Source organism: Carya illinoinensis, chromosome 6, assembly GCF_018687715.1.
Source record: "Carya illinoinensis cultivar Pawnee chromosome 6, C.illinoinensisPawnee_v1, whole genome shotgun sequence".
NCBI classification, from domain to species: domain Eukaryota; kingdom Viridiplantae; phylum Streptophyta; class Magnoliopsida; order Fagales; family Juglandaceae; genus Carya; species Carya illinoinensis.
Genome location: NC_056757.1, coordinates 29,263,583 through 29,392,898, shown reverse-complemented (window position 1 = coordinate 29,392,898; position 129,316 = coordinate 29,263,583). Strand labels below are relative to the sequence as shown.

General features: G+C 33.8%; 10 protein-coding genes and 2 long non-coding RNA genes across 20 annotated transcripts; 4 read left to right on the top strand and 8 right to left on the bottom strand.

The window, feature by feature from the left end:
- Positions 1-9,751: 9,751 nt before the first annotated feature.
- On the top strand, positions 9,752-10,841 carry LOC122313528. Its single transcript, XR_006243425.1, has 2 exons — positions 9,752-10,410; positions 10,630-10,841. It is a non-coding gene; the product is annotated as an uncharacterized LOC122313528 (long non-coding RNA).
- LOC122313527 (probable isoprenylcysteine alpha-carbonyl methylesterase ICMEL2) lies at positions 10,648-20,628 on the bottom strand. 3 transcript variants are annotated; one of them, XM_043128614.1, is made up of 11 exons: positions 19,822-20,627; positions 17,769-17,845; positions 17,540-17,609; positions 17,385-17,465; positions 16,819-16,893; positions 15,427-15,528; positions 15,174-15,314; positions 14,422-14,487; positions 14,137-14,280; positions 11,668-11,758; positions 10,648-11,154 (listed from the first exon to the last, which is right to left on the bottom strand). In XM_043128614.1, the coding sequence occupies exons 1-11, from the start codon at positions 20,160-20,162 to the stop codon at positions 10,993-10,995; spliced, it is 1,350 nt and encodes a 449-aa protein (XP_042984548.1). In that variant the 5' UTR covers positions 20,163-20,627; the 3' UTR covers positions 10,648-10,992. The 3 variants fall into 3 exon arrangements, with proteins under 3 accessions (XP_042984548.1, XP_042984549.1, XP_042984550.1); XM_043128615.1 differs by lacking the exon at positions 14,137-14,280 and having other exon boundaries at positions 19,822-20,628; XM_043128616.1 differs by lacking the exons at positions 14,137-14,280; positions 14,422-14,487.
- Positions 20,629-34,343: 13,715 nt separating this feature from the next.
- LOC122312843 (phosphate transporter PHO1 homolog 1) lies at positions 34,344-39,935 on the top strand. Its single transcript, XM_043127489.1, has 14 exons — positions 34,344-34,647; positions 34,776-35,073; positions 35,438-35,846; positions 35,975-36,023; positions 36,117-36,188; positions 36,491-36,620; positions 37,424-37,544; positions 37,653-37,902; positions 38,018-38,122; positions 38,263-38,307; positions 38,426-38,578; positions 38,697-38,975; positions 39,326-39,462; positions 39,597-39,935. Exons 1-14 carry the CDS (start codon positions 34,423-34,425, stop codon positions 39,685-39,687), a joined length of 2,364 nt encoding a protein of 787 aa, XP_042983423.1. The 5' UTR covers positions 34,344-34,422; the 3' UTR covers positions 39,688-39,935.
- LOC122312844 lies at positions 39,594-40,799 on the bottom strand. The gene is made up of 3 exons (XR_006243218.1): positions 40,487-40,799; positions 39,949-40,377; positions 39,594-39,739 (listed from the first exon to the last, which is right to left on the bottom strand). It is a non-coding gene; the product is annotated as an uncharacterized LOC122312844 (long non-coding RNA).
- Positions 40,800-41,011: 212 nt separating this feature from the next.
- LOC122313460 lies at positions 41,012-47,296 on the top strand. The gene is made up of 4 exons (XM_043128494.1): positions 41,012-41,221; positions 41,355-41,478; positions 46,099-46,227; positions 47,029-47,296. Exons 1-4 carry the CDS (start codon positions 41,067-41,069, stop codon positions 47,134-47,136), a joined length of 516 nt encoding a protein of 171 aa, XP_042984428.1. The 5' UTR covers positions 41,012-41,066; the 3' UTR covers positions 47,137-47,296.
- Positions 47,121-48,698, bottom strand: LOC122313459 (lysine-rich arabinogalactan protein 19). Its single transcript, XM_043128493.1, has 2 exons — positions 47,774-48,698; positions 47,121-47,467 (listed from the first exon to the last, which is right to left on the bottom strand). The coding sequence occupies exons 1-2, from the start codon at positions 48,470-48,472 to the stop codon at positions 47,375-47,377; spliced, it is 792 nt and encodes a 263-aa protein (XP_042984427.1). The 5' UTR covers positions 48,473-48,698; the 3' UTR covers positions 47,121-47,374.
- A 1,056-nt stretch (positions 48,699-49,754) lies between these two features.
- On the bottom strand, positions 49,755-53,575 carry LOC122313461 (tRNA(adenine(34)) deaminase, chloroplastic-like). Its single transcript, XM_043128495.1, has 3 exons — positions 52,031-53,575; positions 51,161-51,268; positions 49,755-50,139 (listed from the first exon to the last, which is right to left on the bottom strand). The coding sequence occupies exons 1-3, from the start codon at positions 52,141-52,143 to the stop codon at positions 49,923-49,925; spliced, it is 438 nt and encodes a 145-aa protein (XP_042984429.1). The 5' UTR covers positions 52,144-53,575; the 3' UTR covers positions 49,755-49,922.
- An 8,843-nt stretch (positions 53,576-62,418) lies between these two features.
- LOC122313234 (putative phospholipid-transporting ATPase 9) lies at positions 62,419-71,824 on the top strand. Of its 5 annotated transcripts, XM_043128047.1 has the most exons (14): positions 62,419-62,577; positions 62,834-63,081; positions 63,538-63,880; positions 63,997-64,082; positions 65,070-66,415; positions 67,268-67,378; positions 67,457-67,733; positions 67,819-67,907; positions 68,003-68,111; positions 69,100-69,309; positions 69,440-69,565; positions 69,670-69,768; positions 69,903-70,094; positions 70,786-71,824. In XM_043128047.1, the coding sequence occupies exons 3-14, from the start codon at positions 63,763-63,765 to the stop codon at positions 71,416-71,418; spliced, it is 3,396 nt and encodes a 1,131-aa protein (XP_042983981.1). In that variant the 5' UTR covers positions 62,419-62,577; positions 62,834-63,081; positions 63,538-63,762; the 3' UTR covers positions 71,419-71,824. The 5 variants fall into 5 exon arrangements, with proteins under 5 accessions (XP_042983981.1, XP_042983977.1, XP_042983979.1 ...); XM_043128043.1 differs by having other exon boundaries at positions 63,538-64,082; XM_043128045.1 differs by having other exon boundaries at positions 62,834-63,086; positions 63,538-64,082.
- Positions 71,825-73,743: 1,919 nt separating this feature from the next.
- Positions 73,744-74,625, bottom strand: LOC122314346 (probable calcium-binding protein CML15). The gene has a single exon (XM_043129868.1). It carries the CDS (start codon positions 74,332-74,334, stop codon positions 73,828-73,830), a length of 507 nt encoding a protein of 168 aa, XP_042985802.1. The 5' UTR covers positions 74,335-74,625; the 3' UTR covers positions 73,744-73,827.
- Positions 74,626-75,489: 864 nt separating this feature from the next.
- Positions 75,490-76,946, bottom strand: LOC122314271. Its single transcript, XM_043129755.1, has one exon. It carries the CDS (start codon positions 76,734-76,736, stop codon positions 76,146-76,148), a length of 591 nt encoding a protein of 196 aa, XP_042985689.1. The 5' UTR covers positions 76,737-76,946; the 3' UTR covers positions 75,490-76,145.
- A 941-nt stretch (positions 76,947-77,887) lies between these two features.
- Positions 77,888-84,363, bottom strand: LOC122313446 (proline-rich receptor-like protein kinase PERK9). 2 transcript variants are annotated; one of them, XM_043128460.1, is made up of 8 exons: positions 82,407-84,356; positions 81,050-81,460; positions 80,881-80,967; positions 80,162-80,232; positions 80,003-80,079; positions 79,527-79,674; positions 78,579-78,737; positions 77,888-78,461 (listed from the first exon to the last, which is right to left on the bottom strand). In XM_043128460.1, the coding sequence occupies exons 1-8, from the start codon at positions 83,479-83,481 to the stop codon at positions 78,282-78,284; spliced, it is 2,208 nt and encodes a 735-aa protein (XP_042984394.1). In that variant the 5' UTR covers positions 83,482-84,356; the 3' UTR covers positions 77,888-78,281. The 2 variants fall into 2 exon arrangements, with proteins under 2 accessions (XP_042984394.1, XP_042984395.1); XM_043128461.1 differs by lacking the exon at positions 81,050-81,460 and having other exon boundaries at positions 82,407-84,363.
- A 3,734-nt stretch (positions 84,364-88,097) lies between these two features.
- Positions 88,098-96,852, bottom strand: LOC122313514 (5'-deoxynucleotidase hdd1). 2 transcript variants are annotated; one of them, XM_043128596.1, is made up of 9 exons: positions 96,498-96,852; positions 95,672-95,796; positions 92,469-92,506; positions 89,553-89,663; positions 89,383-89,462; positions 88,759-88,795; positions 88,630-88,671; positions 88,402-88,524; positions 88,098-88,309 (listed from the first exon to the last, which is right to left on the bottom strand). In XM_043128596.1, exons 1-8 carry the CDS (start codon positions 96,849-96,851, stop codon positions 88,439-88,441), a joined length of 873 nt encoding a protein of 290 aa, XP_042984530.1. In that variant the 5' UTR covers position 96,852; the 3' UTR covers positions 88,098-88,309; positions 88,402-88,438. The 2 variants fall into 2 exon arrangements, with proteins under 2 accessions (XP_042984530.1, XP_042984529.1); XM_043128595.1 differs by having other exon boundaries at positions 88,098-88,524; positions 96,498-96,850.
- Positions 96,853-129,316: the final 32,464 nt, after the last annotated feature.

The window sequence follows — 129,316 nt, the reverse complement described above, 5'->3', positions numbered from 1 at the left end:
ATCTTGGAGTATGCATCCAAAAATATCTAAAAGTATATACCTTGGCAAAGGATGTGCTAGATAAATAGCATTTCTTTTAAGATTAGGGATAAGCCTCCATTCTTTTTAAACTATTCACTTCCCTATCTCATTCAATCACTTCTCCCTAGTCCCCACCACTTGTGTAAGAAAGGATTCTGATTCCCTGTCACAGTTATGAAACTCAACTATATATCAATGCCTCTCGGTGGAGCTAATACTTGAGCCCAGCAACTTATAAAACTCTTTGCCTTTGAAGAGTACCCAGATATTAAAAAAAATGGCATCACTCAAGCCTCAGAAACCTGCCCCCACTCAACCACCTGCACCGGCCATCAAAGAGCCTACTTCTACTCCTAAAACCTGCCGGGGATGTACAGCCCCCAGCACACCCACAACCACACAGAAAGCCGCTCCTACCTCCAAGCCAACCCCTGGCAAGAAGGTAATGCATCAAATTTCAGGAAAATATTAATATAATATACCTGTCCCATTACCATAATTTAATATTTTCCATCAACTCTTATATCTATGTTATTTTGAAAATAAATACTGGCGTGATAATTTATAATTGAATGATGCTACTTGGCTATCTAAATTTTACTGCTCAGATGGCTCTTCTGACATAGCACCACCAGATGATGTCACATGGTTTATTAAAAAAATAAAAACACAAACACAAAAAGAATAGAGGGGCGGGGGATGCTTTTTTAGTTTGAATATATATTTTTTGTGTGTGTGTGTGTTTTTTTTTTAAATTTTTAATAAACCACATGACACTACTGCGAGGTGGTGCCATGTCAAGAAGGCAGCCTTCTGAGCGGTAAGTTTTAGATGTCCCACTAACAATACTCGTATGGATAAAGTAATCTTAATAAATTATGATGAAAATAAGATGATAGTATAACGTAAAAACTAATGCATGTCCATAAACTTAGATAGAACATTATTTCATCATGGGATGCATATTAATACCATTTATTTATTCTCGACGGTTTGATAGGGAGCAGGAGCCAAGTAAGCAGCCTATGAAAAAGTAGAATAAATGAGGAAGACAAGGCTTGGGTTTGAAGGGTTCATCATCATTAAGATCATCTCAATTCATGCCAGTCTGCCTCAATGCTTACTAATTGTATTACAGAAGCTGCTTCTCTATATATCCATGTCTTCTAGATTTTGGACTCCTTGAATAAAAATAAAAATTGTGTTTTTTTTTTGTAAAGATTGATGAGTTTGTCTTTGGTCCATCGTGAGGTTTGGCATTTCCTCAAATTAGATGCATGATCCTTTGGAAAATCAAGGTCAATTTCTTTGAGTGGACAACCAACGCCTATATTTCCGAACAATATAGTTTTATTTTTATTTTTTTATATAATAGATATTCTCGTCTTTCGTGACACGGGTTGTGTGATATATTTTAAGTGGTTGTCATTTAAATAGAGATCGATAAAAACAACCACTTTGAAATATGTCATATCATAATGTATGATTAAAAATCAGAAGACGTAAGATGAAAGATAATATTATTCTATCAAATTGATATCTATGCTTCCATTTTTCCTAATAAATGATTAAAATAAAGTAGTCGTGGGAATTCCCTTTAGTCAGACCGGATCAATAAAAAGCAACACATATTTCTTAACTACGGCTTTAAGTCGTAGTTTAATAATCTATTTATCAAATTATTTTAGAACCGCTTTAAGCAGCATCTCCTTAGTGGGATTGGGTGTGAGTCAAGTTTTGGTTCTGAAACCTGCTTTTTTATTTTCTTTGGTGTTGCTTTTATTTGTTTTAAAATGATTGTTGAGGACTCTCACCCCTTTGAAATATTGTATCTTGTAACCGCATAGTTTCATATATATAATATCGCTTACTTAGGGGAAAAAAAAAATTTATATCCCATTACATGCCAAAATATACTTGTTAAGTTGATCTAAAAAATAGTGCTAGATTTCGCTTTTACCTAGGTTAAAAAATATCAAATTGCCAAGATGAATTAATCCAAAGAGTCCTATTGAGGCATAAATTTGCACAACATATTGGAATAGAGGAAAGAACTATCCTGGCTCACGATGGTGATTCAAGCTTTGTTACGGTACTCTTTTTGTTCATCCATAAAATAAATATAAATAACCAAATAAAAATAAATAAAGAGAAATATAAAGATTTACATGATTCGGCATAAAAGCCTACGCCCACAGGTTTTTTGAGGGTAAAATCTACTATGATAGATTATTTTACTATATTTCATGATTTCATATATCACTCAATATGATGGAGAAATCTAGACTTTCAGGAGGATGAAGACAATGCCTCCCTAGAAAGAGATCTGGTGGAGTCATTATATGTGGTGAGTATGTACAATTAGAGCTTGTGGAGAGTCTTCTTTTTATATAAAGATATATTTCTTTAGAGTGATTGAGTCCAACTTATCATGTGAATTCATTTCATTTTAAGAGTCTGAATATCTTTTTTTTTTTACTAGTTTGAGTCAAATATATTATATCCCTCAAGTTTAAGAAATCCACAGCCCTTCCGGCCCACACCTTCACCAAGACCCACAACCCTTCCCACACCCTAAGCTTCAGTCTCTAGGCCGAACAAGGTAACACACAAATTTTAGAAAAATATTATTAAAAATTCTCCTCAACATTCTTATACCACATATCACACACACACACACATATATATAGATAATTTTTTTCCTTATTAAATCTGTAGTGTATTATGTATGGATAATGAGTAGAATAATTCTTTTAGTATAGCAAGAAAAAAAAATCAAGTATGGTATACGGTATAGGGATGATGAATAGAATGGCTCAAGTATTAATACTCAAATACTATATACTACACTCAGTCTTGCTCTAATCTTATTGTATAAATGTGATATTATCCATCAACTTTTGAATTTATTATTTTAAAAATTAAAAGTTGATATCATGTAGATATTAATAAATAATAATTTATACATCAAATCAGTGTGATGAAAATAAGATATATATATATATATTTATTTATTTAGAGCAGTGCTACATCCACCGAGGATGTAGCCCGGTCCTAAGAAGTGCATTTTGTTTTTTTGTTTTTAATTTTTTTCATTCATTTTTTATATTCTTAAAAAATTTTTTTTTCAAAAATAAAAAATTCACAACATTACTAAAAAAACACTTCTTTAATTACTATGTAAAAGAAAAAAAAAAGGAATCAGGACACAAATTTGGGATCCACATTCGGTGGGTTTAGTATTACAAAAACACTACTTTGCCGCCCGAAGTATACTGCTAAAGTGTACCTCTCGTCATTTTAATTTTTAAAATTTTTTTTACTTAATGATTAAGGAAGTGATTTTAAGTGTATTAGTATATTTTTTTATTTTTTAAAAATATTTAAACATATTAAAAAAATATAAAAAAAATAAAATAAAATGTATTAGCGATAACAATGAGCGGTGCTCACGCGGTAGAGTATTACCGCTCTTAGTATTTATATAGCTAGGGAGCAGGAGACAAGTAAGCAATTAGCATGCAGCCGATGACAAGGTAGACTAAATGAGGAAGACGTACTGACCATCAAGGGTCCATATATCATCATAATTATTAAAGATCATATAATACATCAATTCATGCTGGTCGGTCTGCCTCAACAATATTGCTTAATTATCAATATCTATATATATACACTTTTAAATTTCTACATTAAAATCCATGGATGCCCTAAATTCCTGTTTCCTTAACTCTCTCTCTATATATATAACACAATCTCCCTCCTTCTTTAACTCCAGCTCAAACTCTATATATTTATATGATACTCATGAGGTTGTTTAGGCTTTTTGCTAGGCATGTTTAGTTGTTTCGGTTTGGTTGGTTTTCTTTGGTAATGAGGTTGGGTTGGATGGACATATAAGTATGGTTTTCCTCTACTATAAGTGAGAATTTTTTTAATAAATTTGAAGATGAGTCATTCTTGGATAGATGACCCTGACTCTTTAAAAAAAACAAAAAACAAAAAAGTCGGAATTAGCTAAGTAGGCGCATAAGGTTTTTTAAGAAAATTTTTATTTTATATTTTTTAAAAAGATGCAAATTCTTGTAGAGCATTAGTTAACCATAAAAAGCACTAAATTAACCATCTTAGAACTGTGTGATGGCATATATATTTTTTCAAGTAATATTACATATAGTCGTGGAGTGTGCCAACATTATACAGTCGTTTTGAAATTGAGTGTAGTCTATTATTAAAAAATTAATTTTTTTCATGTGGATCACATATTTATTCATTTTTTTCAAATTGATTACACAATACTAACGCATTTGACGATTGAAATTGTCATTTCTCATTTTTTACAGTTAAACAAATGTTAGCTTTTAATTATTTTAACTATTTATTTTTTGACGTGACATAAAATCATTAGACATAAAATATGATAAATGTTATAAACTATCTTGAATTGTATGACCACATTTATCTAGTCGTCAAATGCATAGTGCATAGTACTAGCATAGTGAGTTGGTCGACATATGCATAGTGCATAGTGCTAGCATAGTACTAGCATAGTGAGTTGGCCGACATATGCATAGTGCATAGTGCTAGCATAGTACTAGCATAGTGAGTTAGCCGACATATGTATAGTGCATAGTGCTAGCATAGTAAGCTAGCATAATCCCCTTTGTACGCCTATATATATCGTTGAATTCTTTAAGAAATTCATAAGTTTCATAACCTTTCTGAACTCTATCTCTTTCTCTCTCCTTTTAAAAGTTTTATAATACGTTATGGCTTTCTTTTTTCTACGATTTCATAACACGTTATCAACACGAAAGTTCTGACGATTTTGAAGCTAGTAGTCCTCTACTTCAAGTAAGTTTTTCAATATATTTTTATATTCCTGATTTATATATGTAAAAAATGTCAAATTTTACAAAATTGGAATTCGTTGCTCTTGACATTTCTGGAAAAAATTATTTATCTTGGATCCTTGATGCTGAGATCCATTTGGATGCGATGAACTTGGGAGATACAATTAAAGAAGGAAATCAAGGGTCCCTATAGGACCGTGCTAAGGCAATGATTTTCCTTCGGCAACATCTTCATGAAGAATTAAACACTGAGTATTTAACGGTGAAAGATCCACTTATTTTGTGGAATGATTTAAGGGAGAGATATGAACACCAGAAAACTGTAATCCTCCCAAAAGCTCGTCATGATTGGATGCACCTGAGGTTGCAAGACTTTAAGAGTGTTAGTGAGTATAACTCTGCACTCTTTAAAATTAGCTCGCTATTGAAATTATGTGGTGAAAAAGTCACTGATGATGACTTGTTAGAGAAGACATATACTACTTTTCATGTCTCGAATGTGCTCCTGCAGCAGCAGTATCGAGAGCAAAAGTTCAAAAAATATTCTGAACTTATATCTTGTCTTTTATTAGCTGAGCAAAATAATGAGCTTTTGTTAAGAAATCACTAGTCACGTCCTACTGGTTCTATATCATTCCCTGAAATGAATGGTACTAGATTTACATTATTCACAGAAGCGAATGGTACATTTTTTCAAAGAAAACGAGGGCGTGGACGTGGTAGGAAAAACTATGGAAGTGGAGGTCTTAGAAGTGACCACACTAAAAGGGACAATAATAGATATACACCGTACCACCAGAAGTGGTTCAACTCAGAGAAGGGCAAAAGTCCCAAAAATAAATTTTTAAAGAAAGATGAAGATGGATGCCATAGATGTGGTATGACTGGACATTGGGCTCGTATCTGTCATATAGATAAGCACTTGGTTGACTTATACCAATCTTCTATAAAAGAAAAAATAAAGAAATTTGAAACAAATTTTACTGAACCATCATATGCTTTAGATTCTACAGATAGAGAAGATATTACAAGTCTTGATATTTCTGATTTCTTTGAGGATTCTAGTGGTAGAGTTGATCATGAAAGTGTTCCTTTTTAATTAATGTATTTCCTTTATCTTATTATAAAATATTTTTATATTCTGCAATGTTTTGTAGTAATGAAAGTTTTATTTATTCTTTTATACTTGTTATAAATTATTGATGATATGATTTATCTGAGAATGGAAATGTTGCATCTCTGAAGGATTGTCCTAAATCAATAATTTTATTGAGTATCTCATATGGGTGATACTTGTACCAAAAACTCATTATGATTTATGCACCTGAAGTTGCATAATTGAAATTGTGGAAAGAATATATATTTGAATGAACGTCTCGAATGTGCTCCTGAAGTAGCAATATCGAGTATGCTCCTGAAGTAGCAATATGAAATGTAAACGTGCACAATATATTCTAAATCTGTATCAGTGACTGAGCAAAATAATGAGCTTTTGATAAGAATCATTATTCACGTCTTACTAGATCTATATCATTCCCTGAAGTGAATGATAATGAATTTATATCATTCTATTCCCTGAAGTGAAAAGAATGATGCGTTTCATTCAAAGAAACTAAGAGATTGGACGTGATAATGAATATCTTTTCGGGCCAGAAGCTCGTATTGGAAAAGCTGTAAGCTTTCTCTTTGAGATGATATTATACAAATTATTGAATCAAATATTAAGATGCATCAAAAGGTGATATGATTTAAAATATTTGTATCTTTTCATGGTTATCTTGATCATCCAAAATCAATTACGATAAGTCGAATGATTTTCATATGGACGTCCATAAAAGAACCAGAAGATTCTTTTACTATAAAATTTTACCACCAGAAGTGGAAAGAAAAATTTGCTTGAAGCAAATAAGATGAAATTATTCGATGTTATTTTGATTATCATATGTGAACCAAAAGTTCAGATGATAATTAAATTTTGGATACAATAAGATAAAAATGTCTCATATTCTAGCTGCTAAAATCCCAGCGAGGATTGAAGTCTCTGTAGGACAATTAAAAAATTCAGCAGTCTAAAGACATGTATAAAGGCATGTGAGACTTATCGATACAAAAGATAGAGTATCTCAAAAGAGAAAGACACAAATAATTTGGTACTCCTGAAGAGGCCATTCTCACAAAACAGGCAATAAAGTTCATCCAAATTCTCTGTATAAAATTCTTCTATATAAACTCTTGAAGAGTGCCTCCTGAAGAGGTTTTTCATGAAAATGTCTTCCTTTGAAGAGGGACAGGTACCTGAAAATAACGAGATCTCATTACATTTCATGAATAATGGAGAAATTATGGATAGAAATAAAATTATTGTCGACAATATATTTCCATATGAGATGGCAATTGACATTACCAGAAGTAATGATGAAAGTGAATCAAGAATCGTCGAAGAATATGACGTAAAATATTGGCCAAATTTGAAAGAAACAATTCCTGCAGAATTGATTCACTAGTAAAATATGATGCATCGGGACTTATAGTCCAAACACCTAAAGAGGTGATGCTTGTTGAATGTCAGTGGGTATTTATGGAAAGGAAATAAAAATATAAATCACGAGTCAGTTTCTCAATTCCTGCAAAATTGATATCACTAAGTAAAATGTGATAAATATGGACTTGAAGTCCAAACACCTAAAGAGGTAATTTTTGTTAAATATTAGTGAATACTTATATACATGATATAACAAACCTGAAACTTTTAATATGAAAATGTGATATAGAAATCACAAGTTAGTTTCTCGAAGAAACAATATTGATATGATTTTAAAGTGGTTGAAATCATATTGAGATTTTTATTAGCTTGAAAGTTACCGAGAGTTTGAATATGCATGATTAACTGCATATTTATATGGATCATTGGATCATGATATATATATGAAAATCCTTGAAAGATAGAAAATGTCTGAAACTTCTAATATGAATACATCTGGAAATATGTATTCTATCAAGTTTCAAAGATCCTTATATGATCTAAAGCAATCCAAACACAAATGAAAACAAGCTATTATTGCAGTTTATATATATGATTTAAATGTCATTGAGGCTCCAGAAGAGCTCATAAAAACTGTACATATTTGAAATATAAATCTGAAACCCTTGCGGCTTCAAGGGGAAGATGGATGATGTTATTAGTCATGAAATACCATCTTTTAATACAATTAGTATTTCAGATTCATATTATGGGTTTGATATGAAGTGTGCATTATTAAAGAAGAAATAAAAGGGAGCACACAGAACATCTACCAAAAGATAGAAACACAAATATATTTGTGAAATATTATTTTATTATCTTGAAGCAAGAATTACATAAATTTGAGGCACTTTGCCTCATTCTTCAAACGCTCTTGTTCTTCAAAAATCTGCATGGCATCCCTATCTAAAGGGGTGGGCAATCGAAAAGAAGATTTAAACAAGGATTTTAAATTCCTATTCTCTTGCTTTATTGATTTTATCTTCATGTTGGACTCCAGAAGAAGTCGCTGAAGTATAGCAATATTCTCATGGAGATTGTCAACTCCACAAGTTCTGGATTGCAGTCGCTGAGAAAATGCGACAATGGATGATGAGTATCGGGTACCGAGACTCACAAGCTCATAGATAGCTTCATTATCTGACTTATGAGTCAGATCATTATATTGCATAATAGCACCTGGGATAGAAGCAGGTACAGCTGATGAACGAGGTGCAGAGTACCTCATATATTGGTCATGAGAAGATCGCTGAGCCATTGTAGGATAAGAATGCAGAAAGAGATTGCAGAGTAAAAATGCAGTATGATTACAAAAAATTGAAGAAGATGAGATGCGAATGAAGATGAGCTGAATATCTCTTTTATAGAGAAAATTATGATACAGCATCTCTCGTGAAGCAAGAGAAAAGAGACGAAATATAGCTTCATAGCTCTGCGGCGCCTGACAGCTGGGGTGCCTGACAGCACGCCTGACACCTACAAAGGAGTTGAAAATCCGCGGTGCTTGTCTGATCTTAAAAGGCTAGCCACCGTTTTTATTAAAAAATGAGGTTAGCGGTTTAATGTTGATGAATTCTCCACTAACTGTGTTATTTATAAGAACTCCAGAAGAGTACAACTCCAGAAGAGTAGTGATGAGCAGAAAGATCCAGTTGTGATTATTTTATCAACATGGATCAAGTCCATAGTTAGTTGGATGTACAGATGTGAGTTATCTTTCAGATACACACAAGAAGATTATTGCAATTCATGAGAAGAAAGTTGAAATTGATATCAAGAAGGTACGGTCAAGTAAAAATCTGGCAGATTTATTCACTAAAGCATTACCAACTGCAACATTTAAGAAGATTATGCAGAACATTGGAATGCGGAGGTTTGAAGACCTGTTATCATGCACTTTTCAGGGGAAGTAATGTCTTGAAGACTTGTGCTGATTGTACTCTTTTTCCTTCGCTAAGGTTTTATCCCACTGGGTTTTCCTTTGCAAGGTTTTAATGAGGCAATCCTAAAACACTCGGCGATACACATGAATACTGTACTCTTTTTCCTTCGCCATTGGTTTTTTCCCATAGGGTTTTTCCTTGGCAAGGTTTTAACGAGGCATATTCTTTAAATATGGTCATCCAAAGGGGAAGTGTTATAAACTATCTTGAATTGTATGACCACATTTATCTAGTCGTCAAATGCATAGTACATAGTGCTAGCATAGTGAGTTGGTCGACATATGCATAGTGCATAGTGCTAGCATAGTACTAGTATAGTGAGTTGGCCGACATATGCATAGTGCATAGTGCTAGCATAGTCCCATTTGTACGCCTATATATATCGTTGAATTTTTTAAGAAACTCATAAGTTTCATAACCTTTCTGAGCTCTATCTCTTTCTCTCTCCTTTTAAAAGTTTTATAATACGTTATGGCTTTTTTTTTTCTACGATTTCATAACAATAAAGAATTTTTTAGTTGGCGTCGCATTAACATGCAAACGATATATTATAAAAGAATGATGAATATGATTTTTATTCTGTACTGTATAGTAATAAAGCAGTATACCATGGCGTACGTGTCAGGCAAAACATAACTAAGCGGAGCATCTGATGCTAAAGCCTTTGATCAAGTGCTGATCTCCAAATCGTTTGTTCCATTCTCTTCAAATGCCACCACTACCTAATTGGCGTTGTCATCTTGTTTACTGTCACTGATGATTCGAATTCTTCTGCGCTCAGCAGTTTTGGAACTCTGCTATAAAACAGCATGTTTGGAAGAAGACAATAATCGTGGCTACCGAGTTAGATTTATAAAAACTTTCATTGTTCAGTACTACATCTCGTTTGTTTTAGACAGATCTTGAGTGAAAAATGGCTTCAGTGAAGGCTGAAAAAACAGTGAGCACTCAATCATCTGGGCAGGTGAAGGAGCCTGCAGCCAAGCCCAGTGATAATGCAACCAAAGCTCCAGCATCCAAGTCTGGTGCAAAGAAAGCCGCACCGAAGGCACCTCCGGAACCAAAGAAGAAGGTATATCATGTCATGCATGCATGGCACCCTGCAGAGATGCTAGTTCTCTCTCTCTCTCTCTCTCTCTCTAGCTAGGATTTTACTTCAGGGGGCAAAGTTCAAAATTAAATTAATATTTTATCTCCAATTAAAAAGAAAAAAACAAACTCATGATTACTGATATTATATATGCATGCGTGCTTGATCTTGTAATTGACAAAAAGGTTCTGCTGCTTGCAGGGAAAAGGAGGCAAATCATCAAAGCACTAACCAAACTTACTTAATGTTTGCTGTGTGATGTCTGAGTACAAAAAGCAGCTACAAGAAGATCACAGTTTACATTTCTATAATACCCTTATGGTTTAGTTAAATTGCATGTGTACTAAGAAATTAATATCCATGTAAGTCTTAGCTAGGCTAGGCCTATTACAATAACAACGATCTTCTGAGTATATCAACGTCTTCTTTATTTCTCAGTCATGCTGTTTCTTTTTAACCATCACTGTGACGTACGTATGTACAGTAGGAGGGTGAATGAACAAAAATATGGGTTTTGAAGTACTTTTTAGGCTAGTTGAGGGATCGACAATATAATATGTGGTTTTAGAATGGGCTGACTCTGCGTGCCCACTGCAACATAAATTCAGGTACAAGGCGTTTGTTTGGAGGAGCCGCTTCATCTCTGTGTAGGGCCTCCGCATCACCAGCATGAATGATGGCTACTAAATCTTCAAACATCTGATCTCTACCCCCTCTCATTGGGTCCTGAATAGCATGTGAATTAAATATATAACTATATCAACTGAGTTCCTTTTTGAATTTTCCTCAATCAGTAACTGACATAATTAGACTGAGATTAACGGTCACTTGCATATATATTTAAGTATGCATGCCAAAGTAGCTGAAGAAAGAGCTCCAAAAATGAGAAAGGTTATGCAAAAGATGACTTGAACCGTATTTCAGGGTAGGAAAGAACCCAAAAACAGTTTCTTGAAGAAACCGGAAGAACAAAAGCATTGATTTGAAGAAGTTTTAGTGTTGCATTGAACAAAAAATGAATGGTTTTGAAAAATAACGCTGAAATAGATTCTAATAAATAAATAAAAAAATTGTGATAGAAACTATAGCCCATCTAGAGAAGAAGAATCTCAGTCAATTAAAGGAGCATCCTAACAGACAAAAAGAATGACTTGAACCACCTTAGCGGTTTCTCCATTCTACAAAGGCAACATCTTGACCAAATAAACTAAAAATGATGCATTTTAAGTCCTCCCTTACCTGAAGAAACAGATCAGTGTGAGTCTTTCCTTCATACAAGATGCATTCAGCTTTTACCCCAACTTTGAGAAGCGTTTCAGCAAAACTCTTACTGCACAAAAGAAGATGATACTTTTTCTTTTATAGGTAGTCAAGAAATTTTATTCACAGGAAAAGGAGCCATAGACAAGTACATAGGATGTATACATGAGAAGTACCTAACTAGGATTTACAACCATAAGCAGAAAATCATGGACAAGTACTAGCAAAACTCTTAATGCACAAAAGAGGATGATACCTTTTCTTTTATAGGTAGTCAAGAAATTTTATTCACAGGAAGGAGCCATAGACAAGTACATAGGATGTATACATGAGAAGTACCTAACTAGGATTTACAACCACAAGCAGAAAATTATGGACTATATTAAGTCCATTAAAATCAATGACCTCCGCCCATAAGGACTAGGTTTTAAAGAAGAAAACTTTAAGCTCATCCAGTGTCCTCTCGCGATCCTCAAAGCTTCTATCATTTCTCTCTTGCCAAATGCACCAACACATACATATAGGGGTCATCTTCCATATTGCTGCCACTTGTGGATTGCCTTTGATACTATTATTGACTTCCATAGGGCCCCCCCTTTCTTGTTGGTACCGCCACAACCATTTACCCAAAAGAGCTTTATTGAACTTCATCAATTACAGATCCCCAATCCACCCCTGGACATGGATGTGCAAACAGTTGACCAGTTCACCAGATGGAATGGAATTTGAACTCATCATCCATCCCCCTCTCAAGAAATCCCATTGTAGCCTCTCAATATGATTGGCTACCTTCATAGGGAGAGGGAACAAGGATAGGAAATAGGTTGGTAGATTAGAACTGGTACTTTTAATTAAAGTAAGTCTACCCTCTTTAGACAAGTATAACCTCTTCTAAGAAGCCAATTTACGTTCCAACTTTTCAATCACGGCATTCCAAATCCCCTCTAATTTGAAGGAAGCACCCAACGGTAGGCCAAGATACTTCGTAGGTAGAGAAGATACCTTACCTCTCAGGAGTCAAGCTAGATTCACTGCATTAGGGACAACCCCCACTGGCAACAATTCAGACTTTGAAAGATTCACTCTCAAACCGGAGACAACTTCAAAACAAAGAAGGTGAGCTCTCAAAGATTGAATGTGCCCATGATTTGCTCCACAAAAATTAGAGTATCATCAACAAAAAGCAAATGAGAAATATCAATAGAGCCATAATTGCCATTCCCCACTGAGAAGCATAGAGATCAAACAAGAGCCTTTATTAGAAGATGATAATTTTTTTTTTGATAGGTAAAAGAAAATTTATTGATCCTTGTAAATAGGCAAAGCTCGAGTACACAGGGAGTATACAAGAAAAGCCTAGTTACAAAAACTACGTGCTACGGATAGTATCATACAAGTCATTAAGTCCCGTGCCATTCCATGCAATAGAGTGGGCGCAAAGTAACAAAGTATGAAAGAAAAAGTCCCTAAAGCTGTCCGGGGAACGCTCCTTATCCTCAAAACAGCGGCCATTTCTTTTGTTCCATGTGTACCACATTAGGCATAAAGTTAGAAGATGATAATTAGAGCCTACGAAACAAGTTTGGGCTCTCAAGCAACACAACTCCAGTAGCATCTAAATGTTGGGATCACTGGTCTAGGAATTAACCCAAATCAAGCCAAAGCGATGGGTAGGGCACACAGGTTATTTGACTCTCTCTCTCTCTCTCTCTCTCTCTCTCTCTCTCTCTCTCTCTCTCTCTCTCTCTCTCTCTCTCTCTCTCTCTCTATATATATATATATATGCCTGGATTCCTATTGTATTTCCGGCACTTCTTGCTGGGAATAATTCCTTAATCTCAAATCAACCATACTTGTTGATTGCAAATCAGCTATACTTGTTATTTAAGAGTCTAAGACATTACCACCCGAAATCAACTATACTTGTTGATTGCAAACTAATAACATTTATTATTATTTCAAAAGTGACGTTTGTTTTAAAAATGCAGATCAGGAATGAACATGTAATCTACAGCAAATATCTGTATCCACAACTACTCAGTAAAAACACTTACAAGGGGAACAATATATATATAGCATGTGGCTCTGTTATCCCCGCATTCAACATTAATACTATAGTCAGTGAATCTAGTAAGGTACTGATGCTAATAGATTGTATCGAGATTTAACTCTTTATAACTACTCACTGGACATGACGCAATGCAATCATATCGCATAAGACCTGAAGGACAACAGTGCCTTTTAGCGTAGTAATGCCTTAAATAATTTGACATCAGTATAGTACTTCTATTAAAAAAAAAAAAAATTGACACTACTGTAGTACTATTACTTTAAAACAAGAATTTCAGCAATAAAAACTTATCTCAACACCCCAGTGAACCTCGTACACCATTTGATTTAAAAGTAATTAGATGCAGTCACACAATTAAGTCCAGAGCAGATTCAGACCTGGCATCTGAAGGTATGGAGTAATCTGCAGTGCCATGAAATAAAAAAATAGGTGGTAAGAGGTTCAAGGCATTTTTAATGTTCGGGTCCTGGACCATTACTTCGGGGGAGAATTGTCGCAGGGATTCTTCCCCTCCCATTATGCTGTATGAAATCAAGTGATCAGTTCAAAGAAGTGACTGGGAGAGATTAGGTTATAAAGAAAAGATTGTGTTTCTAAAAGTATAAACCAAACTATATTTCATGCACGGCAATAATTTATTTGAAAATTAAGAAGGTGCATACCTTAAAAAAAGGGGTCGGTACAGACCCCGACTATGGAAGTAGTCTACTAGATTAAGCAAATTGTACCTGTTTATGGACATTACAATAACTGTAAGTCTGTAATATGAACATAACTTTCAAGTTCAAACACAAGAAACATAAGGTGCAAAAATGCTTGAAAGAAAATGCAATTGGTGAAAAGATCATAACTAGAATAAGACAATACTATTTACCATAGCACTTTTTTCCTTACTCACCAATCGAAAAAAGTATACCCACACTTTCAGTTACGTCAGTTATACTGGAATGAGCATGATTTACAGAAATTTCGGTTAAAACATAGTTGAACTATGAAGCCCTGAAGCTCAACTTAGGAAAAGACAAAGTCAACATAGTTGATTCACCCTAACACCCCAATATCACATTTAGTTCTGCACTTTAATCTGTAACACTCCAGAAGAAACACTTGGAAGGAAAGGATAAAGAAGAAGTAGACTGGAATGATATGATGGGAGAAAAAAGGTTCACACTTGAATAAATGTAGACAATCACTACACGACCCAACACTCCAAAACTCTCTTATTTCAGATATAACAACCTGAATCAACCAATTATGATCTCTTGACAAACTGATGATCCTCTTGACAAACTGGTTGATCATCTTAATCCTTTGGAATCCATTTTAAGGGAAAGCGTCAAATCAATAGAAACGTGTAATAGGATCTGTCTATTGTGCTTGAAAATATAGTTAAAAAAACGCAACATACACTTACCCTCCAGATAAACCAAAATAAGCCTTTATCTGGGAGACACTCCAAGAAGTGCTCTCCCCTTCACCAGCTTCTTTAATTGCCTGATCCAAGATCGTGCAAGCACCAATATGTGCACCAGCTGACTGTCCCATTAGATATATCCTACGCAAATGTAGTGCAAGCAACATCTTCGTTAACAACTCCAAAACCCCATTTTATTCCCAACAATAAATTCATGCTTTAAGTTTATATAAAAATGAGAATAATCTATTACCTGTCAGGATCACCTCCAAATTCAGCAATATTGTTGCACACAAATGAGATACCTTGGGAAGCATCCTTTACCATATCACTCATGGTCCCCTGAGGGAAATTCCTGCATCAATAGTCAATTAAAACCCATGACAGAATGAAATGGTATTATAGGTAGATAGATTTTATGCACTTCTCCCAGAAATCACCCAACAATACATCTACAGCCTAAGAATGTTCAAGCAAGCGTATTCCTTGTCCATGTGCATGAAAAAGAAAATCAATATGTAAGCTCATAGTCAAGGCAGACATTTTTTTTTTTAAAAAGAAAACAGAAGTTGGATTTGATAGACGGAACATTAAAACAGAAGAAACTGCAAGTTATACCTTAGGGTTTTAAGCTATCAATGATTGTTGGATCAGTCAACTCCATCTTATATATAGCATTAGAACACATTAGAGGGGAATTGTAATATGCAGGCAACACCATCATCACAAAGAGACAAGGTTGGTCCACATTTAACAGAATATTCTTTACTTTTTAGGGGCACTTCTTTCCCTCTTCCAGGAAGTTTGAGCTTAGGCACACATCTTAATGATGTTAGGACATGTTCAAGGAATATATAACATTTACTTCTGATGGACATAGGATAGGCAAATGTTGTGTTCTTGAGGTTTTGTATGGTAAGGATCATACTCTAGGTTTGGTACTAGATAGTGAGCTGAATGGCTTGATGTAAATTAGGTACAAATCTCCATAGAGTTGGATTTCCAAGGCTTGTAGAGTGTAGTAATCATATATCTCAAGGAGCTTACTATAAAATATATATATATATATATATATATATATATATATATATATATCTGAAGGAGCTCTTTTTCTCATTAAGAGGAAAAGTAATCATTTTTCTCAAGGAGTATCCCACTCCCAATAGTTATCAGAAAATGTGCATATTGGTGACCTTACTATGAAATAGTTAGGGATAAATAAATGTTTTTTTTTTTATTGGCACCGGGTGCCAGGAACAATGTCACGACTAATCCTGGGCGTGCACAAGCCCTTGGCAAGGAGTTTCCCGCAAGTGCACATCGGGTAATTCAAAGGGAAAATCCCCCAGTCCGATGGCTCCTAGAGATTGTTTGCACTCAAGGAGATTTGAACCTTAGACTTGGGGGGAGCATAACCCCAAGCCCAAGGCCTTTACCACTTGAGCCAACCCCTAGGGTTAACGGGATAAACAAATGTCCCTACAAGAAATAGAATGTTACAGCTTTTGTGATAAATATCATATAGAGGTATTTTCACAAACAAACAAATCGCAAAGGAGAACTTCATCCAGAATAGAGTTTGTGATGGCTAGATGAGATATGTTATGCACAACAATATGCTGTTGCTTGGAGTAAATCATATCACCTGTAATCTATGCATGCCACAATGATGTCTCTTTCTGATAACTGTTGTCCTAAAAGACAACCCCATGCTTTGTAACTGTATAAAAAAAGCTCTCAAAACATGTTGAGGATATAGATAAGCAGGCATATGGTGTAAAGAAAAAACAAGTAATTTTTTGAAATGAACAGAATCCGTCAAGACTGACTACCCAATAAGCAATTTAAATTCAATTTTATAACTACATGAACGACAAATCAAAACAAGATTCTAATATTTACAACAAACATACATGTAATCATTTAACCCAGAATAGTCTCTTTCAGTTTGCAACTTGTTTCCAGATATACCTACTCGTACCCATTTCTGCTATTGTTTCTTCCTCTTCTCATGCAAGTACTAACCAAATGCCATTTTAAATTTCACTGTTAGTAATATTTTGTATATTTATTGCATAACTTAACTGAAGAATCTATTTGTTGCTTAAGAGTCAAGTTTCTAGAACCAAAAACTTTTCAGCTATTATTCCTATTTTACTGGACTTCCTACTGCAAGTTCAAACATTAACCATCAATGAAAGCATCTCTCACCCAATAATCCAGGCTCCACCTGTAACAAATGCAATGACTGGCTTCAGCCCTTCACTATTTTTGGGTAGATACAGATCCAGCCTGAAGAACAAATTAAAACAATTCAAGCCACTCATCCATGAAATTAAACGGTGTATAAAATTCATTAATATTACCTATTTCTGGGCTGATCACCATAAACTATGCTTCTGCGAACCTGAGGGGAGAAGAAATAGTAATATCCGACTGCAAAAGATAAGCAGACTAGTAATGCACCACTGAGTTGGAAAAAGATAGCTGATGCTACATAAAAATGACTGCTAAAATATACATCGCCTAAATTTTGGGCAATTAAAAAGTTGATATGCATGAAAATATTGCAACAGAATATTTGATATTACAAACCTTGAAGAAAACCTGGGAAAAGTAGCAAGGCGTAACAACAAAGGGCAAGAAATCTTGTAATCCATTTGTAACCTACCCTGAATAAAAATAAATGATCAGAACACATCTTGATCTGGTAATACAAACAGGCTTGATAAAACATCTCAAACGAACATTAAAGTATGTAAAACTGAAAATCAAAATCCCTGAAGGACTTAAAAGATCACAAAAATGCAGTTGGAGCTACTGCAAGTGTTCTCTTCCTCATTCCAGTGTCTGCAAAAGTGTTTGAGGGCGGTTAAGTGACCTACATGTTAAAACCCACACAAAATAAACAAGGGTTTTCTATCATCTCCAACCAGTTGACATAGTCCCCACCTTTTTAGATTATTTCTCCTTTGTAACTTTCTCAGTTCTCAACTATTCCTCTCTCTCTCTCCTAGAGAGGCAAGTTCATACATATAGAGTCACTATCGTACTTCATACGTGTTTAGACCTTCATCACCATAATTCTATCACATAGTCACATACAAAGGCCACTTCTTGTTTTCTTCAGTTGCATTTACTTTTAAAAGTACCATTCAGGTCATCTAAACACTCGATGTTCTTCCCATCTTTCCTATTCCCCCTAAGAAAGCCTACTTCATATGTGTAATCTAATTGCATACTTCACATGTTTAGTCCATTATCATATTTCTATCACATGGTCACATATACAGTCCATTTCTTATTTTCTTCAGGTGCAATTACTTTTAAAGTACCATTACAGCATCTAAACACTCTCTCAATGTCCGTCCCACCTTTGCGATCCCTCTTAGAGAGCCTACATCGTATGTGTACTCCAATTGCCTACTTCAGTAGATGTTTAGACCTTCATAATCATAATTATATCACATAGTCATATATAGAGGCCACTTTTTGATTCCTTCAGATGAAATTACTTTTGAAACGAACTACCGAGGTATCTAACTCTATCAAAGTTCTTTCCGCGTTTCCTGTCCCTCTTAGACTACCTTGTTGATATGTGTACTCTCAATTGCCTACTTAACTTTCATGGACATATTTCTATTCCATTTTAAAACGTCATGATCAAAATTTCCTCACATATTTACATATAAAAGCAACTTCTAGTTCTTTTTTTTTTTTTTCCCAATATCATTCCTTAAAAAATACCGTGCCATGTCATATGAGTTATGTTTAGCACATGGAGGAAAAGATTGTGCTTTGACTATCTGTCCTAAAACATCTAAATTAACCCTTTTTTTTATATAGGTAATCAAGAAATTTTAGTCATAGGGAAAGGAGGCACAGCCCAAGTACAAAAAATCTAAGGCCTCGTTTGGTTACACATTTCAGTTGAGATGTTTTGTTGAAAATTAAATAAAATATTGTTATAATATAAATTTTTAATATTAATTTTCTTTTTAAATTTGAAAAAGTTGAATTGTTTATTATTTTTTGTTTGAGAATTTGAGAAAGTTGTAATGATTAGATTAGATGAGATGAGATAGTTTGGTATTTGGTAACCAAACCGGGCCTAAATTAACTACAGGTGACAATAAACAACCTGCCAGTATGCAGGTCCCTGATTGATAAACCCTTACCCTTACTCATATCAGAAGTGGCTAAGCATAACTTTTTAGGGTTGGCAACAAAATTACTGCTCTTCCTATCCATGATCTTAGAAGTCTCAGCTATTTCAAGTTTAGAGGCTGAAATTCAAACCTCAAAATCTCGAACTGAAAGCACTTGTTTTCCGGAAACATGTAACAAATACTTTTTTTGATCGGTAAAACATGGAACAAATATATGAAGGGGAAAAATAAGGAGTCAACTATTTAGTGAGTTTATATACGGTCGGCTCATTTCCCTCCATACCCCCCCGGCGAAACTCAAGAAAAGCTTGTGCAAAAAGTTCTCTGAGAATCAAGATTACCTTCAAATATAATTCTTATCTTAGCTCTATGGAATAAATTGCGAAACGTATTAAATCTAAAAGCAATCTTGCCATCGCAAAACAGAGCAATTATCAAATCTACAAAAACAATCACGTGAAAGAATAAAAAAATGGTACCCAAGAAATCTCAAGAGCTCCAAAGTCAACCGGGTCAGCAAGAACGTCTCGGCCGCAGCGTGCCCCACATCGCGGCCAAATGACTGGCGCCTCCTCTGTTGATAGGAGCTAGAACTGGTCGTCGTGGTGGGGTTTAAGGCCCTCGGTAGAAGGGGTTTTTGGGATGAGGCTTTGTCATCCTCGAAGGACGGAGAAAAAGGAAGCCTGCTAGTTGGGTCATCCTCTCCTCCCATGAGTGGCATCGTGCGTGTGGAAGCAACGGAAGCCATGGTTGAAGGGGATGGCTGTCCCAATAAGGAATGCGAAGGCTTGTTGGATATAGGTAGGATTGGAGATCGCATTTTTTTTTTCTCAATTAAATATGCGAACTTGACGCGCGCGCTCAGAGAGATAGAGATGGAAGCGAATCCTGAGCTGGGATTGTGTCTATTTAACTGGTTTCTTGTAGGGTTGGGAAAGCGAGTAGAACTGGCGCAGCGGAGTATCAAGATACAAGATTCCAACTTGAAGTGGTTTGGTGCGTGTCCAATTTGACGAACTCAAAATAGTTGCAATTTTTTTTTTTTTTGTAATGGTATGCCCACACAGAAAGAGAGAAGGAGGGAGGGGAGGAGCGGGGTTTGGGTTGGTTGGAATTGGGCTTTTGCCTCATCATCATGGTGTATTGACTTCAGCAGCAGTTCAGCTCAGCTGCGTTTTCTAAACTTTGCAGTCTGCAGTTGATGACGTTGAAAGTGATCATTTGAGGTTTGCCTTCATTAGACTTATCCATACATGATATCACATCATATTGGAGAGAGAGAGAGAGATATTTTTCGCACTAAATGCTAAGGGCGGCTGGATGAACTGAAGTTATCAGAAAGCTATGGAACCTCCCGAATTTCTGTCCCGAAAAAGGCCTTTTTTTTTAATTTAATAATTAAGAAAGTATTTTTTTAATTATATTATAAATTTTAAAAAAATATATATCTAAAAATTAAAAAAAATAATGAAAAAATAATAAATAATATATATATATATATATATATTTTTTTTTTTTACTTTATTCGGTGAGTTCTCGACTACGTCTGAAGTTAATGGCGATCTATTGATGGCAAGTCACATAATCATCAATATGCCAAAAAAATAAAAATAAAAATAAAAAGTAAAGATTTACATATTTCATTCTATCCACAAGGTTTGGAGGATATAAATCCATGATATTTTGTGTTCTTTGTTTAATATGAAATGAGGAGGAAGAAAGAAGTAAATGTCCAAGAAGGTGATTAACCATTGTTTGTGTAATATCTTACATTCTCAATTTAAAATTCTCAACTATTTTCGTAACTTTATTTTTAAATATTATTTAAATATAAAATATTTTTATACTTTAAATTTTAAATTTTTTATTTAATTATTACTCAAATACAAATTTGAATATATTTTTTACATATTCCAATACAAATACTTATTTTAAAAATATTTTTATTTAATCTTTTTTTCTTATTTCCCAAAATTCAATCAAACATCTTTACTTAAATTACTTCATTACTATTAAGAAATTATAATTTAAGCGTTCAACACATGTTCTAAACTTTCCCTTGCCTTTTGATAATTGATTGCTCTTTTTTCCCTTGACTTGGGTGTGCGCATTATCTCCTTGATTGGTGTACTCATTAGCAATCTCAATCGTGGGCTTTTTAGTGGCTTTGCATGGTAGTTTTAGGGACTATTTGATGTTGTGGTAGGAGTTTTAAAAAGTATTTAAATAGTTTGAAAATCTTTTTAATAGAAAAATTAGATTTTTGGATGTTACATATTAAAACATTTTTAATTTCAAATAAGCTAAAAAGTACATTTGAAGAAAAGTACCCTCAAACGTATTTTTTTAGATAATGCAAAACGTAATTTAAATTTTAAAAAGACTGTTAATAGACAAAAATACCTATATAATTTTTACATAATTACAACTTTTAAACTTTTAAGGAAATGGTAATAATATTTAAAAATTTAAATAAACATAATTTCTAGATCAAAAGACATTTTTAATTTGTTTTCAAATAAACGTAATATTTTTTAAAGGGCTTTAAACATAATTACTAAACAATAAATAATTTTTTAATAGTAAAACTTATTACTTAAGTTATAAGTTATAAATCCTAAAGTTATAAACTATATTTTTCACCGTAATCCCAAACATGCAGTCAGGTTTTAGTAGATATTGTATTGCATACCAGACTCTTTGTTTATTAATTTTTTATGAATAATGTTATACACCATATTCTAATCTCACTTTTATTATATTATATATAAAATGTGACACATTTGTCATTATTAAATGATCTTTTATTGAATTATTCTTTATCACTTAATAGTGATAAATGTATCATATCTTATATAGTAAGATAAAAAATTTCCATCTATTATAATCTGATCCTTATAAATGATATTAATATAATCTTTCTTTTCAAGATTTTTTAGAACACCCATCTGGATGACATTACAGGGTTTGCCATTTCTCATGTATTTCGGTTTTGGTTTTTGATTTGCCTTTATTGTTTTCTCATGGACCTCAAGGTTTCCTGATAAATCTTCATGTTCTTGGGGAAAATGAGAATTCTGCAACCACATGAGGAAGCCCAGTTTGGTTGGGCTTTCATAATTATTACATTTACTCGCAAAAAGAAAAGAAAAAAAAAAAAAAAAAGAAAGAAAATAAGATCAGGAGAATAGTCATGATTACACGTACGTAGATGGTCGTGGGCTTCTCAAGCAATACTTGGTCATCGAACACAATATTACTCCCACTCATCAAAAAGCCCTATATATGATGATCTCTACATGATTAAAAACGATATAAATCAAGGGAAAATAAATGATTGGGTGAGCAAAGCAAAGCATGCATGCTGGGGTCCGGTCGTCAAAACACAAAGTAGGTCCAATCATTAGTCAAAACATGACCTTAATTATTGGTGAATTAATCTATTGATCGATCCGGATCGGTATTCTATCAAATTAGTGTCGAATATGGCGCAACAAATCGTGGAGAAAATTAGAATATTATATGATGAGTAATGCAGTTGTGGGGTGTAAAAGTACTGCGTAATTATTTTGAAAAATAGTGAGATTTATTATTATTAAAAAATTAATTTTTTTTATATAGACTTCATATTTATTTATTTTTTTAAAAAAAAATTATATAACGTTTGTGTATTCCACGAATACAAATATCATTTCTCTTATATAATTATATTAGCTTGCGATCAACTTTAATTTTGTGGAAAACCAAAAGAGGTTAAAGTGATCATGAAGTTGATCATAAAGACATTAATAATATTGATTAGTACTGATGTGTATATATATAGTCTAATTAATTATAAATATAATTTGTTTGTTAGTATGAATTAAGCACTAGCACTAGTACAATTGGAATTATCCTTTGGAGGAAATTAAAGCTGGCTTTTGATATTTACCCTTTTGGAACAGAACTTAGTTTTTGCCTCGTCTTGATGCGTTAATGATAGCCAGCCATGCATGCATTATTGATCATCTTTTCGCCAGCTTTGACTGCAATCTTTCATTTCTGTTAATTTTGCATCATGTCTTTTATTCATGTGCAAGCATGTCATGTCCTCTAGAAGAAACATCGTACCAAGTTATTCACGTCTTTTTGTTGTAGCAATTATACTATATATATATATGAATAGTATTTGATACAGTCGTAGAATATGTAAGTACCTCGTAATTTTTTTGAAAAAAAGTATTACTAAAAAATTAATTTTTTTATATAAATCTTGTATTTACTCATAATTTTTAAAAGAATTATACCGCAATTACATACTCAATAACTATAAATATCATTTCTTCATGATATACCGATCCACGGCCACCCGTTAGATTGGATATGGGGTGCCCAAAAGTTAGATTAATTGGGTTAATTAATTCAGACATATTGATCTTAGCCACTTGTAGTGAACGAATATGAGGAGGGGATAAGTTATTAAATATACCTTCTCTTACCAGGTAGAATAATGGGCCAATGCCGGCCTCATGCATGGCGTGCGGGAACCAAAAATACCAATATGTCCTTCAAATGCATGTATTATTACAACCTTTTATATAACTTTTTGTAAAAAATAAATATTTTAGTCATAAATAAATTTTACAAAAATAAACTTATAAATTAATATAGTTTGATGTGATATATTAAATTATAAGATTATTTTTATTATAAAGTAAATATAACATATTATATATAAAATTATGTCAATTTATAAGTTTATTTCGATTTCTTTGTGGCTGTAGTGAAATGATATTTACAGTAATATATTAGTGTGCAAGTCTCACGCACTCATTTTTACAAAAATGAATAAATATAGGATCTATATATATGAAAAAATTAAATTAATTTTAATGATAAACTCCATTTTTTTTAAAATGAAAATACGGTTCTTGCACAACTTATAACCATGTATCTAACATTACTCACTTCTCTTTATAAAATATGGTATGCTTATAATTAAGGGTGTCATCGATTTTCATAAAATGAAAAAAATTACCTCTTCATGAAAAAATAATTGCTAGTACTACTCATGAAAAACTAGAATATTACCTTCCACTGAAATATTCTCTCCACACTACAAGAGAAACATATTTTTACAATCAAAATTTTGCAACCGAAAGAATTATTTTAGACGAAAACATATTAATATGTTTTTCTTATAGTGCCACCGTGAAAAGAAATTGAAAAAAAAAAAAAACCTCAATCTTTTTGCCTAAGGCTTTATATATTCCAAAAGAAAAATTCTACACATTATTTTAACATATCACACACTATATTTATTTTAATTTTTTTCTCTTACCTAATGTGTGTTGTATAGATGATGAGTAAAAGAATTTAATTAATTTAAGAAGAATTAAATAAAAAAAAAGTGTGATGTGTAAGAATGATGAGTAGCAAAACTCATTCCAAAAATACTTTCATTTGTTGTCCAAATTACTAACACAAGAGGGAGGGTGAATTAAGTTATATTTAAAAAAATAACAATTATAAATCAAATATACAATATAAAATATAAACAAAATACGAAACAACAATAAATATAAAAAGTAAGGGTAAGAGAGAAGCAGATTCAGTATGTTAATGAGATTCAGCCTCACTGCCTACGTTCTCGCCTCAAGCTACACCTTGAAAATCTCCAAATTTACTATTTAACCTCATTTAGGTGGAAATAGAAACCTATTACATATTTGAACAACACCGCTACAAAGGATCCGTATAGAACACCCTCTACACTTGCAATCACCTTACACGTGGTGATTCAACTATTCCCTGTGTAAAACACTTTCTACACGCACAAGGGTTATACACACCCTTTTACTGATACAAGAGCTGATAGCGGATAAGTTATCAGAAAACACTCTTCAATAAGTGAAATAAGAACAATATAGCGTAAACTATATCTCTCAAAATGAATAAGGGTTAAGACTCAATACTTAGATAAGAGAGAATGAAAGTTTTAAATGAATGTTATATGCTCTTGGTGTTGTGAATATGAAACTATCAAATGATCTATTTATAGGCATATGAAACTTCATATTCAAATTTAAAAAGATTCACATGTCAAAGATAATATCATTCACTTTTCAAAAAATTCAAATCTAATCTTTTTACTTTTTGTATATGACAAAAGTAGCACATTTTAATTTTTAAAATTTTCAAACAAAAGCATCTACCTTTTGCATAAGTCAAAAAAAAACATCAATCACTTTTGAAAATATTCAAATAAAACATGCACATGTGAAAGATAACAATCAATCATCTTTAATATTTTCAAAGTTCAAACCTTTAATCATGTAATGCACATGTGAAAGATGATAATCAATCATCTTTCAAAATTTTCAAATTTAATTTTTAAAATATTCATGCACATGTGGAAAATGTATTTTAATGCTTTATGATAAAATATTAATTTTGAACCTTAATCCTAATTTCAAATTGTTAAGAGATTTACAACATTATTCTATGACTTTAATGTGAACTTGTTCCCTTCTTGCTCATGCTTGTTTCTTGGTGTGCTTAGCTTTATTGTGTAGATAACTTAAGCTTGAGACTCATTTATTTTTTGAATTCATTTGTTATCATCAAAATTCATGTGTAGATATATAATTATACGAAACTTGAAATCTTGGCTTCAACATCCATATTCACCATACTCATAATTAGTTTTTTTAACATGACCATAATTTTTTATCTTAGTAGAAAAAATTCACTTTTACAAAATATCTCATCTCATTTAATCATTACAATTTTTCCAAATTTTCATATAAAGTAAAATATACAATTCAACATTTTCAAATCCTAATACAAAAAAAATATTAAAACAATATATTCTAATAATATTTTATTCAACTTTTAATTTTAATCTCAACTCATCTTATCTAATCTCTGAAAAAAAACGAATTTAAAATATCTTGATTTAAAATCTATTGATTTTAGAATTTATTATTTGAAAGGATTTCAGAAATGATTAGATTTGAACTTCATTGTAATCTATTTGGTAGAATGATTTGAATTCTCTTTTATAAATATAACCTGAATTAATCCAAGATTTTAGTTTTATTTCATGAACTTGATTCAAACCCAAATCCAAACTACTTAATTAAAACTTTAGTTTGTGTCCAGATTTGGATTTTAAAGGCTCAAATCCAAATCTTTCCTTCGAAATCCATATGTATTCTAAACTTGCCTGTAGATTAATATATTTTACTCCATGGATCTTCGTACGTTTATGAATTAACTCATCAGCTGAATCGACAAACTAATTTAGAATTTCATAATTTTGTCAAGCTAGAATTAGGTGAATTATTTGTTGTACTTCATAAAATTGCTAAATTTTTTAGAACTGTTTTAATTGTAAAAAGGTTTCTAAACTCACAATTAATTGACATGATTTGACGTGATCAGTTAGATTCAAAAATTAATTTTATTGTAAAATAAATCTAACGGATAATATAGAACCATATCATTTTGTAAGTTTACTTTTGTAAAATCTTTTTTTGACTATCTATAGCACTTCTCGATCAATTTTTTTTATTTAATTTTTAATTTTATAAACGTAATATCAATTTAAAATAAAATCATTAAAAAGGTTTTATGCATACGATTACCCTTAATTAGATTAGAAGAATATTCGTGGAGGCAACTATATATTATCAAAAGGAAAATTATTTGAATGATAACCGGCCAATTAGCAGATAATGACAAATTAATAGTCCACTTGCATGCACCTCATGATCCTTTGCTTAGACTATTAGACACAATATTATTATAAAATTCCCACAAGCTATTATTTAATTAAGGGAATTAAATTAAAAACAATGAAAATTAAAAGAATATTGCTTAATGAATCATCCAACTAGATTTGCTTAAACATGCATGATGGATTAATTAGATAGTCCACCTAATTAATACATATATCATTCAAGTTGATCATGATTCTTCTGCGCGCAGCTTGCTCAGCTAGCCATGCATGCATATATGCGACATGCATGGATAATGCAGGGGTACCTGGTTTACTATTTTAGTGGATAGCAGATGCTTAATCGATTATATATTCTATACGTACGCCACTAAACTTTCTGGCTGCGATCCATATCGCGATCGAATAGGTTCACGAATCCATTGTTTCAGACAGCCCATCCAATAGGCAGCTGCAAGATATATAAATTAATGGAGTTATGATCACGTTTTAAATTATAACGTGGCGCAATTCATGCCATGATCAGCAAAGGCTAGCCACGTCGATCATGTAGTGGGTGTTTTCCTAATTATACATTCGCAGGAGATTTAAGATTAGAGATTACGCAAGATGATTAATTTAACCTAATTAGATCAACATGCATGCTCAAATATATCAATGTCAATCTGCAAGAAATCAAGCAATCTTATCCAGCTTATTATTTTTTGTCTCATAATAATTCGTACGTACGTACACGAAACCATTACATGATCGATGACGCATGATGCACCACGCATGCATGCATGCAGATAAACATAATCCTTCTGCAGATTGTAATTAATGTTGTCATTTGCCGATTGATGTGTACGAGAAAGAGTCAAAGTTGCCACCCCCATTTTGCAAGAGCCAAGATCGAGTCTATTCGATCATTTTCAATCCGTCTAGATCTATATATATATATAGCCGTATTGGAAAGGGTTTACCAAGATGGAAATTCACCAAACTATGTACACATAACCCCCCCCCCCCCCCCCCCCCCCCCCTCTCTTTTTATATATGTTAGTCATCATGTTTGAGAATTTCTCTTTCTTTGAGATTATTAAAGAAAATTTCTAAGTCATATTTATGCCTATCACATTTGTTTTCACATATGAGAAAAGAAGAATTGAGATAAAAGTTAAAAATTAAATAAAATATTATTAGAATATATTTTTTTAATATTATTTTTGTTTTAAGATTTGAAAAGATTGAATTATTTATTTTATTTTGTATGAAAAAATTTATAATAATTAAATAAAATAAAAATAATTATGAAAACAAACAAGACTTAGACTTTATACTTCAAAGAGCACCAGAAGTAATATTTGAGGATTAGACGCATGCTGGCACGACCATCATACTGCATGCATGCATATACATACTTAAGAGTGCATGCCACCAGATGATCATTATCTTTTTTCCTTAATTACCAACATGCGATATATAAATTGGTTGCTAATAGTCTTTTCGCCGCTATAAATTGGTCGCAAAATGCCATTTTTCTTGTAGCGCGACATTCAAGATGATCCGGCCTCTAAGTTGGGGAGTTTAAAGTTTTTGTAATATTCTTTGCCCTTTAGCAAAAAGTTTAGCATTTAAATGTTGAATAAATATTATATGGATCCACTTTGTATATCTATCTTTCTTCAGAAATCTTTGATCGTGAATCTTTATATGTGTGTGTATATATATATATATGTATTACTTATCTCCAGCCTGCGCGCCCTTGATCTTAATTACCTAATAATCTACAGTAGATTCTCATAATTGTCGTTTGAAATAGAAAACAAGAACAGAAGATGACAAAACAAATCGATCTAAGTGACTGCTCATATCAAAACATTTATTCTGATTCGCTTGACCATAATGTTCCCTAGTATTTAAAACATGAATTAAGTTCTAGGAGACTAGGTAGGAATCAACCTACGTACCATGAAAGCTACAAGCATATTGATTCGTACTTGTCAATATGTTCTATATATAATTAATCGCATAAAGCACTCACATACAGGTTTTCAGATACACTGATGATCTTAAGGGAATTTTCGAATTAAAAAATAAGAAGTGTATATATATAACTTTAAGAACGTACAAGACAATAACCCATATACTATATACCTGTATAATTAATTAGTATCTTTAATTAAATGGTCGACATGTGGTGCAATCAACACAATCCAATTGACCATTTTCATTATCTTCTATTCCACTATATATGCTCCAATTAGAAAATTGAGATTCTTAATCAACACGACGTTGCAAAAGAATAAATGCTTTTGCTATTAATTAATAACTAAAACTATGGACTTGTTTGGAGTACCCTTGGAATATTTCAAAATTCTGTGAATAAATTCTATTAATAATAGTGAAATGACTTGAGTTAAAATATTTTATTGGGTAATTTTGAGAAATGATCAAAGAGAAAAAGTTGAATAAGTACTTAAAAATTTGTTTGAATATTATGTTTAATATTATTTTTGTTTTGAAGTTTGAAAAAATTGTATTAATTTTTGTGTTTTGTGCTTAATTTGTATAAAAGTTCTAATAATTGGATGAAAAATTAAAAATTTGAAAGTAAAAAATGTTTTGTGTTTGAGTCATGTTTGTGAAAGATATTACGAGAAGTTTTGATAATTTTCATCTTATATTATCTAATTATGCAAACATGCCTAATCATGTAATTAGAATATAAATTATATGACTAAATTTATCTCATTTTATCAACTTAACTTTTTAAAATAATTTGTTATGATTTAATATAGTATCAGAGCAAGTATTTATTTACTAGAATTCATATATTCCTCCATTATACTCAAACCCAACATGCGGTACTAATTTATCATTCACTAAAATCTCCATTCAAATATACCTTTCGCATTTTATCTATTTCCCTAAAGAAAAACTCTTTAGAAAGCTGACAGTTGCAAGAACCAAATCTCCCTTACAGGCCTTTTACCAAGCAATTAGGGGGTATATATGATCCTTCAAGTAAGATGCAAAGTAGAGCATATGCCTGCCTCCTGATTGAAAATCCAAGATGATCACTACGGCCTACTGCTGTACAAATATGACCAAGCACCCATCCACATTAGAGATATATATATGAAGAGTACTTACTCAGTATATGCCCTAGCTAGCTAGCTTAATTGTCATGATATATAAGAGAATATATAATAATGAAGGGATTTGCATGTTTTCCGTCCAATTAACATCCAAGGAGGCTGCAGGCTGCATGCATGCATTTTCATAAATTAAAGCCGTGGGATAACCTCCTTTAAATGAGTTTGATATGATATGATCAGCTAGCTAGGAATTTCCTGGATATCCTAGGGAATATAAAATATTTCAGGGCCGATGTCATAATCAATTAATTAGAACCATATGTGAATGATGAGAATTTTAATCTGATGGCCGATGTTTGTTTCATGGAAAACACTAATACCACATAAAGGGATTACCGAAATTTTTTACCGAAAACTGTTTTGAATTTTTTTTTAATTTTTTTTTTTTTGCTTAGTGATTAAGTAAGTGTTTTTAAATGAATATGTGATTTTTTTTATTTTTAAAAAATATTTAAATAGTTTGAAAAAATGTTAAAAGAAAAATTGAAAAAAAAAAAGAAAGAGAAATGCACTGATCGGTAGATCTTCTGTGGACGTAGCAACGTCCTTGTTTCGTTTTGAACCCTATTCACCTTACATGAATAAATGTACGTTAAGGGACCGGTTTGCGTGCATGCATGCAGGGGACCGAATGGTATTATCTTGGAAGAGTGTACGTACACTCAAGAGCAGTGGAATCTCATTCTAAATAATAATTAGTTTGGTCAGTATTTTTTTTTTTTTTTGGAAGTATTGTTATTCTAATGTCTCTACGCCACACATACTACTTTTGTGGTATAATTTAATTTAAAATATAAATTTTGAATTTTGAATCTTATAAATCAAATCTTTCTATTTAAATCATGTAAATTCATATGTGTTCTACGCATAAACTTGATAATAGAATAATTTATTTTTTGGTGGCATCATATCAACTCCTCTAAGTTGAATGCCCTGTTGGTCAAATTTTAGAAACATGATGCAATATGCATGCAGGTTGAACCAAAATGAAACAAAATGTTGATCAGTCCAGAGAGTTCAAAGTAGACAAAAGTGTGTATTGTAACATTTGCAGGTGATTTAACTGTAACACTTCCCTAAACACTAGTACCGTGGATTAAGAATTTATGATAAAAACATAATGAGATTTAAATATTATTTTCTTTAAATAAAATGTGGCACATTTATCATCATTGAATGATAAAAAAGTATCTAATAAATCATCATTTAATAGTAATAAATATGTCATATTTTATTGAATGTGATGAAAATACGATGGTAGCATGGATTATAGAATTTTTTGTATAATTAAGCTTTTGAGAGAGAGAGAGAGAGAGAGAGAGAGAGAGGTGGGTTTGGGTCGCTGTGCAAGGTGGGCGCACCCAAAACGTGCTTTCCGAATCAGACCACCATTTTCGATCTCGGCTTGTCATTGGTTCCAAGGTCAAAAGATTTGAATCTCGTGGGTGAACTTTTCTTCTCCCTTTAACTGTAGTTATACGTGGAAATACATGTTTCTTTAATGATTAGTGCCATTTTGTAATTTCTATTATTATATACATTTTTTTAAATTATCAATTATATTAATTAATGTAACCTCTATTTGGTTGAGGAATGTTAAGTATAGTTATGGAATGCGCAAGTATTGTATAGTCGTTTGAAAAAAAATGTGGTCTACTATATATTAAAAAAATATATTTTTTTCAATGTGAATCTGATATTTATTTATTTTTTTTAAATAATTACGCGGTGCTTATGCAATCATGATTGAAACTATTATTTCTATAAAAGATATGAGATGCATTAATTAAATAAAATGAAACTTCAGGATAAAAATTTGAGAAGATGATTATCCAGTTATTTAAGTTTAGTTATTTTTTATATGGGGTAGATTTTTAACCCCAAAATAGGTTCAATCGGTAAGGGCAGGTTTGATAAATGAGAATTCTCATCTCATCATTACAATTTTTTCAAATTGCCACACAAAATATAATAAACAATTCAACTTTTTCAAATTTCAAAACAATAATAATACTAAAAAATAATATTTTAAACTTTTATCATAAACTCAAAATTTTCATCTCTACCCCCAAACTTACTCTAACTATAGGTGTTCGGCTTTTGTGGAGCTATCAATATGTTCATAAAATATGAAAGAGAAGTATTACAAACACAAAAAAATTACATAAAAATAAAATTACAAACTGATCACGTAGTTTAATGGAATTCGTAAAAATTTTTACAATAAAAGTAATTAACTTTACAATCTGACATATCACATTAAGCTACATCAGTTTATAATTTACTTTTATATAATTTTTTTATAGCTAAAGTATTTTTCAATATGAAATGGGGGACCTGATAGGTAGAGATCGATCGAAAACAAACAAAAACAAATAATGGCGTATCTTTGAGTCAGCCACCTTAGGCACGCTGTCAATTTTCCACAATTATGGACCTGATATGTTGCAATTTATGCCTCACAGAGAGAGAGAGAGAGAGAGAGAGAGAGAGAGAGAGAGATTTGAAGCTATGCTCATGTTGATGGACAAGTTGGCAATAGAGATATAGAACAAAGGAAATTAAGGAACATGGAACCTTTTCTAAGAACCACAACTATATATTGCTACTGGAACTACTAGCTAGCATCTCTTACTATATACGTATTTCTTTTTCTTTTTCTATGATGTTTTCACTTATCCTAAATACTTTGTATTATGGAATTATATCCACTTTGCTTTTTTAACCATATATATAGGAATAATCCATTAAATTAATTGGCAACCGCGTATTTAAAATAGAAATAATAATGTAATTGCATATGGTTTTTTGCACATGATGAAATCTAATACACATGAGTACAAGACTATTAAGTTATGAACAATTCTATTTATAAGTTCGTGTGTATAACGCACTTAATAAAATACTTATTTGGCAGAATTTGGTTTGGAAAGAGAAATTTCAAAATTTGAATCTTACAAATCAAATACTTCCATTTAAATGGCATGGATACCAACTTGAAAATAGAATAACTCTTAAGTTATAAATGAAATGAAGAAAGTTTCCTCTATTGGCTGGTAATACTTGGAAAACTTGACATTTAAAGAGGGAACTCAATGGTGCTGCTCATCAATTGGCACAACAGACTATGATTATGGAGCATGAATTAATTGATATTGATTGTGTAAAAGCTGAAGGTATCAAAACTATTGTAATGGCTGAAGGCCATGTTTTTTTATTAATGCCAATTATGGTTTGATGTTAAAAAAAAAAAAAAAAATGAAGAAAGTTTCCTCTCATATGCATGTAATCCCAAAAGGCAAAGCAAGTGAAAGTAGAGTTTTAATTTCCATTTCCCCATGATGTTTGTCTGTATATGGACCAATGTCAAACATTGATGTGTATAATATATGGCCACATTATATTGGGTATGGTTACTATTGTTAAGGGATGGAACATCCCTCTGTACAAGCAATGTTTGTACATAATAATGCTTTATTTCTCAAATTCCCCCATTTTAACTTGGTTGTAGTGGATGTACTATTCAACTGTATTGTTCAGACACTGATGAACTACCGACGATATGCAGCATGATAACTAGTCATGTTGAACTAACCAAATACATAACATATCATTCCTACTTATACTGTAAAAGAAAGGGCATGATCCATGGCTTATAATGAATGTTTTGATGAAAAATAATTGAGTCATCTATCACTAAAAAAGTCAGGCCGGTCTAATTAGAGCTCACCTTTGTGTGTGTATATCATCTTATTTAGCCAATAAGCCTTCTTCCTCAAATGAGCAGCTCTTGAGACTTCTAGGGCATTGCTTGCTTATCAAGTGTCTAAACTGCCCTTGATCTGATGCTTAATGCATGTGGAACAGAAGGCCTAGGTAGTCAATCAATTAGGCATACACATAGAGTTTGACCAAAATGACCAAATCCGCTTTCAAAATCTTAATAAGAACATGTGGCTGAGAAGTCACATCCGGTGGCGGCTCAGTCATATTCCGGCAAAGCTGATCACCACTATGCCATTCAAGTGGGTGGAGCATAGAACAGTATAAGTGCAAAGGATATTTTGGAATGTGCTGTCGAGCATCGTTACACATCATATATATATTTATATATATAATGTCATCATGGGGTTCCATTGAAACACACTCACAATTAAGGCTATACACATCATAGAGACCCACTTCCTTTTCTCTCAGAGATCAGGGCATTGAGAGAGAAGATGGTGAAGTTCTCTAAGCAGTTTGAAGGTCAGCTCGTTCCTGAATGGAAAGAAGCTTTTGTTGATTATTGGCAACTCAAGAAAGACCTCAAAAAAATCCATCTTCTTAACAGTGACAACATACCCAACAAGCAACAAAGTAACTCTTTACCCAACACACTCTTGTCCTCTCTTAGGAACTTCTCTTTATTTGGCCACCGACATAGAAACCATGAGGCAATTCAAGTATTATTTCTCTCTTATCTCTTCTTACTCTACTTAGCAAACAAACATATTATATATATATATATATTCACAATATTGTGTATGCTCATTTTGATTGATGTGTATGGACTAATGTGATCTACCATCAGGTTCATAAGAAACTCTCTTCATCAGCAAGCAAGGGGGATATGTATGAGACTGTACTCCTTGACCAGTTTGCAGATACTGATGCTACCAAAGAATTTTTTGCATGCTTGGACTTCCAACTTAACAAAGTGAATCAGTTCTACAAAACTAAGGAAAACGAGTTCATGGATAGAGGGGAGTCTTTGAAGAAACAATTGGGGATCCTGATTGAGCTCAAAACAGCATTGCAACAACGAGGCAAAGGAGCTGCTTCCCAGGAATCCTCTGAGGATGCCTCTATTTCATACACAATATCATGTGGTACATAATCAACTCTTTTTCAGTTGCCATCAAAATTATTTTTAGGGTGTTTAAACTTTGACCTTTGGTAATCATTTCAAAGGGATTTTCAGATAATCCATTCCAGTCGTTTACTTGCCATGCATGAAAACGCACTCCATTTGCAAATAAACAAGCACATATGCATCTCTATAATATGTTCCCTCTCATGCAAGCCCACATTTTGTAATTCTTGCTTATAGTAATTTGAAACAAGAGTTCTGTTATGATAAGCCACCTTCTGATTTTTCGCTCCTTTTTGCCTAGAAATATAACAAAACAATCGAGTACGAGTATGATTAATGGTCAATATTCTGTGTCTTAATTTTTTGTCACTTGGCTGCAGATGAGGAATCTGTCAAGGACAGAATAGAAGAAGAAGAGCTGCAAGACAACAGAGCAGATGACACGGAACAAAATGACGTGCCATTTACAGATTCTCTTAGATCAGATGACCTGAGTAAGTCGATGCGGATAAAAAGAGAAGATGGGAAAATGAGGACACTCTCTGGACGTGTTTTCAATTACCAAGGAAAGAACTTGAAGATAAACATTCCTCTGACAACACCCTCTCGCACCTTCTCGGCAATTAGTTACTTAATCTGGGAAGATTTGGTGAATCCATCTGCAAAAGAATGCGGTCCAGAAGGCAGTAAGCTGCATATTAACCGAACAAAGTTGCATCACGCAGAGAAGATGATTAGAGGAGCTTTTGTTGAGCTCCACAAGGGATTGGGCTATCTACAAACCTACAGGTATAATAATCAAACCTCCAAGGCTAAAAAAGTGTTCAAAAGTTGCATAAAAAAAACCAGAGCTGCACTGTTTGATTTTGATTTTAGTGAGGATCTTACGTGTTATCCACAATCAAAATGATTTTCAGGAAGTTGAACATGCTTGCTTTTATGAAGATCTTAAAGAAGTTCGACAAGGTATGTAAATGGTCGACATTAAAGTCTCTTAAAATCTTCCATTTTGGTGGACATATGCGAAGGAAAAGTGATTTTCTTGGTTTTGTTTTCCAGGTCACTGGAAAAGAAGTTCTTCCCATTTATCTCAAAGTAGTTGAGAGCTCCTATTTTGACAGTTCAGACAAGGTAAATCATTAAGCCAAATAAAAGACTACCAACTGAAATATCTAATTCCTCATCATGATTTCTACAGTAAAGAAAAAATATTTGGATGATATTATGAATGGATCATGTTAAGGTGTTGGCCACCATCCATCCTTTCATCTGAAAATTTGCCCGACAATGCCAAGTGGCCATTGATCCTATAATCCACATGTGCACGACGAATGGTCTTAGATTCTTATAAATCAAACTCAGATATGCTTGTCTGACACTTACAGTCTGAGAGTGAAGATGTTCAATTTGCTCATTAGTCTCAGAAATGACAGGTGATGAAGTTGGAGGATGAAGTTGAGGAGCTGTTTATCAAACACTTTGCTGAAGAAGACCGTAGAAAGGCCATGAAATACCTCAAGCCACAACAGCATAAAGACTCGCACTCTGTTACCTTCTTCATTGGTAAGTTACTTGCCAAATTTTAGAATTAGAATAAAAGAAAATAAAAATATTTATTTGAATAATCAGCCAATGGGTGGAGAACTTTAAGCCTTTAAGGTTGTTCACTTTTGTAACCAAGTAGGGCTTAAAGAAACCAAAACGTGGACCCATCAGGCCACTAAACTTTGAAATGAAGGCCAGTGCCTGGTCCACTTTTTTGGGTGGATGACAAAGCACCTGTCCTATGCTAGCCATTGTTATGTTTGAGACAAATTTAACTGTAGAAGACATGAATCTAAAAAGCCCAACAACAACTATAGGGAGGTACTCCTTAGCTTCCAAACTCTGGTACCAAGAATGTCGCATGGACATCTAAAATGACTGCTAGTACCTGTGCATGACGCTTTAGACACTCGGATTCCATGACTTCCTATCAAACACCCTAAACTAGTCAAACTTTCATTATTGTAATCCACCATAGGTTTGCACTATGATCCTGTACACATAAAGTTTGTTGAAGTGTGTTGGGGTGTACCCTTTGCGACTGCTTTAAAAAAAAGACTTGCAGGCTGCGATGTTGAACGCCATAAAATTATAGAGGGTCTCCCTAGCAACTATTAGTTTTAAGTGGATTGATAGCTCACGGTCTGAAAAAGTAAACGGCTTAACATATGTGGCCATGACCTTTGGTGTCTTGGAATTGACCCTTGCATAGCTCCATTGTTGTAAATCATTATCTATTAACGGATTAAAAGGTAAAATTCCATCGTTACCTATGCACGAGAATTGATACAATCTCACTTAATCTCTTCAAATATAATCAGGGCTATTCACTGGATGTTTCCTAGCACTTTTTGTCGGATATGTTATCATGGCTCATATCATGGATGTGTACAGAGGGGAGCCACAATCAGTTTACATGGAAACAGTCTATCCTGTATTCAGGCGAGTGACCAAACATAAGATTTTTCTCAAAACACCTTCTTTTATGCGTAATCAGATTTGCATTATTTTTTAAACACGGCTAATAAAACAAACTAATCATTTTTGCAGCATGTTCAGCCTACTGTTTTTACATTTCTTTCTGTATGGCTGCAATGTTTTTGCGTGGAGAAAGACTCGTATAAACTACAGCTTCATCTTCGAGCTAACCCCAACCAAGGAGCTCAAGTACAGAGATGTGTTCTTAATCTGTACCACCTCATTGACTGTTGTCATGGGGGTCATGTTTGCTCATTTGTCACTACTAACGAAAGGGTATTCTTATGGCCAAGTCCAAGCTATACCTGGCCTGCTCGTATTGGTAATTGTTTTCTTTTTTTTCATCTCAACCCGTAGTTGGATAGGCCTTTATGATCTGGTCAATACACTTCCTTACAGATAACAGACTATTAACTTGACCTTTTTCTACATGTCAGATCTTCTTGCTATTACTCGTGTGCCCCTTCAATATCTTCTATCGATCAAGCCGTTATTGTTTTCTTCGCGTGATTCGGAACATCATTTTATCCCCTCTCTACAAGGTACTGCAGTACTTTTAGACTCCAGCATCATTATATCGCAGTGAGATTATTCCAATAGGCTTATAGTTGAAATAGTGAATAATATAAACATTCTCTTTCAAAAAGCCATTATTCTAATTCATTTATCTTATGGTCTGCAGGTTGTCATGCTGGACTTCTTCATGGCTGATCAACTCTGTAGTCAGGTTGGCTTCAGATCTAAATGAAAGCAACAAAAGTCATGAACCTTAAATAATATAATTACCTATCAGATGCATTATATCCCACAGATCTATATTGAAATGCCTTTATTTTTCTGAACAGGTCCCAATGCTTAGGAATCTAGAATATGTGGCTTGTTACTATATAACTGCTAGCTATAAGACTGGGGACTATGGATATTGCATGAAGGCCAGGCATTACCGGGATCTTGCTTATGCAGTTTCCTTCCTGCCATATTACTGGAGGGCAATGCAGGTACAGTATTGACTCTTCCAGTTTCATTTCCTAAATTAGTTTCTTGATTTTCACAACTTGAATCAGACTATCTGTTAATCTCCTTTTTTTTTAAACAATTATTGAATTAAACTTGCAGTGTGCTCGGCGGTGGTTTGATGAGGGAGAGACAAGCCACCTTGTCAACCTAGGCAAATATGTATCAGCAATGTTAGCAGCAGGGGCCAAGGTAGCCTATGAGAAAGAAAGAAGTGTCGGATGGCTGTGTCTTCTTGTGGTCGTGTCCAGTGCTGCAACAGTGTACCAGTTGTATTGGGACTTTGTAAAGGACTGGGGTTTACTCACAATGAATTCCAAGAACCCGTGGCTCAGAAATGAATTAATCCTTCGGCAAAAGATCATTTACTACTTCTCTATGGTATATGCTGTGGCCCTTTTCTCTCCTTTTAAGTTCAGAAATATTAGTCACTGTCTACGGGCCATTGGCAGGCAATTGGGACCTCCATCTCCTAGATATCAGCACCTACCAAGTGATTCTGATTCGGCGATCCACTCGGATAGTTTAGATGACCAAGATCAGACATCACTAGGTGGACAGTGAACATATTTTAAACATATAACAAATATTTTACAATTGAAAGTAATATTCTCACAATAGTCCACTGAAGACAAGATAAGAACAGACAATAAATTTTTTGATTACTTTCTGGGTTTAGTCCCTTTCATTTTCAAAGACATTTGAATGAAACTTTGGTATATGCGATGCAGGGATTAAACCTGATTCTCAGGCTTGCTTGGTTGCAAACTGTTCTCCACTCAAATTTTGTACATGTTGACTACAGAGTCACTACCCTGTTTTTAGCAGCCCTTGAAGTCACTAGGAGAGGGCTGTGGAATTTTTTCAGGTAATATGACCTTCAGATTTTCATTAATCAGTATTCTGTCACTACGGCCTTTTGTGCACAGTGACACTAAAATTGAAATTATAAAACTCACGTCATTTTCAGTGCTCTAATGAACAATTGGTCAAATGGTCCAGGTTGGAGAATGAGCATCTAAATAATGCAGGCAAGTTTAGAGCAGTTAAGACAATACCCCTGCCTTTTCATGAAGTGGACGAGCAAGATTGATGCCCGTTGGCAACATTCCTAATGGAATTCGATTCGGGTTATAGATGCTTTTCTGCCAAAAAAAAAAAAAAAACACATTAGAAAGGAACCTTGCTGTCCTCACTCAAGTTGATGGAAAATGACATCAGCTTTCTTCATATTCTTCATTGGATTAGGGGAACAAGGTTCATACTTGTATACAAAATTCTTATCCAACAATGAAGATGAAATTAATGCAAAAGCACAGCCGTGTTAATATCTAGTTGACACATAAGTACATACATGTATACGTTTCTCTGCTGCTGACTCTATGCATGATTGAAACGGCATTGTTTTGTGAAGATAAATTTGGCACCCTGCTAATACATTTTCGGAAATAATTTGCAACAAAAAGCCACATTATTAGTTATAATGCAGTATGCTGAACTAAGATAAGTAATGCAATGAAAAAAAAAAAACAAATCAGATATGTCCCTATTGATAGATTAAAAAAAAAAGGTAATTGCTGTCTGCAATGATGCAGAAATCTTCACTGCAAATAACCATAGAAACATGAGAGAAAATAAAAGCAAAACATTCAATTAGGAAGTGTTTGGCTTCAATTCATCAATAATCATCATTCTACGTTTCATGTCTTGTCTGACACAAAATACAGAAAGAAATCGATCTTCAACCAAGCGAAATGGAAGCTTTTGATAAGGTTCCGCCATTCTGAAAATAGGAATATCGTCAAAATTAATAGACAGAAATAATCAGTCATCAGCCAAAAAGAGTGATGGGGAAAAAGAGAAGGAGAAGAGAAAAGAAAGATCAAAACTACTTGATCAAATAGTCAGTCTCGTCGATGTCGGCATGCGATTCGCAACAAAGCGCCCTGCGTTGTTTGCCAACCTTCTTTTTTCTATTTTTCAATGGCTGAACCAAAATACACTTTATTTTACACTATGGAAATCAGTTGTGGAAAATGCAATGATGATTAAGAATTGCAGCACTGATCCACCATATACAGATATGTGAGAGAGCAATCGTTCCATACCCTTTTTCGAATTTACATTATCAATGTTGGGTAATTTACATTTTCAATTAAAATAATACAAATAATAGCAAAATCTTGATTTTCAACTATTAATAAAAGTTTAAATTACCAGGTTATGATAACTGTAGATGTCAATTACCAGTTTTAATAATTTAAGGTATAAATTGGAAAAATGATGATGATTTGAAATGGTAGAAATAATTTTCCTTTGTATAAAAAATAATCACTACTTACATTTCCTAATCATCTCATATTTTACAATTTACATTTAAAAATACTTAAAAAGAGTGTATAAATAATAAGCTTAAAACTGGCAAAGACCAAAATTGTTCCAAGTTCAACAGCTACAAAATCAAGACCATCAATGGCGGTAACAACTGGGTGCCGTTTCACTCCCGCCCTTCCTCGTCTCTCCTCTCCTGTACAGAACCCTCAAAATTCTGTCCATTGCCCTCTGTGTCCCATCTCCTTCAAACCCATTTCACCGTCCAAGCCAAACCCTTCTATTGCACTATCCAGGTCACCTACCCGAAACCCTTTGTGGGGTTTTACCTTTTTCTCGGTTCCTTTTCGATTTCTATTCTTTTTCGTTTTGGATCTTTACCTTCAACTTTAAGTTTCCCTGAATCTTTGTAACATACTATAAACTCAGGTCCAGGAGTTCTCGGACAACAGTGGTGGCACCGAAGCGAGCGTACCGGATATTGGCGGTTTCTGGATTGGTTGAAGATAGTTCTGAAAAACAACCGGAGTCGGAACCGGAAGTCTCGGGCACGGTATGGAAAATTTGCATTCTTTTGTTATCTATTGCTCCTTGTCATAACTTATTAAATGGCTGAATTTCAAATTAGATAAAAGTTGGGTAAAGTCTTCCTTTTGGATTGGGGTATTGGTCGATGGAGAAGTTCATGATTTTGATAATTTACTATCGATGGCAATGGCAGTAATCATGGAATCAAAGAATTGTTGTGGTTAATTTCTTTTTTATAGGTAATCGAGAATTTTATTCATAAGAACAAGTAGCATAGCTCTAGTACACAAGAAGTATACATGAGAAAGTACCTAATTAGGGTTTAGAACTGAAAGTAGAAAATCATGGGCATCTAGACCATTAAAATCAAGGATCCCCACCCATAAGAACAAGGTTTTAAAGAAGAGAACTTTAAGCTCATTCATAGTCCTCTCACGATCCTCGAAACTTCTATCATTTTGCTCCCACCAAATACATCAACACATACATATAGGGGCCATCTTCCATATTGTTGACACTTGATGATTGCCTTGGAGTCCATCTTGTTAGAAAATCTACCAGCCGGCAAGGCATGACCCAGGATAATCTTATTCTTGCAAAAAAACCATCCCACAAGGTCTTGGCGACCTCACAATGTAGATGCAGGTGATCAATTGATTCCCTATTCTTCTTACACATGCAGCACTAATCCAACACTATTGCTGGATATTTCCTCAATAGTAAGAATCTCTTGTCTAGGGAGGTTGTCAAAAAAAAAGAAACTGCCCCCTCATTTTCTTGATTCATGTCACCACCAACATGGACACTAGTGATGCCTCTTTGAATGTCCTGCAGCATGCATTCAATCCCTTCAAATCGCTGCTGGTTTCTTTGATCTTGTGAATTTATGGCTGTCCATATGGCCTTCACTCCACGATCTTCACCTTGGGAGTGGTACCGTCATCTCTTGCCATTGAACCAGGTAGAACCTTGCTCTGATACCAAAATTGGCATAGCGGAAGGAAGTTATAAAAAAAAAAAAAAACACAGCTGTGTCTTCCACAACTAGTAATCAACATGAATTTAATATCACACCATTTTCTTATTAACTCCAATGATAATATCCTTATTACAACGATCATCAATATATAGTAGGATCACGAATTGGAAAAGTAAATAATAATAAAAGGAACAATTGGAAAAGGAAACAATCAAAAGAAGAAGCAAATCAGGAAACAAATTAAAGGCATGTTGACTTCGATAATTCAGCTGTTGAAAAGGGGTGATCATAAGCATTCTGTTGGTGCTTGGCTGGAGATCAAAACTTTCCACCGCCTAACAAGATCTTCTAGAAAACCATTACATGCAGCTGCCACGTTAGTTGGTGATTGCGTCCTGCATCAGCAACATCAATGGAGATATACTTAGTGACCCTACGATTGTTCTCAGTGATCCTCCACCACTAAGCATTCTCAAAATTAAATTCAAAGAACTTCTGATCAATAAGTATCTTCCAAAACGAACCCTTCAAAATGCAAAAGCCAAAAACATACCTAAGGACTGTAACCCACAGGTTTCGTAATATGCTCAGGTTTAACTATGCATTATTGGGAAAATTCCTTTGTCGTTTGGCTATATAAGTATTAGGGAAATCATTACTAAGGTGTGCAAGGCTCACATATTCCCTTTGAATAAAGTGTACAAATATGAGATTCGCATGAAAAAATTTATTTTTAATGGTGGGTCTATTTTTTTCAAAGGGAGTACGAATAACTTGCACACCCTAAGATTGTATCTAGCATTATTTTAAGTATTGATATGACATGATTGGCGCTTGAAGTCATGAACCCAGGAAACGGGATTCAACTCATTTTGCATTTTTGTCTAAGCAACTATTATGAGCAGTTTGAAGAATTTATTATTTATTTATTTTTAATTTAGGGAATGGAGGTGAGGGATTCAAACCCCATATCTCAATCTCAAATGAGGTCCGAGGTTCAATACCATTTGGGCCAAATGCCACTGGCAGTTTATTAGGGGTGTACAGAATTTCAATCCAGACCAGATCGGACCAAATATTGTACCAGTCGATCTTGGTCCCAAAAATTGTGGACCGAAGAAATTCGGTCCGGTCCTAGGGTCTATAAATTTTGGACTGGATCGAATCGAACCCTTATATATATATTTAAAATATTTTTAATAATTTAATATATTATTTTTATATAATACTTATATAAGTTATTTATCAAAAAAAAATATAATAGTTATATAAGTTAATGATGTAATTTTCATTTAATTTATTATCATTGACCATATAAAATATAAAATAATACATGCTATCAATTAATAATAAATCATAAATCATGTGATAATTTATGTCAATATATGTAAATAGTTAATATATCATACATTCATACATACTCTACTATTTACACTTAATTAAAGTAATTAGGTAATTATTATTTTTTAAATACCTACGTTGCAAGCAAGCATGAGTAATCTATATACTATGAAATTATTTGATATTCATTAACCATATATAAAATGTATGACATTATTAATAATTATGCATACCAAAGAGTGAAGTCTAGTTAGTAAGTAGTAACTATCAGCATTATAAATATAATTATAGATAAATATTTTTTTTAATGAGTTAGTTACATAATCCACATTAATAATTCTCTTAATTTTAATTTTAGTAATTTAAATAACTTTTTTTATTAACTTATTTGCCAAAAAAGAAACAAAATAACAAAATAATTGGGCCGGACCAACCGCTACCGGTCTGGTCCCTATGGGTGTTCGGTCCAGTTCGGTCAGGGAAAATGATAGATCCCCCCCCCCCCCCCCCCCCCAAAAAACAACAAAAACCAAAAAAAAGGGCTGGGACCAATTTTTACACCCCTACAGTTTATTATTCCTTTCATGATTGCTTTTGTGAAGAAACAGAAATTTAACTCTTGCTGCTTTGATTTAATTGCCACTTGTTCTGTTTATGCTCAAACAGAACGACTAAAAGTGGCAGAAAACCAAAACTAATGAACAAACTGTTACCAAACTAAACTATCTGCTACAAAGAATGAAATTTATAGTATATGTAAGGTATCTGCCATGCCAGACCATGAGCTGCAGAGCTGGAAGTCATGACCAAGAGCTGAGCTGAATAATGTAAAAGCAATTCCGCTAACCCTGCTGACTAAAGAAGATTGGGGTTGAACAATTGATCCTACAGTAGGCCCTCTCAAGATGGAGTGTACCAATTATGAACTCCAATCTTGCAAAAAGCAAATTTAACTGTTGAGAGCCAAGAGCCTTGGTTAAAATATCAGCTACTTGATGAGAAGTACTAACATGGAAAGTTTGTATCTTCTCCTTCACAATATGTCAATCTATCTCTATGTGCTTGGCGTGCTCATTAAATACAGATTTGTGGCAACGTGAAGTGCTTCAGGCATGTTGTCACAAAATGACTGAGCAGGTTGAGGTACAACATGAAAACATTGAAGCATGACATAAGCCTGCTCAATCCACAAACTGTGGAAGCCATCAATCTATACTCGGCTTTTGCAGAATACCAAGAAAATAAAAACACGATCCTGTGTATTGGACTTTCTAGTATCAGAACAGCTTTCACAATCAAAGTTTGGGAATGCCTTTAGAGACTGAGAAGTTGGAAGAGAAGAAAAACAACCCTTGACCAAGAGCACCTTTGATGTATTGGAGAACTCTGTGTGCAGCATTCAAATATGGTAAACGAGGCTGATCCATAAGCAGACTCAAAGTTCGCATTGAATAAGCTGGGTCTGTTCAAGTGACTCTGCGATAAATGTGTCTACCAATGAGCCTCATATAAACTGGTGGATCTTCAATCAAGGGCCATTGGTTCTACTGAGTTTAAGATGTTGTTCCACAGGAGATTTCACTGTTTTACTACCCAGTAGCACACTCAAAAGTGGAAGTGATTTTACTTTCGAATTTCCTAAATTATGCTAAAGAATTGAGATTATATGTAAAACAGGATGTAGCCCATTAACCTTAATGGGTTGCCATCTTATCATAGTTCAATTATGTATCGTTTAGTTTTTTGGTCAGGTGTGGAACTTAAACACCTAATTCTGATGCACTTTAATGAAATCAGTATGATTCATTTTTCATTATTGAAGCCATTTCAAATATTTCTTTACTTGGGAATATTTGGCTGTGCATATTGAAAATAATTAAAATATGACAGCACTTAGAACTCAATTTTGTTTCAGTCTTTCCCCACTTGTTTTGTTCTTATCTGATAATTTACACCTCAACATGAATGATTGTGTGGTTCTCCGCCACTCATGTTAGCAATCTCTCCAGCTCTCTGTATCTCTTCCATATATCTCTTCCTTATTTTACTCTTAATATTTAATTCAAATATTATTAGTCGATTACACATGAACCATTTGGGTCTTAAACCCACTACTCACCTCCACATCATTCTTGAAGGGTAGGATGTGCCTACAATTCTTTGGCTTGCTTTTGAGAAACTAGCTGCTCTTTTTTGAAAATAATAGTTCCCTTTCTCACTTCATTTTATGTTATTGTCCCTCGAAACCAAGCAGCATGCACTCGTTATGTTTTTTTTGTTAATTTTTATTTTGGCCCATTTTAGTTCCCGAAGTTTTCCATGCAGGGTGCACATATTGACATAAAACTTCCAAGAAGAAGCTTGCTTGTACAATTTACTTGTGATTTGTGTGGTGAAAGAACAAAGAGGCTTGTTAATCGATTGGCCTATGAGCGGGGCCTTATTTATGTACAGGTATTATCTATTTTTCTTTTTAGTTCTATCATGGAAGAATTTATGTGGTATGTTTCTCTTTGTTGGTGAAGTGAATGTTCATTTCCTAGAATTGTTTTCCTTTCATTGAATTATTCTTTTCAGGGCTGTATTATCATTATGATACTTGTGTTTCTAATTAGTTGTGATAAGAAAATGGGTTCGTAAGAACTGATCAAAATCTTATTTGATATTTGGCATTTGCTATGTTTCGTAAGAACATTCATTTATGTTTCTCTTCTGAGGCAGCCAAACTTGATATGACTTTTAGATGACAGTACTGTGAAAAGAGATGCAGTTTTGTCACCTTATTACAAGTAACGTTTTTCAATAGTATTTGGGTACAGTGCATTTTCATGAAACTTATAGATTATGACCAACTTGAATAGGAATACAAATGAAGTCAGATATTATTTGTGCCTGGTTACAGGCCAGCATCAAGACCCCAATGGAATCTAAAAGAGCAACTTTGAAAATAATAATGAAAGCAGATTGCAACAAGCTAGGTTCTTCCTGATCTTTGATTTGGGTCATGCCATTTCTATTATCTGAGATGGCGTTGAGTATTTTTCTAGTTGCATAATTCATCTAAGGACTAAGTATTACATAAAATCAATGTTTAATATTTTATGAAATCTGTGATGAATTTTAATGTCCACTGTGTATATTGTTCACTGGATACTTTCGAGTCTTAAAAAAGGCTGGTTGACTACTGATATCTTCATACTTTAGAACATAGGATCTTTTGTGTTCATTTGACCAACTGGGAATGTTTTTCATCAGTGTGCAGGGTGTCTTCGTTATCACAAATTAGTTGACAACATCGGCCTCATAGTTGAGTATGACTTACGGGAGGAAATCAATATGGACTCAGATACCGATCAACTTTGATGTGTGGCATTCAGTTCATTAAGCTCGATTGAGTTCTCTGTTCAACAGTTTCATGTCTGTGTTACAAATCAAAGCATGTTTTCATTAAAAATTAACCGTTTAAAATTTGGAACTACAAAAACCTTGCAATTTGGTGCAGTCTCCTTATTATTCATTCCTATATCTTTTCTTATAATGAAATAATCATCTCTCCAGTATAACAACAAATCTTCATCATGCAAGATTTCCAGGAATTGTATTATGTAAGAGCTAGCAGAATGGCAACTATGACCCCTGTACTCATCCACCTTCCGGACCTTCCTCCCTGCTGACGTAGTGCAAGCCCTCCATTCTGAAAATCAAGAAAAAAAAATTGAGGATGATTGCTAAAAGAATTTTGATGTGATCAATAACGCTGTAGCTTATTGGTTCTTTTCTCTCGTTCTGAGAGGAGGTTCAGAATTCAACTCACTGGGGTTGTGGATTAAGGTATTTTCTATTGATTATGAATTTAGAAAAAATATATATGTGAGATGTAACATCATCAATATTGAACAATCCTGTTCATTCAGAATTTTATATTTGGTTGTAGAAATTAGTTTGCCAGCAAGCCAAGGAAAATAGTAGTTAGAGCAATTTAATAGACTAAAGGCATTACCAAATTTGGGGATGGTGCTGGTGATGTTTCCTGTGTGTCTACCACTGTAGGAGGTGCCGGGGGGCTCTGAATAGTTGGTGCTGGTGCTGGGGCATGATGATGTCTCTTGTGCCTGTGCCGCCTCCTCTTCTTGTGCTTTGTGGGAGCTGGAGCAGGTGAGGGCACTAAGATGGGTGCTGGAACTGGTGCCTCTTTAACTGGCGCTGGTGCTGGTGCTGGTGGTGATGGCAGTGGTGCTGGTGTCGGTGCCTCCTTTGCGGGGGCAGGCACTGGTGGTGCTTGGCTTGGTACTGGAGATACCTGTGGTGGGGGTAAAGCTGGTGGTAGAGGTGGTGGTGAAGTAGCTGGTGGTGGTGGCAATGCTGGTGGCTGTGATGGGGTCGAGACAGGTGGAGCTTGTGGGGGTTGTGGAGGTGGAATTTGAGGGGGCGGGACTGTTGGGCTTACAGTTGGTGGAACTTTAGGAGGTGGTGATGAGACAGGAGTTGTGGCAGGTGGGGTTGTTGCTGCACTTACCGGTGGTTTTGTTGCTGATGATGGTGTGGTAGAAGCCGGCGGCTTTGCAGTAGGCAAATTCGATGGTGCAGCCGGTGTTGTGGTTGGCAAGTTAGCCGGTGCGGCCACCGGTGCTTGTGCATTGCCAAGAAATGGCGGAAAGCTAAGAAAAACTAGAAAGAAAGCACACAACATTGAAGCCATTTCTGTGAAGATGAGAACTGATGAGACATAGTGGTGGTTTGATATATACGACAGAGAGGGAGTTGGGAGGAGTAAAAAACGGGCTGTGTAATGTTGGAGGGAGAGATGTAGTCTTCATGGCTCATGTGATTGCTACATCCCTTCTAATGATTTGGCAAACGAAGTTGTTAAGGCTTTTAGACCCTTCAAGGCTGAGCTTAGTAATCGTGTTTCAACCTCACAATATGGCAGAAGCTTTTATTTCTTAACTTCCAAGTTTCATAATACCTACTGAAATCTTTTAATCAATCTTTTCCACCATCGTTTCTGATACTGTTTCTTTGTTGGCACTGATGATTAGGACTGAATATGACAACTTAAGACCTCTGGCTCTTATGCATGGATGTCAGTTCCGAACTTTCTAGTCATCTGAATTTTGTACATTCTCTCATAAGAACATGAAATTCTCATTTCTTATGGCTTTTGGCAAAAGGAAAGGACATTAAAATGATACAGCGAAAGCTAATAAACCCCTACCGACCTTTTTTTTTATATGTACGTATTACCATAAAGATCCCAACATCTAACCTAAACGCCGGTGACCAGTCCCTATCCAAGAGTCGGGTGAAGCAAGGCTTTAGAACTCCTTCCTGGCTTCACCAAAAATTTCTGATGACCCAGATTTGATATAAAAGTTGAAAAACCTCATCTTCGCTGTAAACAAACAGCCATTTCTGTTTCAAGCCTGCTGCCAACCAAACCCTTACTCGGTTCCGAATTCTAACCCATGGCGATATCATGAACTCGGCAGGTTCTTTGCTTGATGTTCAGTTTACGATCAAGGAAAACGGAAGGTTTTGTCTCTGGTTTAGCAACTCTAACGCTAGCATTATGCTTGCCATTTATGTGCAAAAGAAACCCAAGAAATAGATAAAAGCCTAGAATCGTATATCATGTAATATGGTAAAACTCATAATTTGGAATCAAATCCAAGATGTTCCCGAGTCTACAACTCATCCCAAACTCGCCTTTCAACCACTAGGCTGCACCATTTTTACAACTTGGGGATTTATAATGTTCAGTCTAGCGGTTTAGTAAAGCCATTCGACATCAGATAATGTTCAGTCTAGCGGTTTAGACAACCCACAACAATACCAACTTTATTTCGTTTGAAGGACACAACAATACCAATATGAGAAATGATAAAACAACAACTACTTTACAATTTTTATACAATATTTGTATAAAATAATATTTTTTGAAATATTTATTTTAATTTTGATTTTGATTTTATGGATTTGAATTTAAAAAAATATTATTTTATTGATAAGTTGTAAACAAAGTGTAATTTGGTTGTCAGTCTATCATTGCTCTTTCAATATAATGTTAACCAGTTGAAGAAATACGGTGTCCAGTCCCATCCTTACAGACAGAAAATATGGAAGATAATCATGCATCTCTCACACCATCCTTAATGGATGGTGTGAGAGAAAGATGTGAAGGCTGGGGAGGGGGCTCTTCTTTCTTCTCTTTCTTCCTTCTCCTCAGCTAGAAGATTTGCAGCATTAAATCTGCACACTCTGATGCCAACACCTCTTCGGATTGTCATTTTGTGGTGGAATGGGTGGACAGGAGCAGCTGGCTTATCTGAAACTTCCGTCCCATTCCCAACTCCATCCGGAAAAAGTCTGTGAAAAACAAATAAATAAATTACAGTTCACCCACATGCAGAGGATAGAAGTGGTTCGAAAATAAAATCATGACTACTAGATTGTACAGGATTTGAATGCAGAATATAACAACTATGCTAATTCATAGGCATAGCGTGTGCTTAAGGAAGACTAATAGTGAAAAACTTATTCTTTCAAATTTGGATCACAATGTATTTTTTCCATGCCTTTGTTATGAAATCGGAAATTCTGAGTTTGTTTCAATAAAGAAAATAGATAGTCCAAATTGTTGGGATTAACTGATTATCAGCAGCTAATTTAAAGTATAAAAGCGTAAGCAAACAAAAAATGAAAAACAACAATCATACATACAGAATACCAAGATTTAAATGGTTCGGCTTAGAGTAAGCCTACGTCCACTGGCGGGGTCGATCTCAATGAATTCACTATCAAATAAAGGTGGAGTACAAGAAATCAATCACAAAAGTCCTCAATCCCAAAGTCTCAATACACTTAATGAACTCTCAAGAATCTCACAAAAGAACTTCTCTCTCTCTTTCTATATTCTAGTCGTTGAAAAGTACAATACAATGAAAATACGCATGTATTTATACTTAACGATGCAAGAACCCTAATTTACGAACATTCGCTGGACACTATCTGGCACTCACTCGAGTTGAGTATCGAAAGAGTATCAAGCGACACTCTACATGGATCTCGCTCGAGCTAACTATTGAGCAAGAGTTAAGCGAACAATCTGTATGAGGTCTTGCTCGAGCTGATTGTCGAGCAATTATCGATCCAACAATCTATCTAAAGTTTCGCTCTGTCGCTCAAGCGAACAGACTGGAATGGTGCTTTTCAACAAGAATCAAGCCACCACTCAACACTGATAAAATATCCCCCCCCCCCCAAAAAAAAAACTGCAAGTTTTTGATTAGGCAGAATTCTTATTACATGATATTATAAAAAACAATGGCTGACTGATTTAAATATCATTTTACACCATGGGATTCAAAAAAACAAAAAACCAGCATACCTAATCCAGCTGCCATCAGCTCCAAGAAGCTTATTGGGTGCTCCCCATACAAGAATGTTGATTCCAGCACATATGGGACATGGTTCGAGTGTTACGTAAAGCGTTCTCCTGAGAATGGACAACATTATCAAGCTGAAGCAAGATGAAATCAAACAGTTTGACAGGGAAAGTACATTCCATATAGAAGAACCTAATCGGTATTATGTGCTCTAAAGAGACTGTAGAGAGGCCTTTGCATGTTCATACTACTACTGCCATCATATTCTTGTTAACTTGGTAACCGGGATGGTAAATAACAGGTACATAACAAAACATTAGACACTGATACGTATAATGGCCAGTACCGCAGTACATACATCTATTTCTTCTTTTATTTTATTTTATTTTGTTCATTTCTATTTTTTTTCTTTCTAAGTATGATGCAAGTACAATGCAAATGTTCCTATCTATTGTACGTCAACCCATCAAGGAACTGACATTTTTCTCATACTGCCCTAGATAGCAGCGGCTCCCTTTTGCAGTCTAACCAGCAGCGTAAAGACAGTCAATATGCCATATATGTTTTTCAATGTAAATGTAGCAATTAATCCAAGTCCTCAGTTATATTCCACATGAGTTGAATAAAGTGTGCGGCTTTCAATCTTTAGGCACGGTTGCATCTTACATAAATTGAGATGAGATTTAAGGTTTTAGAAACAAAAGCTTAAAACAGGTTCTAAAACATAGGAAAGTACCATTGAAGCCTCACGTATGCAAATCATTTCCGCATGAGCGGTGGAGTCCAGTAACTCTTCCACACTGAAATACATATCTCCAAATAAATACCCAAAATCCAACCAAACAAGAGACAAATAAGCTCACACAACTTACAGTTTGCATCCACGAGCAATAATCTTTCCAAGCTTCACAAGTACAGCCCCAACAGGCACCTCCCAAGCATCAGCAGCCTTCTTGGCTTCTAACAGCATCTCCCTTATAAACATTTCATCAATTCTCTGCCGCTTACTTTCAAGTTTATATGCTTCTTCCCATTCATCAAATCTATCTCTTGGAACTTGCTTGTTCCGCTGAAGTCTCCTTCGTTTCAATTCCTCGTCTATTCCTCAGACCCTGAGATTTCAGTCAATCTTGCACTAACAGGTTCTTTCCGAGGCAGGTCCAGGTGCATCAGTTTTACTGGTTTCTGAAAACACTTCTACAATGGGAGACCTGCTTATGCCTCTAGAAGGTGAAGGTAAAGATAAAACGTTTTGTATCTTTTTTAAAACCTAGATTATCCTTTCCAAAAGCAAGGAAGTGCCTTTTGATGCTGACCCACTTTTTGACAAAAAATAAATATGTTTAATCTGCTTCATAGTAACTTATTTTATCTTTCGATCTCATTGTGTCAGTCTCCGTATTAAATTCTTGAATTTCGGATGTCTCAAAGAGTTGGTGGGAGTTTCTTTTTTTGTAAGAGAGTTGTCTCGACATTGCTGGCGCAGAACTCGGGAAATTCTGTAGGTTGCTGGTGTTAATTTCTTCTTGGTTTTGATACTTCAAAGACTTGATTCTCCATTTGATCATATTGCTTTCTTGTTCCCTTGTCCAGATTGGTCACCAATTTTAAATTTTCTTCCTCATCCTTGATTTTCTTGTGGGAGCTGGATGTCTTTCCATTATTACTTCCATAGGTTCTTGATAATCATGAATGCATTTGTGAGGATTTGTTCCGACTCTTTTTCTTCATCTGAGATTTCAGTGAGCTTCTTCTTCTTCATCCACTCCCACTCAACACCATTCCTCACGCCAGTATTTCTCTGTTCTGAGGTTGCTCCTTGTCCACCTGCATCATCTTTATGCCTCTTATGCTGTCTAACCACTTCCATTTCCCCCGCCAGTTTATCTTTCCCACTATTTCTTGAGTCCCTAAACCCACTTGATGATTCTTCCTTGAATCTCACCTGCTTATTCTGAACTTCCATATCACTCTCAAAACCCAGAAGACGAATATGAGTAATAGGATGAACTAGAACCATCTTCTCTTCTTCTATAATTCTCACTCTTCAAAAATTGTTTTCCTTCCATCGTTTTGTCTACAATCCCCCTTCCTCAATTCAAGTGGGTCTGATTGCAGTTCATGCCTTGAACTACATTCTTGGGAAGACGAGGTAAAATTTTTCTTCTTCCCAATATAAAATTCACTACCATAACTACTACTCTTCTCCAGCTCTTCTTGTTATATGAACTCACATTTCTCTCTTTGCCACCAATGCCCCCACCTCTGCTGCGCATCCTCTCTCTTCAACGAACACGCATCTCTCTCTCTACCGCCAACATTTCCTCCCTCTGCCACCTCCACACTCCACACTCCTAGATGAACTCGCATTTCTCTCTCAACCTCCAACCTCCACTCTCTTACAAAAATACCCACTTCTCCCACTTCTCCCAACACCACCTAAATGTCCCTCACCCACTTCCTCCCTTGACAAGCTTTTCTTTCGAGCAGCTTGAATACTCGGAGATGACGATGATATGTTGAGCCCATAGACGTAATGAGCTTGGGCTTGGACTTTAGATAAAGATTGGTATCTCAGGCGGGACGTAACCGCCCACCAATCAAGACAGATGAAAGAGGGCCCAAAGCCAACGTGGCAAAAGGATAAACGTGAAAGATGAGACAGCATCAACTCTTACGTAAACTACAGAGAACCATGTAGCATTGAATGGTCAGGCAAGAGATCCCTGGGGGAGGCTCTATTCCTGACAGAGTGCTCAGACATTGGCACACTCACCAACTTGTTGCACTAGACATAATTCAGAGTAGCCACGTCACAATAAATGTCACGACGACATGGTACCTAATACAGTGGAGGACACCCCTTGTTACTAGAAACGGGAGCCCTCCTCGATAAGGAGTATAAAAGCTTAATTTCAAGTTTTTTTTTTTTTTGAGCAAAATTTCAAGTTAGAATTAAGGTCCATACTCTTACATAAAAATTTTCTATAAGGATAAGAGAGTTGACTTTGATATCGGAAATATTTCACCATCCAACGAGCCCTTACATTTTTTGTGTTGTAGGCCCAGCAAGCCCGTTGTCCGATATGTGAAACATGTCATTAATATTTAGAATATTTTAAAATATTTATGAATAATAATAAAATAGTTTGAATTAAAATATTCTATTAAAATTTAAAAAAAAATGAATAAAAATATTATAAGATTAACAAATTGTTTGAATATAATTTTTCAATATAATTTTTATTTTAAAACTTAAAAAATTATATTATTTTTATATTTTGTTTAGAAGTTTGAAAAAATTATAATGATTAGATAATCATTAAATGAAAAATATAAAAATTTGGAATTAAAAAATATTTTATATTTAAATAATATTTATGAATGAAATATCTTAAAAACTTTTATCCCCAAACTAGGCCAATTGTTTTGTTTGTCTGTCATTGACAATCCTCCAACAAAACAATGCAATGGTGTATCATGGGTTATGCTTTTTTATAATTTTTTTAATCTAAATATTTTCTAGAATATAGATATAACATACAATTTTTATTGCATTAAGTGTTGTCATTAAATTAATCCGAACTATAAAATGTGTTTAAATAATATATATAAATATATAATTTCAAGTTTATTTTGTATGTCTATACAATATATATTTATATTTATACAATATATATGTATATATTTTTAATAAGGTAAGGAAATCCCACAAAGGGGATCTTATACACTGATTAGGTAAATTACCAGTGTGCTACGTCTTCCCATTTTTTTCTTTCTCCCCTTAATCTCTCCGTACCTCTTCCCTTCCTTCTCTCTCTCCCCCTCCCCGTGCTCGTCACGGTTGTCAGGGACCACCTTAGGGTGTTAGAAATCATCATAGGTTCAAGTAGCACTACCAACAGACAGTAGCTTGCTATATACGTTTCATGCATTGTGTCATGGTTGTCACAGTGTGGTCGCGACTTGCGTGGCTAGGGTGGTCTCATCTTATGTGGTCAATAGTTGTCATCTGTTGGTTAGGGTGGTTGGAACCACCAAGGGAGGTAGACATCGTTGATGAGGAAAAAGGAGAGGGAAAGGGGCGAAGGGGAGAGGCAGGGGGAGAGGTTTTGTGCACTGTGTTGCGGTAGTTACGGCGTGGCTGGGATAGTCACAGCTTGCATGGCCAACGACAATTGCCTGATGGCTAGAGTGGTTGGAAACCACCCCAATGGGGCATAAATCGCCAACAAGGGAAATGGAGAGAGAGAGAGAGAGATGTCACACATTGGTAATGCACCACGTTAACTTGTAAAATCCTTTTAGGATATTTCTTTATGTCTCTAATAGCCCCCTTTTAATAAATCTATATTATAAACATATTGTTTCTTCTATATAAATAAATAAAATGTCAAATTTCAATGTCATTAATTGATGAGCAATCAATTTGGTGGCTCCACTCAGCCTCCTTTAAACAAGTTGGAAAATGGAATACCTTTAAAACGCACCAAACGAGGGGATTTAATTAATGGCATTAAATTAAAATAATTTTTATAAAATCTGTAGATGCTTGCAGTTTTCAAAATTAAAATATTTTTTTAGCATTTTTACCATCTTCTTTTCTCCCCTTTTTTTTATTGAAAAGGAAGTCACTCTTTCTAGAAGTTATATTTATTGATTGATTTAATGTGCTCGTTGGCTGAAAATTTGGATAACTTATGCTCCCTTTTTCCTTCTTTACTTTGCCGCAAATAATGACTGTGTGAATCATTTGTTTGAAGATATGACAAAAAAAAAAACCATCTATTTGTATTTTCATTCATAAATAGGTTTGAAAATTCCGACAATGAATTGCAAAATTTAATGGTAGGCAAGCGACCCAACCCGCCACATGTAGTCTGACGGATTTATCATCAAATCATTAAAGTGGATAAAATAGTGTAGAATATTAGTTATACTTACGAGTTCTGTAAATGTCGCGTTATCATTTTAAAAAAAATAGAATCTATTGTTAAAAATTTAATTTTTTATATGAATCTCATATTTATTTATTTTTTTTAAAATATAGCACTTATATATTTTAAAATTATAAATATTATTTCTTATTGTCCCTTCCAAATGTCAATGAAACTAATCATGTTTTCTTATTCAGCTAGCTTCTTGCTGAATGTTCACAGAATCCAATAGAACCAACCCAATGAATGGTCCTTGCCATATACATTTCCAAGAATCTTCCTAGAAAAAATCAAATTACGAGTCCTTAAAAATCGTATGGATATTGAGGAATAATCTATGAAGATATTATTAGTTTTGTGTTCCTATTAAAAGTTGAAATAATCTTCCTCTTCTAGATAAATTGATGCTCCTATTATGATTCTGAATTTTGCTCTTACGTGTTTTCAATTTTGATAATTTCAATCATTTGATAAAAGATACATGATTTAATTATAAGAAAATTTCGTAAAAATAAATCTATTAATTGATATGATTTGATACACTACGTTAGATTGTAAAATTAAATTTTATTATAAAATATATCTAACATATTATATGAAATTACGTTAATTTATAAATTTATTTTTATAATATCTTTTTATGTTTATAAACTTTTTAAAATAAAAAAAATAAATGATTTATCGATTTTGTCATTTTTTAACAAAAATTTACAATTAAAAACTCTGTCGTTCAGAGTAGCCGATTCTCTCCACCGATCTAACTAAACGACACAATCGGAATCGTGCCAAAAATATGTATTTTCACGACAAAAGCAAAGAAATATGCCTTTCAAAAGAGTGGAAGAACCAAAGATGCCTTGGGGATTGCGACTGGAATTGCATAATTGTACTTTTGTTTCCCACCTACGTTTATATACAGCTTATAGAGGGCCTCAATAACGTGTATGTTTGAGATTACTATAAAAAATACAGTTTATAGTTATAGTTTTAGGATTTATAATTTAAGTAATTTATTTTATTATTAAAATGTTATTTATTATTTAGTATTTATATGTTTAAAGAGAAATAATATTTACAGTTATAGAATATGCAAACGTTGTGTATTTTTTTTTAAATAAGTAAATATATGACATGCATAAAAAATTAATTTTTTTAATATTCTATTATTTTTCAAAAGTAGTACGCGATACTTGACAGTTAATAATTATATATAGCATTACTCATGTTTAAAACACTTTTAAACATGTTACATTTATTTAGAAACAAATTAAAAAAAATACTTTTTAAGGTAGAAATCACCATTATTTGATTTTTTAAAAATTATGATCATATTTTTAGAAGTTTGAAAGTTTTATGGATACTAACAATTTTTTTGAAATTCGGATTTCGTTTCACATTATCAGAAAAAGTATGTTAGAGAAAAATATAAAAACGATGATTTTCCTCCAACTAGCTGTTTAATTTATTTGAGATTAAAAAATATTTTAATATGTAACGCTAAAATAACATACTTTTTTCTTTAAAAAGTTTTTAAGATTATGTAAACATTTTTTAAGACTCTTAACCCAACCCCAAATAGACCCTTAAATTAAGATGAGAAAGATACATGTAAAATTGATTTTACACCATATCTAATATTTTGAATGTACTTGTTGGCCAAGAATATTGAATGAGAATAAATATTAGAAAATCTATATCATATATTTATCTCCCTCATTTTAAGCAATATTATAAATGTGTTGTCCACACCAACTTGTAAATAGTATTTTCGTATGTAAAAGTAACGCCAACTTGTAAATAGTATTTTCGCATGTAAAAGTATTACCATTTGATGAACTTTCTTCTTGTTATCTTACACCAGTCGAATTTATTAAATAAAAATATAGTAATGTAATAGTCAAAACATTAGAAGTTGCTCGGGAGATGAGATGATTTCATTTTTTTCTCATTTTCTTCTTAAAATATTACTTAAACATAAATATTTTTTAATTTTAAATATTTATATTTTTCATCTAATCATTATCTAATTATTATAAATTTCTCAAATCTAAAAAAAATAACCTTTGAAGATCACAAAATAAAAATAATATTAAAAAATTTATATTATAATAATATTTTAATTTCATAATATTTTTATTCAATTTTTTTCAAACTCTCATAAAACATTGTAACTCAAACTATTTCATTATTATTAACAGATTTCTCATTTCATCTCATTTTCTAAGCATTTCCACTACAATATAGTAGAGTCTTTGAATTCTCTTAGGCTTGATTTGGTTTCACAAACTTGTGAAACCATCCAATCTCATCTCAATATTCAAATATCATTTAAATACAAATATTTTTCAATTTCAAAATTTCAAATTTTTCATTTAATCATTACCTAATCACTATAAATTTTCTAAACTTCTAAACAAAAATAAAACACAGTTCAACTTTTTCAAATCTCAAAACAAAAATTATATTCTAACCCTATTTTAACTTCAAAATTTTTTATTCAAAATTTTCTCTCATTTTTCAAAATCTCATAAAAATCTTAACTCAAACCATTTCATTACTATTTATAAGTTATCTCACTACTATTTATGGATTTTTCATCTCGTCTGTATAACGAAATAAGATCTTAGGCCCCGTTTGGATGTTGAGTTGAGTTATGATAAGTTGAATTCTTTATGAATGGTAGTGAGTTAAGATGGTTGAGTGGATTTTGTGGAACCTACTTAAAATGAGTTTATATGTATTTTGATGTCAAGACGAGTTTATATGTATTTATAAAAAATTGTGAATCCGGCTTGTAAAGAGGTGTTGATTTGAAAAAAATTGTGAATTCCATGTGTAAAGAAATTGAGTTGAGATGGATTTAATGATTTAAAAATTAGATATTTGATCGGATCATATAGATATCCTTTCAACACAACATAGGTCATCGAAAGGATCTCAGAGACCCACCAAAGCATGAAAAGTCAAGATCTTTCAGAAAATGAATTCCTATTCGAAGACTGCATAACCGCATGGATAAGCTCACACTAACCCGTCAATTTGGGATCCAATTCGGGATTTTCCTTGGGAGGTATTGGGAAGGAATTAGAATGTAATAATATCTATTCATACAGATACAGAAGAAAAGGTTCTCTATTGATTTAAACGTTGTACATGCAGGATAGGGATAGAGAAAGAGGAAAAAATCGAAGATTTCACATAGTACTTGTGATCTAAAAATCAATCTGATTTATTTCGTACCTTTCGCTCAATGAGAAAATGGGCCAGATTCTATATGATCAAACCTATGGGAGTTAAGGAATGATGGAAGGGAATAAAAAAAGAAATAAAAAAAAAGAAAAGAGAGGTAAAAATAATAAAAAAAGTAAGTAAATAAAGAAGTCATTTAAAATTAGATTGAACAAATTCCAAACGGGCCTTAATGTATCTTTTAATTGTCTATTGTACGCCCTTCTAGTAAAAAATCAATATATTCAAAATGGCTGGACTTTTTCAACAGACGAAAAAAAAAATACCCATTTGTTTTATACTTAAAAAAACAAAATTAAAAATTAAAAAGTAATGTTATGTATAGTCGTAAAGTATGCAAGCGTTGTATAGTCGCTTTAAAAAAAATGTCTATTATTAAAAAAAATTAATTTTTTTATGTGGGTATTGTTTATATTATTATTTTTTAAATAATTATACAATATTTATATGCTCACGATTGTAACTATTATAAATCAAATAATTATAAGCAAGTCGGAGAATGATGGGCATATGAAAACAATATGTATTTTACAAAAAATAATTTATATATTGTATTGTCATTTTTTCAGGATGAGTAGAAATTTCTTATCAAATTTTCAATTTATTTATTTTTTTAAAATAAAGGATGATTCATGAAAATGTAATATTTATAAAGGAAAATTTTATATACTATACTACTATCTCATTTTTATTTTACTAAGTAAGATATAATATATTTATCATTATTAAATAATCATTTATTACAAATTTCTTTATTATATAATAATAATGAATATATCATATCTTATTTAATAAGATGAAAATAAGATGAGAATCTATGTATATATAATTACTCATTTATAAAATAAGAAACCAACCGCGTTGATGAATTTAATGACACGGTGAGAGGCTGAGATACCAACCGCGTCGATGAATTTTTAATGTTTGTAACCTAATGCCTAATGGCATTGAAGTCAGGGATATTGACCAACTCCTCCGCTCTGTTTCTATCAATGGACTGCCTCTTTCACCTTGTTTATTGAGAAGTGGGTACTATATTAAACTCCAACTCCAAGTTGGGAGAAAATGACCTTCTGTTCTTGTAAATTGGTTTTTCATTCTTCTTTGTAAACTTGCTTTATTTAATATTTATGCAAGTTTCCATTTTTAAAAGAGTAAGACATCTTGAATAAGAATTTCCCTATATGCTATAATACTCTTGTATCATTTTTCATTGTAATCATATTGACATAATATTATAATTAATAACTCCTTTCTTACTTCTTAAAATCAACACATTTCAAGATTAATAATTAATACAATATTATTATAATACGACATAAATAAATGAGTAATAATAGATACAATTTTAAGGTGTGCAAGTTTCGTATATTTTTTTTTAAAAAGTATTCAGATTTATTATTAAAAATTAATTTTTTTTATGTAATTTTATATATATATATATATATATATATATATTTTTTTTTTAAAAGAGAGTGTGCACGATACTTAAATATTTTAAGTAATTCACACGACAAACCATCCTAACTACATCGAAGATATTGGAAACATGAGTCTATACGCGTCCCTCTCAAGATATGATGTCTGTTAGCGCTAACATTTGTCAATTAGTAACTTGACTATGCCTATATGCTCGTCTTGAGGCGCAAAAAAAGGAAATCCCCTGCTGAGTTCCTACTATGTCAGGATAAGATGCACGCAACAAACCTTATATAGCCGCCACCTGGTGAAAGCAAAGCAATCTTTTAATTTTTCTCCATTCCACAATGTCAAGCATTTGACATGTCCTGTAGTCTTGTTGGAATAGTAAGATGATATGATTTTATTTATTAAGGATAGTAAAATAGTTTGAATTTATATGTTATATTAGAATTTTGAGGAAAAAAATAGAAAAAATAGAATAAAATTATTATAAAATTATTTTTATTTTGGGATCTGATAAAATTGAATTGTTTTTTTATATTTTATTTATAAATTTGAAAAAATTATAATGATTAGATAATAATTAAATAAAAAAAAAGTTAAATATTTGAATTTGAAAAGTATTTGTGATTGTGGTATTTGAATATTGAAATAAGGTTAAATGAGATAGATTGAGAGAACTTTATTATTCAAATCAGGCTTTAATGTAAACATAGAATGGGTCTCACATGGTCACCTTCCTTTAGCAGAAAAGTCTCGTCCCCTTGGCTTTATGAAGTGAAATGTCAAGTTCATTTTATCATTTTCCCTATGGAAGCCAATTCACACATTGTTCATTTGAAACATAGAATAAACAACGATATAGGTAACATTCTCTCATTAAAAGAAGCTCGTGATTATAACAAGACTTTTACATATGTTATATGATATATATATATATATGTATGTTAGGCAATCAATAAAAATATTTGATAAATATTTTAATTATAAAGAAATTATTAAAAATAAATTTATAAATTGACACGATACATTAAATTGTAAAATGAGTGGTGATAGTGTGCCATCTAGTTTTAACTGTTGGGCGTGTACAATAGTACAAATTTCATATTTTATTTTATTTATTATATTTTTTAAACATTTTTTAATGTTTTTATAAAATAAAAAATATATCAATACATTAAAAGTCATTCCCTTAACTATTAAGTAAAAAAAATATATATATAAGTGGTCAAAATGAAAGGACAAACTCATGAGATATACTAGTATTTTTTTTATAAAATTATTTTATTTTAAATAGATATAAATTTATCAAAAATTTTATATGAAATTATTTTTATATATTTTTTATTTATTTTATTATTATAATTAATTATATTATTTTTTAATATAAAATAATTATTTTGACCAATTATATATACATTAAATGTGCAAAAACTAGCTAAAGTTACTTTATATAATAATAGAACTCTAAATATGTTTTTCCTTTTTGACCCCAAAAGATTGTTTAATCGTAAAGGAAGACCCGACGGATAATAAAGAGGTGGGAAGCTGATAACAATAACTAATTCGGGCGGCCGTAATATTCACCACTAAAAAAATAACATGAAAACGAGTAAATAACAATTAAAAAAACCAACAAAAATGAAAAATAAATAAATAAAGTGCATGGAAGAAACTTTTGACTGTGCGCGTGACTGCCGACTCTTCCTAGAAGTTGTGCGCACTTTTTCCCTTTCATGGCGGATTAATTTCTGTTGATCAAGACACAATACCAATCTCTTGGTTTCTGTGTATTTTAACATGTTTTTCGGGTAAGATATTATCGTGATCTTCCTTTTGTTTTTATTTTTTTCTGCTGCTCCACGAAGTTTTTTACGGAGGGGGGGGGAAAGGAAATTATTATCCGACATTTGCGAGCTTCCAAGGTTTCCCGAGAAATCGGATTTCTCTTTTGATCAATTACCCTGCAAAATATCTGCGCTTCTGGATCTCCCCGCTTCTATTTTCTTAATCCTTGAAATGATTTTTCAATTTACGCAACCCACATTTCCGATATTGGATTTGCAGGGATTTGAGTTAAAAAAGTGTCAAAGTCGCGCCAAGTCAAGTGGCCGAATGCGCGTTACCCAGAATCCAAGACAAGTCTGTTTTCAAAGCATCGGGTCTGCGCCTGCCATCGGAGAAATGTTCACCTATACGAATATTCATCTAACTACCTGATCGTCTGGGGTATTTATGTGCTCGTGGCCCTGTCTGCGATAATTGGCTGACTTACGAGGCGAGTCTTTCTTTAACACACTCTGTGCTGAGAATTCGTAAGGTTTCGTACAGTATTATTTGTTTTGCCTCAACTCTGAACCCGTGTTCTTTCTACTATCCCGTATATTCCTTGAAGTTTTGCTCTCTCAAAATACTTATTTATTTATTTATGTTCCGGTTGTTGCTTCTGTGTTTTTCGGTTATAGTTCTTTTCCTAATACTGTCTTTTGGATCTTCTGGACTGGAACTTTTTCTGGGGTTCTCTCTCTCTTTTTTTTTTTTTTTTTTCATAGACTTGTATTGGTTTATTCTTTGTTTTCCTCCCTCCCTCTCTTTTTTGTTTTTTTATTAAAAAAATGGGCATCTTTGGGGAAAGTAGTCACTGGGTACTGCTGTACTACTTTTGGGTAGTTCTTATTTTCCACAGGGCCCAGAGGAAACAGTCTTCTAGTTCTTCTTAGCGAGTAGGTTTTTGATTTTTTTTTGGGTTCTGATTGTTGGTATTCTTTTAGGTATCAATCCTTGAAGAAGCTGAATTACCTTGTGAGGGAAGCTGCTTTGGAGGGAGCAAATCGTTATACTGAATTGCGGGCTTCTGTGTTTTTCTGGTCTTGCTGCAGGAGTTGGTGAGAGCTTGCTCTTCTAGTTGTAGAGGAATAAAATGGGAGGTGGCAGAAGGAGAAAGCTGCATTTCAGCAAGCTTTACTCATTCAGACGTGGAAAGGCATCTTTGAAGGATGATGACCATTCACATCTTGGGCGGCCAGGGTTCTCCAGGGTTGTTTTTTGCAATGAACCGGATAGCTTTGAGGCCGGAATTCGGAAGTATGGGGGCAATTATGTTAGGACGACAAAGTATACCCTCGCAACTTTCTTGCCTAAATCATTGTTTGAGCAGTTTAGGAGGGTAGCTAATTTTTACTTCTTGGTTGCTGGCACCTTGGCTTTCACCCCACTCACTCCTTATACAGCTGTTAGTGCTATCATCCCTCTGATTGTCATTGTTGGAGCAACGATGGTGAAAGAGGGTATTGAAGATTGGCGGCGAAAGAAGCAGGTACCTTTTCTGGCTTTTCCGGTTTGGTTCTGTTAATTGCTCCTCATATCATGTATTTAATTGTTTTTCTATCTTTCTCATTCAACTTAACTAGGTTTTATATAGATTCAAAACAAACGATACCCGTGCAAGAGTCTCCTTATGCCAAAGTGATTGTAGATGGTTTTTACTTTTCTCGGGATTCTTTTTAATAAACAGAAAACTTCTTGGAGATCTCTGAATCAAGAAGTGTCCTGAGGCTTTGAGGGAATCAGTTACTTTGATTAAAGTTTGTGATTTTACTATAGGGCTTTGTGAGCAAAAGTATCTATCTTTGTGGAATGTTCGCCACTTCGATTGTTACGTTGGATGCAAAGACATTTTTCTTAGTCTTTTTGACTCCCCATAGATATGATATAAGTAACTTCACGTTATCTGTCTAGATTCATGGCATATAAGTTGCTCTAGTTTAGTGACTTGTAATTTTAAAAAATGTTGAAATCACATGATCAGTAGGGGATGCTAATATTATTTCCTTCATTGTATGTTTTTATTACTTCAGTTCAAAACTTGAATGACTTAAAACATGGCAAAATAGAAAACTTAATTGAATAAAGAGAGAATATTTTTCTTGGAATAAAGAGAGAAAGTAAACTATGTTTCTATGTTACTTGAAATCATTCTTTTTGGATATGTGCAATACTAATTATACAAGTTCTATATTATCTTGCCAATGATCAGAGATCTATACTTGATTTTTTTACGAGTAAAAATTTCAGAGATCTATACTTTATTGCACAGGCCAAAATGTTAGTAATGTTTGTTCTTTCTGGTTAGCTGATCCTGGGCAAACAATTTTTAACTGGAATAATTCTGCAGGATCTATGCTTTAGCATACATTGTATATTCTTTAATTTTGCAGGATATATGGCTTTTGTATACATTGTTTGTTCTTTCTGGCTAGCTGAATCCCAGATATATAATTTAGTGAGTGGAATAACTTTTCAGGATATTGAGGTTAACAATAGAAAGGTTAAAGTGCATAAACACGATGGGGTTTTTGATTATACCGAATGGAAGAACCTGAGAGTGGGAGATATAGTGAAGGTGGCGAAGAATGAATTCTTCCCGGCAGATCTCCTCTTACTTTCATCCAGTTATGAGGATGCAATCTGCTATGTCGAGACCATGAACCTTGATGGGGAGACAAATTTAAAACTAAAGCAAGCAATGGAGAAAACTTCATTCTTAAATGAGGACTCCAACTTCAGTGATTTCAAAGCTATTGTTAAATGTGAAGATCCCAATGCAAATTTGTACTCTTTTGTTGGAAGTATGGAGTTTGAAGTGCAACAATATCCCCTCTCTCCTCAACAACTTCTTCTCAGAGACTCTAAACTTCGGAATACAGACTACATATATGGGGCTGTTATCTTCACCGGTCATGACACAAAGGTTATTCAAAATTCTACTGACCCCCCTTCAAAGAGAAGCAAAATTGAGAAGAAAATGGACAGAATTATCTACTTCTTGTTTTGTGTTCTGTTTCTGATTGCATTTGTTGGATCTATTTTCTTTGGCATTGCAACAGAAGATGACTTGGAAAATGGAAGGCCAAAAAGGTGGTATCTTAGACCAGATGATTCCACAGTTTTCTTTGATCCCAAAAGAGCACCACTGGCGGCAGTTTTTCACTTTCTGACAGCCCTTATGTTATATACTTTCTTTATTCCAATCTCCTTATATGTGTCAATTGAAGTTGTGAAAGTTCTTCAGACTATCTTCATCAATCAAGATGTTCACATGTACTATGAAGAAGCTGACAAACCGGCACATACCCGTACCTCAAATTTGAATGAGGAACTTGGCCAAGTTGACACAATACTTTCAGATAAGACTGGAACTTTGACCTGCAATTCAATGGAGTTCATCAAGTGTTCTGTGGCTGGGACAGCTTATGGTCGTGGTGTTACAGAGGTTGAGAGTACTTTGAATGGAGGCTCACCTTTGGTTAATGAGGAAGTAAATGGAGTTGACCACAAAAAAGACTCTACTGATTCCAAGTCACATGTACAAGGCTTTAATTTTGAAGATGAAAGAATCATGAATGGAAACTGGATGAACGAGCCTCATGCGGATGTCATTCAGAAATTTTTTCGGCTATTGACGATCTGTCATACTGCGATACCTGAAGTGGATGAAGAAACAGGAAAGGTTTCTTATGAAGCTGAATCTCCAGATGAAGCGGCATTTGTGATTGCAGCGAGAGAACTTGGTTTTGAATTCTATAAAAGGACCCAGACAAGCATTTCACTGCATGAGCTGGATCCGGTGTCGAGGAAGAGAGTTGAAAGGTCAGCATTTCTCTTTGCAACAAAATTGAGAAACTAGAGTTTGTGTTATAACACTTTTTGGATGCCGTTGTACATATGGGTTTATATGAATAGCACAGGGCCCATCTATGATTTTGCATCCCCTTGCCACTGGACATTCCGTATTCTTTTCCCTTAAATTCCCACTAGAGAGCAGATTGAGAGAGCGATGGCTGCTCTGCTGCTCTCTTTAGCACCAGACAGAGCTTCTGCTATGCTCTATACTTGTTTCTTGTGATTGCTTTCACAAAGAGTTGAACTCAAAACTTAATTCTTTTCAAATTTCTGTTCTTATTCCTTGCTTGGTATCTTTAGAAGCTCCATGGGGCCAAGTAGATGGTTTCCTTTAACCAATTTAGTTCATTGCATGCAACCCCAAGGGGTTGTCCCAAGTGATGAAGGCCTTTTTCTTGGGGTATCACTCCCCTCAAGGTCCAAGGTTCAACACCTCATGGGTGCAAATAATCCTTTGGGGTCACACCCCCTGGTGAAAAGCTAGCGATTTAACTAGTTCCATGTAAAGAAACTTCCGAGAGTGCGGTGCACGGGACCAATGTTTACTTTGTAGGGGTGGGTCCGAAGGGCCCTGCCTTGGAGAGGTTCCCCGACATTAAAAAAAAAAAAAAAAATAGTGCATTGCATGCTAACATACATTCCAGTGTTGCAATTGTCATCTGCATCTTATGGTGGATGTGAATGCTAGAACAAGGAGTTAAATACTCCCTCCAGCCAATCTTTCTGAGGCCACATATACATGTGCAAGTAGGGCTACTTTCTTTGTGCTTAGCTAATCTTATATCTTATATTATAAAATGAATAATTTCCTTTTTTCAGGACGTATAAACTTCTGAATGTTCTAGAGTTTAATAGTTCAAGGAAGCGAATGTCTGTGATAGTAAGAGATGAGGAAGGAAAAATACTTGTACTTTGTAAAGGTGCTGACAGGTTTGTGACCAACTATCTTGAAACCTCAGATATGTCATCATCTGCTTCTTTATCACCCTAACTCATTTTCCCATGCAGTGTCATGTTTGGAAGGCTTGCTAAGAATGGTAGGAAGTTTGAAGAGGAGACCAGGGAGCATGTTAACGAGTATGCTAATGATGGCCTGAGGACCTTGATCCTTTCATATCGTGAGCTTGATGAAACTGAATACAAGGAGTTCAGTGATAAATTCAATGAGGTAAAAAACTCAGTAAGTGCAGATCGGGAGTCATTGATTGATGTGGTAGCGGAGAAGATTGAGAGGGATCTAATTCTTCTTGGTGCAACTGCCGTTGAGGACAAACTCCAAAATGGGGTGGGTTGAAAATAATAATTACTAATGAACACACCCTTTTATTGATTATGGATTTGGAGATGATTTCTCCTGTTGTGCTTGTCAGGTTCCTAATTGCATCAACAAGCTTGCCCAAGCAGGAATTAAGATTTGGGTGTTGACTGGAGACAAGATGGAGACTGCCATCAATATTGGGTATGATTTATGTCCGACTCTTATACTGACTTTGTGCTGAGGCCTGCTTCTCATAATATTTTGAAGATATCTGACTTAAATATACAAATTGGCAGTTTCTCTTGTAGCCTGCTTAGACAAGGAATGAAGCAGATAATAATCAATTTGGAGAGTTCCCAAATTCAGGCATTGGAAAAAGCAGGAGACAAGGCTGCAACCGCTAAGGTAAATTTGTATTTCAGTCCTTGATTCTGTTATAATCTCTCGGTAAGGCAATTTACTCTTTTAGGATGGAACTTATTTTTTAGATTGGCAAGTACTCTTGAACAATATAGTAGGGTTATGAGATACTATGAGATTAGTGCGACTTTGAAGCCAACTCGATGACAAATGCATGTTAGCCTAATGTAACACACTGAACATATATATCATACTATGTCATTTCTTCCTTTTCAGCCTTTTAGTATATATGTTCAAAATGTGGGCATTCATGACTACACTCTACATCGATAAGAATATTCTTTGGCCTTACCTTTGTTTTGGTAGTGTAAGTTGGACATATTTGTTGGATCTCCACTAGCATCCTTTGGGCTGGATTTGCTTTGTATTAGTTTTGGTTTTTTTTTTTGTTCCCTCTCAAAAAATCGCGGCCGACTTTTTTTTTTTTCTCTCACATTTCTACATCTCCCCGTGTATAAACAATAAGTGGAGATGGTGCTGGTGTGGCATTCTGTAGTGAAGTAGGAAGATTGGTGTCTGAATCCTGATGATTTCTATATGGACCTGTGTTATATCAAAAATTTTCAAGTTTGCAATAGGAGAAGAGTAATTCTATTTGAAGGTCTTTACACCACACACCATCCACGTGGCATAATTTGGATTTGAAAGATAAATTTTAAAATTTGAATCTTACAAATCGAATTATGCCACGTGGATAGTGTGTAGTGTAAAGGCCTTCAAATGGCACTACTTGAGGAGGAAGGAATAAAGGGTAATCTAGCAGAAAGGTGTTGAAAAGCATGCTTGTATGGTAGGACTTACGAACTGAGATGTAAGTCCTTTGTGCTTAGTATGGGGTCAAAATATTTTGTGAATCTCTAGGCATCAATTATTATGAACCTGTGATGCTTGGTGGATTTGAGTTATGATATCTTATAATCTATAAATCCATATTCATTGTACATTGATGAGATGACTCTGATTCATTCTTTAGGCATCAGAGGAAAGTGTTTTCCGTCAGATAACTGAAGGGAAGGCTCAGCTTTCTTCATCAAGTGGGAGATCTGAGGCATTTGCTTTGATAATTGATGGGAAATCACTTGCTTATGCTTTAAATGATGACATGAAGAAAATGTTTCTAGATCTTGCTGTTCATTGTGCATCTGTTATATGCTGCCGCTCCTCACCAAAACAGAAGGCATTGGTGGGTTTATGGTTTTTTCAGTGACTAAAACCGTTATCACTTTTCTGATCTTCATTTGTTTTTTTTTTCTTTTTGTTCTTTTACTATATAATTAGAATTTAGGAGTAATTTGTATTTCCTGGTGAAAAAGGTTACAAGACTGGTTAAATCTGGAACGGGGAAAACAACGTTAGCAATTGGTGACGGTGCCAATGATGTTGGAATGCTTCAAGAAGCAGATATAGGGGTTGGAATAAGCGGTGCTGAGGGAATGCAGGTGGTCAAGACTGCTATGCATTTTTTATTTGAATCGTGTAGGAAACCTTTTGTTTTTTTATTATGTTTCTCACTCCTCGTACTCTTCTTGTTGTTTCAATTCAGGCGGTCATGTCCAGTGATATTGCAATTGCACAGTTTCGGTATTTGGAGCGGTTGCTACTTGTGCATGGACATTGGTGCTACAGAAGGATCTCATCAATGGTAATCCATTCTTACATTTGGATTTGGGCAAACTTAAGACATCAAAATCTTGAAGATGTGCCATTTCCAAATTCTATCACAAGTTTAAACCTTCATGTGACAATCAATTTACATGGGTCATTGTCTGTTGGCAGATATGTTACTTCTTCTACAAGAATATCACGTTTGGTTTCACTCTCTTCTTATATGAGGCGTTTACATCATTCTCTGGACAACCAGCATACAATGATTGGTTTTTGTCACTTTATAGTGTTTTCTTCTCAACATTTCCGGTGGTTGCCATGGGCATTTTTGACCAAGATGTTTCTGCTCGGTATTGTCTGAAGGTATGTTAACCGTCAAATGCATGGATTCATTTATGTTTTACTCTCTGTGTGGAGAGATTAGCATAATACTTCTTTAGGTGGGGAGGTGCAGAAAGGAACGTGTAACTTTCATTTTTGCGATAATCATAAGAACATATCTTGCTTACTCCTACCCCTTAGGCCCCTAATTGCTCTTAGACCTTAGGATGTTGTGGATTTTTTTTTTCTAGATAAATAAGTATGGTGGCTCAAAGTTCTTTTCCTCACTTTGAGATCACCCACCTGCTACCGATGCTATTGGCCAAACAGGCTGTTGGTGTAAGAGCCGTCTGTATTTTTTTTTTTTTTATTAGCACTGGGCATCAAGAACCGTCTGTACTTTCAAATGGTTTGTTTTGCATATGGCCATTTTATGGGACTGTTGGACTAGTGGAAGAAAAAAAGAAAAGAAAAAAGAATAGTATTCCTAGAAATCACATTGTTGAGTGAACAGAAAAAGACCATTCTGGCCTCCTATAGTTTGAGTTTCGTTATTATGTACCAGAAATAAAAGAATTGCAAACCGTTGTACCAGGAGTTGCCTCTAGTGTTGAACAACAGAGCATGCCTGATTATATAACATATGCTTAGCTTTTGACTACGTAGCCTTGACTTACATTTTTGGTTTCTCGATTTGCGCTTGGGGGTGAATATTTTTTGTTTCCATTGGCAGTTTCCTCTATTATACCAAGAAGGGGTGCAAAATGTCCTTTTCAGCTGGCGTCGAATACTCGGCTGGATGTTAAATGGGTTTTGCAGTGCCATAATCATTTTCTTTTCCTGCATGAAGGCTCTGGGGCTACAGGCTTTCAATAATGATGGACAAACAGCTGGGAGGGATATTGTTGGGGGGACAATGTATACATGCGTTGTTTGGGTCGTAAACCTGCAGATGGCACTCGCTATAAGTTACTTCACCTTGGTGCAACATGTTGCCATCTGGGGTTCTATTGCAATCTGGTACCTTTTCCTCTTGATATATGGAGCCATGTCTCCTATCACTTCTACCACAGCCTACAAACTCTTAATCGAAGACCTTGCCCCAACGTCTTCGTATTGGCTTGTCACTTTTGTTGTGGTGATCTCAGCCCTGATACCATACTTCTCTTACTCGACAATTCAGATGCGCTTCTTCCCAATGTACCATCAAATAATACAGTTGATAAGGCGTAGTAGCCGAACAAACGATCCCGAGTATTTTGATAGGGTGCGGCAGAGCTTGCGGCAGTCGACAACTTTTGGCTTCACATCGCATTTAGCATCAAGTACTAGCCGCTTAAGCAATGAAAATAATGGCCACAGGTGATATATGTGAATTTGTTCTGGGATAGGTAGCAGTCAGAATGGAGGTAGAATAAGTCTGGCTGAACTTCGAAATTTTGCCTGCTGTGTGCAACTCAAGCTTGATATAAGGTATTTATGGGTTCTTCTATTTCTTTGGATTGAAGGTACGACCCAGAGATCTCTATTGCAAGATGAAGGTGTACAGGAGCATGATTCATCTCTATCATGTATTTGATAAACGTTTCCCCAAATTAGTGCTGTCCGGGTTTTCACTTTTGGCCACCCCACCTGAGGTTACATCTATTAGTTATGCCCATGTATTTTTGTATCATTGTTTCAAGTAAAAATGTATTTTTGTATTATAAGGTTACATCTACTTATCATCTATACATCACATATTTGTTATAGAAAAAAAAAAAATTAAAATAGGTGTTGTATGTGAGAATGATAAGTATTATTCTACAGAACGGAGCAAATTTGGAGTTGGATAGTGTTGCTCCGAATTACAAGAAAGAGAATCTGAGCCACCAGATTTTTTCCTGTAACAGTAATACTACTTTCTTAGCTCTCATCAGATGTAGTTCTACTTCTACTTCTGGTCAAAAAGAATAATCAAAGAAAATTTTATTATTTTTTATGAAATTATAATTTTACGTTTATTGGTTATAAAAATGAGTTCTAAAATAATTGTATGTATATAATTAACATTCCAAGAAGAAAAAGGAGAGCATCAACATCCAATTTTCCGTCACTCCCACTTATTTGTCAAGCCAACTCAGACTTCAGTTGGTCAGTAAGACATGCCAAAGAGCCATCGAGTACTGACTAGTAGGTTTTGAATGAGTTGATTTCTATGCACTGATTAAAAAAAAAAGAGTAATACTAGATATAAGTTTCAAGTAAACAAGTTCTATACAAACCATTCGTAAAAATATGAGTTTTACTAATAAAGAATATTATTTTTTCCACTTTTTAGGTAGGGTCTACTTTTTTATAATGGTTTGTATGAAGTTTATCTATTTGAGACTTGTACAAATAATTTCTCATACATATATATCTCTTTTGTTTTAAGTATAAATCATGAGTACTGATCACTGATGTTATATGTTTTTTGTTGTCACATCGATAGTCACTTAAAATATATCGTTTTAGTAATATAATAAGATAAGTAATTTAAGATGAAAAACAATATTATTTATTTTTAACTAATTTCTTTGATTGTAAAAAATTAAAAAGAAAATAAAAAAATTCTTCAAATTGTCAAAAACGTTAAAAAATAAAAATAAAAATCAAGAAACAAAGTATCCTTTTAACATGATTTTTTCTTCTCCCCTCAATTTCTAAAGCAAATGAGAACATGATGAATAATTATTTCTTACCTAAAATGTCCCCATCAGCACATTTATTACGTTAGGTATAACTTCCTAAGTAATTTTATGTCGGGACAAGAATAGATAGTAATATTTTATAAAGAGTAATGCTACTTAATCTCTCCAACCTATTCATACTATATTTTTTAATATTTTTTTGAGTTTATTTTTCTTAAACTACTTGAATTCTTCTATTAATTATTTATATATTAAATATTTGATCAAATAAAAAAATTACAAAAATTATGATGTGTGGAGGTTGTGTAGCTTTTTTCTTATAAAAAAGTGTAGTAACCAACTAGATATAGATGCATTTAAGGGTTGTGTTTAAGAGATCGTTTGTATTTAGTGAGTGTTTAATTTCATCATTACATTTTTTTTTAAATTTATATATAAAATATAATAAATAATCTAATTTTTTTAAATCTTAAAAAAATAATAATATTAAAAAATAATATTCTATCAATATTTTATTTGATTTTTATCTAAAATATTTAATCTCATCTCATTCCTGAATCCAAACGAGCCCCATCGCACATTACTTTTAAAAATAAGTATGATTTATTATTAAAAAATTAATTTTTTATGCGAATATTATATTTATTTATTTTTTTCAAAATGAATACGCGTAACTTACACACTCTAATATTATAAATATTATTTATCTTTTAAATTATTATTAAAATTTATAAAAGATAAAATTTATAAATAGAATAAAATTAAAATAGTAATATAGTGTATAAAATTTTGACAAGGAATAGATGATGATACATGAAGTAGTGGGCCTTAAATTAAATTTAAACAAGAATTTCTACGTACAAGCATAGTTATGCATTAATTTATGTATCAATACTGATTTATTCATATTTAAAATTTAAATTAATATTATTTTTAATCAAATCTATTTTTTAACTAATTATATTATATTAATGTACAGATTAATGAACAATTATACTTATAATTATATTTTTCTTCTTTTATAATTGATGGTCGACTAATTACGAGTACTCCGTGAAAAGCTGAGAAAAAGACATGAAAAGGGTGGACAAAACAAAATCGTGCTATGATCTCTCCGGCCAAGGTGGCTGTGCGACCTTCAGGCCAAGAAAATCAGAGGCGGATTTGGCCATTATGGTCGAGAACTCGTTAAAGCTAATGACGCCGTCACCATTGGTGTCGGCCTCGCGCATCATCTGGGAGAGCTCGTGGTAGGTCAAAGGGTGACCCATTCTGGCCATGGAGCCGGCGAGCTCGGCGGCGGTGATGTAGCCGTTTCCGTCTCGGTCGAATGACTGGAAAACCTCCAGGAGCTGGTCCTGATTGATGAGCACCTGCTTGCTCATGTCGGGCAAGATGGCGCCGAGGAGCTCGTCGAATTCGATGGTGCCGTTGGCGTTGGCGTCCATGTTGGCGAGCAGGACGTGGAGCTGGTAGCCAGACGGCTTGAGGCCAATGGAGCGGAGAAGGGCCGCCAACTCCAGCTGGGTAAGGCTGCCGTCCGAGTCCATGTCAAAGCGCATGAAGATTTCCTTGAGCTGCTTCAGCTGCTCCGATTGGAGCGTGGCCATCGTGAAAGGAGAGAGAAAAAAAAAAAGAAAGAAGAAAGAAATCGGGTGTTTAAGTAATTGGTGTTGTGTGTGAGTATCTGTTTCTGGTGTTTCGGTGGGTTTTAGGTTTGTTTAGGACGTGGGGCTGGGATTCTTCTTCTCCTCCTCCTTTCTTCTTTCGTATATAGAATAGTTCAAAGTTTAAACTGAAATCGCGTTGAGGTAGAATGAGTAGCACGTTATAACCGAGTGACTGGACAATTATTTTGGCTGCATTTGGATAGTGAACTCACTTCAATTTTTTTATAAACAATAATGAGTTAAGATGATTAATAGAGTTATATAGAGCCTATTTAATATGAGTTTATATGCGTTTGAATGTTAAAATAAATTTAATACTATTTATAGAAAATTGAGAAAGGTTATAGATCTTACGTATAAAAATATTTTGAATTAAGATAAATTTAATAATTTGAGAATTGTGTATTTAAATGTTAGACTCAATTTAAAATTAAACTGAATTGAGTTGATCTCAATACCAAACTAGCCCTAAGAGAAATGAATACAACCATATTTGTAGTCTTTTAACTTCCTTGCATTCATTTTAAAAAAAATCTTAAATATAAAAGCCATGCGAAATTTCTTTAAACTCCACTTTTATCTAAAAGGAGTCTACAAAATTTGTATACACTAAAACTATATATAGTATTTCTATTACTTTAAAAATAAGTTTATTATAAAAATCCTATAAACAAAAGGGAGGGGCCGAGACCCATTGCTTCCAAAAGATTCAGAACAAAGCGTGTAACGAGAAAATAAAAGTTGGACTAACCAATTATAGTTGTGATTCCATGCATGCTCTAGTCTTGGTTAATATAGTATTACGTTCACCATGGGGGTGGTTTGGATTGACCGTCTTACAAATTATTTTACAAATGGTTTTACTGCAAAAATGAGTGACGGCTGCAATAGATGAGTTCTATTATATATATATATATTTATTTTTGTGTATTCTTTATGCACTCTATTGATCTGATTAGTTAAAATAGTTATTTTATATTTTAAAAAAATGACATAACCAATCACATTAGTATAGTGCATAATGATTACGTAAAAGTGACTGCACATAAAATTTTTGATTGAACAAATCAGACTAATTTTGAGAGAATTAGAATAAGTCTGTGGAGTAGTGAAATGGCCAAATGGGCAGTTAGCATAAAAAGGAAGTGTCGAAATGGAGATAAGAGAGGTTCCCACCGCAAGCTATTTTTGGCCGCATGGGATGTGACGTGTGAGGTATAATATTTTAGAAAAGGTTTCGATTTAGGAAATGGAGAAAACTTATGTTGGAGTAGTTTGGATTCTGATGCTTAGGCTCTTCAAATTTTTGTTTGATCTGATGTACTTTCGCTGAGTTCGAAATGGCTGTAATTGTAGAACTTAAAGTAGGAGTGGGAGAGAGAGAGTGGGAGCAGACAATCAGGTCGAAATTGCGGTAAGAAAAGAAATGAAGAAACAGGGTAAATAGGCAGGGTTCTCCATTCCATTCAGCCCGCTCATTGCTTGAAGATCCTTAATACGCAGGGATGCTGTAAGCCTGTACCAATTCACATTCTGATTCCAACCCAAAAATTTTGACATCATGGACCATTCTCAGTATTGGATAACTAAACCATTAAAGCATGTTTTGAACGGGAAATAAGTTAAATAAAATGGATGGATGGAGCAATTTTAATCAGACCCTAAAGGATGAATGGCTCTTTGGCCGGGCTGTCGTCGATCTCTGCATGGCAAATCCAAATCTAAAAGCAAACATTTATCAAATACAGCTATCAAACTGTTAATCTAAATGGCAAAATGATGTTGGATCTGCTATGATAGCTGTAAGATTCAATCATTTCAATTATTTGATTCGGTACAATTCTGCCATCGAATTCATGTTTTGCTACACAAGTTGATAAGCTTCCTGATGATCCCTTCCTACCCCAAAAGCTTCCAAATGCAAACTCCCCCTTCTGAGACATCTCCTCTAATACCTTCTCAACTTCCTCCATACAAGACCCACAACCATGGTCTCCAATATCTCTGAATAAACCGTCGACTTCAATTCTAAAAGACTCTCCATGCATTCCCACAAAGCTATCATCATCTTCGTATCGATCCATTTCTCTTTCTGTAATCTTATCATCCTTCTTCCTTTTTCGAAGCCTCTTCTTAGCATAATCCCTCGTCTTACGAATCAGTTTGTAAGGAAGCTTGAGCAAGACGAAGATGAGAATCTGTAGGATCAAGCATTGACAGCAACAACATATGACAACACAGTCTGCGGCAAGCATGTTGGGGTCCTCCATGGCCGACCGTGAAAGGTAGCTGGAAAAGGAGGAGATGATTGCTGGAGAAGTAGAAATGATAATGGAAGTCATATATATGCTTATATCATTTACGTAGTCAAGGAATAAGATCTTTCTCCGCTTGGGAGGTTTCAGGAAGTGTGAAGCAAACGGAATCGTAAATAATCTGGCAAAGCTACGAAAATGGCGTCCAGTGATCCCTACAACAAGTTTTGCAAGTACAGCTTGTGATTGGGGTTATCAGAAAATATTATAGAATATTGTACGTCTAGGAAAATGATCATAATTAAGCTGTCATCCCATCCCATGATTCCTTGAACTCCACTTCTTCTGTTCATCAAGATTTTATCGAGCAACTTCCACGTCTTATATATCTATTTCTTTGGCTCTCAATGGAATCTGCCTTTTAAGGAAGGTCTGTGTCGTCTCTCTCTCTCTTTCAAAAGAATCATACTCATTTTCGGTGCTGATAATAATAAATTTATACAATTTTTTTAAATATTTTTTTTTATTTAAATTAATGTGTTTTTTTTATACCAAAATAATATATTTTTAATAAAAAAAAATGAAATAGGCTGAGATAAGTGATCTTTTATACAGTGTGCCCTTGGAGTACTACCATTAGACATAAGAATGACTTTTTAAACTGAATTTTCTTTTAAAAAAAAATCGAAAATCTGAAAGAAAAATTATTAAATTCAATTGAGGATATTATGTTTCATTATTGTTATCTAGTTTGTTTTTTCGTTAAGAGACTCGGCTGACGTAACGATAGTGATGATTGTTATGTATTATACTTGTTTTTCGAAGCAACTCTTCTGACGTAACGCAACGTGAAGACATCATGATCTGACAAATGGTTGTTTTAATTTGTTAATTAAGGAAGGCATACATATGCAAAGATAGTCACAAAAAATGTCAAGGAAGCGAATAATGTCATTATGGTATTTTTTTAATAAAAACGACACCAGAAGATGATGTCATGAAGCCATCGAAGCTGAGTATTACTTTTACGTATTTTGCATATTTCATATATATTCTACTGATCTAATTAGCTGTATTAAATTTTTTTAATATACAATCAATTTCATCAATAAAGTACATAAAAAAGTACACGAAAATGATTACATATAACATTTTTGGTTGATTTATGACAAAGGGTAGTGAAAAGCAGAATCTACCAGTCTCCCACTTGTTATACAGATCCCTTTGTGTAACAAAACTGGGAAAAAAGAGCTGTATTAGCACCTCTATATATCGGTGGAGACAAAAATATAAAGAACAGGAATTAATTACAAAAGCACCACAAGTATGTGTGGAGCTAAAAAGAAAGAGAAATACTCTAGTCACAAAGTGATTATATAAAAATAATTTCATAAACTGACGTGACTCTGTGATTCATCATATTGCTAAAAAGAAACCAGGTTTCAAGAATCTAGGGTATAAATTTTTGCCTCTACAGCTGATGATGTCTGTTTGATTTACAGGCAACAACTGCATCTCAGCTGAGCCAAACTCTGCAATTAAATCAACTTGAACTTGAACAAGGCTCCAGCGCAGCTTGGCAGGCCCTCCTGGTTCAGTTTTTTCATCTCTCCCAATATCTACCAGGTCCTCTTAACTATACAAGTTACTTTGGCTAAAAAAATCTGTACTGTAATTTTGACTACCAAATGCCATCCTCCGAAACAACCTGATTTCTTCGGATTGCTGTGCGGAGTCAAACGCTGCACTTTCACCCACTCTCATTCCATTGGTTAGATCAGAAGTAGCTAAACTATCAAAGGCTCTAACGACCTGAGAAGAATGAGAATGCCAAGAAAAATGATTACCATGCACCCAGTATCCTAATATCATGAATGACGAAAAGTAAAGGAAATATTTTCAGCTGTTTGTAAAATCAAGTTTAATTACCAGTCCCATTCTTGGCCTCTTGGCTGCTGAATGTCGCACACAAGCAGCAGCTACCTCAATCATACGGAACATTTCACTCCCAACATAGTTCATGAGCCTTGGATCTGCCAAATGTTTAAATTCTACATCATCAAGTGCATGATTTAGCAAAGGTCGAGCCTGAAACATGAAAGTAGGTTTTTGGTCAGTAAAGGTGAATTGTGCAAGATTACAATGTGGTTGAGTGCACATGTTTCTCCTTAGCAACATCTCTGGCTGATATATACTTGGTTGTTCCCACATCCTTTTTATGCATGCATGCAAACATGTATACAAATTTCAATTGAATCACAAGATCTTTCCTGTGAAAAGATTCCTAGCTGGATTTGAAAAGTAGCAGATGAGTTGCCATTTATTTCTTTTTCTTATTTTTTTAAGAGGCCAGAACCCCGTCTTTTATATCATGACCGGCTTGAGTTAGAATACCTAGCTTCACCAATGTTACATTCTAAGATTCAGAAGACCTGAAGCAACAATTTGATGCAAAAAAAGGAAAAAAAAAATCTTAATAGAAAAGAAAGACCAGCACCAATTATTATTCTTTATCAGGGAGAGAGAAAAGAGGGGGGGGGGGGGGGGGGTGGGGGGATGGAAGTGGACTGAACATGAAGACACTCAAGCAAACAAAATGTCGTGCTATCAACTTTCTCTAACAACAAAAATTGGGTAGTGGCAATAGAAGAAACAGTAAAAGCAGCACAATTTTATAATGGATTCAAAGTGAAAACTTGACATATTATTACAAAAGTGAGAAAGGCAGCCAAGCAGATTTTTTTTATAGTAGGCAGCCAAGCAGATCTAGTTTGATAAAAATGCCTTCCTAAATATTAGTTTAGGAATAACAAGTTCAGACACTTTTGTATCGGCAGAGAGAGAGAACTTTTGACAAGATCGAGTTAATATATTTACCCATTCAACAAGACTCTCATCCCCCAAGGGTTGGGATGCATCCACAGGCTTCCTTCCAGTAATTAGCTCCAGAAGCACAACTCCAAAGGAGTATACATCAGATTTATCAGTCAATTTCCCACTTGATGCATATTCAGGGGCCATATATCTGAAACGAACCAATAAACACAGTCAACAAATACTGCTTTGGGAAAGACAAATGTTTTTCTTGAGCATATATACTTTCTACAACACCCCATATCTATGGGAAGGTTGTGAATGGGAGTTTGGTAGCTGCGATCCCACACTGTCTGGGTGGGAGAACTCTTAGCCTTTATAATGATTCCATGGAAGGTTCAATTGTAACTTTGATGAGCTCTTTTAGGGTATAAGCCTAGATTTGGCTTGGAATTTCATTCGGTCTTTACCACTTCAACTAGTAGATGCCTCCAGGCCTCGATAGGCAAATGGCTAATAAAAAATAATGGGCTACTTACCCAAAAGTTCCCATGACACGGGTGGTTATATGTGTATCTGCATCAAGAGCTAATTTGGCAAGTCCAAAGTCTGAAACCTGTAAAATAAAAATAAAGAAACTGTAGGCTTCAAATCTCCACAAAAAGAATATTTCGAAATATAGCTTGAGAAAAAATTACCCGAGCTTCAAAGTTGTTATCTAAAAGAATATTTGATGACTTAATATCCCTGTGAATAATTCTAGGATGACCTGTCATTCGCACAATCACATAAGAATAAACTTCATAAATGATGGATACTGGCAATGAAATGGAATATAGTCCAAAGAAAATTCTTTTCAAATTCTCTTGTGATAAAACTTGTGCACTTGCCAAGGTAAGATCATATGGTTGTAAGCCTGTACTACAGTACTAGTCAAGCTCACTTTCTCTGCACCTTAGACAAATTTCCAAAATGCACTTAGAAAAATATAAAAGTTATCACTAAAGATCATCGTGGAATTTAGATTTGAAATATGGATAAATGAAGATAAAATGCTCTTGATTCATAACCAATGTTAGAGAAAAAGCAGTTGTGATTTTTGAACTAAAGAAAGGCCACCAATCCTTTCATCCCACCCCCTCCCCACGTTCCTATGTTCAAATAGATATATTGAGCCTCACCAATCATCCAATGTTCCAAGACATCATAGCCCAATCTTTTCTTGGGACTGCATTGGGAAAGGCTACAAGTTATGATCTTGTTCGAGGACCAATATAATAATACGGAAGTTCCTCATATTTGGAAGGTACTGGTGTGAATGTGAACAACATTTATCTAACCTAGAAACACTACTTGGGCAATGCCTAAAGTCTCTTTAAATAAAATCTTTGATTACTTATAAAAATAAATTAATTACAGTCTTCATGGAGATAAGCTATTCCACGAGCTGCACCAGCAGCAACCTTGACACGTGTTGCCCAGTCCAGAGCCGGCCTACCTTCACCTACAAAATGCAAAGAGCAAAGCACAAGGTCAGAATCCCCTTGTCATAAAAAGGGTGCTTCATTGCTTGTTTATGGATTTACCATGAAGATGGAAATAAAGGGTATTGTTAGGGACATAATCATAGACAAGCAGCCTTCGGTTCTCAGAAATGCAGTAGCCGACTAATGACACCAAATGACGGTGGTGTATACGACCAATAATCTCAAATTCGGCTTTAAATTCTCGCTCACCCTGCCCCCCACCAATGTTTAGCTGCTTGACTGCTACCTCTTTCCCATCTGGTAGGTATCCCTTAAACACAGAACCAAATCCACCTTCACCCAGAAGATTCTCATTTGAAAACCCATTTGTGGCCTTGACTAGCTCTTCATAAGAAAACCATAACTTTGAATTGCCTAACCCACTTGGTTCTGCTGGAGTTGAGACAAAATTGCTGCCCGAACCACTTTGTAAAAGGGGAGCTGAAGAATGTGTCTTTGTAATGGATATATCTGGACAATTTACAAAACTTCTTAATTCACTTAATCCCATTGCATTCGCAATCATTTATATTTATATTGTTCAAAAGAAACAAAATGAACTAATTAGAATCTAAAATGATTCTGGGCACCTAATAACTTTTAACCAACGGTGACTTCCAATGAACATCTAATCTTGTCAATTTAGTTCTCCTCGTTCCTAAATCATGTCAATGTTATCTTTTCCTTCAGCAGGAGCATGGAAATTACTGACGCGGCTCACAGAAATTGTCCAAGCCATCAGTTTTTCTGACATCGAACTTACATTACTTAATTTAGCTGACATGGGGATGTACAACATACTTTTTTATATGACATGGCAATGCAAATAACAGGGTCAATATGACAAAATCTTGCCAAAAAACTGTAATGGGAAGAAAAGGGCATCTAATGAACCAAGTCAGCAAATCGTGTGTTCCAGTTGATAGTAAGGGTAACATTGACACGATTTACAGACTATGAGTAGCATTTTATTTTATAAGAAAGTACAAGGACTAAATTGATGCAACTGAATGTTCAGGAACAGATTGAAATAAATTGATGCGACTTTGTATATTTTCACCTACTGTGTTAAGAGTACTCATCCTCTTCTCAATGCAAAATATGGCTCCTAAATTTCATCTAAGCAAATTTTATTAATTAAACTGAAAAAACATTTTGATACTTTTCGTTTACATCAATATAAGGTGTTTAATTTCATTGTACTATCCAGCCATAATCCTGCACAGAGGAAGAAAGCACATCTAAGAAGTATTCCCATACAAATCAGAAGTATTCCCATACAAATCAGCACCGCAAAATTGAATATCTAGAGTGTCAATAACGCTCAGAAGTATAACGAGCAATAAATACCCACAGGACAGGAAAAAAGAAAAAGGCTATGTGAGTAACATCTAAAACAAAATCTATAAAATTGTACCTGGAGTGGATCGCATGACATGACCATTAACTCCAGAATCTCGTTTTCGTTGCTTCCTCATGCACCAGACAGCCACTCCAATTAGGCTAAGCACTATGATTCCCACCATCACACCAATAGCCACTATAACAGTGATGCCAATGGTCCCATTACTGGTGGAGTTTGATACTTCATTAGAATTAGAATTGTTCTTAGCTGGATCATTTGACGGGGGGATTGGATTTTGATAAGGAGATGGGGGAGAAACATGTGAGGGCGGAGGTGGTGCAAGATGTATGATGGGTGATGGAGGCGATAACTTTGGAGGAGAATTTGAAGGCGGTGGAGTTGGTTCAGAACCAGGTGGAACAGGAGCAACCTCGGGTGGTGGAGGTGAACTTTGGGGTGGCACTAATGCTGGAGTAGGAGGTGAGTCTACAGGAGTGGTTGATGCGGGTGTTGGAGGCGAACTTTGAGGTGGCACAGATGCTGCCGGTGGAGGTGAATTTACAGGAGGAGTTGATGCCGGTGTTGGAGGTGAACTTGGGCGTGGCACAGATGCTGGTGGAGGTGGTGAATATACAGGAGGGGTTGATGATGGTGGTGGAGGTGACTTCGCTGGTGGTGTTGATGATGGAGGAGGAGGAGGTGGATTTACTGGGGGGTCAGATCTTGAAGGTGGTGGACGCGAACTCTCTGGAGGTGGAGATTTGGAAGGCAGAGGAGGAACATTGGATGATGGAGGTGATGGTGATGTAGGCGGATCAGACTGGAGAGGAGGAGGAGATGATATTGTGGGTGTCAATGGGGGTGAAGTCCCAGAAGGAGAGGGTGGTGAGGTTGACTCCGGTACCGGAGGGGGGGACTGTGTCAGAGGAGATGAAGTTGAAGTGGTAGCAGGGTCCGGTGGATCGGCACCAGAAGGCGTGGAAATTGTAGGGGGGGCTGGAGCAGGAGGAGAAGAGGTTTGTGCGGGCGGAGTGGTGCTGGACGATGGTTGTGGCGACGACGAAGTTGTGGAAGGTGATACAGTGTTCGAAGACGGTGGCACGGTTGTTGAGGGAGATGATTCCGGAGATGTCGCTCTACTTGCCATCTGTTTCCGCAATCAAACCCAACGATGACAGAGAGTGTGACCAACTATCTCCTACAGTCCTACGTATCAGAATCATTCATGAAAGGAAATGACTTGTGCAAATTCCACTTGATTCTCACGCAAAAGCCAAACTTTGAGCTGAACCCAGTGATCAATTTCCAATCTTACGCCAAATCCATGTTTCAAAACTTGAAATTGAAGAAATCACCAAACTTTACCCATCAGACCCCAAGTGCTCCGCAATCTCCATTCTCAGCTCATAAAGCTCGTCCCCAGCAGAACCCAAGTCCTCCAACTAAGTTTCGAGCAAAAGTCAGATTACTAATCACTTCTAAAAGCAAAACCCAGATGGCCTATTACTTCCAAAAGAAAAATCCGGATCATCAAGGATGGTTTTTGAGCAAGAACGCATATGAACGAACTCAACAGTAAAACGAAAATCTATGAAATCTTATCATACTGAACAGATGCTAAGGTTTATCTATGAAGTATGAATACACGAAATAAAAAGAGGAGAAATTGCAGCAAGCAATACTCATGTTATTCAAACTGTCTTTAATTGCAGCAGCCGATCTCCATTCTTCACAACCTCTCTCTAGCTCCCTTCCCACCTTGGATAAGGAACTCAACACCGGGAAAGATTGTGGGGGTCTAAAATCAAGGACAGAGTCAAGGGAATGGTACAAATTTTATCCCAACTTGGACTTCGGAATAAAGTTACCGATAAAGATCATTCTGGCATCAGTCTTAAAACTCTAGATATTCATAGGATTTAAATAATTTGTACTGTTTTTATCGTTTTTTTCTCCTCTCAAGTTAGTTGAATTAGGATAATGAGTAAAGAAATTACGCAAAGGTAAACGCACTGCCGCATAATTTGTCTGCGCTCTCTCTCTCTCTCTCTCTGTGGTCATTCTTAGGAATAATAAAACTATAAACAACGGTCCAAAGCAGTCAGACATAAATTAAATGAGATACCCACCTTCCCTTCCTCACCTACATACCGCGATTTCGTCTCTGTGGGGAATGTTTGATTCTATGAAGCATAAACAATTACCCATAATTAATGCGATCTGTCTGTAAGACTGTATCCTTTTTAAAGTACAGAACTTGCCTCTTTGGCTAGCTCCGAGATTGACCATAATATTACAAGTAACTGAAATTCTTAAGAATTTTCATCCTAATTTCAGGATCTAGGAGAGTGATGGCATATGAATACCCGACGATATAAAAAAATATTATCTGAGTATATTTTATAGAACTTATTTATGTCTCCATCTCTTATACTTCAAATCTAAGAGATCTTGGTCATACTTTTCAATTGTTGCAAGGTTGTCACATCCTTATCATTATGACAGAAACCTCGTCAACAACAAAGGCAAGTTCCAAGCATTATGTGTGTTTCACAGGGTAGAGACAAGTTGGAAATAAGCATTGCTTGATCTTTGGTCATCTTAATATAGGATAATACCATAAATTTGAAAGTAAGTTTATTAGCTAAAGAACAAACGACTCGATTAAAGGGATCTGGATTCTCAGTAATTTGCTCTTTGAAATTTTGAATTGTAGAAAATTTTGTACAGTCAATTCGAAATGGTGGGCCGATGATTGCAGGATTTAGGCAACACGTGAAACTGCTTGTTGTTTTCGAATTTTTTAGATCTTTCACTTTTGTTGTTTTTTTGAGAAATAGCTTTCTTTTTTGCTCTGTGTTTTAATGTTCCTTTGTCCTTTTCGTTTACCTTTTGTTTGGAGTTGTCGGTGAACCTTGATATTTTATGGGCCTTACAGATTTCCGAATCACAAATAAGGCGCTGATTTAATAGGGAGATAAAAAGATGAAATAATTTTAAATAAAAATTAAAAAATTGAATAAAATATTATTTTTATTTTAAAATTTTAATAAAAATAAATTATTTATTATATTTTGTATAAAAATTTAAAAAATATATAATAATAAAATAAAATAAAATATTTTTACTATCTAAATAAGACGTAAATTTGTCTGACTATAGTCTAAAATTTTTTTGATGACGAGATATTTGAAAATTTTCATTATGTTAGATAAGGATCTGGCTCTCGACCAATTTTTTAGGTAAAAGATGTCTCTATTAGTAAATTTATCACTTTCACCACAGTACCTTGTTCATAAAGACCAAAAATCAGTTAAGAGCAACTCATTTATAGGATCTTCTTTCAATGCCTTCCTTGTCTAAATTAGAATCTCTAAGGAGCCTTTTAACCTCATGCTCAGGAGGTGTTCAGAAATTTTGTAGAAGCAAAAATAATATGTCCAGGATTTTTATAATTATTGAAATTGGACTTTTTGAATCTGATGGAAATTTTTAAGACTTAAAGGAGTTATATAGAGTTAATGTTATTTAAGAAATTAACTGAGAAATTGTGAGATCTACTCTACATGTATTTCTATCTTTCATTGAATCATGCTACACCCACCGAGGGTTTAGGCAGACAAAATGTCCCAAATGCCTTTTTATTTTTTTTATATATTTTTTTATACTCTTAAATATTTTTCAATTCATAATATCATTAAAAAAATATTTTCTTAATTATTAAATTAAAAAAAAACACCCATTGAGACCCACTGTTAGTTGTTGGAACCCTTTATCAATGGCTTTCAGCTCCATTTGGATTTGAAAAGCGTTTATCTCATCTCATCATTACAATTTTTTTAAATTCCTATATAAAATATAATAAACAATTCAACTTTTTCAAATTTCAAAACAATAATAATATCAAAACCGCTTTGGAGCGGTCAGACTGTTTTTATCACAGAACAACCCTCCTATTATGAGTTGCCACATCAGATATCACACCAAATAGAGAGAATAGATGCACCCACAACAAATCACAAACCTAGGTCACTAGAGCCCCTCCCTTCCGTCTCGATTCGATTCCAAACTCACCATCACTTTCATCAAAGCAGCCCTCACCATCGTGATTCGAAACTCATCTCTTCTATCTCTTTGCTCCGCCGCCCAATAGTTGTTTTCATTCCACCACCACCTACCAATTCGACGCTGGCAGGTTTCCACCAAAATCCACCTCTCACAATCACTACTTGCTCCAAGACTTGAAATTCTTCTGTCGAAAAATCGTGCAATTCTCTCATGACAAATCATGTGGACAAAACTTGAGAAGGTGATAATGTAAGGCACTCGTTGCTAATTTTTTCTAATTTTTCTGATTCAAATTTAAATATGTTATGCTTTAGGAAAAATGACATCTTAATTTTCCCGTTGAATGCCTCAACTTAAGGAATTTCAGATTTTCCTTCCACTTGACAGCAGCTTCAACTCCCTCTCCTCAACTCCTCTACATAAGCCCCTTCACAACAATACCATTCTCAGCATCCTCAACCATCAGATCAAGGAATTTAGGCATTAAACATCCATCACAAGCTGCTGTGTGGCAGAATTTCTGCTACAATAGCTATGGCAGCCAAAAATTTTGCAACCCTCTTAGATCTATCCAGTTTTATTCATTTTCGTTTCTATGACGTCTTGAGCCTTTTCCATCCTCATTTTTATCTTCCGTAGAAGGTTGATTGATGGTAGTTCAAAAGAAGTAGAAGAAAACAGCAACAAAAAACTGCAAACCAAACTATAACAGCAAGCTTTCCTTCCCTCTTCCATGTCTGGTTCTTTTCTTCTTTCTTTTTCTGTAAAGTAACTCAACCACAAGACAACCAAGATTCTGTCATGAGAGGGGGCTATCATTTTCCCTGCCAACGTCACAAGAGGAATCGGGTCCCTGAAGATGGCTAAGAAGAAGCGGGACTGTAAGTGACCAAAGAGCTTTCGTACGAGGGGGCCGAAGTGGATGGCGAGGAATCGGGGTGAAGTGTGGTCACATCATTACTAAGTTGTGAAGCCTACATGGCAACCAACTATTGGAGGACTTTTATTTGTGAGTTATAAGTCCAACCGGTCCTAAAGTTTTTCTAATAATATTAGTGTTTTCCTTATTGTTTATTTCATTGTTTATACGAACAGTATTTTAACTGTTTATGAGTCTATAAGCATACACAGAATTCTGTGTCTTTATCATTTTCCCTTCCAAAATATCATATTTTACACTTCTGAATTTCATGGTACTCAACTTTTGTAGGATGCCATATCATTAAAAATTAATGCTTAGATAACTAATTTTAACGTTAAGATATATTGTTATAAGTGGGTATATTTTAATAAAAATTTTATGTGCAGTCACTTTTGTGAACTTCAGTGATATAATTAATTGTGTATTAAAAAAAAATTAATCCAACCAATCATTCAGTAAAGTGCACAGAGAATATGCAAAAATAACTGTATATAACATTACACATATTTTAATGTTAAATCTCACATTTTCATTTTAAAACAAATTGTGACTAAAATGTCACATCGACTCAGCTTCACGTGTTATATCTTGTGTGTAAATCAATAAGTCAAGTGCCATGCCTAAGAATTAAGAAATATACATGAAAAACCAAAAAAAAAAAATGCAAAAATAAAACCAAAACACAGCTCAAAATATAATAAAGACGAAAGACATAAGAAAATACAATTAAAATAAAAAAAAAAACATTTAAAAAAGCAAAGCAACATATGCACTAATAGTCAAAATAAAAAATTTATAAATTTAAAAATAGTTTTATAATTAATGTTTTTTCTTGAAAAAAAGGTATGGGAGGACACCTCCATTTCCGCCCACAGGATAATAATTCTTGTGAAGAAGCAAGCACCACAGGATGCAATAACTCCTCATGACTGCTTTGGTTGCTCGGTTATTTGTTTTGATTGGTCCTACAACATAGCTAATTATCCTACCGCATTCAAGAACATGAACAAGGAAAAAAATGGTTAACAGGATGGACATTTCTGGGTCACAGAGAAGTCCAAAGAAGGTCGATTTCACCTGACAGCAACACAAAAAATTTTGATTATATCAAGCATCATTTATGCCGGTTTGCCAACCTTGAATTTCTTCTCGAAATGATTTCAGCAGCCCAATTCTTTCCTAACTCCGTCTGAAACTTTCCTGAAAGTTTGGAAGGAAGAAACATTAAGCTTGAAGTACAATTAACACATGTTCGCATTATTCTTATCTGCATTGAGCTTGAAATGATGAAATGGTTTATTCTACCTGCAGTTGAAAGGAAAAACTCATCCAGCACCTTCCCATGTTCTGCCACAAAAATTGTGATAGCAAATAACTTCAGATTGGTCACACGCATTCTAAGCATATGTATATTTTATCAAAAAATACACTCACCGGTTTCATACTCTAGTGCTTGCAATATCATTTCAACCTGGCGAGAGAACATATGCAACCTTAATAAAATAAAGCAAATCTTCGGACATAGCGAAACTTCTGAAGTGTATGTTTCATTTATTCATATATAAATGCACAATTAAAACAGGTTGTAGAAACATATATAAAGTAACTTTGGACCCTTCCCCCAACCTGCCCAACTGCTTGACTGGAACTGCTGCGGGAAAACCGACCATATAATGTTGTAGCAATTCTTTGCCAATGGCCTTTTGAGCAATGATGAGTCATGAACAAATCAAGTGTCTAATAGTCAATGAGCTGGCTCCAATCACACTTCCTCTTCTCCTTAGGATAGAACGGAGGAAGAGGTAACTAGGTGCATGTCACTTGACCACTCCCCTCCCAAAAAAAGTCAAAATTCTAAGTATTCAACACATTCTTCAAGTCTTAACAGAACAACACAAACTACCATCCGCATCAGACGACCATAAAAGAAGATTAAGGGTTTATGCATCATCACAAGTAAACAAATATGCCAATATCCAAATTACGGACTTCTTTTGAACCCATAATCTTGTCTCATTTCCAAATAAAAAAATTATATTTAAATGCAGATATACATACTTTGTCAAAATCTTTCACAAGATTAGCTTCTAAAGATGAATTATTTTCATATTCCCGCCAAAGTTCTTTGATCTCTTCAGCTGCACATCACAAAGCAACCAATCGTGGCAAACTGATACCAAAAATGAAAATTGACACAGTTCAAGTTTGCCCAGCTACTTAACAAGTACCTCTCATCCCTCCACCAAGAACTTTGCACATTTCATTTAAAGCTGCCTGCTCCATTCTGCTCTTTTCTTCTTTGGGCACACCATCAGAGGGTGTTATATCTCCAACAATAGCTTTGAAAGACCAAAATCCAGCTCAAAGTTTAATTCAAGTCACAAATATGCATAAGAACATGCATAATAAACATTGCCCAGGCAACACATGAACAAGTCGAGGGTTACAGGGCTTGAATGGTGGAAGAGCAGAGCATTATCTGAAGAAGATACGCGACAGAAAAACTAAGGGTCAGTGATCTAAGAGGGGCCACTTTAGTGGAGAAGCTGTCTTGTGTCTTGGAGGCAGAAATTATGGCTAAGAGAGGATGGCATGTACAAAATCTTTTCATCAAATAGGAGAAAAAACGCTGTTGAGATGCTTTTAATTGATGGCTCAATCTCTTCTGACCAAACTGAGATCAGAAATCATATTGTACAATACTATGAGCATCTATATTCTAAGTGGTTTGCTTACAGGCCCAAGCCTCACAGACTGACACTTCAGTCTGTAGAGGAAGAGATGTCTATGTGTCATGAGAGCCCACATGAAGAAGTGGGGTTCTGAGTGTCTATGGCTCTCTTCCATGTTTTTTGGGATGTAATTCAAGCTTGTTGGGTATTCCAGGATTTTCATACCGATAGCAAGTATGAAAAAAAATTAATGCCACCTTCATAGCCCACATCGTTAACAAAGTTGGGGCAATGGATATTGAAGACGGGTAGCCTTGTGAATGGGGTGTGCAAGATAATTGCCCTTTCTAATTGGTCGAGTAGGGTTATTGAGAGGATTATTTTGTAACCACAAAATACTTTTGTTAGAGGTAGACAGATTTTAAACTTTGTACTTGTTACTTTTTTCTTTTTGATTGGCAACGGGTGTCTAAGAACAACATTCCGACTAATCCCCGGGGTGCAAAGACTTTCGGCAAGGAGTTACCTGCAAGTGCACCTCAGGTAATTCAAGGAAAAAATCTCCCGGTCTGATAGCCCCTAGAGATTGTTTGCACCCAGTGGAATTCAAACCTTAGACCTTGGAGGGGGCATACCTCCAAGACCAAGGTCTTTACCACTTGAGCCAACCCCAAGGGGTTTTGTACTTGTACTAATGAATGTTTGGATGGTAAACTCACCTAAGATGAGCCAGAGGTGCTTTGAGAATTAAATATTTAGAGGGTCTACAGTAATGTTAATTGGGAGTTTCTTTACTATTGCTTGGGAGATGAAGTTCTAGGAAAAAATGATGATCATAGATGACGCATTGTATACCATTGGTGCGCTTTCTATATTAGTGAATGCTACTCCTGGTGACTTCTTCAATAGCTCTCATAATTTGAGATAAGATGATTCGTTGTCTCCATTACTTTTCATTCTTATAATGGAGGCTCTCAGTAAACTAGGCCTGCTCAACATTTACCATTGTTTGCTTGCAAATAATACTGTGGGGCAATCCAAGATGAAGAGGGTCGGGTGAAAGAGTTCAAATTTTCCACAACTGAACTGGGTCAAGATGTGCTCTTTTTTATATTTTTTGTGGAGGTTTGGGAGTTTATAAATTGCTTTTGTTCAACTATGCCTTTTTAGATAAGGGACTTTCATTATCAACAAGAGATAGAGGTCATGCAGAAAAGGTTTTCCTAACCACATTAGACTTGAGGTGAGTGATCGTTCTAGGACCATATTCTGATATGATCTGTATTCGGCCCATTTACCTGCTCCCCGCTGGTCATGGGCAAGCAAGCGGATTCAATCTGTTTTGAGAGATGTGGGGGCAGGTGATAGGTGGGGAGCCCCACCAACTCGCCGAATCTCTTTTAATTAATATTATATACATTATTTTTCATATATAGAGTGAAAAAAACCCTCTCCAACCTGACGAGTGTGTCAGGGATTTAAGAGGGGAGATTGTAATATCTCAAATTTAATATGAGAGGGTAGTAAATGAGATACCACTTTGCTTGAGAGGGAACATTCTTGCCCCTTTCAAGGTGCTTCAATTGTATCCTTGATTAATCCTTTAGGAGTATAGGCTCACATATGGCTCGGGCTTGCCTTGGTTAATTACAAATGGTATCAAAGCCAATTTAGCAATACCTTGTGGTGCTGAGACATTCAACATGATATGGGCCTTGACAAGGGTACCATGAATTTGAGTGGGGAAATTGTGATGCCATTTACTAAGCCTCACTTTGGGTGGGTGGGAGTAGTATTATAGGTGAATGAATACGATAAAGGTCCAATGTAGGGCTTGGTGGAACTAGGCTTTATAAGATCCAAAGAGTTCCAATCATGACCTTATGTAGTCATTTTGGAGTATCAGTCCACATGTACTTTGGGCTTTCTTTTAAGTTGTTACAGAGAAATCTTCAAAATGAAATTATATCTAATAATTCTAATCCCTGCAAAATGTCAAAATATTAAGACAAGATTTTGGACTGGTCTATATGGTAGGAAATGGTTTGAACGGCTTCTGAGTTAATGGTTAAAGTGCCTCTAAAACAAGAAAGAAAAATACATCAACATCAGATCGATTATATCTCATTTATCCTGCAGTATCCTATTTAAACTCGCACAAAAAATGTGCCTTGCATGGAGGAGCGTGGCCTGAATAGCAATATCAAAAAAGTTTTTTTTTCCCTTAAAGGTAAACAATAATTCGCATGCTTAGGGGACTGAACCCATGACCGGATTCTCCACCCATTATGGATGTGGAAGCAAACACCACTGGTCAAAAAGCATTTGGCAGGCCTTATAACTCTTGTGAACGTATTATGGGTCCAGTTTCACACAACAAAGTTTCAAAAGCTTCTTTCATGAAATCTAATCCTATAAGATTTCAATTATGAATATACAATGATAGTAAATCAAATGGAGTCAAGATGGTACCTTCTGCAATATCATGCACAATTGCTATCTTAATACACCTGTATAAGGACAAAAGACAAAGGATTTAAACAGATAACAAACAGGGAAATTACCAAAAGTAACAAGAAAACAGAATATGGGAAAAGGGGCAAGTAAAGAAAGAATATCAAATAAAATAGACTTGGGGAAAAACTAACTGCAACCACCTAGACCACACTTCAAGTAACTGTCCATGCAGGGATTCTATCCAGGCACTAGCTATATTTAACATATTGATCTGAATTTACTTTTCAACTGTAACAAAAGCACCTGTAGATTAAACTAGTTATCTATTTATGCTACTCAATAAGTTTTCTTTTATCGGTAAAAAAAAAAAAAAAATTGAATGAGCAGTAACAAGTAAACAATAACCAGTAAAATTGAACGAGCAGTGACAGGAAAATACAACATATATTGATTCAAAACATAAAAGCAAACAACTTTTTGGAACAGATGATATTTATTTAGAACAGAAGTGGAAAGTCCTTAAAGCCACCTACCGCATTGGTCTTAAATATTGCATAAAATTTGAAAACTTAAACTATCCTTAAATTTTACTAACTGGAAAGGAGAACCGAACATATGCTATTCATTTTTATTTTCATTTTCATTCTGATTGACATGACTTCAACCTTTGGCCACCCAAACCCCATCCCACCCGTCCCCTTGCCACCTGAAGCAAGGCATAGCTAAGGGCTATCCTTTAACAACAAAAATGAAACAATTGTTTCATCAGGTAGTCATTAAATATATAGACTGTGAAATTGAAACATTGAAACAACTGTTTGGCCTAAGTGGTGAAGGCCTTGGTCTTGGGGTCTCATTCCCTTCAAGGTTCAAGGTTCAACACCTCATGGGTGCAAACAATCCTTTGGGGCCACACCCCCTGGTGAAAAGCCAGCGATTTAACCAGTTCCGTGTAGGGAAACTTCCGAGGGTGCGGTGCATGGGACCGGGGTTTATTTTGCAGAGGTGGGTCCAAAGGGCCCTGCCTTGGAGAGGTTCCCCGACATCAAAAAAAAAAAAAAAAAGATGCACATCTAGAAAGGTGTGTGAAGATTGTTTCAACTTTGAGGACAATCAGAAACATAATAAACATGAAAGATATTCTCAAACCACAAGATTCAGATAACTCTAAGACTATGGTTTCCCTAGCAAAAAGCTGACATGCACCATATAGTTTAGCCTCCAATTATGGAATCAAGTTGTACCAACCCAAGGAAGGCCCAAAACACATATGGACCTATACTCGAAAAGGACTAGTTAATGATACAATCAAATCCCTTGGAATCATTATAAAGGGCTTGAACTTCTCCTTTACTAGCAATGTGAGATCCCATTTACTACCTTCCTTTACACAATCTGACTTATTACAATCACTCTCCCCTAAATCCCCAAAGTCCTCATCAGGCTATTCTATCAAAGGTGACACGACTCAAGTCCCACACTTCTGGTTGGGATTAGGTATGATATCATTTGTAACGACTCAAGGAACGCCCAAGCCACATTTAGACCCATATTCGAGAAGAACTGGTCAATGTTATAATTGGAACCCTTTGGGATCATTATAAAGGGCTTGAACTTCTCCCTCCCAAGCAATGTGGGATCTTGTTCACCACCTTCCTTCACACAATCCAGGGTAATATAGAAGCAACAAAATTACCATAATAATACTCCTTCAAACCTTCCTTGAGGTAGAATAACAAGCATATTTTTAGAAATCAAACAAACACAGCCCATTGGTGTCGACTGATATAAGCCATAAACTAAAAGTTTCAGGCACCAAACATTTTTGTTGGGGGGATACAATTTTTGTAATACTCTATTTTTTTTCTTAATTACAACATATAGTCTTGAACAATCTTGCATGTCCTAGGTACAAGAACCACAAAAAGTGAATTTCCAATTATATTAGTTTATATGATTGGCACTTGACATGTTGATCACTATCATGGAACATCAAACTTGTAGTAAGACTGGCTCCGTTTGAATAGTAAGAGTATTTCAGATGATCTGTGAATAGTAGTGAAATAGTAGTGAATAGTTTGTGGAAAGTAGTGAAGTAGTCTAAGAACAATTGTGTTCCCAAACAGGGCCTTAGAGGGGTAGGGCTTAACTGAACCATTAATGATTGGGCATGAGGACCAAAACCATTACCAACCATTAATGATTGGGCATGGTAGGGCCTTACTGAACCATTAGTTTGTATGATTGGAACTTGGCATGTTTTCCATATACCATCAAACCCATAGTAATATTTAGAGGAGCATGGGAACCATTAATGGTTGGTACTATTACCTGCCTCACCCCAAGTATCCCATTAGAAAATGAGGAACATGATTGCTGAAGCACCAGTCATCCACAAAGGTCTAACACAATTCTGATAGAGAAGTTTTCTCATCTGTATGAAACTATAGAATATCTATATTCTCATCCTTCTAAATTGGAGAAATTACACTTAAACCCCCGCACCCCGAGAATATATTTTTCAATTTAACCTCTAAACTAACAAGGTTGTCACATAAAATAGAAGTTATAATTTTCAACCTTGTGAAGATATGATAATTAACATGGAGAAAAATAAATGATGTGCCACAATCTTAATGGTTGAATCTAACAGGATGGTGAACATTGCAACTTATGTTTCAAATTGAGGGCTTAAGTGACAACATTGGAAGTTGGGAAGTTATATCGCAAAATTCTGGTGGTTTGAGAGGTTGAAGTATAATTTCCCTTTTAGATTATATCTAAAGGACACATCCTTTCAACAAATCATGACTGGCATATTGAAGATGTACCAACCAACTAGCCAAAGGGGCCATCAAAAAACAGCAAAATATATGTTAGCAAAATCCATGCTCAAACTTGTATTAAGCCAAATCACACAAATCTGGCTAGTTACCAATACATTGGAATGCTGATTTATGTAATTTATATACATAATGTATAAAAGCATAATCATTTCAAGGCATTGTTTCAGTCTATCATACATATCCAGGCAACATCATCTACTTGTGCTAGCTACACATAATCATATTAAAAATATATATATGGAGAGAACAAATGTGACAGATAAATCAAAAAATTTTAGTTAAAATCAGACAAACATATCATGGTGACACAGCCTTGAAATTTTATGCAAAATATACAAGCACAAGCCTTCATATAATATGATGATGTCTAACCTTTCCCTATTCACACCAGGAAGGTCACCAGCAATCAAAGCCATCACAGCCATGCGGTACATATGGTCAGCAATTGACTCGGGACCCTTTATCCCATGATTGATCCATCCTTTCCTTTTTGTGGTCTACAAGAGAGAGACACAAATGGAGATAATCTAGTCTTCCAAATCCTTAACACATACTGCAGGTCTATTTGAATTTATTTATAGGGAATATTTCAATTTATTTCTATACTTTTTAAATTCGGAACTAATGTATATGCAGTTATAATTGCATTTCCTTCAAAATCAGAGAAACTTCGTTCATGAATACAATGCATGAACTCAATCACCAGCCATTTGGTCCGTTTAAGATAGAATAACCCTGAACACCACAAATCCTCACCCATAACAGGTCGAAGCCCGGACCTCCACCTTTGAAACCACAAGTACCAGTATATCTACGTACCCATCGAAATTCCTGCTAAAAGCCTAGGTGGAATTTGGCGGGGATTCTCCAAGCAAACTATGGATGAGAACATGCTATTAAAACCTAAGCCGCCAATGAACTTTGGCAACGGTCTAGTCTCTAGATATCTCCAAAGATAGACTTCATTTTTTAAGTTTAATAGATGAAGCTAAAAAAATTTCACTTCTTCATTTTGCTGATGAGTAACTAACATTTCCACTTCTATTAGAAATCAATATATATAAACTGCAGTAAAACTTTCCATAACTAGGACTCGTAAGAAGATTACCGTCAAATGCGAATGAAGATCATTTTTTTAGAAGGTTTTCCGGACAACCAAACAGGAAGAATGTATACATTTTTCTATTTCTCGCCCTACCTTAAGGCGATGGCACAATGTAAGAAAATCAATCGCAGACGAAGACGAGTGCGAAGCCGAAGATCCGATCGAAGCTTCGGACTCCTGCAAATCCAGCGATCTCTTGGCACCGAACCCGTCTGGACCAGGCTTGTGGGAACGAACGGATACGAGCCTCGGGCAAGGGGCCTCGTTGAAAAATCCGGGTCCCGGAGACGAGCTCCTGTTGAATAAAGCGAGATTCGGGAGAGAAGGAAGAGGCCGCCGGTGCAGCGGGGGCGCGCAGCTCGTCGAGGGATTCACCGCCATTGATGCAGAGACAGGAACAAACAACCAGTTGCGGTGGTTTTTCGTTATTCTTTTTGTTTTAAGCATTCGGAGAAGTACATGTTATACACGTGCCAGTGAGCAATGCATGCGTACCAACGTGTGGTTAATGGTTGAATAGGTCGTCAATTTACTGTATTACTCGGTGATATTTGCAATCTTACGTCAGCAAGTCTTGCATAATTTTTCTTAAAAATTAAATAAATTTAGAGTTTATATGAAAAAATTATTTTTTAAAATGAGTAATGATATATATCATAAAATGTGTAATCATTTATTGTTAAAAAATTAATTTTTTTTATATAAATCTTGTACGATCGTATTTATTTATTTTTTAAAAATAATTATATAATATTTATTTATTTTTTAAAAATAATTATATAATATTTATGAACTAATAATTACTACTATTATTTCTCTATAATTTGTTATAATCGTACAATAAGTTCTACTCGTAGCATTTATAGATGTCAAAAGCAGTTCAGGTTTTTTTTTTCCCTTACGAGTAATGTGGCAGCTAGATGAATATCTTCCATATAATTGATATGAAGTGAATACCAAACTTGAAATCTTATAAATAACATATTCAATCGTCAATTTTTTGATATTTTTTAATAATGAATCTTATTATTTTTAAAAATAATTATATGATATTTATATATTCTATGACTATATAAATTTCATGCAAACCGTCTTGAGCAAACAATCAAATATATAAAAAAAAAAAAAAAATAGTAAATAAGTAATAATCTTATCATTTTTCTTAAAGTCAAGAATTTACGAAACATGTCCGTTGAGATATTTATTAGGCCTAACTTGTATGCGCTATGGCTTTATATTGATTATGGGCCGTTTGGGCTAAATATTGATTTTGCGGATCTGCTGGGCTTGTTAATAGTTACGCGTAATTTCTCAAAAAACAAAAAAAAAAAAAATTACGCGTAGCTTCCAAAGAGAAGAACGTGGAATAAAGGGCCCCTCAATTCATTTCCATGGATTAATCGTGGATAGCAGTAATACGGGAATAAGGAATAGCATTGCTAAATACAGGGAGAGGCAAAATAATAATTTCCTTCGTGTGAATATTATATTTATTCGATCTTTTTCAAAAAAATAAACTGTAAACATCACTTCTATGAATTAAGCTAGCGTAGCCACCATGTTTCCCGGTCTCCGGATCCGAAAGAACAGTATTTAAAGCACAGAACTACCATCCCAAACTGGTCTGTCACCGTTGTAGATGAAGGAAAGAGTGAGCCGCGACAAAGGGGACAAGTTTTGTGATTGTATCCAACCCATCTGTCCAAACACTCTCTATGGAAGAGATGGTCGCATCGCAACTCTCTCATCTCTTCTCCTTCTTCAATCTTACAGAGGCACACTGCGCATTCTACTTCTTCTTCCGACCCCTCCCTGCGCTTCATGTAGGACTGCTCCACTTTGCTTACTTCTTCAGTACCTATGATCTCATGATGATCATAATATTCTGGCATGAAATAATTCTGCTGCAGGAAACGCTTGGAGATCAGAGAATGGTAAAGCAGGTAGTTGCATGCCCATTTCAAATGGGAAGCAATCTGAATGACATGATTCAACATGATTAATGATCTATCGATGGAGGAATAAGAAGAATTTTAATGCTTTTAATAGAGATGAATATGCAGAAGATTAGAAGGAATTAGAGAGACAGAGAGAGAGAAAGTAGAGCTAGCTAGCCAGGACAAGGTGATCAAAGTGAATGTGGAGACCTCGATGGGCAAACTGGGAAGTATTTATAGGGTTTGGAGTAGTTGTCATTGGCCAATGGGCAAGAAGGTCGCTGGAAGCTGTGAAGAAAAAGGAGAAGAGTGAAAATACCCAAGTACTCCTAGTTCTACACGTTAACATTCAACACAAGCTATTAGCACCTATTAATAACTAATATATATTAATAACTTTAACACACTATTTATTTAAGAAATGAACCTATTTAAGGAACTCATCAAAGGTAAAATTATACGGGTAACTAAATCTAAAAAAGTTAATTTATTTATTAAGAGTATTACAAATAAAACGTTTACAAAACCTTTGTAACTAGACACGTTTACTCAAGATATGCTATCCGCTTGTCTTCTACCGTAGTATGTAATCAGAACCTCTAACACTCTCTAATCGTTGCCTTTCCAACTGAAATCTCTAGTGGTTGAATTTTGAACACGACAACTCTCCATTGGAGTGTACTCTCACTCAATTCTACGAACTAAGCTTCTTGAAAAATCTTTCATTCAAGTATTTTCCCTTGCACGATCTCTTGAAGTTCTGTCCAGATTTTCAAGTTATCCATGAATGTAAATGTGAGCTGTTCAAGTATCTTCACTCAACCCTTAGCCGACTCCTTTATATATATATATATATATATATATATATATATATATATATATATATATATATATATATATATCCAATGATGTTATTGATATGGAGGACGACTCAATTGACAGGTTTATCTATAATCCCAGTCAAATACGTCTCTAACAATTTGCGAACATCTCGAATTGGATTACTTCTTCTGGATTGCATCGAGTTCAAGTCAGCTTCTATTTCTTCAACAAAACTTGCATTTTTATCTTTTTAACTGATGTTTAGACTCGAAATACACATAAAACTCTTGTTGACTCTTATATTATAATAGAAATAAGATTTGATAAGAGTTATAATTCAAATATTTATCCTTATCGGATTACTGTAGTCTTAAAGTCTATTTAAAATTACATTTATTATTAAAAGTATACGCATATAATGTTAGCCAAACATAAATTATATTTACAAAGAAGAAGGGCAATTAAGAAAAAAGAGAAAGTATGATTAAGCATGCATGCAGGTTGTTAGGAAATTTACATGCAACATGTGTATGTTGTGGTAATACTTGTTCGAAGCCTTTTTATCATCTTACACGTTTTCTAGATTCATCGTGAGTGGCTGTACAGGTACTCGCAAAGATTGACATTGAACAATTATTACTCAGAAAACGTCAGAGTACAGAACATCAAATGAGGCCAGTCCATTTTCAAAGGTCTTCGTGCAGCTTGTGACGTGTAACGTGTAAGATGGTAACGTTCGTCGCTTGCTGTTCTAAATATGTGTGAAAAGGTTTTCTCCTCAATTATAAAGTCACTTTTTCGAAGACCATGGATATGGACGGCTGATCAGTCTTCTTATTGACCGGAAGGTTTCTTTGAATATTCCCCGGATAATATTACATATATAGTCTAGTCTACCATTTTTTAATAGCTAAGTACTGGGTTTGGTAATCGTTTAGTGATTGTCAAATTTAAAATTAAAAAGAAAATATTAGAATTTTTGGTTAAAATCAAAATAAACAGATATATTAATCTACGTCAAATTATTGATCTTAAAATTAAAATAATAATATTATATTGTATATTTTAATAGTAATTTTTTTAACTTTTTTTTCATATTTCTTAAATACACTATATATTAATCAATAATTTAAGTTTTACTAAAAAAATATTATTTTTTAATTATTTTTTTCTCAACCTAATTATCTAACAAACACATTTAAAAATATTTTTAAAATACAATATTGTTTTGAAAATATATAGTGGCTGGCCAAATTTAGAGAAAGTTTTAAAAATGATGCAACATTGCCTTTAAGAATAAACAAATTAGGATAGAACACATTGCAAGGACGATTAATTAAATGAATGAGATGTTTATGTCTTTAAACTGATTAGAGAAAGGCTTCAGTGCTAAAAGTCCTTTAATTATGCAAAATATTTTATTCATCTTTTCGACTTTTTTATTGCTATTGTGTGATGTAGTGTAAAACTTTTCTATGTTCTTAGATGATGTATCATTTTATTATATTTGCTTCCGTTAAAGTGAATTTTGTTGATTTTAGCTCTATTTGGTTACGTGAGATGAGATAAGATAATATATTTTTAATAATAATGAATAAAATATTATTATAATATAATTTTTTAATATTAATTTTACATTAAGATCTGAAAAAATTAAACTGTTAATTATATTTTAAAAAAATTAAACTGTTTATTATATTTTATATAAAAATGTAAAAAAATTATAATAATTAAATGAGATGAGATTTTTTAATTTTTGGTAACCAATCCGTAAATGAGATATATATTGTGATACTTTTTTTTTTTTTATCAAATTTTAACTATTAAATATATGGACTGCAAATTTTATATATTCTTTTATATTTACTAGGTGAGAGCAACGTGCAAAGCACGTTTGTCTAATTTTATAAAATAATTATTTGTAAAAAATAATATATATTTTATAAAAATTATTGATGTCACTTAATAATTTAAGGCATATTGGAGAAAATAAAAAAATTAGTTTAAAATATCATATAATCCAGTACATATTTATAACATCCATAATTTTAGCAAAGATGTATACGAAAAATTTAATAAAAGTCTAACACAAACGGTAGTTCAAAATATGTGTCGTTTGATGTTTGTATTATTATTCATCAATTTATGTCATCCTATAGACTATCAATAGAGATAACATTGAAATTCTTATTTTGATGTTGGTTGAGTCGATCAGGGACAACATAAAGTTAAAACATAATCTTTTTATAAAATTTGTGGTATAATATTTTCTATATATAGCATATATATAAATCCTAAAATATATTTTGAAATTGTTGGCCGAATTTACTCTTTCTTGATTAGCTTAAGGATCACGGCCTTTGTCACATACCCATCATAGCAAGTCCACGTGTGGAATATGACTTAGCGGAAGTTACGTCCTACTACCATGGGAAAAAAAAACACTTTGATTAAACACATTTGTATTATATATTATATAAGATTTTTAAATTTGAAATACTCAATAATCTGAGTTAATGAAACGTATAATACACGTATATTATACTTAGGGATTTACGTTTTATGCACCTAATACATGTGTATATGTTAAGGAAAAAGAAAAAAATATAATAACTAATCTTTAATTACTTATTATTATATAAACTATTAAGTATTATAATTATTGTAATTAATAAACCATATAACAATATTGAATGCTATCTCTCACAATATTTATGTTTTCATTTTATATGTCAAGCCGTTAAAACAAACGGTGTTAACTTTAACGGAAAAACAAGAAAAACCGTTAAAACAAGATTTTTCGTTTCATACACACTTTTTATATATAGAAGATTAGAATGGACTATCTTTATTTGACAACATTCTAAAATTTTAAATGATAAATTATAATTTTTATTTTTAAAGACAAAATTATTTACTCTATATAAATATTATTTTTAAATTATTTTTGTATAACTAGACAAACGTATTTCACACGTTTCACTATTAACTAGTATATATAAAAGAATTTTTATAGGTACGAGCAAAAAAGGTTAAACTTTCTCCAGATATCATGCGTGCGCCTAACTTAATAACTTTTACGCAAGAGCTAGGTTGCAACTCGGAAGCTGTCAAAAGATATTTATTTATTAATTTATCCTTACTTTAAATTAGGTAAGGGTGGAATTCAAGAGCTTAAAAGTAGTCACGTGCTAACAATTGACTGTACGTAACAATTGACTGTACGTGATAACAAAAGTATTGATTATATATTAATTAAAACGTCGAATCATCATGTACTAATTAATTTATTATCCCTAAAGCTAGAAATAACAGAATACCAAGACCGCAAGTAATAACCGTCCATGTCTTCCAGTACTATATATTAAGTTGTCTTTACACGTTGAACTCATTTCAAATGATGTGTAAATAATATAATAACGTAAAAATAATTAATAATTTATAAATAGTAATAAATTATTTATAAATAATAATAAAATACTATTCATCATCTCATATTATATATTTTATATATTTTTAATTATTTTATTTTATTCAAGTTAAATTAATTGAAGTATTTTGCTTATCATTCATCTACCAAATATTTGTTATAGAAAAAATATATATATATATATAACCTATAATATGTGATGATAAGTAAAATTATTCATTAATTAAATAGAGAGACTCGATCACATGACTCGTAGGTAGGACCATCTGTGTTGATTGAACTGCTTTATGTGATCATGAATTGCTCCCCAAGTGCATTTGGGTAGATATTCAAATTTTGGTTATACTTTTAAGAGTAGGAATACTTATACTATATTTTATATTTATTTTAGTAGAAATAACTATTCTTTATAGGGAATTGCTTATCTCATAGAATTAGATGGTGACTACCGACTTTTATTTTTTATTTTTTTTATTTCTTACTTAATAGTTAAGTAGATATTTTTTAATGAATTTCTAATTTTTATTTTTTTAAGAAAATATTTAATATATTTAAAAAAAAAAAAAAAAATTTGGACTGTTCGGTGAGTGTTTCTATGGGAGTAGCACCGTCCTTCTTTATGTTAGGTTGAGGAATAAAGTATTTTTCTCAAAAAAAAAAAAAAAATCTATCAGAGTAATAATTATGATAAAAAAATGATTCAATTTAAATTATTTTATTATTATTTATAAATTATATATTTTATTACTATTTATAAAATTCTTATCTCACCTCACTCTCCTAATCTATTGTTAAACTATTGATGATAACCTAGAAAAAAAAAAACAAAAAAAAGAGGAATTGAACTCGATAAATAAAGATTAGAAATAAGACTATATAATTTCTGATGTGCATTCAATTGTATAATATATGATGATTTATCGTGATATTAGATCAATTAATATACAGATCAAGTCTTAAATTTGAACTATGGCTCTATACTTTATTTTTGTTTAACTAATTACTACATGTATTTTTTTTAATAAAATACTACATTTATTGAACTGACTAAAGATGAATGCAAGAATATAAAAAAGGTCCGTCGTACAGTAGTACCTCCATGATGAGGCCATGACATGACTATCGCATTGTCTGATCATAATGTGTCTATTATGTTTACAAATAATTTGTATACAATTTATATAATCTAATATACGGTTTAAATAGTAAGGTAAGGTGATATAATTTTATATAAAAGATAAAATTTAAATAAAATATTATTAAAATATTTTTTAAATATTATTATTATTTTAAAATTTAAAAAAATTGAATTGTTTGTTATGTTTTGTCTAAAAATCTAGAAAAATTATAATAATGAGATAAGATAAAATGAAACATTTTTACTATCTAAATGAGACCTAAATCTATATTTAGCATATTAACCTGCAGCATTAAACTTACACAACTTAAAATTATATTTAATATTAGAGTAATGTTATGTATAAGTTCCGAATAGACAAGTTCCGTACAAGTTTTTTTTTTTTATAAAAAGTGATCAGTTCCATTAATAAAGATTTTTTTTTTTTTTTACACTTTTTAAAGTTGGGATCTAATTTTTTATAAAGATTTATATGAGACTTATCTATTTGAAACTTGTATAATTCATTTCTATTTTAACATTATGGAAAAATTCCAATATGAGTAGTTGAGAAACTCAAAAGACAAGTGAATCGATCTAATTAAAAGCTTACAGCCAAGAAGGAATGGCACTGTGTGCACAAGTAATTAACAATACTTTTCCGAATTAATATCTATAGGTAGGGCGGTGGCCCTGTAACTTTCCTTTTATTGGTTGATTTATAATTCGCAAATTTTAATTAAATTATAATCATCGTCACCTCTTCAAGATATATAAATCATGCATGCGTGATCATAATGTAAAATGATATCAGAATAATATATAATATGTCGCGGGGCCACTATATATATATATTATATAGTGCTATTTTTTCAATTTTTGCTTTAAGTTTAGCACTTGGCTGATCACATGTACGTCCAGACTAGGGTGTCGAGAACAAAGGAACGTGTGCATGGTATTATTTACCATATATATATATATATTATTAGTTCGCACCTTTTATATAATTAGGTGCATATACTTTTTTATATTTGGGTTAATCAACTATTGCTATTTATTAATTTTCATTTGAAATCATTAGCTAGTGTCGCGCAGTTTTTAAAAAAAAAAAATATATATATAAGATTTATATAAAAAATTAATTTTTTTAATAATAAATTTTACTTTTTTTTAAAACAATTACACAACACTTTTATGACTTTATGTAGAATATATTATAACATATATTATATATATAAGAAAAAATCTACATATATATATATATATATAAAATATAGTCCAAGTCTACCCTTCCCTAAAAATATATATATTTATATGTAGCACGTACATCATAAGTTTCCGGAAATGGTAGACTTGGACAATATTTTATATATATATCAAGCTTATCAAACAACAGATTCCGCATATTATCTTCCAAAAAGTGGCTTTAAAATTGAAGCGAAGGTACAAAACGTCCCATTCACACTTGTATTCAAATTAGGGACCGCGACGTTCGCAAGCTGGCAACCAGGGAGGCGAGCGCACTTTCGAGGTCTTCTTTGCTAGTCTTATCGACTACAGCAATGAATATGGACTGACCTCGTGATCCTGATCAGCATCTTCTTTGCTAGTTTTACTATTGTTTTGAGAATTATTGTTCATCAACTTTGCGGCACCCAATCAACTTCCTGAGTATTGGCGCATGCAAATATCCATAAAGCAGCATGATAATGCACAAATCTATTATAAATATCGCCCCTTTTCCCTAACCAGAGATCACCAAATTCACATTCGCTTAGCTTGTTGCAGTTCTTCTTTTTATTTCTCCATTATTAATTCCCATGCTCTTTTCCCTCCTTCCAATCTTAATATTTCTGTATATTCAATATTAAAGCTTTTTTCCCTCGTTCCTCCATCTATAAATCATTAATCATGTTGGAATATGTGATTCTGATTGCTTCCCATTTGAAATGGGCATGCAATTACCTGCTTTACCATTCTCTGATCGTCTCCAAGAGTTTCCTGCAGCAGAATTATTTCATGCCAGAATATTATCATGCGATCATAGGTGAAGAGGTAAGCAAAGTGGAGCAGTACTACATGAAGCGCAGGGAGGGGTCGGAAGAAGACGTAGAATGCTCAGTGTGCCTCTGTAAGATTGAAGAAGGAGAAGAGATGAGAGAGTTGCGATGCGACCATCTCTTCCATAGAGAGTGTTTGGACAGATGGGTTGGATACAATCACAAAACTTGTCCCCTTTGTCGCGGCTCACTCTTTTCTTCATCTACAACAGTCACAGACCAGCTTGGGGTGGAAGTTCTGCTCTTTAAATACTGTTCTTTCGGATCTGGAGACCGGGAAACATGGTGGCTACGCTAGTTTAATGACCATATATAAATATAAATATATATATCGCAAAAGCTTATAAATATAACATGAATAATTATGTATCATTATCTTTGATCAATCGCCTGTAAGGCATGCAGTAGTTCTTGTATTTCCACAATTGATCAGAGATTCAGAACTAGTGATTGAAATTAATGTTATATATATATATATATTATATATTGCACGCTCGATCTTCTTTTGGCACCCTGCATGCATGATCAGTTGCCACTTGGTCTCCTTACACATATTCGTGACCGAGAAAATGTTATTCAGTTAATTTGGTGTCAATCTCTGATGATCTAGCGCTTCATGATCTTCCTGAATTTGGTGTAAATCCAACCAAAACCGGTACCACTCCTGTTAGATCGATGTGCTAGCTAGTGATGAGGGGGCGGAACGAGGCCGAACCGCCAGTAGTGTACTGCCTCCCGAGTGGACGCCATCCATCGAGCGATCTTCCCTAACTTGATATTATATATATATATATCGATCGTGATGATCTTGATATATAACTGGAAAACAGGTTTTGAAAATTAATTGTAAATAGTAATTTTTCTAAATATTTCATGTTAAAACTAGCTAGCACATCGAAATAATGGATTTTTCAGCTCATGACATTAATTAGTACTATAATCTAACCCTGCAACCCGATCAATTTAATCTGTTTTTGGCCTGATCAGACCCGACTCAGAATCTGTGCTGGGATAACCCGACTCGATCAATTCGGGTCGGGTCAACATGTTTTCATCCTATTACAAAGGTTCCATCCTAAAGAAAAACTACGAAAGTTGAGGGACTCTGTTGTTATATTACAGCCAGCGACAATCTTCTCGTGTGCCACCCTTCAAACCCTGCCCTCCCGATTGAGCTCTCCCAGTACTGGCCGAGACCCTCGCCTTGCAAGGACGATCAATCAATTAAATGAAGGAGATGTTTGTGTCTTTGAGCTGTTCAGAGAAAGGATCCTGTGTTAAAAGTCCTCTAAATTATGCATAACATTTTAGTCATGATCTTTTTGACTTTTCTATTACTATTGTGTAATGCAGTGTAAAACTTTTCTACGTCCTTAGATGATGTATTAGCTTATTATATTTGCTGCCATTAAAGTGAGTTTTGTTGAATTTTAGAGGTACTAGACTGATACTAAATGAGATGTGATACTTTTTATTAAATTTTCACTATTAAATATAATGACTGTAAATATTTATATGTTCCTTTGTTAGAATGGATTATTCTTATTTGATAACATTCTAGAATTTCAAATGATATATTATAGTTTTTATTTTTAAAGATAAGATTATTTACTCGATGTTATTTTTAAGTTGAGACTGCATGCTTGCCGCTTCGGACCCCAAAAGTCTACCAAATGTGTTTTTTTCCAATTTTTTTTAATTTTTTTGACTTAGTGATTAAGTAAATTTTTTAAGTGATGTTATAATTTTTTTTAAAAAAATATTTAAAAATATATTAAAAACAAAATGCATTCGGTAGGTATTCGATGGATAGTCTTCAGTGACCCTAGCACTACTTTTTTAAATTATTCTCGTATAATTAGACAAACGTGACTTGCAAGTTACACTATTGACTAATATATATAAAGTTATAAACAAGTCTATACTTTGTCCAGATACCATGCATCCGCCTAACTTAATTGCTTTCATGCAAGAGCTAGGTCGCAACTCAATCGGAAGTTGTCAAAAAATATTTATTTATTAATTTATCCTTACTTCAAAGAAGGTTGAGTGGAATTCAAGTGCTTAAAAGTAGTCACGTGCTAATAATTGACTATATATATATTGATAAGTATGTGCGGTCATTTTTATTTTATTTTTTATATATTTTATTAATATAATTAGTTATATATTAAAAAAAAATTAATACAGTCAATCATTGACTATATATATATATATTGATAAGTATGTGCGGCCATTTTTATATATTTTATTTATATAATTAGTTATATATTAAAAAAAAATTAATACAGTCAATCATATCAATAAAATATATAAAATTATGTAAAAATAATTATACATAATATTATTCCAAATATATTGATTATATATTAATTAAAACGTCAAATCATCATGTACTAATTAATTTATTATCCCTAAAGCTAGAAAAAAGAAAAAGAAAAAGAATACCAAGACCGCAAGTAATGCTCGTCCGTGTCTACCAATACTATATGTTAGGTTGTGATCTTTACATATTGAAGGATGTCAAATGATTTGTAAATAATATAATAATATTAAAAAATAATAAAAAAAGTAATTAATAATTTATAAATAATAGTGAATTATTTGTAAATAGTAATGAGATAATTCATCATCTCATACTATATATTTTTTATATTTTTAAATTATTATTTATTATTTATTTAATTTTTTTCTTGTTAAATTAATTGAATTATTCTACTTATTATCCATATACTAAATATTTGTTATAGAAAAAATAAAAATAAATTTAACATATAATATACGACAATGATAAGTATAATTATTCATTATTTAAATACGAGAGACTCGATCATATAACTCATAGGATCCATCTGAGAGTTGATTGACCTACTTTACGTGATCATCATGTATTGCTCGCCAAGTGCATTTGGGTAGATATTCAAAGTTTAGTTATACTTTTAAGAATAGGAATAGTTATACTATATTTTATATTTGTTTTAGTAGAAATAACTATTCTTTATATATATATATATATGAGGTTGAGGAATAAAGTATTTTTTTCAAAAAAAATCCATTAGAGTAATAATTACCATAGAAAAATAATTCAACTCAAACTATCTTACTATTATTCACAAATTATATATTTTATTACTATTCACAAAATTTTTATCTCATCTCACTTTTCAAATCTACCATTAAACTACTGATCAACGTCTAGAAAACAAGAGAAATTGAACTCGATAATTAAATATCATAAATAAGTCTATATAATTTTCGATGTGCATTCAATTATATAATATGCGATGATTTATCATGATATTAGATCAATGTATAGATCAAGTCTTAAATTTGAACTATAGCTCTATACTTTATTTTTGTTTAACTAAATACTACATGTATTTTTTTTAATAAAATACTACAAGATGTATTGAATCTACTAAAGATGAATGCTAGAATATAAATTAAATGAGAAAGGTATGTCGAACAGTACCTCCATGATGTGGCCATGACATGGCTATCCTTACGGCAAGAGAATTGGTTTTTTGAGACAAAAAATTTTATTTCAAAAAATCAGAATTTCGTCTCTATAAATTTTTGGGTTCCAAAATTTTTTTTGTCTCTATTTTGTCTCAAAAAGACAGTTTTAGAAACTTTTTGGAAACAAAAATTGAATTTCATCTCTAAAAAGTATTTTTAAGGACGAAATTAGGCGGAAACAATCGAAACTGTTTGAATGGTAATTTTTTATTTTAGACAAAAAAATGTTGTCTCATAATCAAGTTCGAATGAAAAAATTGTTATTCGAACAACAGGAAATGTTAATTCAAACCAATAACCATCTCTGACCGAATCCGTTCGAACAACACATTTTGAAATGACTTTTGTTCAAAGAAAAATTTTAATTGTTCAAACAGACAATATATTTACGAAAATCTTATGTTCGAAAGAAAATTTGAAAAATAACGTTATTCAAATGAGTATTTAATTGTTCGAATAAACGCACTGATTGTATTTCCCGATACGTTCGAATGGATTTTTTTTTTTCGAATGTATGCATAAATGGTAATTTACCATTCGAACGGATTATTTAAAGTTCGAACGGTACTAATCAAACAAAATGAAATTTAATTAAAAAGAACATACTAATACAAATTGCAATCTATATACATCAATTATTCAAATGTTTACAAACATCATAAATAAAGGTAATTAAAAAAATTAAATGAACTATGATTGTGGTGGTAGTGGTGGCATAGGGCTTTGGGATATCATTGACTGAAATTGTTCAAACATTTTTTGGTTATTTAATTGTAACCTCTCTTATAATCTTGTCTCTAAATCTATTGCTTGATCTAATCGGGCCAGCAACTCTTTTTCCTTCGACCTCAATCGTTCTATCTCAAGTGTAGCTTCCTCTAACCTCTTAGTCTGGTCGTCATTTGATCTAGTTTTAGAAGATGATGACGATGTTGAGGATGGTTTCATGCAACATCCTAACCCACTCAAATATCCAGAACATGATCCAAGAATTTGAAAAAAGATTTGAGCATCGTTGACAGATGATTCATCATACGAATCCGCAAGAGTGTCTTTAAGAGATTTCATCTTGTCCTACGAAAAGAAAAACATTAAAATTAGTATAGATAACAAAAATATATTTAGACAATGAAATTAAATAAACTTAAACTTACATAATTTGTCTCTGCTTCAGGATTGTTCCAAACACCATCACGATTTTTATGTACTTTAGCATATAATTGGGTCAGATCATAATCAGCAGGATTTTCTTCTTGCTGCAAAATGAAAATTAATATCAGAATTTAAACAAGAAAAGTATATGTATTAATATTTAATGGAGACTAAAATAACTAACTATTTTTTTGACAAGCGATGAAAAGATCGGGAACCCACATGATGGTGTATCGTTAAATTTGATCTATTTGCTTTGTTTATCGTACTCCGTTGCTAAAAAAAAGTATTATAATTTTATGTTTAATACATCTATCATATATTATTAAAAAAAGATAACAGCGAGATTACCTTATAAGCAGAATCTTCAAACAGATCACAAATTTTCTCCCATTCGTTTGGTGGCATTGCTTAGAATAGATTTTGACGCGCCTCTGTCGTAGTACTGAACTTCTGATAGTGTGCATGGCATCGACCTTTGTACCTCCGGAATGCATTCGACATCAGTTCCTCAATCGTTAGTCGATCATCTCACTGACCAAAATTTAGTTCAAACTCGTCCTTCAAAAAATTAGAAGCAATTAGTATAATTTCAAAAGTTATTTAAATAAAAATGTTTTCCAGAGTAACTTATTACCAGGTTACGATCTTTGATGTGATCTTTCACATCTTGAAAAACTTTAGCCCAGGAGATTGTAGTCATCGGTGCATACGTGCGAGTAAGTGTACTAATATAAAAAACAAGCCAAGCTGCTGAATCCCCAGAGCCACTGATGATCATCAGGTCTATAAACTTTAATTTTATCCACTTTCCTTACTTTCCCTATGCAGACACCTTTCGTAATGCCTTTAACTCGGCGATGGTTTACAACACTTATATATACAAAAATTAAAGCATATATTTTAATTAAATTATTTTATTTAAAAGATATATAGTGACAAAATACATTGTTTTGATTCTAGTGATGTTGGCCCGCTATTGTTGGCAGGTAAATCACACAGGGAGTTAGTAAGTGGTGGGGATGACTCACGTGTTCTTTTGCATTTAGGAGGCATATCTATTTGAAATTATAATAAATTATTATTCAAATAAGATACATTTCATTTTTTTATAAGAATTATATCTACACAAATATCTGTTTAAAAATCATTAGGTATAAGTTTTGTTGGATCATTCGCTCTCATCCTCAGTAGACACTTCAGTTGATTCATTTTCTTCCAACATGTCACCTTCAATTAATTCGGGTTGAATATCTTCTCTGCGCAATGAGACCATGTCATATTGGCTTAGATCAACAAATAGATTGATGTCTAGTTCATTTTCTTGATATGCTTCTTCATGGTTTGAACTATCAATTTCTTCATGTGGTTTTTCTGCCTCTGAAATATAATCATATACATTTTTTTGTACAAACTTCTCGACTACCCGCCATGGATTTCCGAACTCTGGATCATTTAAATAAAAAACTTGATTTGCTTGGCATGCGAGGACGAAAGGATCGTCCTTATACCATTTGCGAGAGGTATTGATACTCACAAAATATTCATCCTTACGCACTCCCAACCTAGAATTTGAGACATCCCACTAATTACATTTAAATAATCAGATTATATATCCCCCACATACTTTAACGCTATGATATCTTCCACAATTCCGTAAAAATCAATATTATCATCTCTATGGCTTCCTTCGACTACGACTGCACAATTTTGAGTTTTTTCATATCGTTCTTTATCTGATTTGTGAAATCTATATCCACGTACCAAATATTCTGAATATTGGATAGCTCGCTTAGACGAACCACATGCCAAAGCATATACTTTTGGTGAGATTTCACCTAAATATTTACTATATTTCGATGCAACCTACATAAATAAATTTTATTCTACTTATATTAATATCATATATAAATATGGTAACACATACAAAATGTATAAAGTTTAAAATAATTGTGCATATTTATTTTAAATAATATCGTATGTTCAAACCACGAGGCAAATTTTTCTTTGTGCGTCTTTTCTACGTCAATCATACAATTCGTGCGAAGTAGTTGTATATGTTCGCTACGTATGTTAATGTGAGCTATTAATTTGTATCAATATATACTATATTATTATAAATACATTTAAAAACACTATTAAATTAGATGATCATCACTAACCTTGAATAATGTTCAATCTCTTCACAGTTATTCAAGACATACCATTGAACTCTTTCAAACTCTCGCCCACATAGGTCATATCCTCCTTGTGCACCTATGAGATGTACTTTCTGGGAAAACACAGTAAATGCTGACGAAACTCCCATTTATGCACCTTCATAATTTCGATCCAGTCTCGAAAATCTAGTATCAACCCTACGAAAATACATTGAACAAAATATATGTCACTCAAAATGAATGTATGACTTTGCGATCGATCCTTCCAGGCGAGTCTTATTCCCTACAGATTGCTTAAGTTTTTTCAAAAACCTTTCAATAGAATACATCCATCTATATTGAACGAGGCTAGCAACTAAAGCTTCACGAGGTAGATGCAGAGCCAAATGAACCATTACATCAAAGAATGAAGGCGGGTACAAACTCTCTAACTTGCACAATATCAATGCAATGTAAACTTCCATTTTTAATAAGGCATCAACCTTCAACGTTCTACTGCAAATACTCCTGAAAAATTATCCTAATTCTGTGAGAGCTGCACGAACATCTCGATTAAGCTTTCCACGCATACCAACTGGCAACAATCACTGTAGAAATATATGGCAGACGTGATTTTTGAGACCAGTTATCTTCCAATCATGAGTTCGGACACATCTTGACATGTTCGAAGCATAACCATAGGGTAATTTGATTGTCATGAACCAATCACAGAATTTCTTTCTTTCATCACTTGAAAGTGTATACCATCCAAGGGCATATAAGCTTACGTCCTAGTATCTTGCAAATGCAATTTCGATCTTATTCCCAACTCTTTCAAATCTTTATGAGAGTTGACTGTATCTTTTGTCTTCCCTTATATTGATATCAGGGTACCCACAATATTCTCACATATATTTTTTTAATGTGCATAACGTCTAGATTGTGACGCAGTGTCAAGGTAGACTAATATGGTAACTCAAAAAAAATATTTTTTTTTGTCCAATTCAATTCTACTGCTTATCTTTTTCTCTTTCGACATCTTGCATTCTTTCCAAGTCTATTGTCTGGAACATCTTCCAATTGAATGAGAATATCAAGACAAGAATACTCTGGCGGTGATGGCCTAAGCTCGACCTTCCATCAAATATTGGTTTATTTGAACGCCATCTATGATCATGAGGTAGATATCGACGGTGTCCCATGAAACATAATTTCCGGCCATTCGTTAACCACTGAGACTGTGTATCTTTGTTACAAACAGGACAATCCATTTTTCCTTTTGTGCTCCACCTAGACAAGTTTCCGTATGTTGGAAAATTATTTATTGTCCAAAGTACTGCAGCATGCATCTTGAATTCAAGCGACATGGCCGTATCATATGTATTGACACCCTGCTCTCACAACTCTTTCAACTCTGTTATTATTGGCTGCAAATATACATCTATTTCATTTCCTAGTGACCTTAGCCCTGGGATTAATAGAGTCATCATAAAATAAGGATCCTTCATACACTTCCATGGTGGCAAATTATAAGGCATTACTATGACAGGCCAGGTGCTATGAGAAGTGCTCATGTTGCCAAATGAATTAAAGCCATCAGTTGCTAAACCAAGATGTACATTGCGAGGTTCTCTGGCAAACCATGGATACTCGTCATTAAAATTTCTTCCATTGTAATGAATCTGCAGGATGTGTGAGGAATTGATCATTTTGAACTCTCATTGTTTGATGCCAAATCACATCTGTCGCAGTTATTCGGGAAGTAAACAATCTCTGAAGTTGAGGAATAAGCGAAAAATGTCTTAGCACTTTATGGGGTACATTACGCTTATCTTATGTCCATCTTGACTCATGACACACCGGACATGAATCAAATTCTGCATATTGCTTTTAGAAGAGAACACAATCATTCTTACATGCATGGATGATATTATAATCAAATCCTAAATCTTGCTTCAATTTCTTTGTTTCATAAAAATTTCAAGGTACCACGTTACCCTGTGGAAGAGTCTCTTTAATTAATATTGATTATATATTAATTAAAACGTCAAATCATCATGTACTAATTAATTTATTATCCCTAAAGCTAGAAAAAAATAAAAATAAAAATACCAAGACCGCAAGTAATACTCGTCCGTGTCTACTAATACTATATATTAGGTTGTGATCTTTACATATTGAAATGATCTCAAATGATTGGTAAATAATATAATAATATTAAAAATAATAAAAAAAGTAATCAATAGTTTATAAATAGTAATGAGATATTATTCATCATCTCATACCATATATTTTTTATATTTTTAAATTATTATTTATTATTCATTTAATTTTTTTTTGTTAAATTAATTGAATTATTCTATTTATTATTTATATACTAAATACTTGTTATAAAAAAATAAAAATAAATTTAACGTATAGTATGCGACAATAATAAATAAAATTATTCATTATTTAAATACGAGAAACTCGATCATATAACTCATAGGAACCATCCGAGTTGATTGACCTGCTTTACGTCACCGTCATAAATTGCTCGCCACGTGCATTTGGGCAGATATTCAAAGTTTAGTTATACTTTTAAGAATAGGAATGGTTATACTATATTTTATATTTGTTTTAGTAGAAATAACCATTCTTTATATATATATATATATGAGGTTGAGGAATAAAGTATTTTTCTCAAAAAAATTCCATCAGAGTAATAATTATCATAAAAAAATAATTCAATTCAAACTATTTCATTATTATTCATAAATTATAAATCTTATCACTATTTATAAAATTTTCATTTCATCCCACTCTCCAAATCTATCATTAAACTACTGATCAACGTCTAGAAAAAAGGAGAAACTGAACTCAATAATTAAAGATTAGAAATAAGTCTATAATTTTTTATTAGGACTGTTCATATGGGTCGGGTTTTACCTGGCCCAGTCTGGAATCTGGACAAACTGGATTCTGGTTACGGGTTTCGGACCGGAATAAATTCGGATCGGTACCCGCATCTTTAAATCCGGGTCTATCCGGCCCGGATGCGGTTTTAAAACTCGGGTATCGAATTTAAAACCGGTACCCGGGTTTAATATAAAAACAAATTATTTCTCCTCTCCCGGCCCCCCCTCGTTTCCCTTTCATTTATTGCTAAGATCCTTGATCTCTCGTTTGTGGGTTGTCTTGGCCATGAGAAACAGTGGGTTTTGGGAGGATTGAAATAGAAGCACTTTGTTACAGAGAGATAATGTGAGAGAGAGAGAGGGAGAGAGAGAGGGTTCCAAAAAAGTCCTATAATGGTGGCAGCCGTTGCTGATGCAGTTGCTTCCACAAACCCCAAAACCATTTCCCGACAAGAAGAAGGCCAACAAGCCCACACCCCACTGCTACCTCCGGAGAAAGACAATAGCCTTGGAAATCGTCCTAGAAGACCCAGAGGCAGACAAGTCTCTTCCAGGTATATGTCTCCCTTTCCTTCCATATCTACTTCCACTTCCACTTCCACTATTACAACAACCACGACCACTTCTTCTTCTTCGACTTCTAGAAGATTTCTATCTCCTTTGCTCTCTCGCTTGTCCAACTCCACCCCTGTATTGACCTCATTACCCTCATCTATGGCTACGAAATGGTCCCAGTCAGTGGACCGGAGGAAACCATTACGTCTCGACCCATGACACCAATCCCCGACTCGAAATACGGCAATGCGGCTGAGGTATCAGTGGCTACCAAGCTTTTGGTCACTTCTACTCGGAGTTTATCGGTGTCGTTTCAGGGTGAGGCGTTTTCACTTCCAATTAGCAAGACGAAGGCACAAACGCCGAGCTTGGGAAATGCAAGGAAGGTTACTCTGGATAGGCGAAGACGAACCCCTGTTAGAAGAGGAGATCAGGTGGAGAACTCGAAGCCATTGGAGCAGCATCGTTGGCCAGGAAAGACCCGACAAGCGAACTCAACAACTTCGAGTCTGAATAATCCGATATTGTCGAGGAATTTGGATTCTCGAAATGGCGTTTCGGTTTCATCTAGAACCTGGAATTCGGGTTTTACAAAACCCGGGTTCATCCGGGTTCCGGCCCGGATCTGACCCGGGATAACCCGATCCGGTTTCCGACCCGGATTTCAAATCTAGGTTCCGGTTTGGGTGTACTCGGGTTCCCGGGTCGGAACCCGGATGAACAGCCCTATTTTTTATGTGCATTCATTGTATAATATGCGATGATTTATCATGATATTAGATCAATGTATAGATCAAGTCTTAAATTTGAACTATAGCTCTATACTTTATTTTTGTTTTACTAAATAATACATGTATTTTTTTTAATAAGATACTACATGATGTATTGAACCTACTAAAGATGAATGCTAGGATATAAATTAAATGAGAAAGGTACGTCGAACAGTACCTCCATGATGTGGCCATGACATGGCCATCGTAGCGTCTGATCATAATGTGTCTATTTTGTTTACAAATAATTTGTATAGAACTTACATAATCTAATATGTGTTTTGAATAGTGAGATCATGAGATAATGTAATTTAAGATAAAAATTAAAAATTAAATAAAATATTATTAAAATATTTTTTTAATATTATTATTATTTTAAAATTTTAAAAAATTAAATTATTTATTATATTTTATGTAAAAATTAAAAAAATTATAATAATTAAATGAAATAAAATGAAACTTTTACTATCCAAATGTGTCCTAAATATATATTTAGCATATTAACCTGCATAATTTTTTTTTTTTTGATGAAAATATGCTTCATGCATTCATTCAATAACGAAGTTACAGCTGCGACTTATCAGTACAAGAGAACCAGATTATATAAGTCAACTAATGCATATGCTCAGGAGCTTCCCCGCACATGGCTGACATCGTCTAAACTTCTAAGGCGCTCACAAATATCAGAGCCAGGATGACCCCTCCAACCTCCTGGAAGGTGGATTACGGGAGACAACTTCCACGAACAGATAGACCAAAGCAAAAACAACACAAAACCAAAAAAAACCGACAAACCACAACAAAAACAATAACAAACTACACAACCCACAAACGGACAGCAAACCAAGCACCAGCAAGAGCTCGACGGAAACACCACCCTAGGCGACGGCATCCGGAGCCCAAGAATAGCACAAGCACCCAGCTCGCGTACGGACCACAAAACCTCCACTGCAGAGATTGGTCGTACGTCCACCAGTCGTAGCATCGTCTGCCATACTCTACTCGCACAAACCCCAGGTTGTGTCCGACCAAAAACTCAACACTCCGCTCGGTTTAAACAAGGATAACAGAATGAGACCACAAACAAAACAGAAAATAGACGAGCAAAAAACACCACGGGCAGAGCAAACCAAACTAAGTGGAGGTCCGACGGACAGTCGATGAACACCCGGAGTCGAAGGACCCAAAAAAGCCATGTTTTGAACCGGCAGGTGGCTCTACGGTGGCTTGTGACATCCACGCGCTGAAGCAGGCCGAGACACCGTCCCGCGCGTGCGGGTTGCACGCCCCTCCGTTTGGCACCGCGTTCGGTAGTCCTGAAGATCGGCGGCTGGCCAATGTGTTGGTGGGGCGCTTGTTGACGAATGGCGACTGGATGCATGATTGAACTATACAACTTAAAATTGTATTTAATATTAGACTAATGCCTATCAGAAGAGAGGAAAACTAGACATGACGATTCTGGAAAGTTTTCCTCATACTATTTCATTGATGTGCTAGCCTTTATATAGAAATATGAGCTACAGGTGGTCCAATAGAAAGAATACAAAAAGGAATCAAAGTTGGTTACAAAAAGGGTTCTACTATTGTGACATATTACAAGAAAGATATGCTGGATTATTTTTGATATAGAACCAGAATCCGAGCTAAGATATTTTTGTGGAATGGTTTGAGTTCCACCAACAAAGGAAAAAGGATCTTGTCCTCTCAATGGTGAACAAGAGGAGTGGATCGAGAGATTTCTAAACAGCAGCTAGGGGTGTTCAACTGGGTACCGGACCAGAAATCCGGGTATACCCGGCTTGGAACCCGGGTTTTAAATTGGGGCCGGATTCCGGGCCAGATTAGCCCGGGTTATGACCAGGGTAAATCCGGGTTTGTACAACCCGGAAATCCTCCGGAATCAACCCCCCTTTTTTTAATAACAAAAACACATATTTTTTTTTTCAAGACATGGATAATGTTGAAAACGTAAAAAGCATATATATATTTTTTAATCTAAAAGCCTATATTCTACCACAATTTTTCTAAAAAAATATTGAAAAGCATAATTTTTTTAATATATAAAGCCAAAATATAATTAAATATATCAAAATGGAAAACTAAATTTTATGTAAAAATAACTAAAGTTAGAAACAACTAATTACCATGCATGAAAAAAAAAAAATTGATATTTATCATGTAGAATGCATGCAATATATAATGCAATTCCCTACATATTACATTATTTGGTATTTATACATTACATTATAAAACATAAAATTACAATTTATAAAAATTACATATCTAATGGTCTTATTTTACTGCAGGACCCATGAAAATGAAGAAAACTCAAAGAGGAAAAATAGATGATGGAATGGGTCCTACAAGTCTACTAGCAAGCAATTCACTCACAAATCCAGCTGCAGTTCATCAAAAGAGAAACTCATTATTAATGAAAAAGATGATGCCACCTATTCCATCTTATCAAAACATTCAAGACCAGCTGGCTTCCATGTAGTTAAAACACAGACCAACTTGAGGATAATAAATATGCACGAATCATTACACAACAAAATTTTTTTTATTAGTAAATTATTCTACAACAAATTGAGGTATGGAATAAAGGATCATGAAAAGAATGTTCAGATGCATCAAGTCCTTTCAGTTTCAGAGAACACTTGAATACAATGGAAGTTCAATAAATAGAGCTATGCTCTGCTATCTAAAGATAGACACAACAATGCAAGTAAAAGAAACAAAGAGCTATGCTTTGCTATTTAAAGCTATACACATGCTAGACACGAGGGTGCATTCTCAATACACCTCTGCAAAGCAAACAAACAAACCCATGGATCCATATTCCATAAAACATATATATATATACTCCTCAAAGATTCTATAAACCCAGATCTAAGCCATAAAACTACTCAAAGATTCTTTCATTTAAACATTGTTATCAAAATAGACCCAAATCAATAAAGTAATAAAATATCATTAAATCAACAAAATAGGCATTTACCTCTGTCAACAGGAGGAAATGGACTACCACTGGCAAAAATGGCTCGGCCCTATGGGGAATAAAGATGAATAAACAGAAAAAAGGTCATCCTTGGTTATCTGGAGGAGAAACAAAAGCTTAACGATCCCAAGCAAAACAATCGAAGATTCTTTATATAAGAAAAAAGAAGCTGCACATATGATATATTTGGCATGAAGAACATGAAACACTCAAGCATGCTTGTGTTAGCTGGCTCCATGTATAAGCTTCCTTGGTAGTGCATTCAAATGCAGATAAATATATATATATATATATATATAATAGTGCAGTGCTTTATATGCGTCCAATCTTGTAAAACTCTCAATGATTTGCAAAATGCTATCAATGCATCAATCAATTAAAATAAGCCTGGTAGACAAAAACCAGTAAACCAGTACTTGACAAGTTGAAGCTCTAAAACCCATCACAACTGAATACTTCTCACACATTCAAACATCCTCTTTAAAAACAACTCAAAATCACCAAAGAGAGAACAAAAAAATAGAGAAAAAAAAATATACCCACTGATGAAGAAAGCCCAGACAGAGCAATCTGCTAGATCTCCCCGATAGCCACCAGCATCCACTGCTTTGGGACCCGCTGCAAATCTGAAAAAAGAAAGAAAAAACACCGGAGTGATGAAATGGAATCAAATTCTTACACTTATAAGACTTGGTATCTGCTTGTGGGTAACCTTCCATCGAGTATTCTGTCCAGTCGTTTCATTGGCAACAGCAGGCAGGCCGGTCCCCACGACTGATGAGAGTGAGAGAGGGACTGATGATGAGGCCGGTCCCCATTGAGTATGCTGCCGACAGAATGCTAGTAGATGGAGAGAGAGACGACCTTTCAATTGGAGAAGGCCCCCATGACTAATGAAAGCGAGAGAGAATGAGTAAAGCGGCGGCTAGGGTTTCAGAATGTTAGATGAACAAGAGAAAGAGAGAGAGAGAGAGAGAGAGAGGGGGGGGGTTATTTAGCCGGGGGAAAAAAAATTAAACTGGGTACTGGATGTTTAATCCGATATTCAGATTTTAAATCTGTACCCGAATCGCATAGGTTCAGATTTTGCAATTCAAATTTTAGTTCGAATCAGACTTGATGAATTTTATACGATTCAAATGAACAGTCCTAACAGCAGCTCTACTACTAAATCAGAAGAGAAAGAAAACTGGACATGACGATTCTGGAAAGTTTTCCTCGTACCATTTCATTGATGTGCTAGCCTTTATATAGACACACACGAGCGACATGTGGTCCAATAGAAAGATTAAAAAAAGGAATCAAAGTTGGTTACAAGAAAGGGCTGTACCATTATCACGTGTTACAAGAGGGAATATTCATGTAGTGGCAGAGTCCTCTGCTGCGATGCATGAGTTGGTATTTTACGCACTGCTGTATTTTTGCCGTGATGAATTTCTGAGACTAGGATTGGTATTGGTAGGGGCAAGTTTTAAAGAGATAAGTTTTAGACAAATTTTTTTATAAAAAATGTGAATTCCATTAATAAAGAAAATTAATTTTACACTTTTTAAAATTAAGATATATTTTTTTATATAAAGATTTATATTAGACTTATCTATTTAAAATTTATATATAAACATAATTATAAACATTCCAATTTGAATAGTTGAGCCACTCAAATGACAAGTGAATCAATCTTATTAAATGCTTACAGCCAATCAGAATGGTACTGTACGTGTACACAAGTAATTAACAATACTTGTCCGAATTAATATCTATATGTAGGGGGCCCTGTAACTTTCCTTCTATTGATTGATTTATAATTCGCAAATGTTAATTAAATTTCAATCATCGTCACGTTTTCAAGAGATATATATATACTAGTAAAGCAGCACGTGTGCCCAGTCGATATTTTTCTTAAGTGTAACAATTTAAAAATTTTTCAATTTAGCTATAAATAGATAGAATTTCATCTGTATTTTAACAATTTTCTTTCTCTTCATAATAAACATATAAATAACAAAATATTACACTACACAGATATAAACAATAAAATGAGTTATGGATTTATTTTTCTGTCTAGGTGTCATTTGATAAGTAAGTGTCGGTTAGAAGTTAATGAGAAATGAGAGATTCTCCATCACTGACCTGAAATTCAGAAGCTGTTTCACTATGTGCTTTTGCTCTTCTGGGAACACTAAAGCATATCAATAATTTGTAGAAGCAGATAATAGCACAAATTGATTAGGAAATGTGTTGATTACATATAACATAGCAAATTACTTCATTTTAGTACACTGCAGGTAGAATTCCATGCATATTATGCAGTAGTCATCAGTTCATCTTTAATTATGTTATTACTACAATAAATGGCAAAAGTTCAAAATGTCCTAAAATAAAGAACAAAAGAAATAAGTACATCTCATTCAGTATACTGAAGCAACTGAGGTTATTCATGTGAATCAACATGTTTAACAGGAGAGCAGCAACACTGTCATGATTGTTGATATCTTGATCCACTGGAATTTTTCCAAATAACAAGCAAAGATTTTACAAGTGAATTGTAACTAAAAAATTTGTAAAATGACAAGTTTCAATTGGGATTTAGAGAACATTCATGGAGGAGATGAATAAAATTATTAGATCTAAAATACCATCTCTTAAATACAATTAGTATTTCAGATTCATATTACGGTTTTGTAAGAAATTGTGCATTATTAAAGGAAAAATAAAATGGAACACATAGAAGATCTAACAGAAGATAGAAATACAAATATGAATATTTGTGAAGTATTATTTTATTATGTCGAAGCAAAATTACAGAAATTTGAGGCTTTTCGCCTCAATCTTTAAACGCTCTTGCTCTTCAAAAATCTGCATGTCTTTCCTATCTAAAGGAGTAGCCACTCGAAAAGAAGATTTAAGCAAAGATTTTAAATCTCTGTTATCTCGCTTTAGTGCTTCCATCTTCATGTTGGACTCCATAAGAAGCCGCTGAAGGATAGCAATATTCTCGTGGAGTTTGTCAACCCCACCAGTCCTGGATTGTAGTCGCTGAGAATATGCGACAATGACTGATGAGTATCGGGTACCGAGACTCACAAGCTCGTAGATAAGTTCATTATCTGACTTATTAGTCAGATCATTATTAGATTGCATAATAGCACCTACGGAAGAAGTAGAAACAACTGGTGAACGAGGTGCAGAATACCTCATGTAGTGGTAATGAGAAGATTGCTGAGCCATTGCAAAGTGAGAAAGCAGAAAGAGATTGCAGAGTAAGAATGCAGACTAATTTCAGAAAAGTGAAGAAGATGAGATGCGAAAGAAGATGAACTGAATAATTCTTTTATAGAGAAAATTATGACGACTCATCTCTTGTGAAGTATTTCTCTACAACAGACAAGAGCAATGTAGTATCATAGCTGCGGTGTCTGACATCTACAGAAGAGCAAAGTAGTGTCATAGTTATGCGGCGCCTGACAACTACAGAAGAGCAACGTAGTATCATAGCTGCGGCGCCTGACAACTACAGAAGAGCAACGTAGTATCATAGCTGCGGCGCCTGACAGCTATAGAAGACCTGTAAAAATTCTACGGATCAGAGTTGTCTGGTCTAAAACAAAGGGCCACCGTTTTTGTTAAAAAAACAGAGAGAGAGACAGAGGTTAACGGCTTAATTTTGATGAATTCTCTACTAACTATGTCATTTAGAAGAATATTTAAAGTATATCGCTTATGTTTTTCTAAGGCAATCGAGAGCTTACCACTGAAATCGAAGATCTCAGACATGGGTATGGCTGAAAAAACCCAGGACGTCGAATCCGCACCGTTTTCCACCAGAAGAAAACAAAAAAGAGAAACCCAAAGAAGACAACGGCCAAAATCTCTTTGTACAGAGCTTTAGGCCAGGAGTTCATGAGAGTAACAAAACTACCAGGACATGAAAACCCTATGAGATAGGGCAAAAAAAAGTAGAGAAAAGAAGTGAGAGGAAAGAGAAGGTGAGGAGCGAAATGATAGAAGTCGGGGTGGCTCAATGGGGAATACTTTTATGAGTTTTGTTATATGCAAGCACAGTCGCGTACTAATCTGTGTACCAATACTGATTCATTCATACTTCAAATTTAAATTAACATTGTTTTCAATAAAATCTACTTTTTGATCAATCACATCACATTGGTGTACAGATCAGTACACAATTGTGCTTACAACTATATTTTTCCTACTTTTATTTCGTTAGAGGAATGTGGGAGGTTTGTGTACGTGACAATACACACAAGAGAAACCCACATGCAATATTTTTGTGCTGAGAAGTGGATTCTGTCCCACCAAATGAAAACCAGCCGTCCTTAAAACGGTTTTCGTTTTTTTTTTTTTTTTTTTTTTTTTGTGAATTGCGACTTGTTTGGATGCTCAACTAAGTCTGTCTTCGACCCGTTACATTGTTAGATTAACTGCTCTACTCGCAACACTATGAACATGATATAACATCATATTTAATCCATTATGCTACCTGTTTATTATATTTTCTGAAATTGTCTATCTTTATTTTTTAAAACTAACAAATATAATAGTACTTAACTGTATTTTTTTTAGTTTTTTAATAGTAGTATATTTCCCTCAGAAAAAAAAAAAACAAAGCTCGTGGCCGGAGCAAAACATGTGATCACTTAAATAAGATGGCCTGGGGCATATGAAAAGTCTTATGGTTTTTTGTGGCGTTGGTTCAGTATTTTTTTTTTTAGTTATTTACTTTTTTTTAAAATAATAATAATTAAGCCTTAGATTTGATAAATTCAATACGTTTGACACAGACAAAGCCAAAAATACTACTTCAGTATTTTATATTTTAATTGGGTTTTTTTTATTAGTTAATTAATTAATTTCGGAATCACAAAATGTAAAATTGGAATTCAGTGCAAACAAGCGAGACCCACCGATATTAATAAATAATTATTCTCTAAATTATTGCCTGGTCGCCGGCCCCGGCGTTGGCCCCCTTTTTTTTTTCATAGGCTCCAAAAACGTGCGAGAATAGCGTATCATTATTCCAACCCACGCAACATATTCCATGCACAATTGCACACGCATATCCACGTCCCTGTGAAATATTGTGGAGACTTTTGATTCTTTCTGTTGACTTTTTGGCATGGTGAGGCATCTAAGAAAATGTTTGCTCATGGATAGAGGTGATGTCGATTAGCCCCACTTTGTACTGTGTAATTAACAATAGATAATATTATGAGGGAGCCTTTCTTTTCTAATGAAGTCTCTCATATCGCTCTCAATAGTATTTCGGTAGGGTCCGGCATGCATGTGCATTTTTGTTGTGAAAAAAAAGTTAAAACCCTACTGTTTAAGTTCAACAAGATATTTAGTAAGACAAAATAATAAATTATTTTGTTATATTTTGAGATTATTATATTATAGATATGTGATTATTATAGATTATACATATGAAATTTTTATTTATATATGAGATTTTGTCATCTATATACATATAAAATTATTATATTATAGATTATTAGATTATGAATATGAAAATAAATATGATTATCGCAAGTTATCGAACATTAGAAAAAAAATTAAAAATTAAAAAATAATAATATTTTATTATTATAGAGAATGTGATGGTTAATTTAATATAAATTTTAAGAGTTAAGTGATTAGCTAAAAAATAAAAAATTACATATTTTTCAAATTTTTAAAATTAAAATAGTCAATCTAATGCGAATGCTTTGAGAACTTAGAAGATAATCCAGCTATCGTTTTGAATTTGGTTCGTAAATTAAGCCAGCACGTGAAAATGCTTTGAAAGCTCCTTCAAGTTGTTGACACATCTAATAATTATCAGCACCTCTATGTGTCGAATGATACATGCACGTTGGCAGGGAAGATGTAAGAGAGGGAGAATATGCCAAATCATGTACCGGAATCAATAACACGTGTACATAAGATGGAAGAGTTTATTTAATTATTGAATAAAGTTAGTATGTCGATCATTTTATCTCTTTATTTCGACTGCTTACGTATTTAATTCTTTTTAATTTATGGTGCAGGTGGGGTGTCGTGCATTGAATCCAAAAGCAATCCTGCAACAAACGATTCGGTTCCAAAGATCAAATCAGGTACTGATTTTTCATGGTTTTTATTAGGATCTAATTATATTAGAAGAAAAAGATTTGAACCATAGTAAGTTGATAATCAAGAACTAACTGTTGTTTTGTTCTTTGAATGAACATAGGTCTTTGTCTCCTCAAAACCAAATCCGAGCGAGAGCTCTTAGATGTGTCGGTAGGAGGGAGCTTTCGAGAAAGGGACTTAGCACCAACTTTCCCTGTAAACTTTTTTATTCGATAGAGATTAGATGAGCATCATGAAAGTTTTAAAAAATTCACGTAATGGGTTTTCAACTATTCAAACGATGACTTCTCCATTGTTCTTATCCGATTCCACCTGTACCGCCAAGAAATAGAATAGTTTTATTCACCATTAATAAGGATCCTTGACGTTTATCCGCTAATTTTCGTTTTGAATTGTGTTAATTTCGTGTTGAGAATTTGTAAATTTGAATTCAAAGCTGTCTATCATTATATAATTCAATTATTTATGGGCTCCATCGTTACAAACGCCCAAAATTATTGAATGTAGATTAGCACAAACACTACAAGAAATATGTTATTTAGCCACGATTTTCCTCCCCATGACAACCGCTGGTGGGAAATAGATGGCTTATGCCACAACAAGTCCACAACGAAATGGATATTTTGTTTAGTTTTTTACAATGGTAGTTGTAATAGTTATAGTTATAGTTATATATATATATATATATATATAGAAAGCAATCCAGATAGTAGTTATGCATAATGTCACAATACAGACACCCAAATGGGTCACTTTTTGGTCCAACAGTAGACCACTATTTTAGTTGTCTCTATTTTATGAGAGCGAGGGGAGTGGTTGAGGACCAAACCAATACTCACGTTTTGGAAGAAAAGAACCTAAGCATTTCTGTTAAGAAAGGGATTTATCAAAGCCTATTGAACAGTCTTTTTACTTTGTCAAAGGAGAGTGGAGCCCCATGTCCCTCTTCTACTGACCTGTGTGAATTGTGATTAGGTGGGTTAGGGGTCATTCAAAAGTACATCTCTAAACTATATGCCATTAATTATATTAGATTACCAAATTAGTTCTTTTCATTCTTTATTACTTCTTACTTATAAATAGTAAAATTATTTATATCATTTTTTTTGTTTATCATTAGAATAATTTTCATCAAGCAGCATATTATATATGTAGGTTTTTTTGACACATCTTTGTCAATTGTCCATTACCACAGGCCAGTACCGCCAAAGGTTGTTGGCCTGGCCTCCTTTTGGAATAATATTTAAATATTAAAAGTCATTGATTCCAAGGCTCTAAAATTCAAATCACCTAAATCGCCATTACGTCAAAGTGAACCACCTAAACCATTATACTAATAATGCATTTTCAAATCGTTATAATTAAATATTAATATAATCCCCAGGCCCCATCCCTTTTTGTTTTCCTACACACTTTTTCTAAAATGATAATTTTCACATGGAGGTGTGGATAAACATTTAGAAGTGGATTGAGGGTGATCGGCTTAAGTTCATCAATGCACGTCCTTTCTGTAAATTTAATGATAATGTTTATAAAAAAATTTCATTATTTAACTATTAGCATATACTTCATTTAAATTGTTTCAATTCATATATGAATTTTGTATAAAATTATATTAAGAATTAAAAACATAAATAAATAAAGTTTAGAATGTTGTAAAATTTTTTTTAATTTCTACATTAATAATGACTTAAAATTTAATAATAATGTTTATAAAAGTTTTTTGTTATCTAGATATTAATACACAGTTCATTTAAATGTTTTTGCTTAATATATGAGTTATAAATAAAATTTTGTTGAGAATCTAAAATGTAAAAAAAAAAAAATTAAAATGTTTTAAAATTCTATTTCTTTTGTTTTAGTGTGACCCGTTTTTGGGAGTTGTTACAAGACAGTCAATAAATGTTAGTTTCCTGAATAATTTAATATTATTTGTTGGGAGTTTGATATTCAAGCTATTTTAATATGTGTATATAGAAAAGAAAGTTGACATACTATATATCCAAAATGATCATTTTGAGTTATTTATTAAACTAAGTAATAAAGGCACGACTATTTCATTTGTCTTTTTCAATCTTGATATCTAAACAAATCCTACTTTTTCGAGTTTGGTGTGCACATTCAGAAAAGAGGTCAGATATTATGTGTGTTTTTAAAACAAGCAAAATATTGAATAAAGTAAAAGTAGAAGAGAAATGCCAACTAATTAAATCAAATGGTGAAAGTACAGTAATCACATTAATTGAAGTAGATCATATAGATATGGATGCATGACCCCATGCATTTGAAGTTTTTTAAAATCTTCGACTGTACAAGCTGTTAAAGGTCACAATCTAGTGATCAATAACTTAACATATATGTTTCCTAATGTCTCTGTCCTTTGAACCAGCTGGCAAAGCCTCTCTCTCTCTCTATAAATAGTTCTGCCTTATCTTCCAAGTAAACAGTATTCATTGTTTTCAAAATTAAATAGCCTTAATATTGGGCACTTGAGATCACCTTAAAGTTTGATGATTGGTATAACCGTACAAGAGCTCTCTCGTATCTTCCAATTATTGGTTTTGAGGGTCCGTATGTAGCAATTCCTCTGTCCCCCAAAGTATAATTATATGTATCATGTATATATATCTATAGATAGAGGAAATCAAAGATAGATCAAGTTGAATATTTTGTAATTAATTCTATGTATCCATTTTGTAAGGTCTTGGTTGCATGCTTTAATTTGGCTTCTCTCAAAACTAAAAAAGAAAAAAAAAAATGTTTTGGGTCCAAGATAATATAACTCCTCCTCCATTTTATTCTTCAAAAAGATGAGGATATATTTGCACCATGATGACAAGAAATATTATATTAGAATATTATATAGATCAATGGTGTTGGCAGTTGGCTAGATGCCAAACAAACAAAATCAAAAGAAGCATGCATATATAAGAGAAATACTATTTTACCGTCTGAAGTCTACCGCTTAAAATTCTTTTAATAATTTTATGAAGGTCTTGTCCTACGGAAATACACAAACATTGATTTTTGCACCAAGTTCAGATGAATTGTTTCTGTATGGGGCTCCACCAATGTTAGGTTAGATGTCGACTTGATCGTGACTCTGCTCTAATCATGGATCGACCTACTCCACTCAACTTGCCCACTTTCTGTCCAAACCAAATACTATCATATATATCTTTCTTCATTGAAAAAAAGTTTTAAAGAGTTATTAAAAATTTCATAGAGATGAAGAAATTCACATATATATAAAAGCAATCCGAGGCTATCTTCATGGTGCACTTCTATGACTATAATCATCGCCAGCTTGTCGCATGTGATCCTGATACAAGGCAGTGAGAGCAATTTAAAATTAAACATTTCAGGAAATTTTTAACTCTACCAA

Coding starts and splice junctions, on each gene's coding strand:
- LOC122313527 (XM_043128614.1), bottom strand. CDS start 20,162: ATGCGATCTCCAATCCTACCTATATCCAACAAGCCTTCGCATTCCTTA. Junction 14,488..15,173: donor TATTTTGGTTTATCTGGAGG/GTAAGTGTATGT, acceptor GTCCATAAACAG/GTACAATTTGCTTAATCTAG. Junction 11,759..14,136: donor TCCATACCTTCAGATGCCAG/GTCTGAATCTGC, acceptor TCTTTTGTGCAG/TAAGAGTTTTGCTGAAACGC.
- LOC122312843 (XM_043127489.1), top strand. CDS start 34,423: ATGGTGAAGTTCTCTAAGCAGTTTGAAGGTCAGCTCGTTCCTGAATGG. Junction 35,847..35,974: donor GGCTATCTACAAACCTACAG/GTATAATAATCA, acceptor AATGATTTTCAG/GAAGTTGAACATGCTTGCTT. Junction 38,976..39,325: donor TCATTTACTACTTCTCTATG/GTATATGCTGTG, acceptor TATGCGATGCAG/GGATTAAACCTGATTCTCAG.
- LOC122313460 (XM_043128494.1), top strand. CDS start 41,067: ATGGCGGTAACAACTGGGTGCCGTTTCACTCCCGCCCTTCCTCGTCTC. Junction 41,222..41,354: donor CCTTCTATTGCACTATCCAG/GTCACCTACCCG, acceptor CTATAAACTCAG/GTCCAGGAGTTCTCGGACAA. Junction 46,228..47,028: donor GGGGCCTTATTTATGTACAG/GTATTATCTATT, acceptor GTTTTTCATCAG/TGTGCAGGGTGTCTTCGTTA.
- LOC122313459 (XM_043128493.1), bottom strand. CDS start 48,472: ATGGCTTCAATGTTGTGTGCTTTCTTTCTAGTTTTTCTTAGCTTTCCG. Junction 47,468..47,773: donor CAGCACCATCCCCAAATTTG/GTAATGCCTTTA, acceptor CTTGATTTTCAG/AATGGAGGGCTTGCACTACG.
- LOC122313461 (XM_043128495.1), bottom strand. CDS start 52,143: ATGTTTATAAGGGAGATGCTGTTAGAAGCCAAGAAGGCTGCTGATGCT. Junction 51,269..52,030: donor ATTGCTCGTGGATGCAAACT/GTAAGTTGTGTG, acceptor GTCCATTCTCAG/GAGAACGCTTTACGTAACAC. Junction 50,140..51,160: donor GCTGATGGCAGCTGGATTAG/GTATGCTGGTTT, acceptor TGTTTTTCACAG/ACTTTTTCCGGATGGAGTTG.
- LOC122313234 (XM_043128043.1), top strand. CDS start 63,687: ATGGGAGGTGGCAGAAGGAGAAAGCTGCATTTCAGCAAGCTTTACTCA. Junction 69,566..69,669: donor GCGGTGCTGAGGGAATGCAG/GTGGTCAAGACT, acceptor GTTTCAATTCAG/GCGGTCATGTCCAGTGATAT. Junction 69,769..69,902: donor ACAGAAGGATCTCATCAATG/GTAATCCATTCT, acceptor GTCTGTTGGCAG/ATATGTTACTTCTTCTACAA.
- LOC122314346 (XM_043129868.1), bottom strand. CDS start 74,334: ATGGCCACGCTCCAATCGGAGCAGCTGAAGCAGCTCAAGGAAATCTTC.
- LOC122314271 (XM_043129755.1), bottom strand. CDS start 76,736: ATGACTTCCATTATCATTTCTACTTCTCCAGCAATCATCTCCTCCTTT.
- LOC122313446 (XM_043128460.1), bottom strand. CDS start 83,481: ATGGCAAGTAGAGCGACATCTCCGGAATCATCTCCCTCAACAACCGTG. Junction 80,233..80,880: donor AGCTTATCTCCATGAAGACT/GTAATTAATTTA, acceptor TGCGAATGACAG/GTCATCCTAGAATTATTCAC. Junction 79,675..80,002: donor CGTGTCATGGGAACTTTTGG/GTAAGTAGCCCA, acceptor GGTTCGTTTCAG/ATATATGGCCCCTGAATATG.
- LOC122313514 (XM_043128596.1), bottom strand. CDS start 96,851: ATGCTTAAAACAAAAAGAATAACGAAAAACCACCGCAACTGGTTGTTT. Junction 89,664..92,468: donor TGTGCATGATATTGCAGAAG/GTACCATCTTGA, acceptor GGTCTTTCAAAG/CTATTGTTGGAGATATAACA. Junction 88,525..88,629: donor GTTTTTCCTTTCAACTGCAG/GTAGAATAAACC, acceptor CCAAACTTTCAG/GAAAGTTTCAGACGGAGTTA.